The following is a 143,797-nucleotide window of genomic DNA, read 5'->3' on the forward strand; positions in this document are numbered from 1 at the left end:
ACTCAGGTTTTTAATCTCAAAACCCATCACCTCAGGTTTCTATTGCTGTGATAAACACCACGACCAAAAGCAACTAGGGAAGGAAAGGGTTAATCCAGAATACAGTTCCACATCACAGTTTATCATCAAAGGAAGTCAGGATAGGAACTCAAGCAGGACAGGAACTGGAGGCAGAAGCAGAAGTCATAAAAGGGTACTGCTTACTGGTTTCTTCCCCGTGACTTGCTCAGTCTGCTTTCTAATAGAATCAAGGACCACCATCCACAAAGGACTGGGCCCTCCCCATAAATCACTAATTAAGAAAATGCCCTGGATCTTTTGGAGGCATTTTCTTAACAGAGGCTTCCTCCTTTCAGATAATTCTAGCTTGTGTCAAGTTGACATAAAACTAGCTAGGACAGATAGGAAATAAAGCTACAAATTTTAAATTTGTAAGGTGGAGTTTTATACAAACCCACTAGATGCCAGGCCCTTCATCTGCTCAAACATCTCCTGGGTAGGGAGCTCTATAATAAAGGCAATGGTCAACACTGAAAACAGGATCCTACTGCTTCAACTTGGAGGGTCTAATTTCCTAATTCAGGCCCCAAGGGATGGATTTATTCATTTTTGGTTTACAGAGACAGAGTGTCATGTAGCTCAGGCTAACCTTGAGACCACAACAGTCAGGATGACCTTGGACTCCTGATCCTCCTACCTCCATCTCCTGGATCCTGGGATTACAGATGTGCACAACCACATCTGGATTATGTGGTGTTGAGGATGGACTCAGACACTCCACCACTTGAGCTACATCTTCAGCCCCTTAGTGGATTGGAGGACCACAAAAAATTTTTTCTTGAAAAGACAATTCATGGCTTTGGCTCAACACCTCCCTTCTCAGCCTCTTCCACATATGCTAGTTGGGCGTTTGTGGTTTTACACTCTTCCTTTTTTACACTCCACCCTAAATTAGTCCTGTACCCTCATTTATCATCAGGAAAAGGACCACACCTTCCTTTCTCTCTGGCACATTCTTTTCTATGGACTATGGGGTAGGGTGTGGGTAGTTCCAGCAGGAGAAAATGTTGCAGAAAAATCTATGAATCCAAGAATTTTTCCTTGCCTGGCAGTTGTCATGGGAACCTGTAACGATCTGTGCAGCTAAGAACTGGGGGGCATCTGCATGGCCACCCCTAAGCCATTGCACTCAGAGTGTCTTGTGTCCATTTCTCTTCACCCGTATTTCTGTACACTGTGGTGAGGAGTGACAGTCCTTGCCTCTACCCACTAACATGCCAGCAAAACTGCAGCTGTGGAAGAACCCAACAACGCCTCCAGACATTGCTAAATGCCTGTGTGGGAAGTTGGGGTTTCATTGTGTGAATCCGGGAACCGCAGCTTTGAGAGGCTTCTTATTTCTCAATCTGAGTCCTAGGTAACCTCGGAAAGCCCAGCTGTGTGCCCCACTTCTTCTCTCCTCCTTGGTAGAAAGTCACCCTCAGCACCCCTCCCCAGTGTCTTGTTGGACCCATGGCTTCCTTCTTCCTCCTGACCTCATGTCTACCCCATGCCTACTATCCAACACATGATTACATAAGTAGGTTCTCAGGTCAGATGTCTTAATATTCTCTTGCCTTGAAGAGACACCACAACCAAGGCAACTTGTATGAAAGAAAGCATTTAGCCGGGAGTGATGTGGGATGCCTCTCTGTATGCTGTGAATATATTTTTATTACCATTGGTTAATGAAGAAGCTGCTTTGGTCTATGGCAGGGCAGAATATAGCTAGGTGGGAAAGTTGTCAGGAGCCATGTCCTCCCCAAAATTATTATAGGGAGCATTGCCCTGAGGAGTTTTGCAGAGGGCTCCACTTCCCAATTGTATTGAGAATTGTTTTATTGACAAAGCCTATCCCACACCCAAATTGTCTGTTAATAGAGTGCTATCTGTTAGCGGAATCTGCCTCACACTCTAACTATCTAGAGAACTAGATGTGTCAACTTGTGAACTCCTGGCAGAGGAATCGTGACCTGACCGATCGTAACCTCCTGGCCAATGACCTCGTGACTGGCATGGACCACGTGGCAAGATCCCGTGCCCCAGCCCCCCAAGCTCCTCATCCAGGGGCTATATAAGCTGCCACCATGACTCCAATAAACGGAGGCTTTGACAAATTTACCTAGCCTCCTTCCTCTTATCAGCTCATGTCTTTCAGGTGGTACCTCTCCGTGACCCTGGAATAACTGACCAGCCAGGCGAGTTACAGACCCTAGACAGAGTAACTCGCCAAGGTGGTCGACAGAAAGTCAAATTGAATACAGGGAGGAAGAAGGAGGGAGATGCCAGTAGCCACCAGAAAAGCAAGATATAGGGTAAAATTGTCATTGTTAAAGCCATGAGCCTCATGGTAAAATATAGACTAATAGAAATGGGTTGATTTAAGTTGTAAGAGCTAGTTAATAATAAGCCTTAACTAATAGGCCAAACAGTTTGTAATTCATATTAAGCCTCAGAGTGGTTATTTGGGAACTGGTGGATGGGAAACATCCTGTTAAACAGGAGCTTGCTTACAGTTTCAGAGGGTCAGTTCATGACCATCATGGCAGGCATGGTAGCAGGCAAAGAGCTACATCCACAACATAAAGGGACACTGGAACTGGCTTGGGATTTTAAACCTCAAAGCCCACCCCCAGTAACACACTTCTTCCAACAAGACCACACCTCCTAATCCTTCTAATCTTTTTAAATGGTGTCATGCCCCCATGACTAAGCATTCAAATAGATGAGCCTATGGGGGCTGTTCTCATTCTAACCACCACACCAGACTTCCTGGGTTCAAAGTCCTCTTCCACCTTCTGTGCAACCTTGGCCAAACTACCTTCATATCCTGAAATAAAATGGGGAGGATAAGAGTTCCTTCCTTACAGGGACCTGGGAGTGATTTTGAGATGCTAGCATCTGTCAGCGCACAATCGGTGCTTAGTAACTAGTAGTTACCATCACCATGGGAACCATTATTTCCCTTTGTTCCCCTTCTCTGGCCAGCATCCAGAAGATGGATCTTCCATCCCTGGACCTCAAATGCTTGAGCCCTGTGGGTGCTGGATGTGACAGAATGGGCACATCATTCTCCATCAGGTGAGTGCTTGTCACTGCCTGCATCAGGAGATATCTGTAAACCAAGGGGGAAGACTGGAGAGTTCACAGCTTGGGGAGGTATGTGACACGTGCATGTACATGCACACACAAATATACAGTCATATGTAATGTATGAGCACACATGAGCATACCTCTGAGTGCACACACATAGGCAAACATACATATACACATTATCAACACAAAAACACAGCTCTCACCTGAAAAGAAGAGTGAGTTTATTCTGGAGATAGAGTGACTGTGGCTGGGAACACAGGTTTAGGTCTTCCCAAATTCCATGTCCCAACTAGGAAGCCGTTTCATAAAGTTTTTATAGGAACAGAAAAACTCAGCCACAGATGAAACTTTCCAAACTCACTGGTGGATGAACCTTGGCTGAAGGCCTCGGTTATGTTCTGATGACACTCAGCTTCCAGGTTGGTGGGAGCTGTGGGGGGGGGGGTCTGCTGAGTTAAAACATCTCAGGATTTACCTGTTAGTCATAGCATGTTAGGGCCAACACAGGCAGTTAAGGAACGGTTATCCAGGGAGCTGGAGGTAGCCCAAAGTGAACTGGTCAGGCTCTGGACCTGCAATATTCCCAGCTCCCCACAGAGCTGCCATTCTGGTGAGTCAACCGGCCTTTGACAACACAGCTTTGGTCTCGCGCACAACACACACAAACCCATGCCTTGGGTTCTAACATGACTACATACTGTCATATCCAAAGGCAAGATCAGGGTGACTGAGAAGCTGATTGCGGTCTGTGTGGTCAGGTTGCCTGGGAGAAGAAGCCTGAATAGAGTCCTACAGACAGTTAGCCATCAGTCACTTCCTGGGAGGAGTGGGAGGTGCCCCCAACCTACATTTGTTCGGTAGCATTGACCAGTTCCCATGTGACATCACTACTTGTGCGCAGCTGGCTCTTGGGGACCAGGATGAGGGCTACACTACACTGTTAGCTTTGGGAGTTCAGGTGTGGGGGGTGGTGAGAGCAAAAGAGATCTCAGTGTTTATGGGAGACAGATCCCAGGCAGCAAGGGCTGTCTGTCTCAGGCCTGTCCTGGTTGCCGACTGTGGCTTCTCTCAGGAGCTTTACTGGAACACCACTCCTTCAGGAGTCCCTGGGCACCTACTGTGTGCTGGGCGCCAAGTGGGGTGACGGCCATAGTCATCAGTGCCATGCCCTTGGGATGATGCATGAGTGTTCTTTCATATGTGGCATAGGCAAGCTTGGAGGACTTCCATATCGCCCCTGCCACCAGCTCTCATTACTGTGGTCCTTACAGCAGGAAGCTCTGAACCTTGGGCCCAATCTGTGGGAAAATCAGGTTCAGAAGATCTGAGATCAGCGGTCATGTCGTGTTCAGGAAGCCTGGGTGGTCATAATGACGGGAGAGTGCCCACCTCAGGCCTCACCAGAGACTTCTCCCTCCAGCCCTTCACTTGGGGACTCGTGAAGGTCACCAGCCAGACTCTGCTCTGCCACTCTGCCGATTCTTCATTCCCTGCAGTCTAGAAGCCCATGCCTCCTAATTCCCCAAGTCATTTGCATCAATGAGCCGCCTCCCTCAGAGTCTGCCCATTTCAATCAGACATAGTGCTGTCTGCCAGCGTATTGTGACCACTTCTGAGATGAAAGCCAAGGTGGGGGGTGGGGAAACACCTCACCATTCCCTCCTCCTCAGGCACCTCCCCTGAATGCTGGCAGATAACAGGCTCACATCTGAAGGAAGCACTAAACTGGCAAAGAGGAATAGATAGATACGCTGCTGTGTGCACCTCACCCTGCGTGCCGTGCTTTTTGGAAAGGGGTGGACATGTTTGTCTCCACTAATAGCTCTGTGCCTTTCATCCCCACTCCTCTTATATCCCTGACTCTTGAACATCAGCCTAGAAGGGGGACCCAGTCTGTCTTTCTAGAATGGAATACCTCTGGACAGATGTGTTCTTTGGAGACCGTCCTTTACAGCTATGCAGGCTGTAATGCATTCAGGCATGTAAAACAACTTGGGAGCAATGATTTAAGGCTCCCCAGCCCTCTGTCCCTCCTTTCCCCTCCCTGCTCTCTCTCTCTTTTTGTCTCTCTGCCCCCCTCTTCTCTTCAGGTACACCCTTTGCCTCTCCAGCTTCCAAACAGGACTCTGATGGTTTCTGGTTCCAACCCAAGCATTGTCACCAACTTCTGTGCTCCAAAGTGAGCTACTTCTTTGAGCATCTCGTGCCTTGGCCACACTCTGGGTGGTTCCTGCCTCCATGTTTCTCCTTGGGGGAGGATGGAATGGGAGATCTCTGCATCCTTCTTTATGCTCTCCTACCCCCATCCCTGCTAAGAGAAACAGGAAATCATAAGAAACTTTCCCACCCTCACCCTATGTTCCCTTCAGTCACAGGATCCCCCTGATGTGAGGGGCTGCTGAGCCTGGGAGCTCCAGACCCTGTCTGCCCTTTTTGTCTTTTCTACCTATCTGTCCTTCAGGCGCTTACCCCAACCCTCTCCACTTTGTCTCTCTTAGCCCTCACCCTTCCCAGAGCATCCGACAATGAGCTGGTGCTGGAGCACTGTCCCCTCCTGGAGGGACCACAGCAGAGATCACACTGAGGCACTCAGCCTGACATTTGTTCTCTCTTCCCTTCTCTCACTCATTTCCTCCCTTCTTCTTTCTTCCTTTATTCTATTACTGTAATAGCAGAGTTAAGGACAGGGCAGTGCAGCCCCAGCCTGCAGACTCTGTTGCTAAGGAAACCACTTCCTTGGTTACCAGCCCGAGTACATTTGTCTCATGATGCCTGAATCCCACAAAGTCACCCCCACTCTGCAGGATGAGGAGATGGGGTGGGAGGGAGGAAGGAAGGAGAGAGGAGTTGAGAGCTCCAAGGTCAAGGGTAGAGATGGAGAGACTCTTGCAACAACAATGCAGAGACCAAGTGGATGGTGACAGGGACAGAGAAAGGCAGAGAGACAGTCAGGGGGCAGGCAGAGAAGAAAGAGACACCCTAGGCAGCTGGCGGAAATCAGACTGCAAAGAGGGAAACCATGGCTGTAAGAAAAACAGTAAGAAGGAGGAGGGATGAGAAGAAAGAAAACAAAAGAGAGATGCAAGGGAAGAAGGGCTGAGCCTGAGCCAGGGCAGCTTTGGAGGACGAGCCCATCCCCTGGCTCTCCTCTTCCCTCCCACGCTGGATGTGGCCACCTTCATGGCGCCTACGAAAACCTGGAATTGATTCCAATAATCAGTCTTATTCTACTTGAGTCTGGGAGCCACTGTGGGAAGACAGCAAGATCCAGCTTGGATGCCCCCTGCCTTCCCTGTACTGGGGACCATTGGGACCCATAGCTGTTTTTCATGTTGCTTTCCATAGTGAGAGCCTTGGCTCTGAAATTAATCTCTGTGTTGGGGCTCAGCAGTGTCTGCAGCTCACAGGGGTCACCAGAGACCTTACCATCCTCTTCCCCAAATGCTTTCTGATACTTGAATTGGCTGCTGGGTACCTGGTAAGATGTGAACTCTATAGGGATGGAAGCTTTTAAATCCTCTTTCAGACTCTAAAATAGGGAGAATGTCACACTGACAGTACATACTTAGGAAGTATGTGCAGGGTGTATCACACAGTGCATGCTTAGGAAGTGTGTGCAGGGTGTGTCACACCGATAGTGCATGCTTAGGAAGTGTGTGCAGGGTGTGTCACACCGACAGTTCATGCTTAGGAAGTACGTGTGAGTGATGATCACAGAAGCTACTTTAGTTCCTCCTAAGTCTGAAATATAAAGATTTGAATGCAAATGGCCACAGGCTGGGCAGATGTTGGCAAGTGCTTCAGTCCAGCTTCATCCCTGGCCATGGCCGGACCATCAGGGAAGAGTGGAAGACGTATGCAGCAGGTTCCTTGTGATCCTAAGACAAGAATCCAGGCCAGCTAGATGCTACACAGCTTCCCTCACTGGGAGTGGATGGGCACAAGTGGCCTCAGGGACATAGAGAGACTTAGGTTCAAAGCAGTTTATTGGTTCTGGCCACTAGGACTAGTCAAGCCTTGATGTAAGATCACATCAGGGCACACATAACCAAGGCTAAGATTCCTCCCAAGCCAAGACTCTGACTTAGTCAGCACCCAGAGTCAGTCAGGACACAGATTAAGGACCAGTCAAGAGACATCAATTGCATCTGTTTGGGGCAGGTCAGGGATCAGCCTGGGAACATGGTCAGAATGGTCAAAGAACCAGGAGTAGGGTTCAGTATGCATAGGACCAGTCTTGGGACTCAGTCAATGTGGACTTAGGATAAGGAGTATGGTTAGTCTAAGATCATATAAACTGTATCTGGATTTAGTTGCAATCCAGGTACAGGGTCTAGGTTTGGGTGACCCAGGCTCAAGGGTCTAGGAACGGATACATCTGTGACAGGTAAGAGTTAGCTTACGATTGAGATCTGCGTCAGCCCAGGCCCACATGAACTTAGTCACCCAGCAGGGCTCTCAGGAGCAGCATTCCCTCCCCGTGACTCTACCACTCAAGTCCTTCTTCTTCTTGCTCCTGTGGGGGGCTGGGACTTTGAGTGGGGTGAAGCCGCCCCCACTGCCAACAAGGCAACATTAAAAGCCCTTTCTCCCTCTGGCTGGAAAAGTATCTGGTCACAGCCCTCCCCAGAGAAGCTGCAGTCTGGTGTGAGAAGCCAGGGTAGAGGTCTGGGGACTGAATGGGCCAACCACAGCATTCTTGGCATCAGAGAGGCTTCCCTGTGTCTCTTTGTTGTCACTGGCTCCCCTAGTGAAGAGACATGTACAGCAGCCACACGGGGCCTCTGTCACTCACACATACAGAAGAGACCTCTTAAGAACACGTCTTCCACATCTGTGCACAAGCCCAGAGAATTTCACACCTCATCTCTTTCCTGGACATTCTCCTCTCTCTCTCTCTCTCTCTCTCTCTCTCTCTCTCTCTCTCTCTCTCTCTCTCTCTCTCTCTCACATACACACCCAAGAAAGCATCTCATCTGTGAGCTCAGCGTCTACAACAGGGCCACATGGTAGAATTAGCAACAAAACTCTTTAATGATCGCATTGACCTGAGGAATCTTTGAACAGAAAGTTCGTGACCAGAGGTGGCCACTAGCAAGGAACTGGTCCAGGTTCTGGAGCCAGAGAGAATGACCTCCAAACTGGAGGGGAGAGGTGGTCATCTGCTCCCCAGTAAAAGAAAATTAGAAATGAGCCTAGAGGGAAGAAACACCATACAAAATACATTCAGAGCCCACTGGCTGAGCCCTGGGGTGGTCCAAAGCCTCCAGATGAGGGTGCTGGAGAAGGGAATCAGGTAGAGTCTCTGGCCCTTCCTTTTTGCGTGGCCAGTATCCAAGGGGCAGAATGTCTTGGTCACATTCCTCTTAAAAAAATATATCTCTTTTCATGAACCTTCTCCTGGGTTCCTTGGCTAGCTGGGAATGAGTGTTTGCCCCCCCAAAGCTGCAGGGGGGGCTGCTCCAGACAGAAGAGCGAGGGGGCTGTGACTATGGCTTTTGAGTCTGTGCAGTGGAAATGGTGAAGGTGTGGGCTGGAGGGGAAGCCGCAGGGATCCAAGGTGGGGGAGACAGGATCCTGGACGCATGCGCTTGAAAACATGACCAGTGACCTAAGTCAGAAATCCTTTGGTTTGGTGTCTCAGCATCGAGAGCGGTGGTGCTGTGGAAATGGAGGGCCATCCATTACCCCATTTCTAAGGAGTCCCCAGTGGGGACTGGCCCTGTTGGGCTATATGCAAGGGAAGGGAGGCTGATGTTTTGGCAGGTAGGGGGATGTTTTGAGTGTGGCTCCTTCTGAGTTGGAGCACTTTTGTGCTCCCCTGGGTAATAAAGGACTCCCCGGTTAAGGGACTCAGGGGGGCAGTGTAAGATAGACATGTTGGATCCCACCCTGAAAATATGGATCACTGTGGCTCTGTATTGGGCACATGGTCAACTGCTGGGTTGGTTTCTGGTACCTAAGGGACTTTGGAAGAAGGATCAAGAATCCCAAAGTCACTCCCAACCCCAAGACACAGTGTGGGCAGAAAGGACAGAGTTTCAGTCCTGGTGGAACGGTACCCAGCTTGGATCTCACATGTGGGGGCAGCTCCCACGGCGGTGTCAAAGCACCGGTCTTCCTACCTCAAAAGTCAGACTTCTAAGGCCACGGAGACACATCCCAGACAACTGTATGTCACAAAGAGGAGGCCTGAGAGAGATCAGAAAGCCAGTGCTTGCTCAGGGAAAAAGACAGGGGCCCTCACAGTCAGCTGCAGGGTCACTGCATATAACGGTCTATCAGCTGTCACATTCAGAACCTCCCAGCCACTGCTGTCTCCATGATAACCATCTTCCCGTTTCTCCCCAACATCAGGGATATGGACTCCCCAAACCAGGCAGTCAGGGGAAGGTGCCTGGTTGTCTCCTCCCCAGGCCTCGGAGGGGCCTCTCTGAAGGCAGGCAGAAGCCTGGGGTTGTCTTCATGCCAGAGGGAAGTCAGCTCTTGGAGCCACGGGGGTTGCTGGGTCCCTCCCTGGCTACCCATCATCTTGGGCCATAGGCATCGGGCACCCCTGTGAGGTTGCGACTGCGCAGTGCTGTGTCTACCATCCTGATGTAGGCAGCGATGGTCCTGCGCATCTCGGCCGTGTACGGGTCATACTCAAGCTTGCGGAGCCCGGAGCGTTTGAAGTTGCCATCCTTCTGGCTCTCCACGCACAGCAACCGGTCTTCCCTGACCACCACGCCCAGCAGGCTGACCATTCGGCCCAGCTGGGCAAAGAGGTCCTGCTTGAGATCCTCAAAGTGCACCACCAGTACTGTCTTGCCAAACTTGAGCCAGTCCAGCGTGTGTGTGGCCCACCATGGGGCATAGTTCCTCACGAACTCAGGCCACTCTGCAGAGACAGCAAGGGGTCAGCAGATGACACACCTCCCAGACATCTGAACCCACCTGGAGTGGCATTCCAATTGTATTTTAATAAATAAAACTTGCCTGAAGATCAGAAAAGTAAAATAGCCACTCTGGCTAGCCTTACAGACCAGGCAGTGGTGACACACCTTTAATCCTGGTAGCCACACTAGTTTGCCATAGAAACCAGGTGGTAGTGGTGCACACCCTTAATCCCACAACTAGAGAGATTATAAAACAGGAGGAGACAGCTCTCAGTCTCCGTCTCATTCTGAGGTTTCCTGGAGGCAGGATCGCCATTTTTGGACTGAAGTCAAGGTAAGAGCCAGTGGCTGGCTGCTTTGCTTTTCTGGTCTTCAAGTTAAACCCCAATATTGTCTCTGAGTTCTTATTGATCATGCTACACCTACCTGTGATCTCTGGGGGTCACACACACTTGACTGGAGCCTGGTTCACTGACCAGACACAGTCAGCCCTATATACAAAGAGACCACAACATGTAAGTAATGCCACCACTATGTGGAGGTACGGAGATAAGATATGCAGAATTATACAGGAAGGGCTGGGGAATAGGCCCTTGCTTGCCTAGAATGCCGCAGGCCCCAGGTTTGATCTCAGGAACCAGAGCTCTTAGAAAGAAGCTGCGGCTCCAGACCCTGATTGATTAGAACGGCAGCACCATGGAGAGGTGTAGGAGCAAATCGCCTTCCCTTGGACTAGTTCTAGCTCCTTGGAACCTCCATTCCTTGCCCACCCCTGTGTCAGAGCTAACTCCCCTGACCAGTAGACAGAAACCCTTTGGAATCTATTAACTTAGCAGATCACTAGTTTCCAGCAATTCAGAAACTAAGAACGCCATCAGGTAGCCTCTTGGTCTACAGCAAGGTTTCGCTGTACCCGCCTCTCTGACGGACCCACCAATGCATTTAAACTTGCCTTGTTTCAGGCTTTATCTGTCCTATAAAGCTACAAAAACTTCATGAAATTGCTTCCATGTTGGAACATGGAATTTGGGGTAACCTAAATCTGTGTTTCCGAGCCATGGTCACTCAAAATGACTCCAGAATAAACGATCTCATATTTCCTTTAAGATGAGAGCTGTGGCTTTTGTGTCAACAGATATGGTGACATGCGGGGTTCTAAAAATGGCTCATTTTTCACAGAGGAACTGCCTGAATGGAAGCCAGGTACCTACATGCATCCCGTGAGCCCTGGTCATCTGGTGTGATTTCCTCAGGTGGGTCGTTGGTGAGATCTTTCCTTGGTTTTGTGGACAGTCTATTTGTCAATCCTGAGCTGGTTAACAGACCATATTTCGATAGGAATCTCTTTAGTCTACTTTCAGAATATTTGCTTTGAGGTGATCTGTTTGTTTGTTGGAAAGCATTTTGTTCTAATATTTGGTTTGGTTTGCTTGCTTGCATTCAGAATTCTAAAGGCAATTTAGATTCTGCTATTTGGCTCCTTTTCAGTATTTCATCTGCTCCTGGGACTTTGAAGGTATTTTAGTTTCTGTTTTGTTGTGGTTATTCTTGTCCTTGAGATGTTTTCATTTATATCACTTGACCTTTGCTTCCTGACATTTGACCTTTGCTTCCTGATGCTCCTCAACTGCTTAATTCTGCTTTTCTGCTACTTCTCCTGTGACCTTGTCAAACCTTTAGCTTAGCAGTTTTATGATAAGGACACTGAAGAGGAGAGGCACTTGTTCGCTCCCACCCTAAACCACAGCACAAAGTTGAGGCATCAGAGGGAATGCCTCTCTGTGTGCAACGGCCTCACAGGGAACTCAGCAAACGTGCCTATTCTAGGTCAGAAGACATCTCACTGGCTCACCCGTCTGTCCGGGAAGACACCCGGTTTGTTCACCCAGTGTCTTGAGTGCCCTCACGCTTATGTAAACATGTAAGGAAGACCCAGTAGGAGAAGTTGGCTTCAGGGTAAAAGCTGAGAAAGCCTTTGCCAAAAGCAGCACAGAAAACTGACCAAAACCACATGGTCTCTAGCTAGTACAGATGGGTAACTTTTCAGAATAGAAAAAAGAAAGAGAAAAAATATATATAAATGCGGCAATGAGGTTTCCACAGAGGAGGAACTGTCTGGAGGGAAATGGCCATCTGCCTCTCCAGCAGCTCTAGGAGTGATAATTGCTGACTAACTTGAAAGTGTTTGGGAAAAACACACTAAAGATAACCCAAACAGTTACCTCCAAAGTAGGAGGCAATAAAAGCAAAGTCCTAGGCAAAAATCACAAATAGGCAGTTGGCTTTAACTGAGATGTAAAACGATCTCCCAAAACTGGTCAAATAGTCAATTCATAACAAAGAGCTCTTAAGCCAGAGGAGTTAAAGTAGATGCTAAAATAAAAAATTAATAAAAACTTTTGGGAGGTTTATGTCAAAGGTCAATTCTGAGATAGCTCTCCTCCTCCCTCATCCCCCACCCCTCACCTCTTTTCCCTCTTCCTCCCTTTTCCCCTCCTTTCTCTCTGGTCTGCTCATCATGGCCTCCTATCTTACCTTCTCTTTGAGCAGCTTCTTTCCCTTTAACTCTCATGCTTTTATCAAAGTGTCTTAACCAGCTCTAAAAGTCCTCTTGGCCTTAAAACCCCAAATCTCAGCTTGGACTGAGCTTAGGGGACCACCTCAGACTATTAAAGAAAACCAAATGCATCTCTCTGTGTCCCCTCTCCAGCATTTCTGGGGACTTATCCTGAGCCCCATCTTCAAGCATCTTGGGGAGTTTCCCTGTTTGCTATCTTGACCTGTCAATCCTCCTAAACACGGGGTTCTGCGTCCCTCTTATCTAACAAGAAACTCTCTAAATGTTTAAGTGCCACCGACACCAACAACGGTAGACATTTCCCAGACCCACCAGCTCTGCTACTGGGTCACATGTGTCTTTTTCAGGGGAACTTCATCATCAAAACTGATCCCCGGAGTTACCAGTCTGTTAGAAATCGCTCTCAAGAGACACATGTGTCTCAGTTGACTGTCATTATTGAAGCCATGAAACCTCAGGACACAGGAGTTCCCCCAGGAATCTCATGTTGGGAGAGGGAAGGGCACCAGCTGGAGGGGGACCTTGTCTCCCTGATTTCAAACAGTTCTAGCAACTTTTCAACTCCCTCAGAGAGACTGAAGCCTGATGACGGCACCACCTCCACCAGGGCTGATTAGTCTTGCATAGTCTGGGCCCTCTATACTCTGACCTCACTCCAGGTCCCGAGACAAACTTGCAGGTTTGATGGATCTTATTGTCTCCCTTCCCGGGGTTGATCACATGACTAACTCTCCTTTTTGTCTATTCCACTTTTCATTTGGCTCTTTTAATGGTCCCAAATCTTTTTTTCGGGGGGGGGGGGGGGCGACAACTAACGTGAGTTTTTAGATTAAAAAAAATTAAATCTGCTTTTAAGAACAAGATACAATTCTGACAAAGATGTGATCTCCTGATCCTTAACCCAGTCTGGTTCACAACATGGACCCTAACCCTTGAGGGTGTAAAGTAACTATATGATGCTCCTGCTCTAGGATATGTTTTTCTCAGTGAACAACTGCCACTCTTGACACACTAAACTCTAGCCCATAGACTAACAGGCTAACTCACACCTGTGCTTCCGGTAGGTCTCCTTTATATGTGTTTGTACATGCACCAACATTTCAAGGGTATTTTTGAGCAGCGCTGCCTCTTTAAAAAATAAACGAGGGGATGAGCAGGGTTTCAAGCAGGGTTGCATATCTTGGCAAGGCCAATGGAAGAGAAAACTCTACATCTGTATTTTTTGAATTGTCATTTTAAAATCTTACTTTGAGGTTTGCATAGACATCTTAGAGTTTATAGATCATCTTAATGAGTTACACCATAGTTCAGAATGTAACAGATTTATTCACCTCTGTTTCTAATTAAAAAGAAAAATAAAATCATGAATGCTGAGCTCTGTCCCAGTCCTTACGCCTTATACTTTTGGTGACTAAAGGAAAGGCTTTTTCCAGCAATGACAACAGAAACCTCACACACATAAAAGCAAAACACTTCAAAGTACCTGCTACAGCAACTTTACTCTTTAACAGATACTTAATTTAAATTTGCTGAAGTAAACAAAAGCTAATATACTTTACCTGTATTAATGACTATTGAATATTTAATATACCATATTTTGTTTTATATTACAGCCTCCTGAACTTACTTTCAAAATTACCTCATTAAATTTTTTCTAAGATAGGCGTGGTGGCTCACACCTTTAATCCCAGCACTCAGGAGGCAGAGAAAAGCAGATCTCTGAGTTCGAGGTCAGCCTGGTCTACAGAGTGAGTTCCAGGACAGCCAAGATCTGAGTTTCATAGAGAAACTCTATCTCAAAAAACCAAAGAAAAAATTCTTTTCTAAATTTTGTAATAACAATAATAATAAGATCAAAGTATGTTGCAAAAGGATTGTTTGAAATGGATATGGTTATAATGAGGCTAAAATAACACTGAAGTTATAAAACTTAGAGGTCAGTCAGTGCCCTGAGATAAAACTGATGCTTAATTCTCTACAATACTTTACAATACTTTAATTATTGATATGTTTTTAGTAATGTTTACCCCTCTCTCCAAAAAAAAAAAAAACACTTAAAACAACACAATCCTTTGTTTACCCTTCGACTTAAATGGACATTTAAACCTGTGATTAAATGTTTTCCCACTGAACCAAGCTTTTGTGTTTTGAATAGTCATTGCTTTAATCATTAAAAAGAAATCTGTTTATAGTCTTATACCTATCTAGAATATACTTACTAAATTCAGTAATGGTTGTAAAACTTTTAAAAGGACAAATATTTAAATCTGTTTATACAGTTTGGTGTACTAATGAGCAACACGGAGTGTTATAAGTTTTTTAAGTAGGGTAACTAAATTCAAAGTTAGTCACAGACTCTCCCTCAAAAGGTAAAGACAACCAGACAGTTTCATCAACTGAAAGGAAAAAGACAACATAGTAAAGACTCCATTCTGTGTCCAGGTCCCTCTGACTCACCCCTCGAGACTATACTCTGCAAATTATATAAGTTATATAAAATAGATTTTGTTTTGTTTTGTTGAGACAGGGTTTCTCTGTATGGAACTCACTCTGTAGACTAGGCTGGCCTCGAACTCAGAGATTCACCTGCCTCTGCCTCCTGAGTGTTAGGGTTAAAGGTGTGTGCCACCATACCTGGCTTTATAAAATAGATTTATATTACATAAGATATTATTACATAAGATTTATATTTATGTAAATATAGTCATACCATAGGGCTATAATTTCCACTAATATAGTAATTATAAAGGTACATTGCTGGATGGTAATTGTGTTTTCACTATGTTGACATAGGCAGGAGTTAGCTCTACTCAGTTCTCACAGGTCCATGTCATGGTGGTCATCATTTAACAGAAGAGGAAACTGAGGCAGAGAGTGGGTGAGCCAAGGTCACTCAGTGAGCCGAGGAGCAGGACTTGGGAGATGTGGCGGCAGAATGTGGGCCTTTTGCTACCATTAAGCAATGACAGCATGCTCTGTACAGGGAGTGGCGGGCTGTGTACAGGGAGCGGTGGGCTGTGCACAGGGTGTGGTGGGCTGTGTACAGGGAGTGGTGGGCTGTGTACAGGGAGTGGCAGGCTGTGTACAGAGTGTGGCCAGAGCCCAGGGCAGTGGGGGATGGCTCAGGAGGTGGGGGGTGGAGGTGGGGACAGACTGTCAGCACCCTGACCTAGCCCTGCAGCTGTTCAATAAGCATGTCTACTCTACTCTCATCCTTGCTGTGGCTCAAGAAGTCATCCTACTGGCTCCCAGGGCTCAGGCCTCCTTTGGGCTCTGCAGGCCCAATTCTTCCTCCTGACCACACAGTGAGTCATTACTGTGTGGTCACCCTGCTTACGCATCTGTCTCCACCGCCCACTGAGCCCGTGGGGATGGTTTAAACAGGATTGTTAATTTTGATTGTGTGGTCTCTCTACTCTTTATTTAAGCTGTCACGAACTGTCTCTTTGGGGGGCTCATCAGCCATCTTGCCATGGGATAGAAAGTCATGGGAGGGCACCCATCGGGTTGCCTGACTTGAGAGGCAGGTTACACGGAGCACTGCAGGCAGGTTACACGGAGCACTGCAGGCAGGTTACATGGAGCACTGCAGGCAGGTTACACAGAGCAGTTCAGGCAGGTTACACGGAGCACTGCAGGCAGGCTACACGGAGCACTGCAGGCAGGCTACACGGAGCAGTTCAGGCAGGTTACAAAGAGCAGTTCAGGCAGGTTACACGGAGCACTGCAGGCAGGCTACACAGAGCACTGCAGGCAGGCTACACGGAGCACTGCAGGCAGGTTACACGGAGCAGTTCAGGCAGGTTACACGGAGCACTGCAGGCAGGTTACACGGAGCACTGCAGGTAGGCTACACGGAGCACTGCAGGCAGGCTACACGGAGCACTGCAGGCAGGCTACACGGAGCACTGCAGGCAGGCTACACGGAGCACTGCATGCAGGCTACATGGAGCACTCCTTGGGTAGTTGTAGAACAAGCAAATGAGAAGAGCTGCTGAGGCTCAGGTGGGAGGGAAGTCGGGAGACTGCCCAAGATGGGCACTGGGATGCTGGGATCAGCATCAGCCCCAACTCAGCTGGAAAACCCCGAGGAGGCACTGAAGGCTCAATGGTTGATAGCGCAGCACCCCCTCCAGGGTGGGCAGCACATGACAGACCAGTGAATCTCTCAAGTTAGGTGGGGGACCTTAAAATCCTCCTAGATACTCTGAAAGGAGAAGACTATAGTGCATCTGTCACCAGGAAGGAGGCTAAGACTCAGATAAGTGAAGTGACTTGGTCAAGGTCACGCAGCAGGGAAATACCAGCCAATCCAGCCCGCCTCACTCTGGCCCAGATCCTCTCCAGACATCAGCAGCCTAGTCCTGGCTTCCTCCCACAGCCTGGTACCCAGCAGGAGCTGGGGGTAACCGCTGCTGAACTAAATTGAAATTCCAACTGCTAAATTACTCCGTGATAAAAGGCTGCTTTTCTTGACGGAAGCTGTCCTGAGATGCCTCTCTTCCGGTCCCCCCCTGGAACCCCACAGCTACTTGGGAAATATTTATGCTGGCGACAGGTTATTTTTTATTCCTAAAATAGATTATTCACAAGGCAGCTGACTAATTGGGCCCGTACTGTTATAATGGGCTAGGACCAGATGTATCTGGATGATTGGGAAACTTTAAGTACGCATGGGGGCTCCTTCCCTTAGTCAGCCTCTTTCCCACTCTGGAGTCACCTCCCAGCGTCCTTAGTGACTCAGGACAGCTACTACAGGAGAAACCCAGGTGAGGCTGGCCTTTGTCATCTAACGCCCACAGGTCTAGACTTCAGGTGTGGCCCGTGTGACCATCTTGAAGCCATTTGCCTGTGTGTCTTCCCATCCCACCACCTGCACTATCCCGAGGAAGCTGCCTCTCTGTCTACCAGCTGTGTCCATCTTCACCTCGGCTGCTGGCTAAGACACAGCTGTCCACAGACGACTTTCCAGTCAGGTGGCTGGGCTGGGAACCTTGCTCTTCTCCATCCACACTGGGTGACCTTGGAGGTGCTACTTGCTCTCTCCTTGAGTGGCATCCCTAACCTCTCAGGCTAATAAGCTTTGCAAAGGTCCCGACAAGGTACTAGGTGCAGAAGAGTAAATGCTACCTATGACCATCCTTGCTGATGTCAGCACTTAGCTTTTCCTGAGACACCCCACGTGCCCCATCCTGCTGGTCCGACTTTCCCTCCCAAGGCTTAGCAGCACCCTAAGCTGTTCTGAGCTCTTCCATATTGGATGTTTGCCCACACTCTCCAACCCCTCACCTCTCAAAGCCCCCAAATGACTCCTCTGCAAAGGAGAATAGAAATGGAAACAAAAGCCCTCCCTAGCTCAGGGCTCCTGGTAGCTGATTAGCACCCACAAATCCGGAAACAAAGGCACCCCGGGGAGCCAAGACCACACAGATGTGCCTGGCTGCACACAGCGCAGAGGTCTCCCGCTTCATCTTCCGTTGTCAGGAGAGAGCAAACCTGATGAATGGCTGCTCGGTGCCAGTTCCCCACGGAATCGTTAACCACAGGATTTGTTTCATTACACAGACCCAGGACAATTCACCTTGTGTAATCATATCACAGAAAATTTTGCCTTGGTCCTGCTCCAGCGGGGCTGTAAAATTAACGTTATAGAACCAAAGTTTGGGGGGAGGCTTATCTCCATCTAATTAGGGGGGGGGGCAGCGCTACAGTGATTGGATGCACACAGCGGCTGTGGGGCCTCCCCTCCCAGATAACCCTCCCATCTTAGATCAAGGGTGTCCTAAAGCAGTTCTTAAAGCTTGTGAGAACACTGGAGCCCCTGAGAAATCTGCTTGGACACAGACTCTGAAGTATCTAAGGTGCGCTGGTGCCATTGGTCCCAGCCACCCCTGAACAGGAAGGGTTTAAGGCAGTGGCACTTAAGTTGGCGTGTGTATCAGGAAGGTCCCCAGAGGCTGGTAAAAATGCAGCGTTTCTAGGTGGGCAGCTCTGGGGTGAAGCCTGGTAACTGGCCTTGCTAATGAGTCCCCCAGTTTCCTGGTGTATAGGGTGTCAAAGAAGAGGGCAGGGTAGGTGGAGCGTGGGGGCTCTTGACCTGAGGAGTTGATGGAGCTAGTCTGTCCCTAGTAGGAGGTGAGTCTGGTCCAATCCCCCACCTACCCTCTGTTGGCTCAGCCCTGACTCAGCACTGACCTAAAGTGCCCAGGTGTTCAAAATAGGAAACAGAGCAGATGAGGCGGCTTCTGGGGGAGTAAATGTCTCTGGACGTGGAGGCTGGCGTGTGTGCGTGTGCGTGTGTGTGTAAATCAATGCCTGGGTTGGAATCTCAGCTCAGGAGCACCCAGGGTGCTAAGCAATCTCCGTTTACCCTGCTACAGGAACCACTGGGGTGGCTCAGTGATGAGTTAGCGGCCACACTCCCCAACACCCCTCTTCTCTCAGATCCCTGGAGGCCCAGGAGAGCTGGACAGCTTGGCCACTGGGCATCTCAGTGACTTTAGTGGTCTCTACCTCTCTGGACCTCACTTAGTGGTCACCTCTCTGGGCCTCACTTTTCTCAGGGTCCTCAGGGCAGATGCCGTGTTCTAGCCTCGGCCTGCTTGCTGGCACAAGCCTCTCACACAGCTGAGGAAGAACTGTCAAACCTGCTTCACCTTCTCACACCCAGCCTCCAAGCCCTCTGAACCTTGTGGGTTGGAGCTGTTGGGTGGCTTCACACAGCTGTAGGGTCTAATCACCACGGAGAGAGGGGCTGGACACAGCCCATGTGGTACCCAGGGAAGGACCCACAAACTTGTGGCCATCAGTGCCATCTGGATCTCACCAGCAGTCTCTGCCACCATGAAGAGAATCATAGCTGGTGAGTAGAGGAAGGATACCTTCTAGATCCTTGCACCCCACTATTTTCTCGTCTCCCTAAGTCCAGAAAATTAGAGCTATTCAAGAAACTGTAAGGGCTGGGAGTCCCCTTACAAGGGAGTTCCTCTGCAAAGTCTGAATCCTTAGCTCCTGGGCTACATAGCTGGTGTTTTGGGTGTGGCCCCATGGAGGTTTAGCCACCAGTGCTGCTCTGCACAAGCTCCGTATTCCTCTGAAGAGTTTCCTGCTGGCCACCCTGCACCCCACACCACCCAGGACCCTCTCTCCTGTCACCCCATGGTGGCCACCCTGCACCCCACACCGCCCCAGGCCTGGCTTGTCATCCCATGCTGGCCACCTTGCACCCCACACCACCCCAGGCCTGGCTTGTAACCCCATGCTGGCCACCTTGTACCCCACACTGCCCCAGATCAGGATTGTCACTCCATGCTGGCCACCCTGCACCCCATACCGCCCCATGCCTGGCTTGTCACCTCATGCTGGCCACCCTGTACCCCACACCGCCCCAGGCTCTCCCTCCTGTACCTTTGCCTTTCCAGTGGGCATGGGCAGCAAATCCTATGTGGCCTCCATACTTGCGGTTGAACTCAGCCATGAGGGCCTTGTAGGGGTTTCGGATGAGCAGAATAGCTGCATCGAAGGCTTCGATCTCTTTCTGGCCACTCTCATGGGTCTTGATGCAGATGGTCCGCCCACTACGCCAGTGGTCTCGCTCACCTTTGAACCCTGTCCCCAACCCCAGGCAAGAAGTCAGAAGCTGGTGAGAGGAGAGGCAGGAAGCACATACCACCCCTTCCACACCCACTCAGTATTCCTCACTCTCTTGACTCATGGGTTCCTTCCTGTGTATTCTGAGCATCCACGGTACTGAACACCATGATAGAAGCTGGGCAGAGCCTTGCGGCTTCTGAGAGTGGCGTCTGTTAACCCAGGCTGCAGGAACTGAAAGTCACAGCCACTGTCAGTCAATGCAGCAGGAAGGAACAGGCCCGGGAGGGATCAAGCTGGGTGGTTCTGTTTTGGACCTGGGCTACACCTTCACCTTCTGAGGTACAGACACGGCCCCAGCCTTCTGGGAGGAACCAGCTAGCCCAAGACAAGAAAGGATAGGGACCACAGATATCAAAGACCTGGGGTGAGTGAGAGGGAACATCTAAGGTGGTGGTGGAGAAGAGGGAGCTAGAGAGGGCCATGGGAGTCCTGATGCACTCAGAGGCACCAAACCGAGGCTCCCAAGCCTGTGTGTCCTTACCCCTCAGGACTCCCATGCTCTGAGCTGAGGCATTGGGGACATCTTAAAGGTCAAGTGTGGCCTTCATGCTATTTCTAAGACAGCGAGTGACCCCGACACTATGTCACAGTCTCTGGGCCTCAGTTTCTCCATCTGCACCTTCTTTCACAGCCTTTGTGAGAAACTGGCGAGGCATACAGCACGAGGACTCTGTCCTGGGGACTGAGCTGTTCCCTATCCCCCTTCCCTGTAATTAGGGACTGAATGAGCCTGAACAGATCCTCCTTTGTACAGTTTTTGTTAGGACTTCTGCCACAGAAACTAACAGAAGCCACAGAAAGTTCTGGCCTAAGAGGTCCCGGGACCTAGCAGGTTGTGGGGTACGGTGTCTTCCTGCTCAGCCTATGTCTAAAAGCTTACATACAGCTTTTAAAGTAGATGGAGGTAAGGTCTGGCATGTCACCTGATCCTGTTCTAGGGGTCCAGTGAGTTGTGGCCGCCCTCCTAGGGCCTCTGGGCAGAAGAGAGAGGAATGGGCTGCCCTTTCCCGAGTCATGCTGTACCCTTGGGCTGCTTGGGCCGAGTCCTGGGATTAGACCAGCCTTGAAAATTTGGGCTGGCTCATACCTGTGACAAGATAAACAGTTTTGGGGGTTCTCTGTGGCACAGCATCCTGAGGGCACTGAGGATGAGGCTTGGGAGAGAGAATGGGAAGTTCACCACACACACGCAGGCTAAATGCCATGGCACACGTCCCGTTGGTGGGAGGCTGTACAGCCCACCTGTATTTCATTCTGTGGCTTCCCACCTGTGGCTTCATTCTGTCTTCGGTGAAATCCATTTTATTACAGGCCCAGCAATGGGAAGATGCAGGTGGCATACAAGAACCCACACGCTCTCGGAGGAGAAAATGTCCTCAGAAACATGGTATCAGTTCCTGGTGTAATGGCGATCCCCATGCCCAGGAGCTGAAGCTGATGGGCTGGCATTGCCACAAGATGCCACGAAGCCATCCTGGTTACAGTGTGGACCTCATCTCCAGAAACCAAACCCAACAAAATAGTAATGGAAACTTCCTAATTCCCTATACAAGGCATCATGATGTCATCAACAGGGACAGTATGGAAAGTCACCTCCCTGTCTTGGGAGACCTGAGATGCTATCTCTTTGATGCCATGATGGCATCAACTTAGCTTGATATTTGTGGAGATTAAAAATAAACACAAACAAACAAAACACAAGCAAGATGAGCCACGATCGTCTAGAAATACTTAGAGTCCCATGGGAAGCTGGCTTGTGGTCGGGGTGGGTTGGGTGGAACACGTTCCAGAAAGAAGCTTCAGGAAGACGATGGGCTAGGCTAGGCGGTCCTGTGGAATGTTGCTCAACTGACAGAGTCACAGGGAATTGCTGAATTCCACCACCAGAGGCCCCCCTTCTGTACCCCTCTTTTCTACAGGACCTGGCACCACAATGTGGCATATTTAAATATCACTTTCCAGAGTCAACACAGGGATCTACTTATTTGGGGAGCATGTGACCCTCAGGCTCTGAGGAGCCACCAGGAAATTGTTCCAAGACATGGGCTCAGAGCTGCAGGGAAAAAAAACCCTGTACACAGACACACAAGCACACACGCATACACACATACATACACAAACACACATACACACATATATACATATACACAATGTTTTCTCTTGTCTCTCTCTCACACTTTACACAACCAATATTACAGATTGTGTGTGCCTTGCATCACAGTGTCCCCAAGGTCCCCTCCTGGCACTATCTGGTCATGTAAGAACATGACCAGAAAATCTCTGATGCCAACTCCCCACGTTCCAAATGAAGAGCCCAAGGCTCAGGAGTGTGAGGCTCTGAACCCAGGCCCTGTTTAGAAAGTGTTGTGAACTTTCAGACTGACGGCCCCTTCGCTCTCTGACGCCAGGACGGAGTTGGTGGAGGAACAGTACCGGGTGTCTAGGCAGCTGCTTTCCTTTCCTCCTTCAAATCTCTGAGGGAAAACAGAACCTCAGAATCCATCTTAACATGCCTTAGCAAAGTGGGGTTCACTTAACTTGAAACAGGAGATGAAACCACGTTAGATCTCTGACCTCAATAATCCTACAGACACCCTTCTCTGAGGGTGGAGCCTACCTGAGACTGTCTGACCTGTCCCCAGCCACCAGTACATAAAGGCAACACAGCACAGGTTCTGCTGAGGGTCTGAGTTCAAGTCCTGGCAGTCACTCACACATAGTGCTAAGTAGCTGAGTACAGAAACCCAAACCAAACACAGAGAACTGGGGTCCAAAGGTACAGGCCCCATGTGCCCCACAGTGTTTGTCAACAACACAACTTCGAGACATTCATGGAGAGGGAACCCCAGCTCAGGAATTCCCTCCATCAGATTGGCCTGTGGGGCATTGTCTTGATTAATACTTTATGTGAGAAGGCCCAGCCCACTGTGGGTTCTATAAGAAAACAGGCTGAGCAAGTCATGAGGAACAAGCCAGTACCCTCCATGGCCTCTGCATCGGCTCCTGTCTCCAGGTTCCTGCCCTGCCTGAGCTCCTGTCCTGACTTCCCGCACTGGCAGACCATATGACCTGGGGTTGGGAGATGAAATAAACCCAGCCCTCTCTGCATTGGTTTTGGACAGTGTTTATCAGTCAACTGAGTCCTCCAGCACCCCCGCTGGCTCCAACCTTCCACCCACCCTCCTCACCTCTTCACACTCTGCTTCTCATTCTGGGAGATGCTGCTGCCTAGCTTTCCTTAGCTGTGCCTGACACCCAAGCCATAAGAGCAGAACTTATTTCCAGTGTGCCAGGCTTGTTACATGCATCAACGTGTTCACTTTTTATCTCACGATCACGAGGCACAAACTGTTAGCTGTAGTAGGTGCATGATCACAGGACCAGAGGGCTGCAGCAGTGTGCCAAGGCCACACAGCCAGGAAGAGTTTCCTCCACTAAAACAGACACAAGCTGCAACCGAGGGCTGCGCACACACAGACGTAAAACCCATATAGAGGAGGACATTTCATGTCCAGTGCCACCCATGGTTTCTAGTCCCCCAGTGAGAAGCCCGAGAGTGACAAGGACATGAGGATGAAATCAGGAAGCAGCTGGGCACATTTGAAAAAAACGGTGACTCTGGGGCCAGTTATTTCCCCCTTTGTCAGCCTCAGCTTTCACGTCTGGAGTCAGGTCACAGGATATCCGGGGGTGGCTGAACTCCATTGGTATTCCTGCCCACAGTTGGTGCTCCCTAAATGCATCTGGAAAACCACACAAAGGGAAACCCATTTCTAATATAATGGTGCCCAGGAAAGCACAGGGAATAACATCAAAGCAAAGCATGGCATCCAGCAAATACTGTGGGTGAGGAGCCTGGCAAACAGTTGGTACTCAATAAGTGCCCTGATGTAAACACAGTTATTATACTTCTACTGATAGCACAGAGCTGTTGGTTAGTCAGTATCTGTGGTAAGCTCCGCAGCAGGTGCTTAAGAAATGGTCGTGGCAACCTAAGAGGAGGAAAGTTAACCAGCACAGTAGCAATAATTAATAATTAACTAACAGTACTTAATAGGTGCCAACTAGTCAGCAGGCTCAGGACACACGGCATGTGCAGGAGCACACAGCGGGCCTTGATGGACAAGCCCCTGCATGCTGAGTTGGTAGGATGTCCCCCTCACCTTCCACCCCCTCACCTTTGTTGTACAGAGAGCCATCGAAGTAGTAACTGCCAGTGTAGAAGCCGGTGGCCAGCTCAATGAGATGGCGGGCCCACGTGTTGCCGGCGCCCGGGAAGCTGGCGAGTGCGATGAGCTTCTTAGACTTGGCTGGGAGGAACCTTCTGTCCATGCACCGATTGTCTGCAGGAGGACAGACAGACAGGTCAGTACACCCGGGAGACGTGGTCATACACGGAAGAGGACTCTATGTGTTGTGTCCGACAGGAACACGCCTCCTCTCAGTGGTCCTCCCAGCTAGAAAGTCTCTCACAGTGAATTGGCTGCAGAGGTGCAACTTGACCTTCAACTTGATGGGACTGAGAGCCCTGCCCACGGGACACACCCAGCCCACCCACTGGAGTCCTTACCTAGCCCGAAGGTTCTCTGGTCTCTTTTGTGCTTAGAGGGTCAAGGGTCATCAAGTGATCATGGACCATTGCACTTAAAAGGTGCCTCTCCTTCTATGGAAATGGAACTTAAAAGAAATCCCAATCAATTGTTGCATTGTAATTAAGGATTGCCATTGGGGACCACACTTCCTTCAGAGTGACAGTGGACAAGGGGTGGAGAGAAGTGTAACTCAGTAAAATAGTACTAGGGGGCAAACGGGAGCCTCTATCTGGGCCCTGGGCCGAATTTTACTTCTTTTCATAACAAAAGCTTGGCTTTGGGGGTGGAACAGAGAGTCCTCCCCTTAATCTCCCCCCCCCCCAACAGAATTCTCCACACAAACTTTCCTGGGAGGTCATGGGCTGGCTCTGCAGTTAGGGCTGTTTTTTCAGTGTTAAAATTGATTTTGTTTCTTTGGTTTTGAAGCCCCATAAACCAAGGCAGAAGCTGCAGGCTGCGTTTTCTTGACCCTGGAACTAGCAGACCCAACTCTCCAGCCTTTACACTGCGTTTCACCTCCTTGGAGCACACTCTCCTCACTTCTGACCGCTCAGAGAGGAGTGTCAGCATGCCACAGTTAGGAGTGAAGTCTGAGATCCTGATTACCGGGCTTTGAACCCCATCTCTTCCCTGCTCTAGCTGTGTGGCTCTGGCCACACTGCTCGACCTCTCTGCATTCAGTCACCCATTTGTAAGGTGGTCACCACAGCAAGCATGCCATGGGGGCACTGGAGGGTTCATGGGCTAAGGTGGTGAAGAGAGTTCACAGAGCTGAGCACACAGGTGCTGTTAGTTCCCACCAGGACGGCAGAGCTCATCGTGCAGGAGAACCATGGTGGACCAAGATCTGGGCAGTTTACGGAATCTCTGGTGCACACCTCTCCTCAGGGTGGAGGATCTGCTCGAGAGCCTTGGGCAGTCTGGGGTGGCTTGCTGGGATAAGAGCAGAGATGCTATCTGCTGTTGTAGAGCCATCAGCATCCAGCAGGGCCTCAGCTAAGCCACTCACAGTCACAGTGCAGATAGTCTGTGTAAGACTCTGTTCTCCAGGCCAGGGCCATGCAGCTCTGGTCAGGCCCCCATATATCCCAGAAACCAGCACACTCCTTCACCCTCACTGGACTGTAAGTGAGCAGTGGGATTGCCTGCTAGGGACCACCAGACACTTGTACAGGATTGTTATGCAAATCGCAAACAGGAATCTGCCACCTCCCTCTAGGGTGCTGGCACATGAGAGCACAGGCTGCCTTGCATGCACTTTTGCTGTTGACACACTCATACAGTGTTCAGGAGCCTGTCCGTCTATGCATTGTTGCTAGGAGGTAATCTGCCTGGAGATGCACCATTTGCTCTCCAGACTCCAGATGGCTTGGGGATGGTCTTTCCATTGTGAGTTGAGGATTCTAGCATGGTCTCTGGAGTCATCTCTGAAGGCACATTGCTCTCATATGTAGGATTATGGCCAATTCCCTAACCCTGTACTATCTGTGAAATGGGCACAGCTCTGCTCTTTGGCTAATTATGGCCTTTACATCACAGGGTGGGCTGAGGCTTGGCCTGAGGCTGGAGCACAGTGGATGGTCAGTGTATCCATGCAGGTATATATCCAGGGGTTTCCTTAGGTTTTGTTCTAGCATGAGTACCCAACCCCACACCCACTTCTCTTTGAGATGCCCCAGCCAGGAATAAAGGTTTAAAATCTGTCTGTAGCAAGTCCCTCAGCTAGTCTGATGCTCACTTTCCCAGGGAAGGAGGAATAACCATTGATCCTACCTCACAGGACAGCTGTGGGGAGGGAAGTATATGTGAAGGCCTTAGCACTGAGCCTGGAGTGGAATAAGGTCCAAGAAACTCATTATGCCATCTCATCACCAATTTAATCATCACCCTCATCACTATCGTCATCACCATAATCAAACCACACCGTGATCAGCACCACCGCCTTCATTACCAATATCACCACCATCATCACCACCACTGTCACTACCATCACCACCACCATCATCATCATTATCATCACCATCACCACCATCACCACCATCACCATCATCACCACCATCATCACCACCACTGTCACTACCATCACCACCACCACCATCATCATTATCCCAGCTTGCTTCTCTGTTGCTGTGACATGACACCGACCAACAGAAAGGGTCTGTTTGGCTCACATGTCCCAGTTACAGCCAATCACTGAGAGAAGTGAAGGCAGGCACTCAGCAGAAGAGGCAGAAGCCGTGGAGGAAAGCTGTTTACTGACTAAGCTTTCCATGGCTTGCTCTGTTTGCTTTCCTATACAATCCACAATCATCTGCCTAGAGTGTGGTACCACTCACAGTGGGCTAGAGCCTCTCACCTCAGTTATTAACAAAGAGAATGCCCCACAGACTTGCCTATAGGCAATCTGATGGGGACAATTTCTCAGTTGAGATTCCCCTTTCCCAGATGTATCTAGGTTTATGTCAAGTTGACAAAAACTAACAAGCCCAAGTGCATCATCATCACCATTATCATCAACACCACATCATGACCATCATCACCATCATCATGACCATCATCATCACTATCATCATCAACAAATCATGACCATCATCAAAACCATTACCACTATCCTCATCAACACCAAATCGTAACTGCAATCACCATTAACATTATATCATCATCAACACCGCATCATGACCGTCGTCATCACCGTCATCATCACTATCAACACCTCAAGAAGACTGTCATTACAATCATCATCACAATCTTCATCAACACTGCATCGTGGCCATCATCGCCATCACTGTCATCATCACTATCATCATCAATACCACAACAAGACTGTCATCACAATCTTCATCAACACCGCATCGTGACCATCATCACCACCATCACTTTCATCTTACCATTCTAGCCACTGTTATCGTCACTACACTCGGCACCCCACATAGGCAGTAGAGAGACAAACAGTCAGTGCGGGCTCTACTGGCAAAGAAGGGAAGAGATGGAAAGGATGATAGAGTCAGGGAGGTGAAGAAAGAGAGAGAAGGAAGAAGCTATTGACACAATGATAGAATCCCAGAACTGAAAAGGACCTTGGAGGCAAACCATCTACAGCTTCATTTTCCAAATGAAGAAACTGAGGCCCAGACAGTTGGTGTGAGCTGTTCAAGATCACCGCTGGGTCTGTACTGGAGGAGAGGAGACCCAGGGCTCTCTTTCCACTCACTCTCACTGCCTCTTCTATCAGCAAAGAGCCACTAAGAGCCCCCAGTGATGAGGGGCAGACATAAGGTCATCAGAACTTCCTCTCAGACACCCCGTTTGTCTTCTACCCAGGAGCCCTAAGCCTAGGCAACGTCACCAGTCCAGTCCTCTGTCCTCTCGTCAGTTCTCTTCTTCCCACACTGCAGGCTTTAGGAAACAGACCGGTCAGGACACCTCTGGGAAGGAGGGTCTGTCGAAGCAGGCTGGCTTACCTTGGACCTGTGTCTGGTACACAATGAAGTAGCTGGGGTTCCCACAGCTCTCAAACTCTTCAGCACTGCATTTCTGTGCACACAGCTGCTCATCCTCCCGGTCATGAAGAGGGAATCGTGTAGTAGGAAACCCACAGTGGCAAGCGGTGCCAGCGAGAGCTGCTAGGGGGTACTCCTGGGCATGAGAAGAGAGGGTGAGTCACCTGGTCCTTGTACAGCCCAACCATCCTCCTCCCCAGACATCAGCAGCTACCCTCCTGGCAGACTGCCTCCATTCCAGTACTTGTGTTGATTAACTGTTTATATGACTCCTTATTTGAAATAAGACTTCAGGATAAACTTGGTATCTGTAACCAGGAAGATCAGTGGAGAAGTGGGTTCCCACACATTCCTACGCAGCAAAGGGAGACCCATAGACTATACCAGCTCTCCCCATCTGTTGACTCCATGGTGAGGTTTAAAAAAACATTCCAGAAAAGTACTATCTCGTCATTGAACGCCTGGACCTTTCCTTTCCCTCTGCAGTCACCATAGCAACTCCTTACACAGCATTAGTACCAAATTAGGGCTTAGAAGTCACTAGAGCTGAGGATGTGCAGGGCCTCTGCAGAACCTTGACAGTTCAGTATGACGCAGGCAAGGCAAGGCGTGCTGGAACTCAACCCCAGGACACTAAATGGCTAGTGTTGGTAAATGCTGCCCGGGTTCTGCTGTAAGTGAGCCTGGGGTCAATGCCATCTTTTTTGGCAAAAGGGATTCACTGTGAGCTGTGGTAGAGAGTGTCAGCACTACACAGACACTTTCCCCGGGAGCCTGGGAGAGAGTCAAGGGCACATGCCTCTGTTGATCTTGCCCCTGTCTTTTGTGTGTCTGTCACACAGTTCACATCTTGGGAAATGTTGTAAATCATCCACTGATCATGTGTCCATGTGCATGCCATAGTGTGCATGTGGAGGGCAGAGGGCAGAAACCAGGTCTCTCCTTCTGCCATATGGGTCCTGGGAATCAAACCCAGGTCTTCAAACTTGGTGGCAAGTCTTTACCCACTGAGACATCATGTTTGATGTGGGATTCCCCTCTGTACGCTAGGAATATGTTTTATTATCATTGGTTAATAAAGAAGCTGCTTTCAGTCAGGTGGAAAATCCAAACAGACATAGATGTAGAGAAAGAGTAGATAGAGTGTCAGGGAGATGCCATGTAGCTGCCTAAGGAGAAAGATGCCCGCCAGAGCCCGCTGGAACCTTGCTGGTAAACCATGAGCCCCATGGTAAAATATAAAATAATAGAAATGGATTAATTTAAAATGTAAGAGCTAGCTAAAAATATGCTTAAACTATTAACAAGACAGTATTGCAATTAATATAATTTCTGTGTGATTATTCAGGTCTGGGCAGCTGGGAACGAACGAGCAGGTTTGCCTACACTTGTTAGCCAAAAGCTGTGTGCTTTTCAACCAAAAGGATATACGTGTGCACACCCAAAGAAGCCTTGGGTTGTCTCCTTTGACCCCAGGCTAACTCTGTCCAGTTGGCTCCCAAACCAGATGCAGACCAGATTTCCCCCTGGTCACAGATCCAAGAAGACTCAGGAGAGAAAAGCACACAGCACATCCAGTGAGCTCTGCTTCCATGGCGCTGCTTTCTCAGATAGATTATGGGAACTGTTTAGATGCAGAGAGAAAGGCGGCATGCAGCTGGGTGCCACTGGGCCACTACTGATGTCACTACCTACCTACGAGTGTTTATTGTGTCTCCTCAGGCATCCTCAATCTCACACTCCCTCACCACTAGACGCAAGTAGGCAACTCCTGCCACTCTGTGTGACTCGGCTGCCTTGAATCCATGAACTAATGCATTCCTGTCTCATCACAGCCACGACCTGTGACCTCATCTGTTGCTAGTGACTGTGACTTATCCAGCCCACATCCTGCTCCCTGGACTTCCTGACACCCCGTCCTTGCACCCCGAATGCCGCAAACAGCCCTAGCTTACCTTCTCTGTGCAGAGGTCCACACACCTGTCTACAGACATGTTTGGCATGGCGGCTGTCACAGGCAAGGCCAGGGAGAGGTTGTTCGGTCGGCGGAAGCAGCCCCTAAATACAGCACTTCCATCTGAAAAGGCAGACAGAGCTGTCAGACCTAGGGACAGCTACTTTGATCATCAACCTGACCGTGTCTGGAACCAATTAAGGCCCAGGTAGCTGAGCAAGCATGCGAGGAATTTTCTTGATTGGATCACTTGAGGTGAGAAGATCCACCCTGAATCTGGACCACACCTTTAGGGGCAGCCCCATAAAAGGACAAGGAAGAAAGCTGCTGCCTTTGGCCTACTTGCTCTCATTCTCACTGGCAAGTTCGTCTATCTTGTCCCTCGCTGATATTAGAATCCACTTCTTCAGGATCCCAGTGTAGACTGAAGACCAGCAGCTTTCTAGAATTTCCTGGGGCTGTTGACAATTAGACTCAAGGACTGAACAGCTACCAGACCCTTAGCCTTTCTGTCAAAAGACAGCAATTGTTGGACTATTCAAACCACAGCCTATAAGTCATTCCAATAAATCCCCTTCTGGAAAAAAAATCTAGACGGTTGCCCAGAGAAGGCAGAATTTGCCTGAGGTCACACAGCAAGTCAAAACAGAGAGGAAAAGCACCGGCTTGTTCCTGGTGAATGAGCTCAGAATTTCAGGGGACGCTCCTCTGCCCTGACATTTGTGTCAAGAGGTGGCCGAGATGGGTTCACCTGACCCCTTTTCTTTTTTGGCCCCCCTGTGCCTCATGGTGGTGCTGCCTCACTCAAGGAACAGATACATGGTATGTAGGGTTTTTCACATATTCATAAGGGCCAGCACTGCAGGACGCAGGGAGCAAAGCATCTGGCAGCATCCTGGGTACCACCCTTCCTCCCAGCTCCAGGGTCCCTCTTCCTCCCCTATGCTGGGCTTTAGGGGAAAGTCCCTGACCTCAGAAATCTATGCTGACCAAGAACGGACTCATATCGGCTGCAAGAGTTGCTATAGTGGCAGGAGATGGGAGGGGACTCTTTTTAAGATCCTTAACCTGGAAACACCCCAGTGGCATAGTAGAATACTGGGAGCCCACTGCTGTGTCCCCAAGAGGAGTCGCCCCTGAAGAAAACATCTGGAACCATGGTCTTTGGCTGGGTTTGGGCAAGCAGAGCCTGGGGTAAGAGTACAGAGGAAAGCTCTAGATGGGAAATGTGGAACTCTGATGGGTCCAGGAAGGAGGTGAGTGCATCTCTCTTTCTCTAATAAAAGCTCTTCTCTATTCCTTTCCACAATGAATATGAATTTTATGTAAGTAAAAAGAGCAGGACATGGTCCCTGTGATCTCTTGCAAGGTTCATGGAGCATATTTCAAAACCTATCGGACTTGGTTTGAGTCTCAGATCTTGCTTTCTTGCAGTGCTGGAACCAACCCAAGTTCCTAGTACAGTCTAGGCTTGCTCTCCCACTGAGTTACACCCCAGCTCTTTACTGCTCAGATCTTGACTTGAATGCTTTTTCCCAGAATCAATCACGACAAAGAACCGAACTCTTAAACACAGGATCAGGGACTGATGGCACTTACACAGTCCCTACTGTGTGTCAGCACCCAGCTGAGCACCGTTGAAGTACCAGCATGTTCCAGTCGCCTGAAAATTTTGCAAGGGGCCTAGGGGTGTGGCTTGGTTGGTAGAGTGCTTGCCTAGCATGTACAAAACCCTGGTTTCATCACCAGTACTGCATAAACCAGGCATGGGGACAAAAGACTGTAATCCTAGCACTTGGGAGCTGGAGGCAGGAAGGTCAGAAGTTCAAGGTCATCCTTGGCTATGTAGTGAATTTGAGGCCATCCTGGGCTATGGAACGAAACAAACTCCAAAAGTCTGCAAAAGGCAAACTCACTGAGAAAGTTCGATGAGAAACTAAGAAGCAACTGTTGTAGAGGTGCCCCGTTCTTCCCAGCTGCTCTCAGAGCAAAGGAAGCTGCGGAGGGCACAGGCCTCCAGCTCGGCGGATCTGAGAGTTGTAGGGCAGATCCACATTCTGGCGCGTACACACCTTAGATTTGTGGGCTGGCAAGAGATGGAAAATTTCTTCCATGTAGGAGATGTGGTGTTCAGGAATAGAATGTCTAAGATTTAGGTCTCAAAGACACCCTCATGGTCATTTCTACCATCCGACGCCTGTGGCCTGAGCTCACGGTGGCACTGGCCCACAGCACAGGCATTGCACAGACTTACAGCGTAATTCTTATGTCACGCCAGGGTGTGTGCTCTCCTGCGATGTCTCAGATTTCTATTTGGGACTGGAGGCAGCAGCACTGGGAAGAATGCAGCTCAGTTTCTGTGCAGTCTCTCCAGGCCTCAGTTTCCCTGCATGAACATGGGGAGCAGAGACTGGACTATCTTATCAAGTGAGTACTTGGGAAAGTATGGATTCACCTTTGATTAGCACGACATCTTGAGGCTTCACCAGCCCTGAGAGAGTCGAAACATGGAACCGCATGCCCTGTACAGCACATCTCTCTAGCACCCAAAAAACCACCAATGCCCCACAGAGAAACGCCAGAGTCGCCCATCCAGCTGCATGGGTGGGTACACAGGGGGAAGCCCCATAAGGCCACCTGGGGGCTGGTGAAAGAAGCTCACCTATTTGCCAAGCAGGGGAGGGGAGGGAAGGGAGCGTGGTCTCTGAGCACAAGGTTTAGAGAATGAGGCAGGAAGCCTACACAATAGCCCGTATGATCTCTGTTGGCCAGAGAACACTGTTAGCTGGATGCCAGCTCAGGTGATGGGGCGGTGAGGTGCTGGCTTGGTGGTTGTCTCCTTCCTGCTCCGACAGTTCTCACTGAGGCTGTGCTGGCCTGGGCTTGGGTATCTTGGAGCCTGTCTCTCTTCATAGTAGCCGTAGAACTGCAGCTGTAGCCCAGCTGTTCTGTGTCCCTTTCTATCACCCTGATGGTGCCTAAGACCCTCAGAAAGGACAGAGTTGAGTCAGAAGGGGTGAAGGGTGTTGAGGTATATGGGAAGGAATGTGTCTGTCTACATCCAAGGGGATGAGGGGATGGGAATGAGGGCACAGAGGGCCAGACCTCACCAAGTGTGTGTGTGGACAGTGGGAAGGTGTGGGTGGGATGTGTGTATATGAGATTGTCCATGATGCATCCACCTGTTTGGGCACACAGATTCCAAACGTGGAGATGCAGGTGGGACCCTGTGGGCTTCTTCAGGGGCAGTCCAGGGCTCTGGCGGTGGGTATGTGTCTATCTGCCCTGCTGGATAGCCAGTTAGCCATTGCAGGGTTCCCTTCACCTAGCTCAGGACAAGGCTGACCTAAGTTAACCTGCCACTCCGGGCTGACCCACAGAATACACAGGGGTCCAGTATTTCCCAAGGGTCCTTTGAGCAGCCAGGTTTGAATCTAAGAGGCAATGTACTTTGCAGAGGGGAAGCAGGAGAGGTGGGCCTTGGCTAGAGTCCAGCCCACACGGGGAAGTCTCTTCCCAGAAAGGTAAGTGCTTCCAGGGCTGGAGAGATGGCTCAGAGGTTAAGGACACTGACTGCTCTTCCAGAGGTCCTGAGTTCAATTCCCAGCAACCACATGGTGGCTCACAACCATCATAAAATGAGATCTGGTGCCCTCTTCTGGCATGCAGGCATACATGGAGGCAGAACACTGTATTAAAAACATTTTTTTAAAAAAAGGTAAGCACTTCCCTGACTTCCCACAGCACAGCCTGAATGTTCTCAGGGCCTAGATTAGGAATGATATGGAGGAGCCTTGTAAGCTGCAGCAGGTCTTCCTCTGTACCTGCTGCCTTGAGACTGAGGAAAGCGGGAGAGAGGCATAGAGTCAGCCTGGGCATCAGGAGCCCAGACTGCAAAGGGCAGGGAGAGAATGAGGACTTTGCAGCCAGTGCCGCTGAGAGGAGTCTACTTTGTCCTGTAAGCAGCTGCTCATGAGTGGAGCCAGGGAGAAGGGCTGAACAGGAAGCCCTGATTTCAGATAAGGTGAGGATTGCTGAGCCGCAAAGCGACAGAGACAGCTTGGGGAACAGGTCCAGAGGGCAGCAGGATGAGAGTCAGCTCCAGCAGCAGGTGTAGGATGCTCCTGTTGAGCTCCTGGGGAAGATTGCAGAGCCACAGGGCTCCTGAAGCCCAGGAGATGGGGGAGCATTCTAAGTCAGCAAGGAAAGGGTCCAGCCAATCCTCAGGAGCCCTGGGAGCGTAGTGGAGGCCATTTCTGTCTTTGAGTGACTGTCCACTACAGCCTGGTCAACTGGACACTGAACATGCTAATGGTAGCTGGACTCTGGTCTCCTCACTGCCTTCCTTCCCCCTCCTTTTTTTATGGGTCACAAGAATGTCTGCCTAATGTCTCTTAGATTTGAAAATAAAAGTGAGGTGGCCAGTGGCTTCCTTTGGCCTCTGTGGTATAAAGATATTTGGATTTCCACAGGACTAGATGATGTTTTCATGATGGAGAATCTCTGGAGTCCAGGGCAAAATCGACTTCTCTGGGTTAGTGGATTTAGACGATCACCTTCACGTTTCACTGAGCCTCAGTTTTCCTCATCTGTGAAAGGGGTTGTCCTCTCCTCCACTTGTACACACAGAGGCTTGGGACTAAGCAGCAGCTACTGTCAGTATTCCTTTAATATGCACACCCACCCCAGGACAGGATGAGGGTGGCCAGACACTATGATTTAGTGTCTAGAAGCAACTTCCCCTGGAGCCACCCTCAGCCAGACATGGGTAAGTCTTCTGTTCCTTGGGCAGCCACGTCTGAAGCCTTATGGGTATTCCCGAGAGCTCCAGCAGGCCTAGGGGACTCTTCATGAGTGACTGGCTCCTTAAGACTCTTCACGGGCTGCTTCTGGTCTTGCTACTCCATTCCCTAGCAGAGGCACCGTGGCACCAGCCTCCAGTCACCTTGGATCGGGGAAACAGTGTAAGGGCTCAAGAAAGAATCCCTTATAGAGGCCAGGGTCAGAGCCTTTCAGAGGCCACTGGTTGAGTGACACTTCCCAGTCACGTTCCACCATAGCCCTTACCATAGCAACCATAGCGACTGTAACAGCAACTTCTGTGTGCATCATGATGTCAGACATATTTCATGCAGGGTCTCATTTGTCTTCACAGCAACCTGTGAGGCCATCCGAACTATGACCCTGTTCTACAGGCCGAGAGCCCAAGACGTAGAAGGACCCCCTCCAGGTCCCTTAGCCATCCTAGAAAAACCTGTCTCCAGGTCCCTCAGCCATCGAGAACAGAACTGGCTTGTACCCCAGTCTTTCTGCAGTCAGTGGTGCTTTCTAACTTCTGTGTCTCCATGTGAGCTCTGCCCAACGCTAAGGAGGGGCTCCGGAGACCACACCAGTCATGCTTATTTCTAGGATTCTTCTCAGGCTCCATAGCAGGATCCCGAGGCGGTTGCAGAAGCCTGTGCCCCATACTTTGACAATGTCAACTCTTATTGGCAGTCTATCAGGGACACTCGTGACCCCATTGGCTTGAACTTTTTACTAGAAAGAGTTGAGCAGAGCGACGGCACACTGCATGCTTTGGGGGCAGGTGCATGAAATCCAGCTACTTCATTGTTCTGGCACATCACAAAAAATGAGGCAAATGTTACCGGGCACCAGTTCAGAGGCAGACGTGGAGGAGTCTTCCTTGGCTGGAAAGGGGCTACCCCCCCCCCCCAAGGGTTATTAGGCCAAGTTCCATGGTATTAAAGATGCTGGCTAGCGGATGATGCTAGCCAGAAGCTATTCTCAGCCAATGAGCTCCCTACAGTCAGAGAGACACTGAATACACAAAGAACCTCCCTGTCTAAGAAGGGTTCAAGGTGGCTATTTTTATACATCACCAGAAGATCCTGTGGGTGTTGGAAATCCAAGTAGCTTGAACTAGGCAGCTCTCAGAGCAAACCCGCAGACTCTGTTAGAAGCAGCGTCACCATGCTGATACTGTCTAGACTCTCACTTGCTTTGTGGCCCCAGTGATGGCTGGAGTTGTCCTTAACTTACAGACAACGCTCAGAGGTTCAGAATGGATCTGTAGACTGGCCAGAGTCAGTGTAGCAAAGAAATAAAAACTGGAGTGGAAAAATCCACACCACTCCCTGTGTCTGCCTGCCTGCCTTCATGAATTTTGCTTAGAGAAGCTCCAGCCGAGTCCACCTGCTACGATCAGTACTGTCTCCTGTGAGTGCAAGAATCACCAGTGCCATATGTTAGCTTCTGGCAGAAATGGAGCTGGCAAGGTCCATCCAAAGAGACACAAGTTTCCTGGACAAGCTGGAGGTAGGAGTATCAGGAAGGAAGTACCAGTGAGCGGAAACCAGAAAACAAAAACCTCACAGAATTCTACTTCAGACTCTCAAAGATGGGAGTCTCCAGAGCTAACAATCATGGACAGAATTCACTACCCAAGCTAGGAGGTATTTGCGGGATTCTTCAGGGTTATTGTGAATTTCATAATGACTCATTAAGAAGGGGAAGGGAAGGGAAGGGGAGAGCAGGAACCTTAGCGGGGTGGAGGGGTGGGGGAGGGAGCAAGGTGGACCAAAGGACTGAGCCCAGGGAAAGCTGGGTGACAGTCACGGGTTTCAATTGCACCAGAGGGCGGTCAGCGTGGACAGCCACACACAAGGCTGGGAACTCCCCTCGCTCAGCACAACTTTCAGCATCTTCTCCACCCGAACCCAGCATCTTTCAGGCAAATGCAGCCCCTTGGGACCTCCTAATTAATCACAACGTCTCCGACCACCAGCTGGTCCGTCCCTCTGGGAGAGAGCTGAACTCGAAGGCACGTTTAGCAAACTGGTGTGACGAATGCAACCTCACCAAGAAGATAGTCCATTTCTTGGTTCTTTGACATCGAGTGAATCTGCGTGCCCCAGAGCCTGTGTTAAGGCAGAATGGCAGGGCAACTACAGGGATCGACCTGGCCCACCTCTGAATATCCTCACTGCTTGCTGCAGGAACAAGCGACCCCCTCACAGACCCATCTGTGTGATGCTCAGGGAATAAATGCCCCATGGGATCTTGAATGGAAGTGTTCTGTGTGTTTTCTCAAGAGACTCTGCAAATGGAGTCTTGTTTCTGCCCTCTCCACTTCCTGGAAAGGTCACTTTCTTCTTCACCTATGTAACCTGTGCTATTGGTCATGAGGCAGTGACCTCTCTTAGTTGTTTACGGCTAAAGCAGATCCCAGGTATGAGAGTCAAGGGTGCTTTGGAGTTGGGGCAAAGGCAACAGAACCAGGAGACAGGAAATGGGTCAGGGGTGAGGGATCAAGGGAGAAAGAAGTTAGGCAAAACTGAGTCCTTATAGAAGTGATGTTCCAAATGGGACTCAGAAACCCATTCAAGGCATTTGCAGTCAGCGGACGGCACCATGGCATCGGAAAGACATGCCTGTCACACCTCCCGGTGTGCATCCAGGCCTATTCAGGTCTAGACCTCTTTGCCGAGATTTCCCCCATGTTCCTTGGTAATGTGTCTCAGATCTGGGTGCTCTTTCCTTCTTTACTAGAGAACGCTTTATCCACAATTTGAGGATCTCCACCAAATGTGCTGCCTTCTATGATGTCTGGGAGGGTGTCCCATGGAGTCATTTCTGTTCTCTGTACATCAGTTTCCACAGCATTCAATGGAGACAGATGAGGAAGATTATTCCAACGAGACATTAGCTGAATCTGGACTGTTGCTTCTGGCTGAATGCTGGTTTCTGGCTCACCTAGACTCTCCCGAGAAGAGGATTCCACTCAAGTGTCCCCTTGGCTCCTTCAGGCTGCCTCTGCTTACTCCCGACTGGCACCCAACTGCTACCCCAGGACTGTGGCTTCCCTGGAAGAGAGGCTACACCTCCCACACTGCAGCTACATGTAAGTGCACAGTGCCCTGCTTCAGCTTCTCCATATGCCATGCTGCTGACTGCTGAGTGGGAGCCCAGTAGGCATCCTGGCTGGACATCTGGTCAACCTCCTGTCTTCTTGCCCACACCACCTTCATTCTAGTCTCAAGGGAAGCAGCCTCGAGGCTTGGGCTTTCCTTTAGTTCTCTGGCAGATGACTTCATTCCTTGCGTAGCACCCTCTGATGAGCAGAGGGTGTAGTGCTCTTCTCTGGGTAGAAATGACCCCGTCTCCTTTTAGACACGATACAACAGGCAGTACGATGCCATACTCAGGGCACTTTTACTATCACAGAGATGGGCAGGCTGAGCAGGGAGGATGCTTCCCTGCTAGCCAGTCCTCCCTCCATGTGTAAAGACCCCTTCACATAAGAGATCCCCACCACCCATGCGTGTTATACATCTCATCCAAATGAGAAGCTTTTGGTTTAAGTGTTACACCAGAGAATTGGGGGTCGTGGTGTTCCAGATTATCTAATGAGCAAGACACACAACCTAAATCTTTTCCACCCATCCCAGGAGCATCCACAAGCAGCAGCAGCATCCTCTCGAGGTGACTGCAACACTTTGAGGCCGTCTATTCAGATGGTCAACATATGACCATTTTAACAACTTGATATCAGTACAAATGAAGTCAGTCATGAGGATGAGAAATCTGCCACTTAGAACCTGGCTGCGCCAATGGTCAGACCCAAGCCCACTGCACAGGTTTTCTCCAGCTGAGATTTCCTCCCTCTGCACTCTGCCAGCTGAACCAAATGGCGTAACCAGTGCATTTGCCAACTGGTGACAAGCACAACCCTGTTAGCTACAGGGTAAACTTGTATGAGGCCACCAAAGCTCAGGAACTCAAGCCCTGAACATATCACCCAGTGACAGGCTGTTACAGAGACAGCCTCAGAGAAGACACCCTGTCCCCACAGCCAACCAGGAACAAAGCTCCTGCCAAACTCAGCTGTGCATTCTTGCCTCAGTGTACCGAGGATGGGGGCTATGGACCAACAGCCTGGAATAGCCTGTGGGCATCTTAGAGGTGTAGAACCCAGCTGTGTCTGGTAGCTCAGACCTGTCATTACAGCTACTCTGGAGACTGAGACAGCGGCTTCACAGGCTCAAGGCTGCCTGGGCTACGGACTGTTTTAGGATGAAGATAGAGGGTGTAGAGAGCAGTTATCTAGCATGTCTGAGATCCTGGGTTCCATGCCCCGCCATTGCAAAAGCCAAAATCAAAACCAAACAACGTCATGGTAGTTTGAATGAAAAAATGTTCTTCATCATCTCAGGCATCTGAATCTTGGTTCCCCAGTTAGTGCTGTTTGGGGGAGGTTCTGGGGAGATATGGCCTTGCTTGAGGAAGTATGTCACTGGGGGTGAACCTTGAAAGGTTTTTTGTTGTTGTTGTTTCTGTTTCTTTGTTTATTTTTGAGATAGGGTCTCAGTCTGCAGCCCTGGTTATTCTGGAACTTACTCTGTAGACCAGGCTGGCTTCAAACTCAGAGGCTCTGCCTGCCTCTGCCTCCTGAGTGCTGAGATTAAAGGCATGCGCCACCACACCCAGTCCTGGACTTCAAGATTCAAAGCCTGGTGCTATTTCTGTTTGCCTCTGCTTCATGCTTGTGGCTGAGATGTGATTGCTCAGCCTTCTGCCCCTGGCTCCATGCTCTTCTCTTTCTAGAACCACAAGCACAAACAGACTCTTCCTTCTCCATGCTGCCTTGGCCATAGTGTTTTACCATAGCAGGAGAAAAGTGACACAGACCGGAGCTACTCCATTTCACGAAGTCTGAAGTGGAGCCTGGCTGACGAGCCCCAGGAGCCTGTGCCTGGCTAGTTTTATGTCAACTTGACACAGGCTCTAGTCAGTTTGGAAAAGAAATTAATTTAAGTTGAGAAAATGTCCCCACCACGTTGGTCTGCCTGTGTTGTACTTTCGTCGATGACTGACGTGGAAGGGGCCCAGCCCTGGGTTGATGGTTCCGGGTGGTATAAGAAGGCTGGGTGAGAAAGCCATGAGTACTAAGCCAATAAGCCGTGTTCCTTCATGGCCTCTGCTTCAGTTCCTGCCTTGAGAAGAGCCTGACAGTTTGGATGATGGACAGTGAGGTGGAAGTGAGATTAACCCTCTCCTCCCCAAGTCGGTTTTATCGTGGGGTCTAGCACAGCAATAGAAACCCTGACGAAGTTGAAGCCCTTGTGGTTTTTCTTCCTGCCTGTGTGGGCCTTGGCAAAAGTCCTTCAATGCATAAAGCCTCATCCCCTCGCTGTGGATAGCGACGGTTGCCAGTGGCAACTCCTGGGAAAGGCTATGGGAGGAGACGTGGAGTCAAGCCTGACCTGAGCTTAGCACCTGGTTACCAGCTGACTCTTGACAAGCAGCTAAGAACCGGAACTCAACACCCCCTGCTTAGGAAGGGGCTGTGGGACAGCGGCTACAGCAAAGACGTCTCCTGCCTCTCCCACCACCTGCTCTCCTTGGTTGCAAACTACCAAGCTGGGAACACTGGCAAGCTCAGGGGAACTCTGAAAAGTCAGCAGAGCTAAAGAAAAGTCCCCCTCTGCTTAGAGTTGTGGCATTGCAATGGGTTTCTGGTCTCAGATGGAAGCAAGTAAAAGCAAAGCCTCAGGCTTGCCCATCCTCCCTCATTTCCCTTCCTTCTTACATTTCTTTTTATTTTGTGGTCCTGGAGATTGAACCCAGGGCCTTGCGCATGACAGGCAAGTGCTCTACCACTGAGCTACATCACCAACACCCTCCCACTCCTTCAACTTGTTTTGAGACTGGTTCTCACTATGTAGCCCAGGCTGGCCTGGAACCCTCTCTGTAGCCCAGGCTGGTCTTGACTTGGAATCATCTCCCACCAGCCTCCCCAGCAGCAGGGATGTCAGGCCTGTGCCACGAGGTCTGGCTTTCCTTGTGCCTACTTCCAAGGCCACTGTGAAGATGGCATGAAGTGCTCGGGAAAGGACAAAGGCTTTGTGCTCTTACTACATTGTCCTAGGCCATGGAGACAATTTCATCTCAGAAGAGACAGGCCAAGATCAGGTTCAGCCTCAAGGCAGAGGAGAGCAGGGACACAGGAACATTGAGTGGCTGGAGTGGACACCAAGGTGGGAGGGGAAGCCTATGGTGGTTTCGGGGTGATGGGGCATCACAGACGGCGCAGGGCAGACATTGAAGATGAGAGCAGTGGGCAGTGGAGGGCTAGTGTGTCCCAGCAGAGGCGAGGGGAGGACTCACGTACACCTGCGGGCAGACTCCTGGGCCAGCTGTAAGCGGTAGACCGAGAGGCGGTTGACCCCGCCACACACGCTTCCTCGTTCTCCCTTGCAGTCCATATCACATTCGGCTTCGCTCACGTTGGCCGCCTGGATCTTGTGGCCACAGTAGCACTCGGCGCCGAACTCCAGCCCAGCATACAGGTAACCCCTGGGAGAGGCAGGTGTCAGGCAGGACCACACGGCCAGGGAGACCCCAGGGGATGGGAGACACCCTCAGGTAACAGGACCCGGGAGACTTTGGGGTACAGGGGATGGACAGAGTCTCCACGAGGCATGGAGACCAAGGAGTGAGAGCACAGGAGACCTCAGAAAAGGGACAAAAGGGTTGGAGAGGCGGGGAGCTTGGAGGAAGAATGGGGGGTCATAACTACTCCAAAGGGAAGGACAACCTGTTGGGAGTCACAGAGGGTGGGGAGTCAGTGGGCCTGAGGCACCTGGAGGGGGGAAGGAATTCAGAGACCCCTTGGGGACAGGGAGAACGTCTTGGAGATACCCACCAGCCCTCATCACTGCCTGCCGTGCTGTATCCCCATACCACTTCCCATGTCTATATTAACACACTCACACATAACACACAATTCACTCTATACACACACAGATTCACTTATACATACACATATTCATACATTCACAGATACTCATACACATTCACTCATATACACATATTAACTCATTCACATACAAGTACAAATTCACACAATCACTCATGTACACACACGTATTCACTCAAACATTCTCTCTCTCTCTCTCTCTCTCTCTCTCACACACACACACACACACACACACACACACACACACCACACCCCTCCTCCAGTCCTCTCTCAGCACTGCAGGCCCCAACCTCTGCCTTCCACGAAACATCACCCAAGGAGACACCTACATTGCCAAGTCCCCTGAGAAGCACTGGGGGAAGGGGAGGAGGCAGGGTGCTTGCACCCCTTTGGCAGGCTATAAAGCCAAGCTCACACTTCCAGCCAAGAAAAAATTTCTTTCCCGAAAACAAAGCAAAACAAAATTCCAGGAGTTCTGAGGAGATGCTATTTGTTTCCTTGCCGTGAAATTCTTCCCTAAAAAGGACACTCAGTGGACACCAGTCTAAACACAGTCTAAGGGAGGCTGTGGGTTCTGGCTGAGGACTCGGGGAAGGGGATAGGGAGGTCTTGTCAGCCCCCTGACCACCATGCTCCCAGAGACAATCTCCAGAGTCATGGGGGCTCCTCAGAGAGAGACCTGCAAAAACCTGTCCCCAAAGGAACTGTCAGTGGCTATGGCTGCCTCCTATTCAGTGCTGGCGGATGGGCAGAGCCACCAGATCTGTGCCTGCACAGATCCTGGTGACTAGGTGGCGTTGGCCTTTCCCCGTCTGCCTACTTTTTCTGGGAGGCAAGAACAGCAGATATGACTGAGCATCTTGGAACCTTACTTGCCTCCATGTCCCTGTCACTCTGAGTCTGCTTCTCAGACATCCCCGGGCCCCTCTCCTACAGCGGAACCCACAGACAGAAACAACATTTCCCAAGGAAAGTACGTTACTGATTCTGAAACAAGGGACAGCCTGTAACTCAGAGCCAGAAGGGATGAAGGTTGAGGAGGAGGGGCGTGGTTCTAGAGAGGACTCAATGGCTTCCAGCTGGTGAAGGGGCTTGTATTGCCAGTTGGCCCCCTGGCTTGGAAGAGCTGGGAGTTCACAGGGCGTCTGTACACTGCTCTCTTAGAGAGCTGCAGTTTAAAGCCAGGCATGATGGCACAGGCCTGCAATCCCACACAAGGACTATTTCTTAGAGATGGTTAGGTGTCATGACTATGCTCACCAAAGTAATCAGCTGACCGTGCACACCACACCTCACACATCTCCTCCCCAGCACAGTTCACACAGCTGATGGTGCACACCACACCTCACAAGCCTTTTCCCCAGCACATTTCACACAGCTGACCGTGCACACCACACCTTACATACCTCCTCCCCAGCACAGTTCACATAGCTGGCTGTACACACCACACCTCACATCCTCCTCCCCAGCACAGTTCACACAGCTGACCGTGCACACCACACCTCACACACCTCCTCCCCAGCACAGTTCACACAGCTGACCGTGCACACCACACCTCACAGCCTCCTCCCCGCACAGTTCACACAGCTGGCTGTACACACCACACCTCACATCCTCCTCCCCAGCACAGTTCACACAGCTGACCGTGCACACCACACCTCACACACCTCCTCCCCAGCACAGTTCACACAGCTGACCGTGCACACCACACCTCACAGCCTCCTCCCCGCACAGTTCACACAGCTGACCGTGCACACCACACCTCACATCCTCCTCCCCGCACAGTTCACACAGCTGACCGTGCACACCACACCTCACATCCTCCTCCCCAGCACAGTTCACACAGCTGACCGTGCACACCACACCTCACACATCTCCTCCCCAGCACAGTTCACACAGCTGACCGTGCACACCACACCTCACAGCCTCCTCCCCAGCACAGTTCACACAGCTGACCGTGCACACCACACCTCACATCCTCCTCCCCAGCACAGTTCACACAGTTGACCGTGCACACCACACCTCACAGCCTCCTCCCCAGCACAGTTCACACAGTTGACCGTGCACACCACACCTCACAGCCTCCTCCCCAGCACAGTTCACACAGCTGCAGTCATATTCCTACAGACCACATTCACATGAATCTTTGTGTACACACAAGTATGTGAACACATATGCACACACACCTGCACAAACATTTCTTATATATACATTTTAGATGTGTGTAGACACCCGCTTATGTGGACACACATGAACATACACAAACACACAGGCATGTACATTAATCATGATTGCAATCTTTGTTTCTACAGCCCTTGTCCACTCTCTGACAGTCTTTCCACAAGGCCAAGGACACCATGGAGGGAACCCTGGGTGGAAAGAGTTGGAATGGACATGTCTGGGAACATGACAGAGGCAGTGGGGTAGAGGTTACTACCGTTCAGCACAGTTGTCCTGGCAACGGAAGACTGTCATCTTTTTGTAGTCAAAAAATGATACTCCTCGCAGGGCCCGGCTCTGGGTGTTGTCCAGGTAGCAGCCGATGTACTTGGCTATGGGGAAAGAGGAAGAAAGGAGATGAAGCTGGGGGGCTGCAGGAGGCCCCTCCCTGTGTTGCTTTGCCAAGTGTATATGTAATGCCTGATTCTGTCCTCAGGGTACAAACAAGAGATGGGAAATGCCAGACCCTGGCCAATGAGGGCAATGGGCCCCAGTGGGTGAGGCTGCAGGCCCTGATGACCAGGGCACAGGAAGGACTCCCTTTCCTGGGTCACAGCCAAGTCCAGCAGTCTCCTGGTGACACTGGCCACCGGGGCCACATCTCTATCCTAGAAGGAGCTTGACTCACCTAGCATAAGGCCTGTTTTAGCAGCTGTGGAAGGTCTGGAAGGCACGCTCCTTTCTGTGGGCAGCCTCAAGGGTCTCTCTGCACTTGGACAGTTTGAGGTTCAGCCCACATTTCACTCTGTAATTCCCCATTTCTGATCTACGGAGCTTAGGTGGGGTGACCTTCCCAAAGCCTTGCTTTCCTTGATTTGAGGCTGAAACTACCAAACAGCTGGAGTGGAATGACTCACAAATGTTCCTACTGTCCTGTCCTGTATGTACTAGGCACAATGTTCTGCGGAGCAGGATGAGAAACTGGCCACTCACTGGGCAGGGCACACTTTACAGTTTATATCCATGGTGGAGCTGGGTAGATGCTTCCACCCGCGAATCACTTCAGATGACTGCTAAGAACCATACAGTTATTAACTGTGAACACATGGCTTTTCTTTATGTCAACCAGGAACTCACACACAAAGACGGCACTTTACAGTTTGTGCAAACTCTCTCCTCACTTTTCTTAACACCTGGATGCAAGCTACAGTACGTGCTTTTCATGCACAACCTACTGAGTCCTCACCAAGACTCTGTGAGAATATCATCTCTATTCTGCAGTCCAGAGAGGGCATCATCTGCTCAGGGTAAGACAGCATGTATAAACAAAGCCAGAGTTGGACACGCACAGCCTGGCTCCAGATCCTGCTTCTGGATGGTTGGGACGTGCCTGCACACTGAGAGACCTGGCATTTTGCCCTTACAGAGGCCTGGAGAGGAGAGACTCGATGGGGGACGAAGATTCACATGCAGGTCTCTGGGACCCACACCGGCTCTTCCTGCCCTTTCCCTTGGGACAAAAGGATCCAGCTCGGTCCCAGGGAGTGACCAGGAGAACCTCAATGTCATTTGACACTTCTCTTCCTAGGGGATTGCCCAGGTTAAACAAACAGCCATCCCTGTCCTTGTACTGAGGGGTAGGGCTTGCGGAAGACAGTCCTTCACCATACATGGCTGTTGTCAGTCTTTGTCCTGGCAACTTGGATTTCCTTCACAAGAACAGTCTGACTTCAAAGTGAGTGTTGCTGCCCCAGCGTGTCCCCTCCCTGCATCCTGTGAGCCCATCACTCGTGACAACTCTGGAGGGTCCCACTGGCCTTTGTTCTTTTTGGACACACTAAATGCCTCCCATCTCAGACAGAATCTCAGCCGACAGGGCGCTACAGACACAGGACAGGGTCGGCCACATGCTTCATTTGAGCCTTTGCTTGTTTATTTCCGTTTCAGGTAAAACCCAGGCCTGACACATCAGCACTCTACCATGGAAACATGATCTCAGCCTTCCTACCATTCGAAACTCTAAATTTACAGGCTCCTTAGGAACCCATTTTTTTAAAAGTGTGCGTGTGTGTGCACAGATGCCTGCAAAGTCAGAAGGGGGCTTGAATCCCCTGGCGTTACAGGAGGTTGTGAGTTGCCTGATGCAGGCGCTGGGAACACTACTCACGTCCTATACATAGGCAGTGTACGCTCTTAACTGCAGAGCTACCTCTTCAATTCCACTGGGATCCATTTTATAGACAGAGAGGTCAATCATTAGGACACTAACATCCTCTTCCTCTGCCTCCCAACTGGTTCCCTAACCCAGTTAGGGTTGGTAGCAGTGCCCATCTACCGGCCTGCTGGAGTCAAGTTAGGGCATGAGGCCCACGCCCTGAATTCTTATGGGTTAAAGCTGGCAGTGCCCTGCCTTCCCTGGCTCATGATGCTGACATTCTGTAAGACCAAAGATGACACACCTGGTATCAAGTTCAGTCTGTGCAGGGGAGCAATAAGTGGGGGTGTGTGTAGGACAATGGGAGGTGGGAGAGAGAATAAGGAGGGAGAGGGAGGAGAGAATTAAGAAGTGTTGCAGCCCAGGTATCAGAGCCTTTCTGCAGCCCAGCAGCATGGGAGGCAGGAGGACACTCCCCAGAACCTGATGCTGAAGCTCACTGACTTGCTGAAAGACCACAAGAAAGGTCTCAGACTAAACCCCAGTTCAGATTCACCTCCTCCAAAGCTGCCATTTCTGGCATGCTACCCTGAGGCAGGACCCTGGAGGTTTCTCCATCCTGCTCACACACCAGGGTGGGGGACTAGACAGTCAGGGTGGGATCATGCGTTCTTCTCCCCCAAATCGGGACTTTTAGTTTGAAATGGTATGTTCACTATGGTGGACTCCTTTCTCAGTTGGTGCGGTATGGTGTGGGGCTTTGGGAGCTCAGGGGTCTAGCTGGACTATTGGATGTTACATGACTCTACCCTGGCCTCCCCAGGCTAGCATTAAACTGAGATGTCCTCTACTTGTTGAAGGGACACCTGAAGGCCTGTTTCCTCATCTGTCAACAGAACGGAGACACAAGGTCCTCTGTGCTTTGAACACAGGCCTGCTACACACCACTGCCCAGTGAAGTCAGTGTCAGGATACCCAAGCTGAGTTACTTTTCCTACCTCCCCTGACCAGGTGTCCTCTCCCTGGTAGCCTATCTGGTCCCGATCCCTGGACCATCACAGCGCTGCCAAGGTTGAGCTCAGTCTTGTGAATGAAAACCCCAGAACCTCCCTCAGCCTTTCCCAGGATCTGTGCTCACATCTCACAGTGGTAGCAGAACCTCTCAGAGGCAGGGGAGTTCATGTACATAAAACAGGGACACAATGTCACAGGCCTCATGAAGGGCAATTAATGGCTGAGCTCACACCATCCACAGCATCTCCAGCACCCCAGAGACCGCCGAAATACTAAAGGGCCGGGCTGGCATCATGTCCAGCCTGGAATCTGGCGTGCGCCCTCTCACTGCGCTGAATCCCCTCTCCACACATTTTCTTCTGCTCTCATTAATTCATGGAATTTCCCCCTCTCTGACGGAGACCGTCTGCTAAGAGGGTGGTCGAGCACGAGCAGGTTTGCACGCTTTCTTCTGTACCGTTGGGAACAGACTTCTGAGATTCCCGCTGTGCAGAGTCAGCCAGATCTGGGAGTGTGGTGCCTAGCCACAGAACTGGGCTCTGGCAAGTGGGATCAGACATTCTACCTGGGGTGCCTTGAGGTGACACGTGTCTTACACACAGCCCCTGCCCAAGAGCGACACCAGAGTCTTAAGCCCAACACCTCAGAATATTGCCTTGTGACAGATGTCCACACTGCCCCAGATCAGGTGATGAGGTCAACTGGAGGAGGGAGGCTCCAAACCAACAGAGCTGATGATCACGTGACCAAATGAGATGAAAAGAGGACATTGGACGGAGCATGTGGCCCCTACGAATGGAATAGATGAAAGAGTGGAGATAAGTGTGCATATATTTACATGAACAGTATGTATTGTGTGATTGTATGTTCACAGGTATACGTGCGCGTGTATTTGTGTGTAGGGTGAGCATTCATGCATGTGTGTATTGTACATCTAGGTGCACACGTGTACGAATTGAACACTTCCATACACATGTACACATCGTGTGTGTATAGTTGTGTGTTGGGTGAACATTCATGCATATGTGTGTGCGTGCACATGTGTGGGGTGGATATTTCCATACGCATGTGCACACTGTAGCTGGAATCAGGTGCTGCTCCTCAGATGTCATCCACCTTGCTTTTGAGACAGGGTCCCTCACTGGCCAGGAACTCACCTAGTAGGCCAGTCAGTGAGCCCCAGGGACCTACCTGTCTCTCCTCCCCAGTGCTCAGATTGAGTACCACAAGCCCAGCTTTTCTTACATGAGCTCTGACCCTCTCGTTCTCTGTGAAATGGGACTCAGTAATTTCTACATGCAGTGATGTGCAATCCCAGGCACTTGGGCAGATTGTCCGCTGCAGTTACTGCTTCTGCATCTTCCACCAGAGGAGATGTGGAGTGGGCTCCCCTGCTATTCCTGAACAGGGTCACACAACCCTCCCCATGTCCCTCCTTCACACTTAGCCCAAGTCTCCTTCCTATCTCAGGGAAATTTGGAAATCTAGCTGGGTCTGGCTCCCTGGCTCTCCCTGAGCAGCTGTGTGATCCAGGCAGCTCACAGGACTTCTGTGCAGTCTCCTCCCGCAAGGGCAGAACCCGGGGTGTTGGGGATATTATTGTAAGGTGTGTGACATATGTTGATGCTGCATTTGTTTAACTCTGTGAAGCTGGATTCTTTGCCTGTCTACAACACCTGATGATCCTACTAAAGAGCTGAAAGGCCAGTAGCAAGGCAGGAGCAAGGACAGGTGGGGCTGGCAGGCAGAGAGACTATGAGAGAACAAGGGGAGGAGGACATCAGGGGTCAGCCACAGAGACAGCCTCAGAGTAAGAAGGAAAGTAAGAGATACAGAAGTAAGAAAAGAAAAAAGCCCAAATGCAAAAGGTAGCCGGGATAATTTAAGTTAAGAAAAGCTGGCAAGCAGGGCGGTGGTGGCGCATGCCTTTAATCCCAGCACTCGGGAGGCAGAGGCAGGCGGATCTCTGTGAGTTCGAGGCCAGCCTGGTCTACAGAGCTAGTTCCAGGACAGGAACCAAAAGCTACGGAGAAACCCTGTCTCGAAAAATCAAAAAAAAAAAAAAAAAAAAAAGAAAGAAAGAAAGAAAAGCTGGCAAGAAACAAGCCAAGCTAAGGCCGACCATTCATAACTAAGAATAAGCCTCTGTGTATGATTAATTTGAGAGCTGGGTGCTGGGTCCCTCAAAAAGCCAAAAGAATAAAAGAGAAAACATCGCACAACACTGGGGCAACTTACGGATCCACATCTGTGGGTTTCGGTTTACACACTTAGCCTGTTTTGCTCCTGTGCTCCTTCCTCCCTGGTTGGAGGGAGTCATGAAACTACTCCATGACTGTTGTGGGGTTGGAAGCCATATGTGATGCGTGCACACTGCCCTAGGCAGTGCCTGGCTCTCAGCACCCTCCATTTGACCCATCTGAGGTTGGATGCTTTGTCACCCGTGACCTGCGCAAGGCTGTGCAGCACAGCTTGTAGCATGGGGATCTGAACCCTGGTCTGGGAGCTCAATGCTCAGGCTTTCACAAGGCTGGCACGGGGCGGCAGACTCACGAACTGACCAGTGCCCGCTGCACCAGGGGGTCTGACATCATCTCCACCCAGACGCAGTTCTTCCCCTCCCCCTCTCAGCCCCATGGGCTCTGAAGCTCAGGTCCTGCATATCCACATCCAGCACGGATGCTCAGGACGGAGCCAGGCTTCAGTGTCAGATCACAGAAGACATTGATCTCAGTGGTGCTGGACCCCAAATCAGTCCATCAACAGACAGGCTGCATCTATATTGTTCTAAAGACACTGCCTGCCGAGAGTCCGGAGTCTACTTTTCTGTACCCTTTCCCTTCTTCCTTTGCATTTCATAAATACGTATAAGCTCAATGGCTGGGCTGTGCCCACGACTCAGAAGGCTGGCATGCTTTGGAAGTCAATCACCCTTGTTTCAAACTCCAGTTATCTTGCAAACAGCTGGTGTAACCGGTGGAAGCCATTGCTCTCTGAACTCAGTCTTACCATGTGCAAAACAGACTAAAAGGGCCTCTAAGTCATGGAGTGGTGCTAGTTAAATAAAGCAACGAATCAATCCAACATGGTCCAGTCCACAGGATAGCTACTAAGTGGCATATCATCACAAACCACAGGGCGTGGCAGGGACGTGCATTGACTGCCCCATTCTTGTGAGGGCCCACAGTTCCATCCTGACTAATGGTCAGAGTTCAGGCCCATTCTTGCTCCTCAAGGATGAACAACAAAATGTTTGACCAAAGGTGTGGCTACTGGACGCCTTACTCTTCAAAGGCCAGTCGGCAGGACGTTTTGAATTAGGGCGTGGTTACCAGGTGTTCTGAGATGTAAGGAGGTGATTATGCTTGCTTGCCCTTTGTATCATAGAGTCTTGTGTCCTTCCCCTTTTGTTTGCATTATGTAAAGGCTGTAAATAATAAACTCAGGGATTTTGGATTTTTTTGGCTTTTTGCTATTGGCCACAGTATCCACTGGATGCCCTCCCGACTCTATCTGTTGACTCTTATGTATTTCTTTCCTCAATCCACACTTGCGTCCCCTGGAACATACAGACCTGGACACATTCTAAGCCAGGAGCAGGAAACAGTGCTGAGCATGGCTCGGGAGCTCAAAATGGCATTGTTAGAGTTGACAGCCATAATGGCCATCTATTGGTCTCTCAGTACCCCACAGTGGTGGGGTCCAGCATCCCTTGTGACCCAACACATGTATGAAATGCGGTATTTGCACCAAACTCCCTCACGAGTTCTGCAGCTCTCTCTAAAAGACTTTAGGCCCCAACACAGTGCGAAACTGAAAATTAAAGGTGGGGTCCTGTGTATGTTCCTTACAGATGCATTTTTCTCAGGTGATTTTTGTTTGTGGTTGGCTGAAACCCAGGATATGAACCGTCAGCCACGGGGAGCTGACTGTGTTCATTCTCACAGTCCACAGGGACATCCACGCCCAGATCCACTGTCACAGGTGCTCTTGCATGGCACGGAGAAGAAAAAAGCATCTAATTAGACTCGGAAGGGACAGTGTTCTGGAGGTGGACAAAGCTGAAGCTAGGAGGTCCCCTGGCAGGGGGAGAACCACACATTCATTTTCCCATCCAGTCAGTCACTGGGCCCACCGGGAGCCACAAGCGTCCACCTGGCGCTGTCCCAGGTGCTGACGGGTTGAGCTGGCCAAGACTGGAACATTCGAATGCCCCAGAGTGCAAAGACCCAGTTGTACAAGCAAGGTGCCTTTGGATGGTGATGCACTGGGCAGCAGAGTAAAGCTAAGGAGTATGATTGTGACCAGACAAGGAGTGGAACTGGTTAGGACACTCTGGGAGTGGCTACAGGAGGCGGGGGCTGAGTGGTGACTACACGGAAAGGAACTAAGCAGTACGTAGGGAGAAAGGGCAGAGACCCTGGGGCAAAGAGAGCAAGGAGAATGGGGCAGAGTGCAGGAGGGAATCTGAGAGCTTAAGGAGCAGGCAGGCAAGGACTAGGAGCTTTCATAGGATCGGGAGGTGTTTGGAGTGGTCAGAGACGGAGCTTGAGTGGAGAATATGGAAAACGGAGTGATTTCTCTAAAAGACCAATCTCTCATGCCTTGCCATACTAAGACATGGCTGCCCCTCGAGTAGATCCCGGGGGTACTTTCTGAACAATGATTGCTAACTGCCAGTTCTGTCCCAGCTGGGTTGCCTGACCCACATCACACTGGTTCTCAGGACTTCTTAGAAGTGAGCCACTGTTAGGTCCATGTGTCAGGTGTGGAAACTGAGGCACAGAAGGTCAAGCCATTGCTTAGACCACACAGATGGCTAAGGTGGGGTTGAAATCCTAGGCCAAGGTCCCCAGGCCACTCTGTGAGCTCTGGGCTTTCTCACAGTGTCGGGAGGTAGAGTCTCCTGGAGAACTTCAGAGCCAGGTTCAGGCTGGGACTGGGGCAAGAGCACCTGTCCTTAAAATGGGTCCCTTGGTGAACCCTGTGCCTTCCGGGTGGACAGGGGCTTCCTACAGTGGCACACAAGGGCTTGTGGTCCCAATCCTCTCATCCCATCCTCACTGGGTTCCCTGTACAAACTCCCATATTAATCTCATGAGTTGTGGCTATGATAGGTTTCCCTAGCCTGCTGGTCACGTGACATCTGCCAGTGGAGTGTGGGACACCTGTGGTAGCTGCCAAAGGAGTGGCGGTACCTTCAGAGAAAGCCAAGAGTCTGGGCAGATGGTTTAAAACCCAGATTATACTGGAACTGGCTGTGCAGTCCTGAGCCAGCATCTTTACCTTTCAAACCTTGGTTTCCACATCCAGTTCTTGTTTGTTTTTAGTTAAGTGCTTGTGTGGTGGTGGCTTTGTGCCAGAGGCATGGGACCCCCCTGGAGCTGGAGGCACAGGTAGGTGTGAACCACCCAACATGGGTGCTGGGAATGAAACCCAGGTCCTCTGCAAGAGCAGCATGGGATTGTGCCTAGCTGCTGAGCCATCTCTGCAGTCCCATCTGTTGTGAAGCCGGGTCTCTAGCCTAGTCTGGCCACCGATTCCCTGAGTAGCTAAGAATGACCTTGATCTTCCAAGCCTCCTCCTTCTGCCTCCCTAGTTCTGGGATTATAGATGTGCCCTGGAGGTCACATGCTACAGAGTGTTCTATTAACTGAGCTATACTCCCAGACTTCCACATCTGTTCAACCGGCACAAGTTCATCTGTACCCCGTTCAAGCCTGTGAAATGTACCGGTAATCAAAATCCTTTTGGCTGTAAAAGACTGAGAAAGTGCAACAAGGCAATGGAATTTACCCGGGGCAGTGTTAGTGCCCAGAGCTCCACCGCCATGATGGAGTGCAGCAGATAGTTGGCATGGCCATTGCTTTGCTTTGTTAAGCAGCTGCCTTCAATCCTGGGCTCCTGGTGTCCTTTTTTTTTTCCCCTTTGAGAAAGAGTCTCAGTATTACAGCCCAGGCTGGCCTCCGCCTCCTCCCATCTCAGCCTCCCCAGCACAGGGATGAAGATATTCACCACCCTGCCCAGCTGTCTCACTGTCTTTAAGACAGGCAGAGTAGCTGGTTAGTACCCTCAAGATGCTTCTGCACTGTCAAGTGCTCACCACAGATCCCGGGACACTCAGTGCTCTGGAAACACAGATGCTGGAGTTTGTGTGTGTGTTTAACAAGCAGGGATAAAGGGAACAGGGGTTCCAAACTGAGGCAAGCAGGGGTTCGAATGGAACTTGCAGACGAGGAGCTCATTACCGACGACAGAGTGGATTTCCTGCCTACTGTACCTGGAGCACCTTAAGCAGTTGCCGGTTGCTATTTCTGCTATTGTGATCTGTATCCTGTACTTTTTCTCTTTCATCAGCCCCCCCCCCTCCAGGCGCTTACCTTTCTCCTCTTCTTTTTCCTTCTCCTTCTCCCGGATAGCCCTCCCCTTGAGGGCTCGGCTCCAGGCTCCTCCGTAGTCTCCCAGCTTGGCTTTCTCGCCGGTCTCCTTGCCTTTGAATGAGGGTCCGTACCTGCGTGCGAAGCTGGAGGCCTCCCCCGTGTCCCGGAAGCCTCGGCCCAGGTGCAAATCACCCAGGAAGGGTAGCTCGGCTCCTTCTGCCGGGCCCCCAGCTGCAGGGCTGGCCTGATCCTGGGGCACAGCAGGCTGGCCCACGAAGCCCGCGTGCAGGAAGACGAGGCTCCCAGCGGTCAGGTAGAGAGCCAGTAGGGTAAAGAAGCGCACGGGTTTCCTGCGGAAATACCGGAAACAACGCTGGAACTTGAACCAGAGCTTGGCCATAGCCGGATCATTCCGGACTGGCTCAAGGCTGGCTGGGCTGATAGTTGGGAAGGGGCGAGGAGGGCGTGGCTTCCCAGGACACCGTAGGTTGCAACTCCAAGGGCGTGGTACTCTGAGCTCTCTCCTCCTTTGGAGGCGCGCTGTAGCCAGAAAGCAGGCTGGGCTGAGGCCAGAGGAGAGGAGGGCAGAGGTTCTGAGTCCCAATATCAAGGTGAACTGCCTGGGGTCAAGAGAGGGGACCTACAAGACGTGGTCTCCTTTCCCCACATCTCGTTCCTCACCCCAGAGTATGGCTAAAGAACTCTGGTGAGGAGGAAGGGAGAGGAGTCCAGCACTGCAGGTCACTCTGGCCCCTTCTCAGCCCCTTCTGGGCTGTTGAGCCTGATTAGTTCACTATGGGCGTTGACACTGGCCTCTCCTCCAGCTTCGATGGGCGACCAAGCTGTGTGCCACCTTCTGGGCACTCGTGCTGGAAGGCCTCCATCTGGTCAAGCTTCAGGGCTCTGGGCTACCACCTGCAAAACAGCAGTGGACACGGGCATGAGGGTCCCCCACCAAAACCCAGAATGCAAAGAGGTTCTGAGCAACATCAAAAGAGTATGAAGAGCCCCAGAGAGGGCTGGAAGCCAACGACGACGGAAGGAAGCACTCTGTGAGGGGTTGCATGGGCTCTGGGGTTCCAGAGCCCTCCTTGCCTTCGCTTTCTGACACAGGGGAATTGGAATGCTTTAGTTTTAATGGCAATTGAAGCTTGGGGGAAATCTTGACCTCAGACAACCACAAGTTCTTATACATTATTTGTAGATCTGCCCCCCAGAATCCACAGGATTAGTCCCAGAGAGGCTCAAGTATCTTGGGTACAAAGGTAGGGTTTTATAGGCTCTGCCCACACCCTCCAGTATGTTTCAAACCATGTCACATGTCCTAGCACACCTAAGAACTTCAGTGCTCTAGAGATGTTATAGAGTTCTTAAAATAATGGCAAAGGACACTGTGTGTGTGCATGAGTGTATGTGTGTGAGTATGTGTGTGTGTTGATTGTGTAGCATTTGTGTGTGGAGAGGTTGATATTGGCCAGTTTCTCCAGCCACTCCCCCACCCCACTGTGTTTTGAGACAGGGTTTTGTCAATACTGAAAGCTGATTTGGCAACACCACTTGGCCAGCGACCATGCTGAGGATCTGAACTCAGGTCCCTACATTTATGTGGCCAATTCTTTACCAACCAAGCCATCTCTCCAGGCCTAGGCATATTTCCTATTTGTTTTCTACACATGGTTGGTTGAATCTGTTTGTAGAATCTGCCAACAGGGCAGCCCCAGCTGCTTGCTCCTCCCTTTCTAAACAAACTTCGAACAAACATGGATTTGTGGGTTCCTTTGAGTCTAAAGAAAACCTCAGAGACTTTCTGAGCCCAAATTCATTCATATCACTGCCTTTCCCCAGGAAGATTTGGAGAGACCAACTGTGTTCCAGCTGCAGCTGAGGTGTGGAGGTAAACACACCTCCTGAGGGTGTGCGCTCCGATGCAGGAATCAAATCCACAGGCTATCATCTGCCTGAGGCAGAAATGGGAAGAGAAGGGAGCAGGCTTAGGAAGCAACAAATCCCTGTGATCCGGTATTTGCTGAGGGCCTCCAGGTGGCCAGCTCAGTGCCGAGCCTCCTCTGTAGATAGGCTCATCTGTTCTCTTCTGTCTTACAGGTGACAGCTTCAGGGATGAGTGGGGTAGCACTGAAATTTGAAACCACACATTTTTTGCTTGTTTGTTTTAGACAGGGTTTCCTGTGGTTAGCCCTGAACTCCCCATTCTTCCTGCTTCTGCTTCTCAAGTGCTGGGATTACAGGTAGTGCCATTTTGCTTGGCCAAACCACAGCTCTTGCCTTTTGGATTAGATCTCTTCCCACGTACTCCAGACACTGCCTGGCAATGCAGAGGTAGCCACAAAGCAAGAGCCCACCTCTTTCCAGCTACTTCAGCAACTTCGAGGAGGAGGAGGAGGTTAGGAATTTGAATTCCCCTGGGAACCAATGAAAAGTTCTGACTTTCTAACTAGCATCTCTGTTGTCACAGGTGGCCCTGGACAGTGCTCCTGGGCACCTGATTTTGGACAGTACATCAGATGGAAAAACAGGATGTAGCTAACGATTTGGCAATGCTGTTTCATATTACCACCAGCAGGGGACGACAGGATGCTCTCAGCCAGCGCAAGGGGTATCCAATCATTGCTCACCAGCAGAAGCGTGACTCTGGGATAGGCCCTTGAGCCACATAGTAGCTTGGAAGCTCTGCCTCCCCACCCATTCAGAAACTCAGTGCTTACCGCACCGACCACCTCCTAGGCACGCAAAACGCAAAAATCCATGCACTTGTGGCATCAAACATCCATCCGTCTGTCCATCCATCACCCTCAAACATCTACCCACCTGAACTTATCCACCCATCCATCCATGTCTGCACTCATCCGTCAGTCTGTCATCTTCCCTCAGTCCACCCACCCTTCATCCCTGCACCCATCCTTCCATCCAACTCCCCACTCAGCCAGGCACTTCCTGTCCTTGCATTCACAGAAAACAGGGCCAGGGAGATGGCTCAGCCGGGAAAGGCAATTGCCGCCAAACCTGAAGTTCAGTCCCCAGGACCCCGCATCATGGAAAGAGAGAACTGATTTCTGGAAGTTGTCCACTGACCCCCACAAGCATGCTTCGGCAGGATCCTATGCACATGTGCGCACGCACGCAAATAAATGTAATTTAAAATATGTTCATCCTAACTGTCTGTGCTAGGAATACAAGAAAAAATAATTTACTCTCTGCTTTTAGGGAATTTTTAGTCAACCAAGAGAGAAAGCAAGCAATTCCAAAGTTGCTATGTTAACTAGACAATGATAGCCCAAGGCATGTATTCATGATACATAACAACAACGTGGTTTACAAAGCACTTATATGTTCCACTCCACAGTACACTTACACACATGCACACTCACACAGTACACTCACATACATGTATGCTCACACAGTACAATTACACACACACTCACACACAGTAGCACACACATATACACAGTACAATTACACACATGCACACTCACACACATGCACACTCACACAGTACAATTACACACACGCACACTCACACATAGTAGCACACACATATACACAGTACAATTACACACATGCACACTCACATACAGTACACTTACACACATGCATACACACACTCACACACATGCACTCACACACAATACAATTACACACATGCACGCTCACACACACTACGCTTACACATATGCACACGCACACACAATCATACACTCTGATTTAATTCTCCTAACAATTCCGTGAAGCTCTGTGTTGTCTTACAGAGCTGAGAACTGAGTATCAGAGAGGTTAATTAACTTGTCTGAGACCACACAGTTGGTAAACGGAAGGTGGGCTGTGAGGGCCCTAGGACTTCAGGACCTGGGCATCTACCTGCCTCTTGCTTTGGAATGATTAGACCAAGTAAGTGGACAGAGACAAGCCCTTGCATGGAGGTCCCAGATTTGGGTTTAAAATGTCAGGAGATTTGGGGACCCTGCTGACCCTGGAGTATGGGAACCTATAGCAGTGGAGGGTCTATTCTTATTTTTAATTTTTGTATTTCTCTGTAGCTTTGGAGCCTGTCCTGCTCTTATAGACCAGGCTGGCCTCAAACTCATAGAGATCCGCCTGCCTCTGCCTCCTGAGTGCTGGGATTAAAGGTGTCCACGACCGCCCATTGAGGTGGAGCGTCTAAAACTGCCTGGGGAGAGAGATCAAACAGGGCTTCTCAGGGAGTTGACAAAGTCAGTCTGGGAAAAGTAGATAACTCCATGGAAAAAGCACAACAGAGGAAGGAAGAGCCAGGCCAGGAGGCAGAAAAAGTGTGTGTGTGTGTGTGTGTGTGTGTGTGTGTGTGTGTAGGGGGGAGCCAGACCACAAGGGTCCCGAGTGCCACGGCCCTGCTAATGGCACAGAACTCACTGAGCTTTCAGGGTTACAATATTTTAGTCTCTTAATTTTTTGAAGTACTGTCTCCAGGTAGCCCAGGCTGCCTCAAAATCACCTTGGCCTCGAACTCCTGACCTTCCTGCCTTTGCCTCTCAAGTGCTGGGGCTGGAGGTATGCATCACACACCTGGCTTAACTCAGGGCTGCCTGCATGCTAGGCAGGCACTCTGCCGACCCTGCTGTGTCCTGAGCTCACTCCACACTTTAGGAAGTTCACCTTGAAGCCAGTGTGAAGACACTGCCTGTGGGAGCCTATGCACTTCACACTTCCGTGCCACGAGAGGAAGTTAGGAGTCACTCGGTACTTCCAGGAGTCCCCTCATTCAGCTGTGTAGATCACAGCCTTTTAGATGCACGTGTGGGCCCTGGACATGGCCCACCTGGATTCATGTTGACTGGACAGAGACAGCTGTTCCCACAGCCTTGGGTTACCCAACTCTCTGCTCCTTGCTTCCGTTGTTAGAGGATTAAAGAAACTGTTCGAACACTCAAGGCTGCGCCACTGCCTCCTCCAGGCTCCTGTGAGAGCCTGGGAAGCCATTCCCTCCCTGAGGATGTTTCTGCAGTCCTCGGTTGTTTCCCTCTGTGTTTTTTACACTACCACACATCTTTCCCTGAAGTGGTTGCCAAGTGGGCGTTTGGCAACACTGAACTCAGGAGACAGAAGGAGAAAGGCACGGTGGGGCAGGGGACAGAAGGAAGAGGGACGGAGAGCAAGGGCTATGACACCCACCTTCAGCAGGAACACGAAATGTGAACTTCCTGCTCACACCCTCCTGCCAGAATTAGGAGGGAGAGCACCCTGGAGTCAGCCCCACACACTATGCCTTAGCCTGGCACCTGGTGCCCGGTAGGCCCCCAGGAAACCGTGGTGGAGGGGTGAGGAAAGAAGGGACTGGCGTCATACCAAGGACTGATGTGCTCAGGTAATAGCTCTGTGTGTGTGCGTGTGCGCGCGTGCGTGTGTGTCATGTGTGTAAATTTGGGTCTCTGAGGGGCAGTATATTGTATTATTTGTCACCGGGTGAGTCTGGGTAGAGAAGCCTGAGTCACAATATCCTGTCCTCAGAGGAACCTAAACACTTCTGCCTCCTGGAGCTGCCAGCCCTCCCCCACTCAGCGGCTCTCTCTAAGACTTTGTCTCTCATTCCCTCTTCCTCCCTCACACAGACAGAAACCCCACTCCAAGGCAGACAGAAGAATCAGCGAGCCGTCATTTGCTGAACACGCACTATTCTAGGTGCAGGTTTAGAAGGACTTACAAGGGCTCCACACATTCTCTTCTCATAGCCTTTGAGGCTCCCAAGTCCACGGTGTGCATCCACCGCCCTGCACTGGCTTACACAAGCCCTCTCCTCTCTCAAATCTCACCGCGGGACTCTGTCGCCCTTGGCACTTACAGTGTCTAAACCTCCCCGGTGAGTCAATCACAGAGGAACGGTGCATGGGACTGGGCTTGGCACCCACTGAGGGCAGGCTCTCATGCTACCCCGACCCCCCTTTTCATTGCAGGTCTCAGCATCCTCATCTTCCAGGGACGGGAAGCCTTTGAGTGATTGAATGGAGATTATTTTTTAACAACAGGAGCAACACAGGGCTTGAGTGGCCAAGGAAGAGATGGGTGCTGGCTGGGGTAGGGTGCCCTGCAGAAAGGGAACCAAGGGGCTGCCTGCCCTGCAGCTCCTTCCTCTAGGAGCGGAGAGTTTCCACACTCCCGAGGGGCTCAGCAAGGATGCTCGTAGTCTGGAAAGGGCCTGGGTCTCCCTTCCCTACCCCAGAGCTTGACTGGGGGTCAGAGGAGTTGTGGGGTTGGTTAGACAACAGGGACCAACTAAACCTATGACCAAGTTTGTCCAAGAAACGGCTGTTGAGAAAGAAACCTGACTGGTGAAAGCCGACTGGCTCCTCTGGGCCATCTCTGTCTTTATCTCCAGCCTCCAGACAGCACAGACCACCTGGGAGATGAAGGCTTACAGAGGAGAGGAGCGGAGGAGCGTGCCTCCCAGGGAGCGTCTCCATCCAGTCTGGACTTTGCCTCACAGACCCATCCTGTGCACGCCCCCTGGCCTCATCTCATTTCGCTTTTAGAATTTAACCTGTTATTATACTGTGTGTGCACACGCACGTGCATACGATGTGCCCAGTGCCTGTGGAGGTCAGAGATCAGCGTTCTCAGTTCTCACCTTCCACTGTGGGTTCCAGGGCTGAGCCTGGGCTGGGCAGAAAGCGCTGAGCCATCTGCTTGCCCTGTTTTTTTTTTTTTTTTTTTTTTTTTTTTTTTTTTTTTTTTTTTTTTTTTGAGAAAAGGTCTCATGTAACCCAAGCTAGCCCGAACTCCCTATGCACCCGAGGATAGCTGTGGACTCCTGACCCTCCCACTTCTGTTTCCTGGGTACTGGGTTTCAGGTGTGTCCCATCATGCCCAGCTTTGTCCCATCTTTCCCATAACACTGTTTAGCACCGAGACAGAGGTATGGAGAAACTGGGAATCCTGGTTCTCTTCATTGCTTATCCAAAACTCCAAATAAATACACTTCCCTTCTCCAGTTTCTGTTTCACAGCTGCTTTAGAAACCAGGGAAACTGAGGCAGCAGCCTAAAGCTAACATTCTCTTCCATCTGATCCAGCCACCGTTACTGGGGAAACCTGGGAGGGCCATCCACTACCAGGGAAGCCAGGTCTCTTTCAGATTCTTAGTCTTATTAATAAAATAATTTTAAAACAGGCTCCAAAGGAAGCCTGAGGACAAGTGTGGTAGTGTCTGAGAGAAGAGCAGCGGGCAGGGGAGCTGTGGAGCTGCCTGGAGGAGGGAGATGGGAAAGAGAAAGGGAGAGAGAGCCCTGTCCTTCTGTCCTTGTAAGCTAGGGTCCAAGAAAGCCACAGGTCCAGTGCCCTCTGCCCACGCTGTCAATGCCAGGGGGTTCAGATCCCCTGTACCCCCTCCCCACGATGTCAATGCCAGTGGGGTTCAGATCCCCTGTACCCCTCCCCACACTGTCAGTGCCAATGGGGTTCAGGCCTGTGGGCAATTGCATATGCTTCCTTCATAGGATCAGAGGCCCTATGAGTACAGGCATGACATGGCAGAAGAGGGATGGGGACAGCTTCAGAGAAAGCGTGGGAAAGCCCACCATGTCTGGGAATGAAGGCCCAGGCTTTTGGCCAGTATCGATAGAAAGAGGAAACAGAAAGGTCAGCTCTTCTGAGTTAGGTGCCCCATCACAGAAGCCCTGCATCTGCAAGATCCCTACCACGAGTCCTGTGGGGACAGAAAAGTACATGACATCATTAGGGGATAATTACTCCTCCCCTCTACGGCTCAAAGTCCATGGGGGAGGGGTCTATTCCCAATGACCTCCTAGCCTGTTAACTACCTAATGCTCTGGTCTCCTCAGGACTCACCCACTGGAGATGAAATCCCATGGACCACCAGACGAACATGCTATCCAGCAATGACGAGGTGTAGATGCCTCACGCTACCCAGTGAAGAAGCCAATCTGAGAAGAAGGCACACTGTAAGAGTCCAACCATGAGATAGTCTGGGAGAGACAGCAATAGGAAGGGTGTTTGCCTGCAGCTTGGTGTGTGTGTGTGTGTGTGTGTGTGTGTGTGTATGAGCTGATGGAGTGCAGGACTTTCGAGGTGATGACTCAACCCCACTGATACCCAATGGTACCTGTATGTCATGTTATATCCAGAACCGTAGACCACGTGACACTGAGCATAGCCGTGAAGCCTGTGACACAGAGTAGCCTCTGACCCTATGAAGGAAGAATATGCAAATGGCCACAGTCCTGAACCCCATTGGCACTGACAGCATGGGTGGGGGTACAGGAGATCTGAACCCCATTGGCACTGACAGCATGGGGGAGGGGGTCTGAACCCTATTGGTGTTGACAGTGTGGGCAGGGAGTACAGGGGATCTGAGTCCCATTGGTGCTGACAGCATGGGCAGGAGATACTTTGCCTTCTGACTAACTACTACCTCGACAAATAAAACAAATCTGTACTCCAAGCTAAGCACACGTTTCCAGCAGCTAGGAGAGCAGACTGGAGTGTTCTAACACGAGGAAGTGACACAGGTCTCAGGCAATAGATTGGCCGGTCCCTCGGATCACCCCATCACACAGCTAACACATGCGTTGACAGATCACCTTGCGTCCTATAACACACAGCATTATTTCAGCTGCAATTAAAGTGTTTGTAATGGTTTATGTGTTTGTGTCCAGGAAAGGACAGTCACATACTTGCCAACTCTGTGCTGGGCAAAGTAAGAGAAGCTAAAGAAAGGGGGATGGAGAGAACAAGGTTGGAAGCTGTGTCCTGTGCAGTGGTTCTGATGACCTGGCTGAGGCACCCAGCTGTGGTCCTCGCTGCCATCAGCAGCCCAGATCGTTCCCTTCCCCAAGAGAGAGACTGTAAAGCGGCCCCGGGCCCCCATCATTAAGCCATCTGGAGTCATCGCTCTCCTGCAGGCGCTGCTGTGTCGCGGGTCAATTAGTACTCATTTGCATAGCCATCCTTAATAGGCTGCTAATTGTCAGGGGGATAATGGATGGTTCTGTTTCTGGGCAGAATGTTTATCCAGGGGCCAGACCCATGGGGGGTGGCAGAGCAGGGAGAAAGGGAAAGGAGGGGACCTGAGGTGCCCAGGAGGGAAGGATAGAGCCAGCTCTGCCTGTGCAGAGGTGGCCCCATCATCTGGAGTCTGGTGAAATGCAGGTGTGCTTCTCCAGTCTGCTCTACTAAGCACAAGCACCACGGGGAAGGACCCTCTGGGAAGCTCTGTAAGCTGAGACGTCCAGAGAAGGCCCCCTGCAGGCGGACACCATGCAGCATGTCTGAATAGATACTAGATTAGAAGTGGGTTCATCTTTCAGGGGCTGTACCTCAATCTATCCCAGAACCTGTGGACGACTCTGCCTGCTTCCTAGGGTAGACCACACAGGGTGGAGGTGGGAGGCCTAAGGTTCCTCCTGGGGCAGGACTGGTCAAGTCCTCACTGTCCTGCTAGGAGCCAGGGTGCACATTCCCTTCTTGGCAGGGCTGAGACCTGTGGCCACAAAGCCTGGACATTCAGTGTGGCCTTTTGAAGAACACCTCCACTGGCCATGTCAGCCAAGACAGCTGGCAGGGATGCTCTGAAGAGGGGTTTAAGGGCCATCAAGGGACATGACATCACTCTGCTTGGAGAGCTCACATGACCCTCTCATCAGCATTTTCCCTGGAGTACGGAACATGGACCACCCAGAAGGGGAAACTGAGGCTTAGGGAATCAAAACGAAAGGACCTCTGTCCCTGCGAGATGCCAGCTCTTGGCATTGTCGTCTCAGAGAGCAGGGCACTCTTAGGATCCAGCTAGGACAGGCAGATGATTGGAGGACTCAGAGAAAGTGACCCAAAGTCATACGCCAGGCCAGTCCCAAGCTAGCTCCAGAAACTGCCAAACTGTGTCCACGTAGCTCGTGGTCAGCTCCTTCTAGCCACAAGCACCAGCAAACTGCCACTTGCTGCCACACCCGGTTAGACTCTAATTTGGGAACAGTGGCTACTTCCATTAGAAACCCTTCCCCGGAGAGGAATTTTCCACCCAAGATCATCTCTAGCCCAGTCCTGTGTCCCTGCCAGGGAGTGTGTACTGGGGGAGGCGTCTCTGATCTCCCAGGAGCTCCTCAAGGCCAGGTCCTCTTTCCTCAGACTCAGAGGCAATCTTACAACCCATTTGCACTAGAGGGAGGGCTACCTGGTCCCCAGGTCAAATGGGGAAACTAAGGCCAAGGGGTGGGGCTCTGTGTCACTTAGTGCCTCTTCTAAGGCCCAGGCCTCTTGTTGGCCTTAAGTCTTACACCCCTAGAAAGGAAGCATAGCAAACTCTACCCCCCCCCCCCCCCCGCCTCCCAGCAGATCCACTGCAGTCTGGACCTTAATCTTCCCATCATGGACTCTTCCGGGGACTCTATGATAGAAGAGAAAGCCAACCCACGTGATGGAAGTAGAGCCAATGAACAGCAAGGTGACTCTTAGACCCAGGTTTGCGCTACTTCAGAACCTTCTGCCGACTGCTGACCTGGAGCCTCCAGTCTGAGGGAAGAACACAGTGAGCAGAATCCCTCAGACTCAGGAAGCCTTTCTCCTTTGTGTGTTCAGAGCTCATGCCGGGAATGAGGACTTCCAGGAAGGTGCAGAGGTCCCTGGCCCTTGGCATGTTCACCATGGCCTTCAGTGGCTGGAAGGAGGGTTCTGGGATACCTAGTGGAAAGGTGTCTTCTCCACTTCTCTCCCCCATGACAACCACAGGCTCCTCTATCAGTCACCTGGACGTCATCATAGGAGACAGTGTCTAAGTCCCTCACAACACTCCATGCCTGTCCTTACCCCACCCCAGCACAGACTCTATCCTGTATTGTCCCTCCTCATTTCCAGGCCAGACAGGGGTCCTGAACCCCACTTTGCAGATGAGGATCAGCAACAGCTGAAATTTGCCCCAGAAACCTGGTTAGTGCTGGGAGCTTCTAACTAGATTCCACGGCTCTTGGGAGTCGAAAGTGAACGCATGGCTGGAGCCTGGAGCCCCCAGGCCAGATTCGGGCTCCTCTGAGGCAACTGGTACTGATCTGAGCTGTTCCCAGCATCATGGCATGGTCACCCACACACCCCGGCCTGCACCCAACAGCGTTGTTCCACGGGGTGCATCTGCAGGCACAGTTTCTGACCGGCCCTGGGGAACAAGCCTGGAGCGCTTGCCACTCAATGCACACAGCTTTTAGATCGGATTTCACCTCAGGTTTTACCCAGCCTTCCATCACTGAGTCTATCTTGGGGTTCAATGCTAGGGTCCCCATTTGCAGGACCTTGTTCTGAGGTGGTCAGTGTCTACCGACTGGCACCAACTGGCAATGGACTCTCATATTCTGGTTCCTTCTGTGAGGAGGTAGAAGCTCCCTGGGAGACAGTCATACCTCAGTGCCTTCCAGGGACTGGGGAGAAAGACACACCCATGAATTATATATTTCCAGTCATCTCCAAATTGCTCAGCAATTACAGAACACCACAGGCAGCCATAGGGGGCAGAAGCCTCCCCGAGGGCTGAGATGCAGCTGGACAGAAAGGACCTCACCAGCTGGGCTGGGTTAAGAGGAAATTTATGGCTGTTTTTCTTTTCCACACCAAGCTGTGCTTTGAAAAATACAGGAGAGTTATGTGAAGGCTCTTAAAAATGATTTGATTTTATTTATTAAGGATGTATGTGTCACAGCACACACTTGGAGGTGGAGGTCACAGGACACCTTGAGAGGGTTGGTTCTCTCCTTCCATCAGGTGGGCTCTGGAGATCAAAATCAAGTCTTCGGGTTTGATATTAAGTGCCCTTGCCAGCCACTCCGTGAGATTTCTTGCCAGTTAGAACTGGGTTTGAATCTCGACTTGGGATAGCACAAAGAACACGGAGGCTGTTTAAGGTATCAGCACTGCAGCTGCTCATGCGTGTGACACGGGATGGGAATACAGGTCTCACCCCACCAGCCTGGCTCTTGAGAGGGTTAGCTGGCATAATGGGTGCAGATGCTTAGCAGGGGCCAGGTAGTTGAGCTGCTAGGTATTTGGATACCATGTCTGAACTGCAGGAGGTAGTCCAGACAGCTACGGCAGAAAGGCAAGACAATGGGGAGAGCCTCCATTTTCCAAGTTTGATAGCCCATGGCCACTCTATAGCCCGTTAGCCTGTGGGTATAGACACATAGGGCTGAGCCAGAGGTGAGAGCTGGAGGAGACTCCTACTTGTCTCTCAGTTTATTTGACTTAAAAAAAAAAAAGCCATCCATTTCCAGCCCCAGCATTAATAAGCTGCTGCTGAACACGTTTTAAATTTAAATTTAGACAAACATCCCTCCTCATAAACGCTCACCACCCACACACCCCCAAGAATAAATCCACCCGGTGAAGGGGAGATATCTGTGTGGTTACAGCCCAGGGGGTGAGGGAATAGGGAGAACCGGGTGTGCAGAGGCACCTGGGGACAGGAAGTGCCTCTCTGTCTTTGGTGGTGGCATTAAATGTTCCTGCCAGGAGCACTGGACAGGGAGTCTGCTCTGCAGGGCTGGGCCGATGGAGGGCAAGGTAGATGGGTGAAGGCCACTGTGGAAGCTGACTCCCTGCTGCCGGCCTCCCTGAGGTGTTTCCTGTCGGCTAAGGTAGTGTTCTCAGACCTACAACTGTAGTCTTGCCCACAACCTGCAGTCACCCTGGCTCATGGGCAGAAATGCCTCGCCTGGTTCAGTGCTTTCTTGTGGCTTCTTGTAATGTTTATTAAGAGAAGGGGTGGGTATTGTCCTCTCAGGCTGTCTCCTGTGAAACACCAGTGGCTACAAATGATGCTGAGGGCAGGTGTAGATTCACGCAGGACACGCAAAGCCTCAGGCTGCAGCCTTTACCTCTTTTCTTCCTGTCCCACCTTCAAGGCTGTGTGGCCTTGGCTAGGTAGCTTGCCCTCTCTACCCTTCTGGTTCTTTCTTAGCAAAATCAACCAACCAAGCAAATACAAAAACCGAAAAACAACCAAACAATCAAACAACAACAACAACAACAACAAAACCCTACCGTATATACGTCTAGCTCTTACCTACTGTCTCCCTCTAACAGCCAAACTATAGCTCGCTCTTCATTCAATCAACAGACCCTCAGGACCAACTCACAGCAGGTACTGGAGGGTTACCAGCAGGGAGGGTTCATCATACGTCATCCCATGGATCGAACACCTGCCTCACATCTGGGGAGAGTTCATTGTCTGCTCAGAGACCCCCTCATCCTCCCACCCCTCTCTGGGTCAGGAGCAGCATGCGCAGACTTGTCCTCTCAGCCCTGACTGAGTCTGTTCCACATCCCAGAGCTCAAGAGGGTGTGACCCCTGGTGCCAGGAAGCTGGTGGCTTTGTAGTTTCAGATTTGGGGTGTATGTTGGTTTAGTCTCACCTCACTTCAGCTTTCAGAGTCTCAAAGCAGACAACTTCCAACATTTGAGATGAATCTGTAAGGCAGGTAGTGTCCCCGTCACATGGGCGAGAAACTGAGGCTCCCAAAGGTCATGTAGCTCGTCAGTACAGAGTCAAGACTTCTGCCTGGGCCTGTGTGTGTGTGTGTGTGTGTGTGTGTGTGTGTGTGTGTGATATGTGTGTATGCATTGTGTGTGTGTGAGAGAGAGAGAGACAGAGAGAGAGGGGGAGACAGAGGGGGAGAGAGAGAGAGAGAGAGGGAAAGAGAGGAGAGAAAGGGAGAGAGAGAGAGAGCTCCTCCCTCTCCTAGCACCCAATCTCCTGTTTCCATAGGAATGGCACCTCAGAGGTAAGCCCTGCTCTAGCTCTGTCAGTGGTGGTGTGTGTGTGTAGCTTACTTTTTTTTTTTTTTGACAGGGTCTCTCTATATAACCCAGGCTGGCTTTGAACTCTAATCCTGCTGCCGCCTCAACCTTGTAAGTGTTGGGGTCACAGGTGTGCTAACTGGCTAATGTAGCCTTTTGAACCAACCTAATGATGTTCCCTTAGAATCTTCAGGAAGGGTGCAAAGTGGGGATTCTCAAGTCACAGCAAGCCTCTGGGATGCCACGGAGAGCATGCCCGCTGCAGATCCCACACTGTGTGTCCAGCAGCGCATCCCTACGGGAACCCTTCGACAGGAGACATGAAGCATGCGTTCACGGTCTGAGACCGTGGAGAACCAGGGCTGAGATGGAGCTGGGTGCTCCAGGGCACACGTCCTTGCCCACTGTTCTTGCGACACTAGGATGGCAGATGCAGCAGCCAGCATTTTAACTAAAGCCAAGACAGAAAACATTAGAGCGGCTGAAACAGACACAGCAAACTCAGTGGAGTGGGTGGGACTCCCAGTCATGATGGTGGAGACGAAGAAGGGAACAGATCCTCTTTGGAGGACAGGAAGGCTGGGCCTTACATGTTAGACAAGTCTACTTACTGTGATATCAACTATCTCCCTCCTTGGTTGTTAACCTGAGAGAAGAGATGCTTACAGCAAAACCCCATTTCAGAGGCTGAGATCAGTTCTTATCCGCCCCCCCCCCCAGACCCTCCCACCTTAGGCAAGTGGACCCAAGGTGGTGAGTACATGCCTCAGGGGAGCACTACTCAGCCCTTGAAGAAACTCTGGCTACACAGACCAGCTAAGCCTGGTGAATCATACAGGCTGACATGACCCAGAAGGAAAGAAACTGGAGTCTGAGGGCTGTAGGATCCCATTTCTGTGGCATTCTGGAAAAGGTGCTTGCCAGGGCCCAGAGTGGCACAGTCAGAGGGACACTGAATTCGTGTGTTTCTTGATTCTGGAGCAGGGTGCTGAGTTGCATGGATTTGTCAAAGCTCGCACAGAACTGCAGACTAAACCAGGGGTGGGGGTGGGGGTGGGGGAGATGTTACCGCAGGCAAATTATACTTGATGGAAAAAAAACCTTAATGCAATAACAAGCCAGCTGCCTCCCCAAGGAAACAGGGTTAACATCTGCTTTCTCACTTATCTGGGCCCCTGAGAGGTTCACCTGGAAGACTGGGGTGCTCCCAGGAGCACCCGGATTCCCACGTGACCCCAGCTCTTGCCTTTTCTTCTCCTGGAGCTGCAATGCTCAGGGTTGTTTTGCTGCAAGCCGGCCCAGTCGCTGAGTTGTTTCTCGGCAGGCAGCCGCCACCCCCTGCCGTGTTTACACGAAAACACATTTGCACAGAGTTTTGTTTCTACCGTTTGCTTCAGCAGCCAGGATCCTGTGAAGCCTGGGGCAGCCTGCTTTTCCAGCTGAAGCAGCCGGTGGGGGAGGCTGCTGAAGAGGGGCAGCCCAGGTAAGCCCTTGTTGGGAGTTCAGGGATCCTGGGCTTCTGCTCAGAGGGCTCAAGAACTAGAGGCGTTTATGTGGTGTGTGTGCACACACGGGTATTCGCAGCCCTCACAGGGCATCGAGAGGGAGGGTCTGGGATGTCCTATAGCTTGCATGCAGGAGGTTCAGCAAGCCCTTGGCCTCTGCCTTCAAGGAGCCTCTCCCACCCCTAGTCAGTAGATATAATCAAGTGTCTTCCCCAGAAGGCTCTCCCATTGTGAATCACGCCTGACCCTCACCCTTGAGGCTCCTGTGAGCTCAGCTCAGCTTCAGTTCCCCCTCCACCCCACGACAACCACCACTGTACGCCTGGCTCCGCATGCGAGAAGCTGTGGCTTATCTCGGTTGTTAACAGACAGGATCTGGTGCCCTCGGATGAAACCAACTGGGCACCACTCTAGGCTGCGTTCAATGAGGTGGGAAGACCTGTGCCACGGTGGAACCACCCTGTGAGGTCCTGGGTCACAGAAACAGAAGAAAGCCAACTGCACGCCAGCGTTCATCTCTCTCCGCTTCGTGAGGGATGGACGCTGTTCCGTGGAGTGGCAGTCCTGGGAGAATATCTATATTCTTCCATCTCCAAGTCCAGAGCGCCGTGGATATTAATCATTGGCTTCCACGTGTGTCTGCTGCTCAGACTAGCACAGCCCCTGGGTGACATCTCACTAACACCCCCTTTCACCCGGCTTTACCTGGCCTCCCTGTGGTGGTTCCAGCTGCCCTGCTGAGGGCTTTGCTGGGCTGACTAAATCCAGTTTGTTTTGGCGCCTTCTGGGTTTGTGTGAAGCTGGGTTTGTGTGAACCCAGCTTGGGTTCAGAGAGCCCTGTGGGTCAGAACAGTCCCATAGAGATGCTATGGTGGGGAGGCCCCAGCTCAGCCATGCCCAGCTAGGGGCTGGCCTCCTATGTGTGAGATCATGTAAGACTATCAGCAAGAATATCAAAGCAGGGTCTCTAAAGGTCAGTTTGTCTCCTGGATGCCTGCACAGTCAGACACTGACGAAACATGCAGCCCAGAGCTGCCGCTTTATCTCCATTTCACAGACGGGTACACTGAGGTTCTAGGAAGCAAAACTGCTTGTTGAATGTCTTGCCAGCAGCAACAATGGATTCAGTGAGCACAGACCTTGTTCACAAGTTCTTGTAGAGATGACGTGGTCAGCAGAAATCAAAACACTTAGAGCAGTTCGGGGTAGAAGACGTTTCTCCTTATCGCTGCGAAGACCATTGTTATTGCCACCACCGTCAAATCACCACCACCATCGTTGACATCATAGCTACCACACTGTTACCACTGACATCATCACCATCATCAGTCGTCACCACCACCACCGTCAGCATCGCCCACCGTCATCCTCACTGCCATTACCATCATTTCACCAGCGTCACTGTCATTATCATCACTGTCACATCATCGTTGACATCATCACCTCTGTCAACATAATCACCATTATCATCTATGTCATCATCTTCATTGTGAACTGTCACTGTCAACACCACTGTCAGCATCATTATCTACATCATCATCGTCATTGTCAACATCATCACTACCGCCATGGCTGTCACTGTCAAGAGTACTGTTACTGTCAACACCATCACCATCATTGTCTACCTACCACAGTCATTGTCAACCGCCACTGTTATTATCATGGTAACATCATCACGGTTGCTGTCACCACTGTCAACGTGGACACTGACATTGCATCACCCCTCAGCCTGTCTGTTGTCCTTGTCACCATCAGCACCACCATCCTCTGCCTCCTATGTGACCCAATCTTAACTGCTTGCCAGCACTAAGCAAAACATTGTGTCTGACCCAGTCACTAACACACACGGAGCAAAGGCCAGGTAGAAAGGTGGTTCTGTGTGGAAGTCACGCAGACGCCCACACACCCCCACCCAGCATGCTTTCTTTGGACGGAGAAAACAGTACACAGCACAGAGAATGCCCCGGGGACAAGGAAACACGCTGCCCCACCAGCTCTATGGAGTTTAGTTTTCCCTTCCTGGCACAGAAGCTGTATCCTTAACTTCTTAGTCTCCCTTTGGAGAAATTTCCAACTCAACCTCTCTTAGGTCTGAAATGTTCCCCCACAGAAGCATCTTGTTTGCCGTGCTCAGCAATTGCAGTTGTCTCCATGAGCTCCCTGGTGACTTCCTCAGTCCCTCACCTTGTCCTGGTCCTTCTCATTATAAAGCCCCTCAGGTCAGCCATGGGATGCTGGCAATGGGGGTTCACTGCAGATGTTTGTGTGTAAGGGATCTACCTGCACCCCAAGGCCTGGGGATGGGAGAACTGGAGAGAAGGGTTTGCACAGTGATCCGAGTGACACTGGACTCACACACAGCTCAGAGAGCTGCCTCCCCCCAGTTCACACCGTCTATTAAACTTCACCTTTCTGCTGGGGTCCGTGCTCAGTGGCTCTGAGGACACCAGCCAGTGTGGAGCTGCCCCCTTGTTCAGCTAGCTGTATTGAGCTGCAGGGGGCACAGGCTGGCACTGGGCTGATGGAGAGGCCAGTCGAACTCCAGCTCGGAGTCTTTGTTGTTGTTATTTCTTTTGATACGGGGGTTTTGTTCTGTAATCCAGCAATCCTCTTGCCTCATCCTGCCAGGATTACTGCCGTTCACCACCGCACCGGCAGCCCATCTTTCCCGCACAGCGATGCCTGGCTTTGCTATTTGTTACATTGCCTGGATTTCTTTCTTTTCTGAGCATAGCCCCTTGTCAATCAATTACATGGTTAGCTAACACAGACCACCCAAGATGGATTCTAGTCCTGTTATCCCATTGGGCAGACAAGGAAAGAGAGGCTCAGAGAGGAGGTGACTACCCAGAGTCACTCAAGGAGCACATGGAGAATCTAGATGGCTCCAGAGTCTGGGAATGCTGAACCTCACGGAGGGAGTTCCTCGCCAGCCTGGGGGTGGGAAGTCAGGCTGAGACCTGAGAGGCGCACAGATGTGGAGCAGGCCAAGATGAGTGGGAGCCCATGCAGAGGTGGTGACTATGAAGGGGACTTTCACGTCATTGGGTTCCAGCTCAGCAGCACGGAGAGAGGTCTCAGCCAGGGCTGCTGTCTCCAAGACCATGTCACCACATCTCTCTGCTCATCCATTTTCCTCAGGAGCCTGGTGCCGTAACCAGCTAAGCTAAACCAGGGCTCTGCCAGAACCCGAAATAGCTACAGCTTCCAGGTGAAATTAGTGCAGAACACTGCCTGCCCCATTCATCACCCTGACTTCTACTTGTTATTTTCAGGCAATATGGCACTGGGGATGAGGTGTGTGTGCGTGTGTGCGTGAGTGTGTGTGTGTGCGCATGTGGTATGTGTTTCTATCTGAGTGTGCATGCGTATATGCATGCATGTGTGTGAGAGTATGTACTTGTGTGTCTCTGTGTCTGGGTGTGTGTGTATGCATATGAGTGTGGTATGAGTATATATGTCTGTATGTGTATATGAGTATGGTGTATGTGAATGTGTGTGTGTTGCTGGGTTTTTGCCACAACGTCAGATTGAAGACCCCCCCCAACATCCCCTTCTTTTGCCCCTCTTTGCTTCCAGAGTTTTCAGCAAGCTGAGCTTAAGCAGATTGACCTGACACTCAGGTCAAGGAAACTGGCCCTGCTTGGCCTGAGCCAATCAGCATGGCCCATTTCCCCTGTCCACCACAGCCATTAGAGACTTGGGCTGGAGAGGGATTCCCAACTTCTTGTGGATTTGAGCCTAGGAAAGGCAAGCCTAGGCTCTGTGAGCCTAAGGGAAGTGGGGTGCAATGTGAGACACTGAGATTTGATGGGCTTCATTTGAGCTTGGGTCAAGTCACAGCTGAAGCAAGATCCCAGTAGATCTTGGTGTCCATGAGTCAAAATCAATGATTCTCTTTTCAGAAAGCCACCCCCAGGGCTCTTTCAGCACACAGAACCTGCCTGAGTGAGGGGAGCTACAGATGGCCTCTCAGGGTTCTGAGCTCGCTGGGTCTGGGCTGTGAGTAGCACCCAGGATACGGAAGAGAGTGGGATCTGAGGATTGATTCTGGACAAAGATTTAGGATGGTCATATACCCAAGAGGTGACATCAGATCCACAGGGCACTGGGTCAGCTCATGGCTTCTTCAAGAGAACTATCGCAGTAAACTATGCTTGGCCGTTTCCTACCTGACCATCAGGTTTGTGAGTCACCTCGGGCTTAATAGCCCTGTCTGCAAGCAAGTTACAAGGTGTGTGAGTGTCACCAACACCAGTGTGGCTTTAACCTTGGCAGGATCCCAAGGGTAGTAAACACTCCTGGGCATGGCTTTGGCTGAGGCTGTCCTGGGCGGGGCCTTGGCCGACAGAGCTGCTGCTACTCTGGTAGCCCAAGAGTTTAGCCCTTCTTCTGCATCCACCCCTTGACACTGGAGTCATGAAATGACACCTCACAAATATGTCAAGGAAGAGCCACCCCTTGTGTGTCTTCAAGGCAGGTGCCAAGACAACCCTGCTGTATAAACATGGGGGCCAAGGTTCAGAGAGGTAAATCTGCCTATCCAATGTGCTGGAGCTAGGCAAGCATTCAAATACAGCCCCTACACGCTCAAACATTTCAAGAGGACAATAGAAAGTTCAGACGTCACCTTGTCAGGGCTGATGCCAGTGTGAATGAACGTCTGTTCACAAAGCAAGGAAAGGATCCGCTTTGAATCTCCTCATTTAATCAGGAGGAGAGTCCTGACTACAGACCTTTAACACTGCCCCCCAACCCCGCCTCAGCCTCAGATCCACAGTCCTCAAAGTTTGCTGGAGCCAATGCACTCTGCTGCCTTTGAATATATACAGTGATGGGCCTCTTTAGGGAAAGGCATATTGGTTTCATATTAACTTCCAAATAAACAACTGTTTGGTTAAAAACAGTGTAAATCAATGGAAAGAGAAACAAGCAACTGTGGAAAAAAGCATGAAGGTGGTGTGCCCACGGCTTCCGGGGAGTTGTGCCACCCCATCCCATGCCCAGCAGAACCCAAAACTACTGTCTCATCGACCCAGCAAGGGACGGTCCAACACAGACCGTGGAGCTGGTGTGGCTTGGGGACCCACAGTTGTGGGCCTGTTCCACCTTGACTGGAGGTCAGAGTCTGAGCTTAGTTTTGCTCTCAAAGTTGTTGACCACAGATGTGATGACGAATGAGGAATTTGGACCTAGGGTGTGGTTAATGAGTATTGGGTATAGAGGTAGACCCACTCCACCTGGACCAAAGGTCGGAAAATTCAACTCTATGTCATGCTGATGAAGTCTGTTGCCTCCCCCTCCCCTTTTGGAGTGGAAAATAAACCGTGGACTCAGTGTTCACTGAAAGTCCCTCCCAGTGCTGTTCTGTGTTTCTCTCTCTTATTTCTCTTCTATCTCTGTTCCTTTTGATTAATAATTCTAATCCTCACGCTCCTGCCCCTGGAACAGAAGAGTTTTGTCGAAGCTGGTCTTCGACAGTGTGCAAGAAGACTGCCCACTTCTCCCTCACTCGGTCCCAGGCTCCACGTTAAGGCCCGAACTGTGCCTGTCTGCTACGGCTGACAGCAAAACACCACAAACCGAGAGAGAGGTTTACTGTCTATCACCACTGAGCCCTGATAGTGGGGCTGGTCCCTCTGAGGGCATGAGGAAGGGGCTGTGCCAGGCTTGCCCTGACTGTGCAAGTAAAACCAGACGCCTGGTAGCTGTACCTCTCCCCTCACGCCTGTCTTCATCTCTGCACACTGGCTTCCTGTGTCTGTTTGCCTATCATCTTAAATCAATTTTTAATTGACAGTTTCATACATGTTTATAACAAACTTAGTCATTCTCGTGCCCCGTTCCCTCTCCTCCCACTGCTTCTCCCATGGATTCTTTTCCTCCAAACAAGTCTATCCCACTTCCTGTGCCTTCTTTTTGGGTGAGTCCCACGGACTTAAAGCAGGGACACTTGCATCGGTGTGGGTAGAGGTTACTTACTGGACTAGGGGAACTTTCCAGTGGTCACACTTCTCCCCCAGCAACCATGAACTGTCGATAGTCCCTCAGGAAGGGGTGGGGCCTGGTGTACTGTGGTTTTGTGTGTCAGCTTGACAAACGCTAGAATCATCAGAGAGGAAGGAGCCTCAGTTAAACAAATGCCTCCATGAGATCCAGATGTAGGGCATTTTCTTAATTAGTTATTAGTGAGGGAGGCCCAGCCCATGGTGGGTGGAGCCGTCCTGGGCTGGTGGTCCTGAGTTCTATAAGAACGCAGATCGAGCAAGCCAGGGAAAGCAAGTCCGTGAGCTGATGAGCCTCTGCATCAGCTCCTGCCTCCGGATCCCTGCCCTGCTTGAGCTCCTGTTCTGACTCCCTCTGACCACGGACTATGATCTGGAATTATAAGGCAGATGCACCTGTTCCTCCATAAGCTGCTTTTGGTCATGGTGTTTGCTGGAGCAATGGAAACTCTCACTAAGACAGGACCCAAGAGCACTTCCCATCCATGATGAAATGTGTACACAGGGCAGGGATGCTGCAATAACCACACTGCAGGGAGTTTGAGTTAGGGTCTCTGTCACGCCCAAGACACACAAGTCACTGCACATCTTCCAAACTCTGGCCTTACAATGCCTTTTCCTGGTGTCCCCCCAGTCTTGGAGGGAGGGACGCAGCTGTCCCATTGAAGTTCTCCACAGCTGTTTATTCTTGGTACTTTAGCCAGCTTTGGGTTTTCACAATAACCTCCACTGGCTGCGGAAAGAAACTTCTGTGATGAAGGCTGGATATTGCATTAACCTCAGATGGTGACAGGAGCCCCTCTATATCTATCTATCTATCTATCTATCTATCTATCTATCTATCTATCTATCTATCTATCTATCTATCTACCTATCTATCTATCTATCTATCTATCTATCTATCTATCTATCCACCAATCCATTCCATCCATCATCTATCCATCCATCCATCATCTATAACAAGCATGTGATGGTCAGAAGACAACTGTGGGAGTCACTACTGCTCTTTCCTTCCACCATGTGGTTCGGGGGAGGGGATGATACAGGTGTTTTCACTCGCTGAGCCATTTTTCTGTCAGGCCTACTGTCCTATGTCCCAATGCCATAGTAATGATTTCTCTAACAGCCGCTTCCAAACAAGGGTCCTGGGTTTCGAGCTTGAGTACAATAACCACACCCAGGTCAGTCAGTTTACTGTTGCCTTGACAACTTAGAGGAAAGAGGTTTGCTTTGGCTCAGGATTTCAGAAGTTTTAGTCCATAGTTACTTGGTCCCATCATTTCTGGGCTGTGGTGAGCAGGATAGCATGGTGGAGATCCATGGCAGAGCAAGCTGATCACCTCATGGTGATAAGGAAAAAAGGAGGAAGGAGGCGAGAATAGGAAAAAGCAAGACCAAAGGAGAGGGAGAGGCAGGCAGAGGGGGAGGAGGTGGGACAGATATCCCCTTCAAGGGCAGACCCCCAGTGACTTCCTTCTCCCTGACAGCCCATTCCTCCAGTTCCCACCCCCCCACCACCACTGATTCAGCTATGAGCTCATCCACAGATGATCTGACAGCCAGGTCATAGCCCTCACGACCCAGTCAGTTGTGAGCACACACTGGGGACCAAATTTCAGCTTGTATGTTTTCAGGGACAGGAACACTCCAGATCCAAACTGTCACAAGCCCTAAATGCACTGTGACATCTGTTTTACAGTGGGCCCGGAAAGTAGGTTGGAATTTATGCTATGTAACAGGTGAATAAGCTTCAGAGAGGCGGGGACTCCATCCAAAGCCGCAGACACTGTGTGTCACGGTTGCACCAAGGTCTGTACCAGGCTTCGTAATTCCCAACTCTGCCTAACTGCCTGCACCCTGTACGTGCTGTCCCCCATCTTCCTGAGTTACCCTTTCCACTTTATGAATAGGAAAACTGAGGCTCAGAGAAGTGACAGGTTGCTGAGGCTGCACAGCAGTTCAGGCTAAGCTGAGGGGCCTCCAGGCATCTCCCAGGGATGGCCTCTCGTCTGTGCCAGGCACACCAGCAGCTACTGCACACCGTGATGGGACGAGTCACCAGAGAAACCAGCAGCTACTGCACACCGTGATGGGAAGGGTTACCAGGGAAACCAGCAGCTACTGCACATCATGATGGGAAGAGTCACCAGGCACACCAGCAGCTACTGCACACCGTGATGGGAAGGGTCACCAGGCACACCAGCAGCTACTGTACACTGTGATGGGAAGGGTCACCAGGGAAGCCAGCAGCTACTGCACACCGTGATGGGAAGGGTTACCAGGGAAACCAGCAGCTACTGCACACCGTGATGGGAAGGGTCACCAGGGACACCAGCATCTATGGCACACTATGACATGAAGAGTCACATACAAGCCCAGAAAGGTTGTAGTTTCATGGTGGTTTGACTTACAGCGTGCAGACTGAAGAAGGTACGACAGGACCTGCATGTGTTCCATGAGAGCTATGCATCATTAGTGGGGATCTTTCCCCCAGGCTGTGGCTCTCTGTAGTACACGTTTCTCGTCTGCCACTGGGCACCGGCAGCGAGATGTCACTCCAGCCTGCCCCATGATGTTGAGAGGGGACCCACAGGTTATGCGGAGGCACGCATCTGAGCTGATCCTGATTTGGGCATATGCCGAGATTAATTAGGGTGTGGCCCCATCTTAAGCTGAGGAGTGTTAGAACTGCCTTGCATTATAGACCAAATCATTTATCACATTCATATCGCATCACGCTATGCCATGAGACACTGATCTAAGCACATATCAGATTATGCTACATGTCAGTCATACCACACCACATATATGTCTTATGTCATGTCATACATAACCTCAGAGGGCAGGGGGCAGCTCTGTCCTTCTGGCCACTGGAATTTGCTCTCCTAGGGCCACCCCAGTCCAGCAACCTGTTTCCATCCCCACAGGACACCCCCATCATGACTTACTTTCATCTTGGGTCCCAGAATAGCTCCCACCCAAACAGAAGCCTCGGAAGGTCAGGCGTGTACCCCAGACGGGCCAAACTCCTATGTGAAGTTGTAAGGAGGGGGCCTCGGTTCTCACACCTCTGGGCCTGACTGGGCAAATGTCTTTATCTGAGCATAGGAGAAAGCCCAGACTCCCCGCCAGTAACACGCCCAGGGAAGCCCAGCCCTGGACTGTGTTTCTAGCCGTGGCAATTGTTTGCTGGGAAATGTCACCAGGGAGAAAAGCCAGCATCTTCAACAGCCCTCTTCCCACAGCTGCCTTCCCAGCAAGGGTGCTTCAGGGACCCCTGGGCCTGGAGATGGAGTCCTCCCTGTGCAGGACCAATCCCTTCTGCTCACATGATCGGAGCAGGGGGAGCCTTGTGGCACAGTGTTTGCTGAGTGCTTACTCCCCTGTAGGCTGGGGAGGCAGAGACCTATAACAGAAACCTGTCCATGGGGCTGTGCCAGGCAGAGGCAGCTGCAGGTCTGGGGAGCTGGAGCTTAGCCATTCCCATCTGTAGAATGGAGATAGGCAGGGAATCTTCCCCAGCAGAGGTGTGGATACTACCCAGGCTCAGGCTCAGTACAGAGCCAGGCACCCGGAGAGCCAGTATGACGCAGGGGCTTCAGGAGACTGGAGGAGTCCAGAGAAGAGAGCATGGTGGGAAAAACATTATGGATGGTGCAAGGGTGGGGACCACATCCAGTCCCAGACACAGCAGAGGGGGCCATGGCTAGAGCCTGGGGTGGTGTCTCGTCTCCCAGCAGAAAGCAGAGGAGGCTGAGTCAGGGCAGCTTGCGGCAACGGTCCCAGCATCTAGGCCACAACACACACACACACACACACACACACACACACACACACAAATGCAAGGCAGGAATGGTGGTTGGTGCCTTGTATCCCGGGGGCAGGGTGGGGCCCGTCTGCCCCTCGCTGTGGTTTCAGCACTTGGCTCACAGATGTGCGGTAACTATGTGGGTTACAGAACGAGGGGGAAAATACCTGCATTCAGAACTGAGCAGCGAGGAGAGCGGCTGCCGCCTTTGCGCTCTGGCCCTGAACCTCCCACTCACTACCCTGTAGCACTAGGCCCCCCAAGCCGCAATTTAATCTCTGGGTGTCCTGTTCTCTGCCTCACGCCAGGAAGGGGGTCAGTGGGGTGAGTTGCAGCGTTAGCATAAATTATTGACCCAGAGCCACTGGAGAGTTTGTGGGGCGTGCAGCCTTGGAGCCAGAACACTGCTGGTCAGAGAACACAGGGGGGCCTAGGACAGCGCCAGGGCTGGATGGTTGAACGGCCTCAGAGGAGTCGCCCTTGAACTCCAGGGGATTAATTCCTACCACGTAGCCTCCATATCTGTTACTCTTTGTAATTTCAGGCAGGTGGCCAGACTTTCTGACATTTAGGCAGAAACAAGAATGACCTTCAAATAGAGACTGCCAGGGTGGGGGGAGGGGCGTGGCCAGAACCTCAGTCTCAAATCCCTGGGGAGGGAGAGGGGCAACAGTAACTGAACAGGCAGAGAGAGGGTGAGAGCCACTACCCTGCCTGGGAGCAGCCCCACCCCAGGGTCGTCTGGGACATCAGACTGTGCACAGGGATCCTGTTCCTCTGAACTGGTTTATGCCATGGTTCAGTTTTTAAATATTTTTTTTTAAATCTTTTTTTTTTAATTTTTTTTTATTATTTTTTTTCAGTTTTTAAATCTTAGCAGCTAAATTTAATTAACTTTAAAATTTTTGATCTTTTTTGAGATAGCATATTGCTAGGTAGCCCAGGCTGGCCTCAAACTAGGGCTCCTTCTGTGTTTGTTTCTGGAGTGTAGACATAATATAGTCATATACCCAGCTAATTAATTGTCTAAAAATCCAGAAAAGACATACCATGTAGATGGCAGAAATCCCAGTGGCGGCCAGGGGTTCAGAAGGGAATGGATGAAGAGCAGAGATACAGAGACCCTGGGAGCAGTCAGCCCTGGAGGGTGTCCCAGTGATGGTCATTACAGTTGTCACCAGTGCAGACTCCACAAGGAGAGGAGGCCCTCGGCCAAGCCGTGCGCCTGAGTAACGAGAACGTGGACCCTGAAGCTGCTATGGCAGGCTGATGGCAGGACCTGCAGACCGGCAGGAACTCTACTTTCTGCTCACTTCTTTTTTTCTAGAGAGAAAACATCCCCCCAACTCAAGTCCAGCCCAGCACACTGTGAGCAGGAGGGAGCTACCCACCACCCACCGTGTGGCCTCGCTCAGCCAATTGCTGTGACAAACACCACGACCAAAAGCAAACTGGAGACGACAGGACTTGTTTGGCGTTCTAGATCACAGTCACTCTATCACCGAAGGAAGTCAGGACAGGAACTCAAGTAGGGCAGGAACTTGGAGGCAGGAGCCGATGCAGAGGCCATGAAGAGGTGCTACTTACTGGCTTGCTCAGCCTACCTTCTTATAGAACCCAGGGCCACCAGCCCAGGGATGGCCCTGCCCACCGTGGGCCCTCGCACATCAATCATTCATCATCAGTCGATGAGATGCCCCACAGACTTCCCTGCAGAGTCAATCTGCTGAGGCATTTTCTTTATTGAGGATCCTCTTCCCAGATGACCCTAGTTTTTCTCACACTGACACACACCAACCAGGACACCTCCCTCTTCTCCAGTTGTTAACCGTGCTCAGAGCTCAGTGATGGGCTTCTGGGGGTGATACTGCCAGGAGGAGGTTGGATGTGATGGGGTCAGGGGTGGGAGAGACAAGGAGAAAGCAAACAAACCCCTGCAATGCCTGAAGGGACATCCGATGCTTGGTGCCCCCCCAGCACCAGTTGTCTCAAGCCTGTCCCGTGTAGAGAGGACAGAGATGGGGGCTGTGCTGCAACGGCAAAGGGGGGGGTACCCCGGGGACAGGTATGTTTGCTAGGGACACTTCTCCATCCCTGTGGGCAGGGAAATGAAGTGTCTAGCATTCTGTGGGGATTCCATGTTACGTCTGACTTATGTTTAAGGAGTTCAGGAAATCTGGAGTCTCTGGGACAGCTGGTTTGGGGGTTGAGATGGATTCCACACACCTTACACACCCACGCCTGTCCACCTCTGTGCAATTCTGCAGCCTGCCTAACCCTATTCTTCTGAACATTGGCTCCTGCACATAGAGACCGGGCCGGATTCCAGCCCATTCTTCAAAAGGCTGTTCTCTAAATCCCGCCACCATGCGCCATTCCTGAAAGTACAGGGTTCAGCTCACAGGGAGTTAACAGACTGAAGATGGGACTGTGTCCCTGCTTTCCCAAGCCTCCTCAGAAGCACTGGCAGCTGCTCTTGGCTGGCCAGGCTGGGCCTTCACTGTCACCCACAGGACCCCGCAAGATGTGCTGTTTCCCAGTGAGCTGTGGTTGAGAAGAATGTGGGAAAGGAGGTGTCACCCCCCCAACTTCCCAGCCCAGCCCCCTCCTCTCTGGGACAAGTCAACATGTCTGGCTTCATTTTCTTCCCATCTGATTCTACCACACGACACAGAACCAAATTAAAAAAGGCTATTTTCTGCTCACATGAAATTTTTAGTTCTGGCAAGCGTTCGGGAAAACACTCCCAACACAGCATCTGAGCAGTTGAGCTGCTTCAGGAATTCTGCCGGGACAGAACGGAGCATATGTGTGGGGACCACTTCATACTGGTGTCCCTGACAGTTCCTCACACCTCCAGAAGGGCCTTCTCGACCAGTGGGGGTGGGGCACCGATATTAGCAATGAGAGCTCCTCTAACTGTGAAAGGTGGTATGGCTCCAGGCTTTGCATGTCATGTATTGTTTACTTAAACATAGTCCCACACTCCTAGTCAGTGTTATTATCCACATTATACACAGAAGACAACTAAGGCTCAGAGAGATGAGGTGACCTGCTCAGGGTCACACAGCGTGTAAATGGTAGGACTGAGATTCGAACCCAGTTCACAGAGTCAGCATGCTCACTAAAGTCCTCTGGGGTGCTCAGCACTAAGAGGCTGGATCTTTTGCGGAACACGGATCCCTTAGATTATCCTGGGAATCATGCTGCCCTTTCTTTGGTCAATCAGTCATTCAGCAAGCAGATCATAACTAAATGCTTGCTGTAAGATTGGCATGAGGTTACAAGGCTGAATAAAACCCAGCTTCCTCCTAAGAAGAGCTTTCCTGAGCATGCTGGTGGCTGTCTCCACAGGGACAGGAATTCTCAGAAACATCCCAAGTCAACACTGCAACCCTGTTTCCCACGATTCATCATCACTCAGGAGGAGACCGAGTGAAACAGGACTTGATTCACTTTTTACAAAGCATGAAATCTGGGGACACCCTGGAAGACAGATCAAGGCAAGCAAAGAGAGCGGCTCTCAGAGCAGAGCCGGGGCACCGTGGCTGCACACTGAAAGTTGTCTCCCTCCAAGAGCTTCCAAGGTCTCTTATACCTTCAGACACTCCCATGGTCCCCTCCCAGAACCCTGACATGTCACCTGACAAGACTGGATGTGATGGGGAGGTTGGTCTGGGTCACTCCAGTGCATGGTGGTGTCGCAAGGGGAAGAGAGGCCAGGACGCCAGAGTGTCAGAACTAGCTGAGACCTGGGTGCACAAGGAAAGGGCAGCAGGCCCAGGGATGTGGGCAGCTTCTAGAACCTGGCTGGAGAAGGGCGGGTTCTCTTAGCGTCGCCAGCACTTGGTGTGACCCAGATCTTGACTTTAGCCGTGCAAGGTCCATCTTGGCCTTGGGGCCCTCACGTCTGTGGGAATGTTTGAAGGCAGAAGGTGTGAATGCTACTGAGAGGGACATACCTGCCGACACTCTCTGGGGACACTCAGGGCTATGCCCTGGGACACTCCTGCCTTCAGCCTTCCTCTCAGGTTGCTGACCAGCCTGCCTTTCATGTCCAGGCTGCACAGGAATGAGGAAAAGTCTCCAGCAGGACACAGACCCATCAACTGTGGCCAGTCTTCCTGGGCTCTCGCTTGTCCTCTGCACCCCTGTCTGCTCCAGGGTGACCTGTGGCGACCACGCCAACACTCAGTAACTTGTGCAAGATCAAGAACAGGAGGGGGCAGAACCATTGCTGCCTCAGTTTCTCCTGGAGTGCTCTGCTAGAGGTGCCCAGGGACTGGTGGATTGTGGTCACACAGGGTGCAGCTCAGGGTCTCGACTTGCTGACCCACACTGAGACGGAGCTTCTCAGTGCAAACGCAGAACGCCTACTTCTCTTGAATGGGCAGCGGAGCCAGCTCTGCTCTGTTTGTTTCTGACCCTCAGGATAACTCCCAGGGTGAACACTAGTCCAGTGTGAGGAAACTGAGGCACGGGAATTAAGTCGCTGTCAGAGGCACTCACTAGTGGGGTCTCATTGCGAACTGTTGAATGTGGCGCAGGCTGTGACAAGGTTAAGGTCTGTGAGGAACCCCTTTACACAGACGATGGTGCTCCTCAGCACCACTAGATGCCCCCATCTTACACCTCCAGTCAGCTCTTCCCAGGGCCATGCATGGTCGCAGCCTTTTCCCGTCAAGGAAAGGAACCTCACATCCCCATGGTTGGGTTTCCATGGCGAGCCTGGCTAATCCTTTGGTGTCCTCTTTGCCTTGGGGCAGACTCTATCAGCCACTCTTACTCATTGGCCTCTTCTGCACATGCTCTGCCCAGGCGCATTCTGCAGCAGGGGTGTCTGCCAGGCCTCAGGCGCTGGCCACGTGGTGGCTTTCTGTTGACTCCCAGATCCTGACTGGAGCCTGCAGAGCTTGGCACTCGGGTGCCCATGTTCCCATGCCAGGAGCACACCAGGCCCTTGTTCTCCTGCTTCTCCTCCTTGCCCTGCTCAGGTTGGAGCCTTGCCTGGAGCCAAACAGGGCTCCAACTTTGTTGTTTCTTGGCCAAGTTCCTATCGGCTGCCCATGGGGAAACCGAGTCACAGGGGCCATTTGCTGAAGCGCTCTGAAACTGGAGCTGTCTGGGTCTAGTCTACCAGTCTGTCTCCCTTGAAAGGGAGCTTGTGGGGTCTGGTTTCTGTTTCTCCTCTCTCCAGTTCCTCAGTTTCCTCCGAGGTCCCAGGGGAGGAGAAGCTGTGCTAAAAGCCTCATTGTAAAGAACCAAAGCATCTCTGCGCCTTGAGACGGATCAGAGGGCAGTTACGTCAGCCAGGGGGCCAAGGCCCTCTTATCAAGCACAGTTTTCCTTTGGTATAAGCGAGGGCTGGAGGAAGGGAGGAGGGAGGGCAGGGACTTGCTGGAAAGAACTGGTTGGACCTCAGGGGAGGCAAACCCAGTCTCGAAAAGGAGGAGTGTTATCTCGTCAAAGAGAACAATTAATTGGCCATTCCCCTGTGGAGGAGCTTTTCTTGTCTAAAAGCTGAGAGAGAGAGAGACAGAGAGACAGAGAGAGAGAGACAGAGAGAGAGAGACATACACACAGAGACAGAGAGAGAGACAGAGAGAGACAGAGACACAGAGAGACACAGAGAGAGACAGAGACACAGAAAGAAAGACAGAGAGAGACACAGAGAGACAGAGACACAGAGAGACAGACACACGGAGACACAGAGAGACAGAGACACAGAGAGAGACAGAGACAGAGAGAGAGACAGAGACACAGAGAGAGACAGAGACACAGAGACACAGAGAGACAGAGACACAGAGAGACAGAGACACAGAAAGAAAGACACACAGAGAGACACAGAGAGACAGAGACACAGAGAGACACAGAGAGACAGAGACACAGAGAGACAGAGACACAGAAAGAAAGACAGAGAGAGACACAGAGAGACAGAGACATAGAGAGACAGAGACACAGAGAGACACAGAGAGAGACAGAGAGAGAGACAGAGAGACACAGAGAGAGACACAGAGATACAGAGACACAGAGAGAGACAGAGACACAGAGAGACACAGAGAGAGACAGAGACACAGAGACACAGACACAGAGAGACAGACAGAGAGAGAGGGAGGTGGCAAAGAGGAACTTCCAGGGAGCCAGTGCACTGAGTCTCCTGCTGGTGTGCTCAGCCAACATTTCAGGGCTCTGTGGTGTACAAGTATCAGGGTGGACTCCAGGGAGGGGGCAGCACGGGGAGCGGCCAGCTACATCGGCACCCGACTTTGATCCCAAGAGGCTTTGCACCTTGGATGAATCTCCTTCTCTCTTGGAATTAGTTTCCCCAAATGGAAAGTGATGGGGCAACAGTGGAGGGGGTGTGTGTCCAGATGTTCTCAGCATGCCCACCTCTGCTGCACATGCTACAGAACTGACCACTCTCCCTCTGCCCTTTCTTCCCAGAGGACTGAGGGCCCGACGCTGGCTGGCACTGCTTCCTGGGGGTGGAAGGCGATTGCCGTAAACCAGCAGCTCTAGAGAGGGTAAGGGCAGGGAAGAGCTAGGCAGGTTGGCAGCACTGGGGACCGGACAGACAGAATCTGGGTGCCCTGAGGGTGTGGAGGGTGGCGGCAGCAGCTGCCTGGGATGGTGAAGCAGGCAGTGGGAACTAAGAAGAAACTGGATCACGGGAAGGGATGTGTGGCACGGCCTGGTCACTCTGAGTCTTTCCAGTGGTGACTAACCCAGGTGGGCCTCTCATCCATGGCTTCCCATGGTCTTTCTCATCTGGGGACAATCAGCTCCAGAGACCATCCAGAGGAGGGTCCATGGATCCAGGCTGTGTCTACCCTTATTCCTCTTCAGTTCTACTCCAGCCATCGTGTCCTCTGGGACCCCTGCAGAGAGCGAAATGACGGAATCCCTGAAGAGGATGCTAAAGTGGATGTGTGCTTTGCCTCCACAGAAACACCCTCAATCCAAGCGACTCCATCACCTGGGTGCTTCCCAGCCCTTCTTCAAACACCAGCTGCCCACGTTAGTCCAGCTCAGACCCCACCTCCACGGGCCTCACTCACTTAGTCATTGCTACCAGGCTCCAGTGGCGTCACCATGGTGAAGTCGCAGACAGCAAAGCCCTTGTGACCCCGTTCCTATAGTGGTATCTCACTTGCATTTTAATAAATAAAACTTGTCTGAGGATTAGAAAAGTAAAACAACCACACTGGCCAGCCTTACAGACCAGGCAGTGGTGACACACCTTTAATCCCAGTAACCACACTAGTTATAGAAACCGGGCGGTACATGTCTTTCTTTAATCCCAGTGGTGCACACCTTTAATCCCAGAACTAGAGAGGATTATAAAATGGGAGAAGACAGCTTTCAGACACAGTCTCATTCGGAGACTCTTGGAGGGAGGGTCGCCATTTCAGACTGAGGTCGAGGGAAAAGCCAGTGGCTGGCTGCTTTGCTTTTCAGGTTTCAGGTTGAACCCCAATTTCTTTCTCTGAGTTTTTATTAATTGTGCTCATGTTCTACCACTGGACTTGCTTACTGGGGAGTAAGCACGTTGTGGGCTACCATTTTGACAAGGACCTCAGGAGATGTTGCTGTCTATGGGCAAAGGCGGGAGTATCACAGTAGAGTGGGGGTTTGGAGTTGGAGGGGCTGTGGACCAAAGGCCTTCTGTAGAGGAGGGTGGAGGAGGGAAACAGGGCCTTACTGGCACTGGTCCATGTATCCAGAAGGTTAAGGGATAAGTTTCAGGTTGGCCTAGAACTCACGGCATCTTCCTGCCTCAGCTTCCTGGATGCAGGGATCACAGCGGTGTGGCATTACACTGTCCCTCGGGGGGGGGAGGTGTGTCTTTAAATAACACTTTTCTGTCCTTTCTCAAACTGTACACAACCTTGTGCTAAGCACAGTGACTTAAAGCCCTGCCATGAGGCATCCAACTTACCCACAACCATGTTCGCTCCCCCTTTCCAAGGACTCAGTTCCAGACACCATTTTATCCCGGAAGCCCTGCTGGACCCCAGCTTCTACTTGGTACCGGCCATGCTTCCAGACTTTACTTCCTGTCGTTCTGCTGTGTGGGGCTGTGTGTTCCGTAGGACGGAGTGATGGTGCTGGTGTGTGAGGCTCTGCGTCCTGTAGGACTGAGTGACGGTGCTGGTGTGTGAGGCTCTGCGTCCTGTAGGACCGAGCGATGGTGCTGGTGTGTGCAGCTGTGCGTCCTGTAAGACCGAGTGACGGTGCTGGTGTGTGCAGCCATGCATCCTGTAGGACTGAACAATGGTGCCTCTCACCATTCTCAGGGCTGTCTGGGTCCAGGGTATTCAAATGGTTGGAGGTTCACTGCCTGGGCTGAGGAAATGCTGGGCAAACCCCAAGCTGGGTTCTTTCTGAGGTGTGCAAGGCTCTGTCACACCTAACGAAGGAGTCAGGATTCAAAGTCACCAGCCGAACTTCAGGCTCTGTTTGGAAAGAATCCAGCTACATCCGGCCCTGTTTGAACACCAAGGGTCTATGAAAACTTAAGGGGTGTTGCTTTCCAGCTGGGGCCCAGGTTCAAGGGCAGAGGGCATCTTCACCCTCCCACTGGGGATGGAGAAAGGTCTCCAGCCACACTCTGCCACCCAGGCAGAAGGAGGGGGTCCCCAGATGGGCAATGACTGCAGAGATCTGACTGCCTTGAACCTGGACTCCATCACTCTGGGCTGGCCTCTGCCACCTTACCCTGGAACACCGTGTCCCTACCCAGACTCTGCAGGGGTGGTCACTTGAACCACACGGTATTTTTATCTCCTTGCTCATGGTGGTGTCCCCCAAAGTTGGGATGTCACAGTGCCTTTTGTGCTTATTTTTTTCTTTCTTTTGTAATTTTTTTTTCTGGGGCAACCTCTCCCCCCCCCAGTCTTATCACACCTGGGGAAAGAGACTAGGCTAGGCGGGACTAGTGACTTTCCAGCCAAGGCAAGCTGTTAATGAGTTTTTGTTCATGCAGGTTAGACCCTTGGGAATGTTCTGCAGCAGACAATGACTTGGTTTGAAACAGGTCAGAGAGCACGGTGTGGCATCTGTGCCTACACACCTGCCATTCAAGCTCTGGGGAAGCTGAGGCAGTAGAATAGCTAAGCCAAGACCAATCTAGACTACATACTGAGACCTTGTCAGAAAACACAATCTCTCCCCAACCCCACCTCCAGCAGCACAGCAATCAGGAGTCAGGGGTCTGTGCCTGGGGCCTAAGCGTTTCCTGACCAGCTGGCCCCAGAGAGAATGATCTGGAAATATGGAGATCATCTCTGTGGGAAGTGAGACCCACGCATACACAACAGGGAACCAGTATGGACAACCTGACAAGCACTGTGAACACATACCCGTGCAGCCACCAGCCCAGCGTGAAGCGTCACCAGGTGACACCCCTCTACACCCAACCCAGTCCTTCCCCGGGGAGAGCCATCCTTCCTGACTCTGTGATGGACAGTCCCTCCACCTCAGTGCACAGGCATCCCCAGGACTGCAGTTTAGCTTCCATTTTGAGCTTTTTAGACTCAGAATTTTGCAGCATACACTTTTTGCTAATTGGGCTCTTCTGGCTGGTATTATTTTAGCACAAGGCATCCGACCGTGGCGCGGAGCTGGAGTCAGCCCGTTGTTGCTGCTGTATACTGTTCCTTGGTTAGTGCAGGTCCAGTGTTCCCTGTGCATTCTGGGACCACAGATGCCTAAGAGACTTCTGTTCCACTGTCAGTGTCGTTACGGGTGAGGATTTCATCTCGTGTCCTGGTACAGTGATGTAGCGAGAGATGACTGAGCTGTGTCAGTCAATACTGCCGTTTGCTCAGATAGCACAGAGATTCACACTCCCCAGCATGTGGGTGTCCCCAGGCCTCCTTTCAGCTTTATCTGTCAACTTCCAGTCTACTGAACTATGTGCACCAGTGTGAGCCTGGAAGAGGTTAGGCACAGTGGCAGCGAGTTCTTAGCCCCCGGGCAGACAATCTGGAAGAGGTGACCAGGTCACAAGTCAGTCACTGCTCTCATGAACCCTAAGAGACTGGAATGGGGGAACTGCAACTAACTGGGCAAAATAAAAGTTACTGGGCTGAAGTCAAAGCATGTGGGGTTCCGGGGTGGGGCAGTGTGAGTTTATAAAGCTCAGAAAACGCCTGGAGAGAGGAGGTGACAATGTCAGCACCCGCTGCACCTGCTCTTACTCACTCCATTTTGTCTAACAGTCTTCCAGGCCGCACGCCGCCCAGGAGACTCCGCTCTGAGGGACCAGGATGACTCCAGCTCCTGGATGGAGGCAGAAACCACACCATCTGTCAGGCTCTAGCCAGCCAGCAAGGCAGATAAATGACTTGTTTCTGGGGGTAGGAAAGGGGCTGACTCCCAATTTATTGGGGAAAACTAAGAGTGTGGGGACACATGGGTGTGTTAAGATCATATCAGGGGAATGGGGCCCAGAGCTTATGGAACACCAAGTAAAAGATGTAAATCCCTCACCTGTACCCCATAAGGTGAAGGACACCTTCCCCTGTGATGGCATGGCTCACTGAATCTGTCATCTGACACCTGCTGTGTGCACCAAGGACCCAGGACTAGCTAGCTTGGTCCCTCGGTACTAACACTGGCTACTGTCTGTTGGTCTATCCACCTGTCTGTCCATCAGGACCTGGACCTGTCTGTTGGTCTATCCACTTGTCTGGCCATCAGGACCTGGACTTTTGCCTCAGTTTCCTGTCACTGAACTTGACTCTTCGCTCTATGGCTGAGCAGCAGCTCCCTTAATGCATTATTGCAGCTGTACAGACTCCCTCAGCCTTCCAAAGCCTTGAAACCTGTGGCAGCCTCTGCAACTTGTATCCCATGCACATCCATTCTATAGCCCCCCTCTGTGCAATGCATGCATTCATTCACACACATACATATATGTGTACATATACATATATACACATACACACCATATGTGACCACAGATGCACATGCATACACACATACACACACATGCAGTCACACACGAACATACACATTTACTGTGTCCTGTGAGAGCTAATATTAGTAATTAAGATTGCAATAAAAAAGCCTGTATTTGCTCAGACCAGGCCACCAAGGCAGGCAGATTACATGACAAATTGTGATTACTGAGGGTTAGTAGCCTTGCAAATTTGTTAGTCAATAAATTCTGACACGGGAAACACAGCCGTGTTCGTCTGTTTCTGGCACTTTTAGCACAGAGAGTGGGTCCAGGTTGCCATGGGACTCCTCACCAGAGGTAGGATCTTCTGGTTCATGGGGGCTGAAGTTAAAAATCTCAGTTCCACAAGTGCTAATTGTACTTAGGGCCTGGCGGGAGGGGGCAGAGGAAGAGCAAGAGAGATGGAGAGGTGGAGGAGGAAGGAAAAGAGACTGGGGGGGGGTTAGGAAGGGTCCCCTTCTCTTCCCTCAGGCTGCTGGGGCTGTGGTGTGCAAGGACATGTTTTATTGAGTACCTAGCATGTGCTGGCACCCCCATGCTGTGGGTAGACAACTAAGGCCCCTTTGGGCACACAGCTCAAAAGAGGGCAGCCAGGAGGGAGCCCTCCCTTCCCTGAGGGCACAGCAGCCCGACTCCCTTCTCAGCCTCTACAGCTTCATCCCAGGAAATCAGGAGAGCATTAATAATCCCAGACAATAAACCAACTGCTTCAACTCAGCTGAGTCTCTACCACAAAGCTGGATACTTCCAAAGGTGCCTGAGGCCACCACGATCCTGCTCTCAGAACAATGGAGGGTTTCTGGGGCTCTTCACGGCACTGGGGTATCCCCACACTGACAAGACCCTCTTCGCAGGAGGCGGTAGAGCTGACTTTGCAGTGTGGAGGCTAGTGTTCAGCACCGGGTACACATATGTGTACACACACGCACACACACACGCACACACACACTCGCACATGCACGCACGCGCACACACACACGCACGCACACACGTGTCTAAGAACATAGACAGCAGAGGGCAGTGACCAGTCCAGGGTGCCATGGGGCAGTGCCATGGGGCAGTGACCAGTCCAGGGTGCCATGGGGCAGTGCCATGGGGCAGTGACCAGTCCAGGGTGCCATGGGGCAGTGCCATGGGGCAGTGACCAGTCCAGGGTGCCATGGGGCAGCTGTGATGTCCAGACTGAGCGCCCAGATTGAGGGCTCTCCTCACTGCTCTTGAGTCCTTGCTGAGAACGGGCCTGGTCCCTGTAACACCCTGCCAGTGACAGGCTATGCACTTGGAGCTGTGTGCCTGAGGCAGGGGACGCCCCTGTGTGCTGGGCCTCCTTTCATCTATAAAGTTTTCAGCTTGCCTGTCAGTCACTTCAATATGGTGCTGAGGAGGCCTTGACTCTCCCCTGGGGTTCACCCCTCCCTGACCATCTGTCAGTGTCTATGGCTTAGGAAACCGCAGAGGGCCACTCCCTCGCTGGCGATCCTCCCCACCCCAGTCCCCTGAGCGACTGACCGTGATTGAGAATGTGGCTGTAATTTGAGAACCACGGAAAGTGATTCAATGATGTGGTTCTGGGGGTGCTGAAGGGACCCAGTGCCAGAAGAAAAGAGCTGGGCTGAGAGGGAAGTCCACAGAAGAAAACAAACCAGAGGACCAGTAACTGAGAGAGATGAGGAAGGGGGCGAGGGGCTCTCTCAAGCTCCTGGATCCGGTCAAGCCTGAAGCTCTGGATTAAAACTCATGTAAGAGGATACGCCCCCTTTCTGCCCAAGAGTAAAAAGAATGTAATAATGTTTAAGTTGAGATTTTTATCTCTTAGCATTCCAAGAATGCAGCACTGATGAACACTACCGTTATTCCCACGCTGCATGGGAGGGGGTGAGGTGGGCTGCCATCCGGCCGGGAGCTGAGAACCAGGCCTGCCCTCCCCTACTCCCTCCGAGGCTAGAACCTGCAGCTTCTGGGGGCTGTCCCCTGCCTCCAGGAGCTGAGACATGGTGCCCTTAAGACCTGTATGTGTTCAGAGTTCACTAGGCCATGCACTGTGCCAGGGTGGGCGGAAAGGGGGCTGCTCAGAAATGGTATTCTTAATTATTATTTCAATCCGTTCCCATGCCATAAGGAGAAGAATCAAAGATCTTAGCTGCACTTCTGCACCGCTGTTATTAATTCTATCAAAACACAGCTGGGGGTTGCTTTTCGGAAGGGTGGGGCCCTCCTTTAATAAAAAGAAAATCTCCTTAATAGAAGTTAAGACAGCCCACAAGCCTCAGGCAGCAAGGGGAGGATGGTGGGCAGGCGTTTAAGGGACTAACAACAGCTTAGGAAACTCCTTGGACTCTTTTTCCTGTTTCCCCACTGCCGTACCCTGGCTCCCTGGGGAATTTCTGCAGAGTCCCCTCATACAGGGCAGCTTCTTTCCGGCTGCTCTGGCCAGGATCACGAACTCATCTCTTCCCCTTTAGTCAAACCCTTCAGAAGCTGTCCCTCTGCCAGATGACAGAGAGCAGAGGCACCCCTCCCCCCAGGGTCCCTGAGGACTGTGCAGCTCTGCTGGGGTATCAACTGCCCCCCTCACAAAGCTCTACAGCCTATGCCCATGGGCGAGTCGCCGGGACCTCAGGGCCTTTGCAGCTGCCGTTCCCACTATCTGGCGACAGCCTCAGTTCTCCACCTCCCTTTTCTCTGGAAAGCTGCCTGCCCATCACATACTCCTGGCTGAGCATGCTCTCAACTTTGGAGTGCCCACTCTGCTTCAGGGGCCTTGACCATTGAGGTATCTCTTGGCCTCTAGACCTCCAGTTTGTTTGTGATGAATACCCAGGAGGCTGTGGTGTGGCGGGGACTCAGAGCCCCTGCCCACATACTTGAGGCCTTGGACTCCTCTCAGAACAGCTACAGACAGGCCAACAGCAACAACCGACAAAATCGAGTAATGTGTCATCATCGTGGAGTCTAAGGGTTTGTTTCGGGATGTTAAACGCACACCCACAGTCTGTTGTTGCCTGGGTCGAAATTTCATCATGTGTGCATACATGAGCGTGTGCCTGCTTGTGTGCCTGCATGCGTGCATGTGTGATCTTGTCAACAATCCCACTTTGTTTAGGCTTTCTGTCATCACAAATACTGTAAGCGCAGTTGATCTGTGTGCTCACTCTGGCTGGACCACCCACAGAGGGGGTCTTGGCCAAAAAGGACAGGACAGTGGAGTTCTCAGAATCTGGAAAAAGTTCCTGAAAGAGAGGACCCAGGCTGGGAGCTGTCAGTTGTCATACAGTCGTTGCTTCTAGATCGGCCCTGAGCTCAGACTCTTCCCAAGGACACAGGAGTAGCAAACTTCCTGCTCCACCATCAGCCACAGACGGCTCTCAACATAACAGAAAATGCTCAGTTAGCATGTTGTGTGTAAGTTAGCAAGTGTGTGCCTGAGGAGGCCACCTGAAGGCCACCTTCCTTGGTTATCACAGAAGGCAGATGAGGAGTCCCCCAGGGGCATCACGTGGAATTGATGGGGACAATGTCCACAGCGTCAGGAGTTCTGGAATAGGGTTTGAGTGATGGAGGAGGGTCATTTGTCTATGTGTTAATTTCATTGGTTAATAAAGAAACTGCCTTGGCTTTTGCTGAGACAGCAGCTTAGATAGGTGGAGTAGACCAAACAGAATGCTGGGAGAAAGAAGCAGAGTCAGAGAGATGCTATGGAGCCAGCTGCCAGGTCAGACATGCTGAATCTTTCCCGGTAAGCCACCACCTCGAGGTGCTACACAGATTATTATAAATGGGTTAATCAAGATGTGAGAGTTAGCCAGTAAGAGGCTAGAGCTAATGGGCCAGGTAGTGTTTAAAAGAATACAATTTGTGTGTTGTTATTTCAGGTGTAAAGCTAGGTGTGCAGGAGCCGGGAGGGATGAAAAGCAGGCCTACCTGCTCCTTTCACTACAAATGAGGATCTTTTTGTTGTTGTTTTTCAAGACAGGGTTTCTCTGCAGCTTTGGAACCTGTCCTGAAATTCACTCTGTAGACCAGGTCAGCCTCAAATTCACAGAGATCCACCTGCCTCTGCCTCCCGAGTGCTGGAATTAAAGGTGTGCGCCAACATTGCCCAGCTGGGTTTGAGGCTCTTGATGGCAAGCTTATCTTAGGCCACACAGGCAGGCTCTGTTCTCACAGGGATCCTCACATGGAGGAGACATGAAATTCAGATGGAGATTGGAAATGGATGTGGGACCACGTAGGGCAGTGAGACTTGGGATGTGGGTGGTTCCCACAGGCTAGAAAATGGAGACAAATGGACTGTGCTTAGGAGCTCCTAGAGGGTGACAGCCTCCTGGCTTGTTTATAACTTTAGCCTGTAGAATATGAGACTAAATCAGTGTTGTATAAGCTGATACACCCGCGGTCACCTGTTACAAAGCTGCAGGAAAACATATGCTTGCAAAAGTCAGAGAAAACCTTGAATATCAGGCCATGGAAGGCCCAGGTTCTAGTACCAGACCATAGGCATTAACTCTGCAAGCCCATAGACAATTCCAAGCCCCAGTGTCCCCATGCTTTGGGATTCTGGGGCTGAGTGGCCCCTCCTGTGAGCCCTGGAAGACCTTCGGTCCCTTTCCCTCTGCTCTGCTCAAGTTCAAACCCAAAGGTACGGTGGCCTCGAAGAGCAGAGCCTTCAGGTAGATACTGAGGGCTGCCTGGGTAGTTGTTTACTCTCGGGGCACTCAGAAGGAAGCCACAGCTTAGCCTTGAGCCTGGTCCCTAAAGCAGGGGACAGGCAGAGCTGACATGAAAGTCAGGGACAAACAAGGACAAATGCCAGCCCCTCTCAGCCTCAGGAGGATGACTAGGAGCAGTCCCCAAAGCCACAGTCCCTTCCTTTCCTGTTCTCTGTACCCTCTGCTGCCCTGTGCAGGAATGGGCTGAAATGCTAGGCCCTAGTGACAGGGGTAGGGACACAGCCCGAGCTCTGCTCTCAATATTTAACTCTCACCCAGCCATCTGGGCAAATCTGATCATTGTTATCTCTGTTTTACAAAACAGGAAACGGAGACACAGAGTAGACACTCATAGGCAGCAGAGAGCCAGGCATGGGTCCTGGGAGACTCCCCTCCCCCACCCTTGCTCTCTCAGCTGACATCCTCTAACCAAGAGGGGATATTGCTTAGCAACACAAGCTCATCCTCCCCATTTTACAGCTGGGGAAAACTGAGGTATGGGATGGGGACCATGGTGTATATAGTGACCGGCCTTGTCGTCAAAGTTTCTCTTCCACTTGATGGATGTGGATGCTGAGCCTCAGAGGGATTGATTCAATGGCCCAAGGCCACACAGCCGAGAGATGAGCCCAGGGTATGTGACCCTTCCTTGTGTCTCTTCCGTGACACAAGGGGGAGGTAGTGAGCACATGGAGACCTGCATCTCATTTTCTCCCTCTTCATAACACGGCAACAGGCCGAACCTGGTCCGAGGCCACAGCCAGTTGGGAAGATCCGTTCTTTCGCCCGGAGCTTGGTGTCTTTTTTCCTGGCTGCTTAGGTTTCTACTCACCATGATCTATACAAATCTCTGCTATTTTAAGCCAGCTATGTCCTGTCTGGGCATCTGGCTAGGAGCTCTATGTGGGTTTTTGATCCGAGCCAAGCATTGTGCTGGAGGTTTGTGAGAACTGACTTACTAAGTGTCCCTACGGTCCCAGGAGAAGGCGCATGCCATTGTCCCACTTACAATGGACAAGACTGAGGTACGGGTTCAGACATTGGCCAGCTAGCGAGAGGCAGCAAGGCTCTGGGACCCTGGGTACAGTTAGGCAGATGTCACTGACGTAGGTGGGAAGCAAAACATCACATACAGACAAGTCTCCCTGGGTGTCAGATCCCATAGCAGCTTAATTCCAGCCCTGCAGACTCCTTGCCCTTCGCTCTCTGTGCCTGGGTCTGACACCCTGGCCACCAAGCCTGTCCTGTAATAACAAGTTAAGAACAAGCTGAGGAGGGTCCTTTGCTCCCCGCCAGAGGCCTTTCTGGCGCTGTGCCTCTTTTTCCTGCATCTTATTTCTTCAAAGTCCTCAGCCACCCATGTCCCAGGGCTGCCGGCTGTCATGCCCAGCTGGACCTCCTTCACCATCCCACACGCTCCTCATTCTTCCTTCTAGACATGGTCATCTTGAGAACCAGGTCACCAAGCTTATTAGAGACAGTGGGTAAAGAAAGAAAGCAGGCACTGAGCAGCAGCACATGGAGGCTCTGTCCCCACACGGTGCTGGCAGTGGCATGGGACAGTGTCCCTGTTGTAGGTGTGGTTGAATGTCCAGGACAAATGGGGACACACGAAAGAGTGAAGATGAGGAGTCTGCTCTGAGACACATAGTTGTGTGTATGTGTGTGTATACAAATGGTGTGTGCATGTGTGTAGGGTGCATGTGTATGCATGTGTGCATGTGTTTACTACTACTATTGTTGTTGTTATTATTATTATTACTTGTACCTCTAGGCAGACATCAAAAATACAGAGCCAGGTCACTGTTTTGCAAAAAGCCACAATGAATGGGGCATTGAGGTCACATTAGCAAAGTGGAGGCCACGGAGAGGCAGCTGGAGAATTCCATCAGTTTTGAATGCCTCTCTGCGCCAGCTCCTGGAGCTAAGGCCTCCTCCCATGAACCTGCAAGGCTGGAGCCTGCTGTGCTCAGCCCAGCCCTAGCCCTGCCTTTGTTGCTGCTCTTTTCTGTCCTCGGGGCCTCTGTGTGCTTTGCTGCCACCCGTGACTCCTCAAGTCACCAGCTATGCTGACAGCTGGAGGGACACAGGTCAGGCCAAGTCATTTCTCTATCACTAACCCACCTACACACACAACAGGAGGGGAACATGCTTCTTATGGGATCTTTAAATGCTTGTCATCTCCAACTGTTAAAAACAGGGTCTTCACAGCGGAGGACACGAGACATAGACTCTGAGGTCAGGCGTATCTAGGCCTAAGCCTCAGCTCTGCCACGTACTGGCTGTGTGACCATAAGCAAGGGGATGAAGCTCTCTGAGCCTTACTGTCCCGTTGGAAAAGCGGAGAAAGGGGATTTTGGCACCAAGCACTGTCAACCCCCTTCCTCAGAGGCAATGATGACCAGGGCGTCTCCATCCTGATGTACAAGCATCAGGGTGTTCTTGTCTTCCCAGGCTTCCAGGAGAGGGAATTTCAGAGCTATACTGAGAAGAAAGGGAGTTGGGACCCTGTGAAGGCAGATTGTAGGATCATTCCTGGGTATCTGTACCACTCTTTTCTTCCATTTTCCAGATGGGAAGACTGAGGTCCACACAGAGGAAGGGGTCTGCGCAGAGAGGCTGCATCTGCTCAGACAAAGCTGAATGGAGCTTCCCCATCTTCACTTCCCACTCAGGAACTCTCCTATTAAGCCCCACTCACAGAACCACGCCCCAATCACAGGGCCACGCCCCAATTACAGGACCACGCCCCACTCACGGGACCACACCAAGCTTGGGGAGGAATCAGAGCACTATACAGTATCCAACAAGTGAGCTAGCAACGTGGACATTTAAACCTGGAAGCTTCGGGCTGGGGTGCCCCATTGCCCTAGGTTTCCAGGTGCACTTGTTAGGAGTCAGGGCTGGAGGGGACACAGATGTGCTCCCAGAAGTCTGCATCACAGTCACTGCCCCCCACTGTCCACATGGTCTTGAGAAGCCCCACCCCACTTCTAACTAATAAACCCACAGTTCATAGTCTTGGAAGTGGCCAGTCTTTCCTGCCCTCTGAGTAACTCACCAGTACAGGGCAGGAACCTCAGAGGCCACCTGATCCATGGTGATCCAGCCAAGTTCATTAATGCCAGACTCATCTCCTCTCCCTGGCCACAGTTTGGGGCGCTGGAGGAGTTTGGGCGGGGCCGGGGGTCAGTGATTTTTTTTTCTAGCAGGGTCCAAACAGTAAACACTATGGACTGTGAAACTCACATGCTTTCTGCCCTGCCTAGCACTGCTCAGAACTCCCATAGAGTTCACATGAGTGAACCTAGCTGTGTGCTAATAAAGCTTTATTTACAAAAAAGAACATGAGCCCGATTTACCAGTTTCCTGTTCTTCTGGGTCTTGCAGAGCAGAGTCTGGCTCCTCCTCTGGGGCTGGGCTGAGAAGAGTGTCCTGAGGTAAGGGAGCTTTTCCAGACTTAGCATGGGAAGTTCTGATCCAGGAAGACTGGGTTCTGAGCAGAGCAAAGGGTTACCCTCCCAGGACAGTTCTGCTCTGTGCCATCTGGCTGTCTGCTGTATAAAGGGAAGGGAGGACTGTCATTTATTGTGGTGTGAACTGTGCTGGGTTCTCGCAGAGGGCTTAGTGAACATGTCCTCTATCACAAAACACAAACGTCAGTGTTGGGAGACCAGGGCTCCTTCCAGAAGGGGTGGAGACTGGACATCCCTGCCTAAGGTGTCTCAGGTTCCTCCAGAGCCCAGACCTTTCTACCTCTCCAGACCATGAGCTCCTTGAGGACATCACTGTGACGTCTGTGACCAACACAGAACACGTCACCCAAGGGAGCCCAGCAAACACTGGGATCAGCAAATACTGACATCAAATAGGTGGATAAATATGTGTGTGTGATTGCTTGCTGGGTAGATAGTGAGTGCATGTCAGTGGATGGACGGATAGGTAAACAGACGGACAGATGGATGGATGGATAGATGGATGGATGGATGGATGGATGGATGGATGGATGATAGGAGGGTAGAGGGATAGGGAGGTGGGCTGACTGATGAATGATCGGGAAATTTCCCTCACATTTATACAAACATTGGCTCGTTCTGTGCTTTGACCTGTTCCCATCAATGCATCTTCAGGCGAGCTAATCAAAAAAGGTCTCATGAGTTCTGACTTGTATTATGCCAGACTTGCCTTCTGGCACTGGGGAGGCAATATGATATCATATTTAAAATGTACCGTCTGACATCAGGTGGCCTCTGTGAATTCCCAGGAAGGCCTTTTTCTGGGCTGTGTGACCCAGATAAATCCACACACCTCTCTGAGCTTCACAAAAGATTGTAATAGAAACTGTTTCATAGGGCCCCCACGAGTGACAGGTGACATTTGTGTCAAGTATGTGGTGTGTGCTGAGGAAATGATAGTGTCATTGTGTTGGACGAGCGGAGGGCAGCTGGGGCTGGGATGGCCACCACGAGCAGCACACTGGGTGGTTCTACACAGAACACCAGGGTCAGACAGGGGCAGGAAGGCAAACATACTTAGTGGCCACCGTGGTCACTCAGCTAGGACCACAATGATGGCGCATATCAAACAAGTCCCTGTGGCTTCTCCAGCTAACCTGTTTGTGACCAGACTGAACTCTGCTCCTCCCCGAGGCTAGCACCAGGTTTGGGAGGCAGCAGTTGCACAAGACAAGCCCTGTCAGCCAGTCTCTCTCTCTCTCTCTCTCTCTCTCTCTCTCTCTCTCTCTCTCTCTCTCTCTCTCTCTCTCTCACACACACACACACACACACACACAACCACAGGCCACACATATTGTTATTCCCACCTCTTCTAATGTGTAGTGACAGACATGGGGTTGAACCCAACCATGGGGTCAAGAGTGCAAACATAGCATGCCCCTTGAGTGAGACAAGCAGCAAATGAGGTCTCAGGGCCAAGGCTGTCGTTGCAGAGGGGGCTGGAGACACACATTCACATTTATGTCTGTGTACACACGTGTATCCCACAGCCCTGCAGCAGCCAGGCTGGGGAAGGGTCTGTGCCCTCCTAGTTGGCATCTCACTCCATGTCAAGAGGATCCTGAGCAGATGCTCTTTCAGTCTCTGGGACCAAAGATCCAGCCCATGTTTCACCCCAGTTCCCACCTTCCAAACATCTGGACCTGCTCCGGGGAGCCATTAATCTCCAGCAATTTCTTTCCTCACTTGATTTGTTTATTTAAGGGAAACAAGTTGCTCCTAATTAGAAGCGCTTTGGAGATGCTCAGCACATCGGGGCTGCCTGCTTTCAGATGTTCTGCCTGAATGCATACCTGTGCTCTCAGCATCTGGGGATGTGTGTGTGCAGCAACTGTCCTAGGTGGGGACTTCTGGCGAGAGACTCAGGCGTGTGGGAGATGAGGGAGGCTGGGAAGGCCGTGCTCTGGGGCGCCTGGGACACACACACTGTCTCAGCAAGCTTAGAGGCGGCACAGCGAGATTGGTATTCGCTCCATCACATGCCCACATCTCCACAGCCACCCAGTCACACACAAGGCACATACAGAAGCCACACAGTCGCACACAGGCAAAGACTACAATGACATACAAGATGTTGCAACCTGATACCCTAGGTACATTCAGCGCAGTAGATGTATGTAAAAGTTAGGCACTCCAGAGAACACAGGCACATTCAAGTGGACACTGTAGATGCACACATGCACACACATGATACAACTAAGAATGCAATGTTCCACACATTCACATGTATGTCTGTGTACACACATGTGCATGGTTACACGAAGGCACACACTGATACAAACACACATATGTGCAGGGACATGATACTCACACGCTTCAAATTTCATATGCAGAGGCTCGCAGAGATGTAAATGCAGAGATGCACACAACCCAGAGAGGATTGAGCCAGTGTGTCAGGCTGTGCTTCTAAACATGTATAGACAGGCCTGAGAGCCACATGTGTGTCCCCAAGTGCACGGTACACTCACCTCCCGTTCCTCATGCACACCCACAGGTAGTTGTTCTCTCAGAGGCACGCACACACAGCATGCACATCCAGAAACCCATGGGCACACATGTTCATTAGGTGTCAAGTTCACCCTGGCTCTTCAGACACGTGCACGCACACGTGGTTGGTGCACTCATGACTAAATAGGCACACAACTGCAGCGACTACACGTGTGTTCCTTCACACACATGCCCCCCCTCCAGTCCACCAGGAGGGCAAACTATTCATTTCCCAGCGTCCTGAAATTCTACCGCACCAACTCTACCAGCGCTCGGTGGATCTATCCCCAAACTGCACCCACCACGTCCATCCATGCAGGGCACGTTCTGCTCTTCCACCCACGGCGTCAGCAAGAACCCAGAGCCGACCCTGGGAGGCTTCGCAACCAGTCAGACTGCCCCTCTCCCGGCAGTCTCTGGCTTTGCCCCACCCCCACCGCAGATCCAGCAAGCACGCTCCCCGCGTTGGTTGTTCCTGCCGGGAACAGCAGCTTGCCGTGCCCAGCCCCGAGGCAGACTGGATGCCTGACCCGGAACAGACAGAACGTCCCTGCCCTGGGTCCCTAGACAGCTGCAAAGTTGAAGCCATGGAGACAGCTTACCTCCATCTCCCGTTGTCATGACGACGCAGCAGCTGGGTGCATCCAGCCCTCCCAGACTGCCCTGGGCTCCCCACTGGGAGCAGCTGGTCCAGCAGCGGTTTTAAAAGGAAGCAAGAAGGGGCGAAGGGGCGGGGACTGCAGGTATCCTGCGATTGGAGACGAGTTCTGGGAAAGCCTTCGTGGGGGAACGGTTCGGTTCCCAGGATCCGTGCACAAGACCTCCAAACGGGCATCCCCATTGCTTCCTTACTCAATCAGATTGAGACTAGTGCTCCCGGCATCATCCCAGTCAGTGCTCCTGGCACCTTCTGAAGTAGGAACTATAAACTCTTGCTTTTCAGTGGAGCAGTGGCCAGGGGCCAGCCAGATCTACTTTGAGACCTGCGTTCCTAAGCACTAGCATGCACACCCCCACCCCACACATACGTGTACGCGCTCGCGCACATACATATGCCCCGAGATTTTGAAAATCCCACCTGTCACATTGCTCAGGGTCACAAAGTGGCCTGAATGGGTATCTCTGAGGATACATGGTCTTCATTCTTAAGAGAAACAGCAGCTGAGCTCAGAGAGGCCTAGTGGTTTGCCCTAAGTCACACAGCAAGTCAAAGACAGGTTTGAAGCTACCTCCGAAATCCGAGCAGGGTTTTCCTCAAGATCTCTGGCACAGACTCCCGTTGGAGTGCCTGCCCTTGGGCAGCCTGGGAAGTCGGCTTCAGAATCCAAAGCTAAGGCAGGACGTCCTTAAAACCTCAGGTAACGGTTCAAGAAATCCCAGCAATGGGGCTCTCCAAAGGCCGACACCCAGCCTCAGCAGGAGGTTCATCCACCACCAAGGGATCATTTCCAAACACAGCTCAAGGCCAGAAGAGTGCCCAGATCAACCAGCATGCCAGTGACCCCAGCCCCAGGCAGGAATGGAGGACAGTGGTGTCCTCCGCCAGAGTGTGGACTCAGGGCTGGCCTCTTGGAAGTGTGCGTTCTCTAGGGAGAAAGGTGTGTGGCCACACTCAGAGCGGTGTTCTTGTTTGGGACAGCTTCAGGGACCTGAAGTGGCCAGCTGCCAGCTGGGCAGGAGGTTACCAGCAACCCGGCCACCGGTCCCCTCTCACTAAGGAGTGTTGGCAGCTCCCTCTATTAGATTTCTTTTATTCTTTCTTTCTCTCCCTAAAGGAGCAGCCCCTCAAGAGCTCCAAGGAGTGGGGTGTGCCCCTTGGGAGCCTCAGAAGGAGTCAAGGGGCTCCTGGGAGGGCTTTTGGGCCTGGTGGGTTTTGGATAGGGTAAGTGGCTGTCTCCCCTACACACCCCTCAGGACCCACAGAAGCCAGTCTGCAAAGTGGGCTTCGCGTAGCCCTCGCTGCGGGGGCCCTGGCTTCCGCTTGTTTCCCCAGTGCGGGCGCCACCCCAAGGCCGGCTCATAGGTACCGCTAGCCCCTTCTCCCCAGGCTGGGAACTGGCCCGGCAGTGGGGCGCGCGAGTCTAATCCAAGGCCCCCCGCTGCTCCAGTAGCCTCACGACCCCAGGGATGTCCCCAAGCGCGTCCGCGGCCGGAGGAAAGTTTGTCATCTCCCCGGAGCCGCCTGTCACCTCTCCGCAGCGCGGGGTTCGCTGGTTACCCGTGACCGCTGCTTACCTGGGGATGCGCCGAGGTCTCCGCGCCCAGAGGGGCGCAGCGCGGGGTACGGAGCTCAGATCGCGAAAGAGCGAGGCTGGGGCTGTGTGAGGCTGAGCCCGGGCAGGAGGCTGGGGCTGTGTGGGCGCCCGCACTCCCGGCCCTGCTGGAGCAGTCTGCAGCCTGAGCTCCCGCGCCCGCCGCCTCCCCGCAGCCCGGCCCGGCCGCCCGCGCTTAACTCCTTGCGTCCCGGCCACCCGCCGCGCCCGCCGCAGGCCTGGGCTCCAAGCTGAGCATTGCGCTGAGCCCTGCTCCTGGGATGCGGACAAATGCACCGAGGCGGCAAAGGGCCCGGCCTGGCGGGAGCGTGGTACGCGCTGGCCGCCGCTGTTCAGTGCCTTGGCCCCGTGCCCGCCCGGCAGGCAGCTCAAAGAAATCCAACAATGGGCAGTTTTGTTGATGGGTGTTCAGTGCGTTGTTTTAACGGGCCCTGAGCTTCAGCTGTGTGGCCTCTGGGCTATCGTATTCCCTCTCTGAGCTTGTGTGACCCTGGACCAATGGCTCAGCTCCTGGATGGCTCCTGCTGAGGCCCCCGAGGGACCTCATCAGACAAGAGTGGAACATAGGGGCTTCTGGGATGCCATCAGCTCAGTTTGCAGATCTAGTGTGGCTCCAGGTTAGGTCCAAAAATGGCTAGAAAAATCTAGGTGTAAATATTTTTATTTTATTCATTAATTTATTTTGGATTTCGAGACATTGTTTCCCTATGAAGCCTTGGCTGTCCTGTAACTCTTGATGTAGAGCAGGCCAGCCTTGAACTCAGAGATCCACCTGCCTGCAGGGATTAAAGCACTACACCTGGCTTAGGTGTAATATATTATTGTGTGTATTGCCTGTGTGTGCACATGCACGTGAACTTGTGTGATGGTGTCCGTATGAGGTCAGAGAACCACCCAGGGTGTTGGTCCTCAGCTTCTACTCACCCTCCTGGGATTCTCCCGTCTTCTACTTCATATCTTAGCTGGGCCACTGGGTTACAGATGTAAGCTATTCTTTATGTTCTGGGCCACTGGGTTACAGATGTAAGCTATTGCTTCTGGGGATTTGAACTCAGACCCTCACACTTACACAGCAATTGCATTACCCGCCAAGCCATCTCCCCAGCCCAAGACCTGGTCTTGTGTTTTTGAATGCCAGTTGTGGAGCTAAACTGGGTTCAAGTGCTCCTGCTTAGCTGTTTTCTGGCTCCACAGTATCTAGAGCCTCCTCAGAGGAAAGGGATGCCAGACATGACTGGGAGAGCGAGTTTGAGCCTTGTGAAGAGCTTCAAGTGAAAAGTGAGATGCCAACTTACCAAGACAAGTGTGAAATCTCATAGCCTCCCCCCTCGTCATTGCCTGGAATACAAGTGTCTTGGGCATTTTGCATTTGTCATTTGCTAATACTTACTGTCTAGTTGCTGGGACAAAACACCCAGTGAAGGAATCCAAAGGGCAAGCGTCTGCTTGAGTGTGAGCCGAGGAAGCAGGGTGACAGAGTCCGCATCAGGAAGCAGAGGTCGATGAAGGTACTCGGCAGGCTTTCTTTTTACTTCTGTCTGGACTCTAGCCTGTGGAATGGGACCAATTACATTCAGGGTAGGTTTGTCCGGTGAGCTGGCTAGTTTTAAGTCAGCTTGACACAAGCTAGAGTCTTCAGAGAGGAGGCAGCCTTAATTGAGAAAAATGTCTCTAAAAGATCAGGCCGTAGGCAAGCCTATAGGGCATTTTCTTAATTCGTGGGCCCAGCCTATCCCTGGGTTGGTAGTTCTTGGATCTTTAAGAAAGCGGACTGAGCAAGCCGTGGGGAACAAGCTAGTAAACAATACTCCTCTGTGGCCTCTGCGTCAGCTCCTGCCTCCAGGTTCCTTCCCTGTATCGGTTCCTGTTCTGACTTCTTTCAGTGATGGACAGTGATGTGGAAGTGGAAGCCCCTTTCTCCCCAAGTTGCTCTTGGTAATGGTGTCTCATCACAGCAGTAGTAACCCTGACTAGGATGCTCAGTTAAAACGCTCTGAAAGAACACTCACGGGCACAGCCAAAGGCTGCGTGAGGGTGATGGGTCTTCCAGCACCATTCTTGCTCTTTCTGGGCTTGTGTCTCAATGCAGCCAGGACTCCCACAAGAGCGGCTTAGTCCCACTGCTCGTCTTCACATGTAAGAAGTGATTGGCTATGCAGAATGAGCAGCGGCTGTGGCTGTGGAGTTTGAAGACCACAGACCCAGGAAGGAGTGGAGTCCGGTTTTCTGGACTCCATTGCTGAGGGCGTGCTGTGCTCTTGGCTCGTCCCAAGCGTGATCTGGCCGTGTGGCTCCTTCCATAGGCTTTTTTGAGAGTACAGGGTTTGCTGCTTCGAGCCAGAGTCTGCTCTAGGAATAAAGACCCAAGCAAGACGGCAGCCTCTGAAATAGATCAGAAAGATCAAATGGTGATGTCAGAGAGTTTCTCATGCAAGATCAGACAACACCTCCGAGCTACGCTCACAGAACGAGTCGCGGCCCATGCGTCACTGTCATTCGAAGCACGGCCTCTAAAAATAGAATTTGCTCTAATTTTGGGTGTAGCCAAGGCAAATGGAAAGAATGTGCGAGAATGGAGAAGGCCATGTCCAGCAGTGAGTAACTCCCTTTGATGGCATTGTAGTGGAAGGAGGGGACTGTCCTGGTGGCAGAGGACTGTGGCGTCAGCTACACCCAGGGCGGAGCTCAGGTCCTGCCACTCGCCAGCTAGGCAGCCTTGGGGAAGTTAATGAACCTCTCTGGGCTTCTGCGTTCTACAAATAGTGATGATAATTCCCAGCTCGCAAGGATTGCGTGCAGATCGAGTGGCATCTCTGTGCAGTTTGCCGCTGACTGTGCACGCACGAGGCACACTGCGACCTGCAATCAGAGTGATGTCAGTGGCGGCTGACGGCCATGACAAGCGAGAGCACTGCCCTGGAATGAGAGCACATTCAGAGTTCCCATGAGATGTTTCTGTTTTGATGTATTTGCAGGTGCAGAGCAAATGGTGTCCACGCCACTGTTGTGTATGAGAAAGAGAACGCAGTGCCAGTGTGGTGGGCACCCGTGATCCCAGCGCTATCCTCCCAGAGGCTGAGGCAGGAGGATCTAGAGTTTGAGGCTAGTCAGGGAAACATAGCAAACTCAAACCGGGGGGTATATCCCAGAACACTAGTTAGGGATGCTTTGTTTTTTGTTGATTTAATTTAATGTAAAAATCTTTGCAGCCGGGCGGTGGTGGCGCACGCCTTTAATCCCAGCACTTGGGAGGCAGAGGCAGGCGGATCTCTGTGAGTTCGAGACCAGCCTGGTCTACAAGAGCTAGTTCCAGGACAGGCTCCAAAACCACAGAGAAACCCTGTGTGGTGGGCCATGAGCCATGTGTGTCCTCACAGGTTCACAAGGCAGAGGGCAGCCTCAATCAGTTCTAGTCTACCACCTTGTTTGAGACGTGGTCTCTCAGAGCTGGCCAATGACTGTCTGGGAAATTCTGGCTCCTCCTCCCAACTCTCCATAGGAGTGCTGGGATTATAGCAGGGTTGGCAGAGCTGGGGTTTATGCAGGTTCTGGGGATTAGGATGTAGGCTCAGGGGCTCAGTAAGCGTGTTATTCACCAAACAATCTCTTCAACTCTATCTATCTATCTATCTATCTATCTATCTATCTATCTATCTATCATCTATCTTTGGTTACCAGATCTTATTATTTAATCCTGGCTAACCCTAAACTTGTGGTCCTCCTGCCTCAACCTTCCCAGTGCTAGGATCCACCACACCTGACCTTGACTTTAGGAGAGTCATTGGATCTAAAACACATTTAAACTATCATGAAAGAGACTATGAAACATCCCTCATTTATTTTGGTTGTAGCTATCCCAGGCTGGCCTAAATATGTAGTTGAGGGGTGACCTTGAGGTATCGCCCCCACCTGCCTTCACCTCTTGAGCTCTGGAATGACAAGAATGCACCAGGGTGCAAGGGACCAAATCCTGAGCCTTGTCTGCCAAGTGTAGTGCTCAGTAAGCACTGTCTTGATGGAGCCACACCCCACCTGCAGAGCCATTCCCAGATCTGACAGCAATATGGATTGGGTGTGGCTTGTCTCCCGTTTGCTCAGGTGTTTGAACACGTGATTCCTAGCTGGCCTAGACCTGCAGGTGAAGCACGGTGAAGGAGATGAGGATCCTGAGGCCTTACTTCCTGTTTGGTCTCCTTGCTTGCTGGCTCTGGATACAATGTAACCTGCAGCTCCTCCTGCTGACAGGCCTTTCCTACAATGAGGGGGGGGGCATCCCATCCCTCTAACCTGTGAGCCAAAACAAATCCCCAAGGCGTCTTCTCAGGTGTCTAGACAGCAGTGTGAAAAGCAATTAATTAATTAATTAATTATTATGTTTAACACACATGCTTATGTCTTAAAACATGAATGTAGTAGGATCCGCTATAGCCACACATCCCTGGAACACTATACAGCAGTGATCACAAACTGTGGCTGTCAGGAGTACACAATGTCACAAATATAATATCCAACAAAAGGAGGTAGACCCACTTTGGTTCCTGGCTTTACCGCCGTTTCTGTATGGAGTTCAGAAGCCCTAGAACTGGGGCAGGGATCATACTTGAGTAGGACGCTGTTAGATACTGAGGTGAAACAGGGACTTGGTGGCTGTGACCCGGGTGCTGGCTGGTTTTGTAGGTGTGTTCTTTGAGAAAGGCCTGAACCTGTACTCTTGCTACTGGCTCCATTAAAAACGGTTTATAAGTGTAAAAAATTTGCAAGTTCCAGTATTTTAAACTTTATTGGTTACAGAGGCTTAATCGCCACCCTGTATGGGACACCTAATGGGGAGTTTGCACGGAGGGCTAAATAAGCCCCCTCTCCCAGCACTGGCCATGAACTCACATGCTACAGGCTCCTTTCCAGCTACCTGAGAGGGGGATTGTGTTTGGGGCACCAGGGCAGGTGGGGACGAGAGCCAGGACTGGGACATGTGATCTAGAGAGACAGGCTGGCTGCCTAAATTATCTGATTTGGCAGATTCCCCGGATCAAATGACCCAGATAATGGCACTGGCCACTGTGACACCACACACCATAGCCAGAATATCTGTAAGGGAGACCTTTTGGCTGGGGCCACGCTGTGGGCAAGAACAAGGCCAGGGCCCCTGGATCTGATTTCAGCAGGAGGATCATGGGAGTCTAAGAACAGAGGGTTCCCTTGGCCCAGAGCTCCACAGCTCCACTCTGCCCCGCATTGCACTGATGCCCTGTGTCCTGGCAAGGTGCACAGCCAGTTCCCCGCTCAGAACCATGAACTTGCCGCTTCTCGTTCACTCCCATCACTCCACAGCCCTGGGATAGCAAGGAGGGAAACCGAGTTCTACAATGCTCAAATGAGTTGTCTTCGGGAAGTCTTATCATTTGGTTTTGAACTGGTTCACACAGCTGCATCCTCAGCCTCCAGAAGGGGCTTTTCTGCTTCCCACCCTCGTCAGGCTCCACTGTGAACCTGACCCCAGCAGCCCTGTGTCTGCCTGCAGGAGGTGTCTGGGGGAGCTAAAAGGAGAAGCAGCCCAGCAAGGAGGAGTTCAGGCTGTCAGTCTGGTCAGGCATTGAGGAGCAGAGAGGAAGGATGTGAGGTGGGGGTGGGGAGGAAGGAACAAAGGAAGGAAAGAGGAAGGGAGTAAGGCAGGAAAAAGGAAAGAGGGAGGGCAGAGGGCTCTGGAAGGACCCCAGTACCAAAGGAGCTGCAGGGCAGACTACCCAGTGGGTAGAGACTTGGCGGGGGGTTGGCTCACATCTCTCTGCATCTCCAGAGCAGGAGTTTCCAGAGGGAAAGCAGAGTATCTGTTTGTTGGTTGAGAGTGAGCAATTCTTAGGTATCTGTTATGCTTATCCTGTGTGGCTGTTTTCTCCGCTGGTCTCTAGACTGCACCAGGGAGGGGAGTCTTGTCCCTAAAGCAGTCTGGCTTAAGTAGGTGCTCAGATAGCCAATGCTGCTGACCAACCTGCGTCTGTTGACCGACACACCTTTCCTGAAGGTATCTGTCCTTCCTAGGCAGTGTAATGAAGGTTCAGATGTCAGATCCAGGTTCAAGTTTTAGACTCATGTCTACTTTACTGTGTGATTTTAGGAACGTTGCCTCACACTCTGGACTCCGTTTCCCCACGAAGAAAGCGGATACTTGTGCCTGCTGTAAATGAGACGGGTTATAACCACTGTGAAGCACCTGCATACCCTTACGGAGAGCAGAGAGGGTCAGCCTCAGAGACTGTTCCTTGCAGCCTGCCCTGGAAAGTTGGTCCACGCCTGTTCTTCCTAGCTGATGTTCTCCAGAGGATTTCCACATTGTTAAGGACCCAAACTGTAGCCACAGTCATATGACCATGAGGCTCTCAGATCTGTTAATTTAATTGCACCTTGCAAATAGAGATACTGGCGGCCCCGTGGGTGAACTGACTTCCCCAAAGCCACGGAACACGAGGATAACAGGCTTGGGATGTCCTGATTCTTCATGGAAATTTCCCATAGGGTCTTGTTGCTGATGAGCCAGGCTAATGGGTGAACCCCAGAGGCACCTTAACAAGGTCCGCATTCTCTCAAGAGAGACACTGGGCTGACCTCTTTCTGGCATTTTCCAATTTGGATGCACCAATCTCTTAGGAGGAAAGAGAACCGTGGGGGCCTGGGCTACAGGGCTTTTACCTCGGACTTGGCTGAGTCAGTGTGGTCAGTCACAGCGCTGCTGCCGTCTCTCCTGCCCTCACCGGTCAGCCCTCCTCCTTGTAAATGCTCTTGAGAACCACCGCTGGTTAACAGAGGCAGTATTTGCTGGGCTCTGGCTCCATGGCCGTCTTATGTCTACCCATCAGGAGTCATCATGTCTGCTTTGCCTCACAGTATTACTGCTGTTGGGCAAGGAACAAATTCCCACCCTTTTTCCAGATGGGAAAACTGAAGCCCAGGGAAAGTCGGGGTGCCTGCCTGCCTGCATGATAGATGTCAGTCACAGGGCTGGAACTTGAAGCCAGCCAGGGCCGAGCTGTAGGCAGGAGCCAGAGAGGGGGTGCACTGGTACTCTAAAAGGGCTTGAGACGTCCCCCACCTTTGAAGAAAACATTTGGGGCTACATCTTGTCCCTGTTGAGGCTCCCCCAGATACCTTTGGCACCCACAGCTGAGCCCAGATGCTTTCCCGGTACACGGGGCCTTCTGTGTCTGGCCTCACGTCTCCTTCCCGCTCTTCTGCTGCAGTTACCTCCTGCCCTTTGCATAGGCCTGGAGCCCTTTGCCTTCCTTCCACCTCCCTACCCAGCATGTGCCTGCCCAGCCTGCCCTTTCAGATTGTGCCCTGAATTGGGGTGCTTCTATTTTTGTAATCCCACCTTCCCGATAACATGAGCGATCAGAAGAAACCTGTGTGTCCAATGGAATCTCCTTCTTTGCCAGGCAACTTAGCAGTCATTGCATAATCTCAGTACAAAGTTACCGCTGGGCTGGAGTGAACCCCAGATTCTCAGCCCTGAGTGTGCAGTCATGCCCTCGAGCCCTGTTGGGTCAGCCTTAGAACTCCCTTAGCCCTGGCCAGACTGTTCATCCTGGAATTGTTCAATCAGTTGGGGAACAGCTCTTGATGGGAAGCAGCTATATTTCTGGTGATCCTGGACAGTTCTGTAGTGGCTGAAGTCCTCCTCCAGTTCTGTCACATGGCAACGTCATCTACAAATGTTTACTAAGGCCCCAGTGTGGACAGCTCTCTGCTGAGCCACAAGGACACTGTTAAGAACTATGCTTATGACCCTTTGCCAACATGGAGCTGGGCTGTCTGGTACAGTAGCCACTAGGCACCCGCAGCTATTTAAAATAAAATTAAGTGGCATTTAAAAACCTGAAGCAAGAAAACAAATAATTCAATTAGAAATAGACAAGGAGTTTTGAAAAAGATGTTCATTCAACCAATTTGTATGAGAAGGCGTGGGGGCCATTAATCAGCAGGGGTAAATACCACATTGTAGTCTCTCTCTCTCTCTCTCTCTCTCTCTCTCACGCACACATCGGGATGGGTGCCATCAAAGCAAACAGCGGGTGTCGGAAGGGGCAGAGAACCTCACAGCAAATGCAGAGCGGCACAGTCATTATGAACACAGAGCTGTACCCAGCAGCCATGCTTCTGTGGACTATTCCAGGAACTTCAGTCTGTTTCAGGGATAGTGCACTTCCATGGCCATCACAGCATTGGTTAGAAGAACCAAGGTGTGGACTCAACCTGAGCTTCCATCGACGGGGAGCAGATAAAGAAAACAGAAACACGTGCACTTGTTAGAAAGAACAGCCCTGTGTTCTGCTCTGACACTGATGAACCCGAATGGCGTCGTGTGAGCCAGACACAGGATGTCATGAAGGAACGGAATCATGGTAGGGATGATGCAGAGGCAGAGAGCGAGCTGACAGGCCAGGCCAGGCTGGGCAGTGAGACAGGGGAGTGGCCAAGGGAAGGCTGGCTCCTCATCGTGGGGACGGGGTAAGTCCACCTGTGTATGATGCTGTGGTTAATTACAACGTACCGTTGTCGCAGAGTTTCAACTTTTCTTTCTTTCTATTCGTATGTGTTAGCAAGTGTCCCTCCTGGGCTGAATCCTCAGCTTTCTCTCCCCTCCTGGCTGCCCTCCTCTGTGTGTGTGTGACTTGAAGCCAGAGATTGACATCAGGCTTCTTCCTTAGCCACTCTCTGCCTTATTTTTTGGGGGGTGGGGGGCAGGGGCCCTCACTGAACCTGGGGCTCCCGGATCCTGTCAGGCTGACTGGCTAGAGGATGCCAAGGGTTCTCCTGTCCCTGCCCTTCCCATAGCTGGGATTCTCGGTGTGTGCCACCATGGCTGCTGGGGACCTGAATTCTGTCCTTGTTGCGTTTATGTGACGAGTCATCTCTCCAGCCCCATGTGAGGCCACCCTGGCTGCCCTTGAGCCCCCTGCCCCCTGCTCTGGCTGGCCTAGGTGTTGATGGTCTCGTGTCAACTCTCTTAGCTAGAGATGGAATCTGGGGCCTTGTGCGCACTGAGCCTCCCCGACCCCACACCACAGAAGTGGAGGAGGTTGATATGCCATGCCTGGGGCTGGGTTGAGATATCTATGGGCCGCTGATGTAGGTGCTGGGACCCAAACTCCAGGGCTCTGAGCACCGCTCGCTGCTGAACCGTCACTCTAGCCCCAGTGTGCACACTTTGATTACACATTTTTTTTTAACATTTTTTTTATTTTTACTTAAAAATTTCCAGCTCCTCCCATTTCCCTCCCCCTCCCCCCACCCCCTCCCTCTCCAGTTCAAAGAGCAGTCAGGGTTCCCTGCCCTGTGGGAAGTCCAAGGTCTTCCCCCCTCCATCCAGGTCTAGGAAGGTGAGCATCCAAACAGACTAGGCTCCCACAAAGCCAGTACATGCAGTAGGAACAAAACCCAGTGCCATTATCCTTGGCTTCTCAGTCAGCCCTCCTTGTCCGCCACGTTCAGAGAGTCCGGTTTGATCACATGCTCCATCAGTCCCAGTCCAGCTGGCCTTGGTGAGCTCCCAAGAGATCAACCCCACCATCTCAGTGGGTGGGCGCACCCCTCGCAGTCCTGACTTCCTTGCTCATGTCCTCCCTCCTTCTGCTTCTCATTTGGACCTTGGGAGCTCAGTCCAGTGCTCCAGTGTGGGTCTCTGTCTCTAGCTTCATCCATCGCCAGATGAAGGTTCCGTCTGGATGGAACTCCTCTGATTTACACACTTTTAATAGCCAATAATGCCTCACAACGCTGGCAGAGACAGAGCACGCTACTTCAAAACCTCAGAGCATCTTTACTGCTTCTTATTTTCTCCAGCCCCTCGTGGAAATCACGCCAAAGCCTGTTGAAGCCCACGTAGAACCCAGACCCTATATATGTATGCACTATATTCACGCATATATAAAATATAAATATGCATAGCACTTTGTGTGTATGACTTTCTGTTCCTTGTTTATGTCAAAGGCTCAGCAGGCCTCCTGATCCTTAGCCTAAGCCTCCACGAAACGAAGCATGGTGGCTGAGATCTGACACTCTTGAGCTTCTCTGTAAGAGTCGGAAGCCGGTGTGGTGGTGCACACTGTTAGCCCCAGCACGTGGGAGGCTGAGGTGATGGCGTGCGAGAACCTCCAGCACCTGCGTGAAGAAGCTGGTTGTGGTGCTGCGAGTTGTAATTGCGTCCCTGGGGAGAAGGATCCCTAGAGTTCACAGCGGCCAGTCTGGAAATTTGTAAACCCGGGTACCAGTGAGACCCCTTCTCAGAAACAAAACGGTGATAGAATGTGAGAGGCAGCAGTGAGCTTGATGATCTACACACACACACAAACACACACACACACACACAGGAGCACAGGCACACACACACACATATAGACCACAAACACAGACACACAGAGACACAGACAGACACACACAGAGACACAGACACACACACACAGAGACACAGTCACACACAGAGACACAGACACACACAGATACATACAGACACACATAGACACAAACACATACAGACACACAGAGACACAGACACACACAGAGACACAGACAGACACACAGACATAGACACAGACACACACACACATAGACACAGACAAACACATAGACACAGACACACACACACATAGACAGACACATGCACAGGCGGAGACACACACACACGTAGACATACAGACATACACACACGTAGACACACAGACACACACACACGTAGACACAGACACATGCACAGGCGGAGACACACACACGTAGACACACAGACACACACGCACACGTAGACATACAGACACACACACGCACACGTAGACACACAGACACACACACGCACACGTAGACATACACATAGACCTCGTCTCACACCGTGTGTCTACTAATTGGAGCCTACACCATAACCAGGGAAAGGCGCCCCATCTCCACATTTAAATTGCAGATTTTGACCTTTCTGCTTGAAATCCTCTCCGACATCCTGTTCAGTCGTTCTGGGTTTTGGCACTCAATAATCCTTCAAATTATTTTCCTTATTTTTTCTCTCCCATGACAGTTAAGTGTCTCGTTCCACAATCCCCAACCTCACGTGAAATGTGTAAACAGAGGTGTGTGTGCCCTGCTCAGAGCAGGTGCAGAAGCTGGGAGTTAGGTCCTCTCAGCACTGTGTGTGTGTGTGTGTGTGTGTGTGTGTGTGTGAGACATCACATGCACAGTACACAGAGACCAAAGGACTTTGCTCAAGGATGGAGAGCTCCTTGGACCCACAAGTCTTCCCTGTGTATGGACCGGTCACACCCCAAAACCTTAGTGAGCACAAGTGACCCGGACAGGCACTGAGAGGGTCGAGGGAGGTGAAAGGCTCCTACATGCAGAGCTTGGGGTCATTGACTGCTCCTTGTGACTCAGGCTCCCTGGTAGGAGGCCTGGGCTGATGTGTTGGGCGGCCCCCACTGTGATACAGTAGACAAGTTTCCCCAGAGAAACTCTCAAAAGTGAAGGTACCCAGCCTGCCTAGGAGGTGTTGCAGGTTAATATTGCAGAATCGCCATTGTGTGGAGCCTGGGGGCTGCCTGGTGCCCTGCTGCTTTGGTCGCCTTCCTTTGGAAGATTTTTTTTTAACATGATGTGTTTGCCTGCATGAATGTCTGTGCACTGTGTGTGTGCCTGGTGCCACAGAGGTCCTCTGGATGGATTCACGGGGGTTGTGAGCCACCGTGTGGGTGCAGGGAACCAAATCTGTGCTCTCCAGGAGAGCAACAAGCGCTCTTAACCGCTGAGCCATCTCTCCAGCCCCATTTTAAGGATTTTTTTTTTTTGAGACAAGTTCTCACTCTGTAGCTCGTTAGCTTAAACTCACTGCACAGCCCAGACTGGCCTTAGAGCCACAGCAATCAGCCCTCATTCAAGGCACAGTTGTGTGCAGCAACGTCCGTGTGGCTCCCGTTCCACAGACGAGAGGCCAGAGTTCTTGACCACGTGGGTAGTAAGGAGCAGATTGAGGTTCCCCCGCAGGATCCTCCTGACTTGACTGTAATGTCCTAAACCTCCTGGACTACGGAAAGATGTCGCCTGGTTCTCTCAGCTCGAGAGTCATACTGCACAAGGCTCACGGTTGCAGTTTATCAGACACTACTGATTTGTCCTAAGAAATGGACTTATGTGGTCAGCCCCACAGAGATCTCATTGTAAAGGGCTTATGTTCAGCTGAGCAAACTGAGGTGACCTACGCAGCTCGTTAGAGACGCCCAAGCAGGGCTCCAGCCCGTCTAAGCTGTCATCCTTCTGCCTGCCTCCCTGACAAAGCTGGGATGTGAAGGTTAAGGTTGAGTATTAATTGTGTCTTGCTCTTCTACAATCTTCTAATTCTTCAGCGAGGCTGGGTCTGGAGGACCTTTGTAGCAACTCTCACCCACCCTGGGGCCAGAGCCCAAGGGAGGCGAGCATTCCTGTGGGAAGAGAGAAATGTGAGCAGGCCACAGGGTGCCAGTCTGAGGGACCCGGGGGTCCTGAGGGTCCTGCTGCAGGCCTGGTGGGTTGAGCAGCCCCCAGGACTCCCGACCACCACCCTGGCAAGAGTGCCCAGGAATTCCAGTGAAGGGGCCCCTAGGACGCACCCCACATTCTCCACATTCCCCACCACCTCAGGCGGAAAGAATTTCCAGCCAGACTTGGCAGCAGGGGACCCTGTGGTCTGGACCCTGTCTGTAGGAGCTGTCAGGAGCCCTGGCTGTCCAAAGGACCCTTTTCTTCCCCTAACACGCTGCTAAGAATAACCAAGCTGCCTCCACACCCACTGAGGCTGCAGTCGCTTGGAACTGGTCCTGCTAACCCGCTTTGGGAGGCGAGACAGGGAGCCTTGTGCTCTGGGCTCTGAGCTGCTTCCTCCACGAGACCCCCCTCACTGCCCACCAGCAAATGCTACTGCCCCCCACCTCCGCGTCTTTCTGCTTTCAAAATGCCTGCTGCCCAGTTCACCATCCTACATACTTAGATGCTTTGTTTGCTGGCTACCCCACCCAGCAGATATCAGCCCCAGAGGCCAAGGCTTCTGTCCGAACTTTATTCTCAACTCATGAAACAGTGCTTGGAATGTGGTAACTGCTCAAATAACGTCTCGGGCTGGCAAGATGGCTCAGTAGGTAAAGGTGCTTGCCACCAAGGCTGACCAGTTGGGTTCCCTGGATTGTGTGTAAAACTGAAAGAAGAGAACCAACTCCATGAAGTTGTCTTCTGATCTCTACATGTAAACTGTGGTGCAGGTGTGCACACACCACGCTCACAATAAATAAAATGACCTTAAATGATGACCTTATGAAATGGGCACTAACATAGAGTGATGTGGGAGGGTGATTGTGAACCAAGCGCCTGGCGTGCATGTGTGAAAGTGTCACAAGGCAGCCATTGCTTTGCACATTGAAAATGGACAAGGAAAGAAATCACCTGATTCTGCAGCACCTAGACGCCCATTGCTGTCAGTGCCACCGACACTGGACACTTAGTGGGAAAGAGACCCCCGTTTCCACCTTCACTGTGTGCCAGGTTCTGCTGATGTAATGAGGGACCAATAATTCACCTGAGCAGAGAGAGTGCTTGGTAGGACCTCCTTTTAGATTACTGCAGAGATGGACATTCAGGAAAACACTGCCCAGTCAAGATGGGTGTATGTCTCAGTCAGCAATGACTACAGTAGAGCTGCGTAACAAACACCCCTCGCCTCTAGTCTCATGGAGCTCTACTGAGTCATTTCCTCATGTGGGGCTCTAGATGAAGAAGGAGATTAGAGTCAACTAAGGTAGAAAAATGGCCTAGGACAAAAGTCCACTGGTGTTTAGAGAAGGTTTTTTGTGGGGAACCCAGGGTCATGCTGGGAGGGTGGCCTCACTCTGAGAATGGATCTCTGTAGGTCAGATCAGGTAGGCTTGAGTTCTGATCCTGAACTCATGGGGCACAATTGACATAAATTTGGCCAAGCCTCTATGTCCTCTGTAGGTCTTGGTGAGGACCGGTGTGGTGATGTAAAGTCCTTAGTCTCTGGAACAAGGTAGTTGTTTGAGCTCTTTATTGCATACAGTGTATCAGTCAGCTACTGCTGTATGACAACCACCCCTGAATTTGCAGCCTCAGTCCTTTCAGTCACTGTGGGTTGACTGGTGACTTTTGCAGACCAGGGGGAACCCCTTCAGTGTCTGGACATTGCTGGAGGTCACCCAGGTGGTTTGTTCCTCCTGGTGGGATGGAAGTGTGCATCAGCTGATCTAAGACAGCCTGGCTGTACTCTTTTAGCAGGCTAACCTGGCCAATGTCACTAAAGACAGAACTCTAGTGTCCCCATTCCCTTGCCACCAGAGCTCGGGATTGTTAGAGTTGCTTCCACCATCTTCAGTCGGCCAAAAATTGTGATAAGGCTAGACCAGAGTTAAGGATTCTAGAGAGATGGACTTCATTCATTAGGGGAGGAGATGCAGAGCCATGGTGGGAGATGTGTGCAGAGGGGGCAGAAGGATGGAGCCATTTTTACATCTGTCACACATGGCTCTGGGGTCACGAGACTCTGGGGTGTGAGGGAATGTTCCCAAGCCAGGCAGCCCGGAAATCCTCTCTCAGTGTCTTTCGGCAGCTGCCTGCTCTGACAAGCCCCCTGCCTCAACAGCCTCAGCAGAGAAAGCTCTTCCTGTCACGTCTAGGACAGCAATGCAGATTTCAAAACTCTGGTCTGGACCCCCATCTGCAAGTCCTGAATGCAGGAACCTGGCTCGCCCTGACTGTCCTCAGTTGACACCCCGTAAGGCTACAGCTGTGCCCTCCAAACTGTCCAGAGAGCCCCACTCTGTGGGCGCTACTGCTTGTGTGAGATTGGATTCTGAGGCCGACTTCCTGGGTGTGATCTCACAGCTCTTCCCCGCTGCTAGACCGCTGGGCCGCTGATTTAGTTAATTTCCCTTGGTGGCTGTGACAGAGTGCCATACACAAAGAACTTAAAAGGCAAAGGACTGTCTCAGCTCACGCCTTCCAGTTTCACAGGCTTCAGTCCTGGTCGCTTGGTCCCAGGCACGTGGGTATAACAAGGCATCAGGTACTGGGAGAACCTGGTAGAGCCTGCACCCCACTTCCTGGTGGATAGCAGGGGGCTGTGTAAGAAGAGGCCAGAGATAAAATGCTCCCAAGAGCACGCCTCCAGTCTCATTTCCTGCAATGCCAGCCTGTGGTCCATCAGCTGGGTCAGGCTGTCAATCTAACCTCTTTTGAAACAGCTCACAGACTTACCCAGAAGTGGGGTTACTAAACCCCTGGACATTTCTAACCCAGTCAAGTTGATGAGCAATGCTGATCCCCGAATCCACGTTACAGATAAGCTGACCAAAGCTCCGAGAGATTCAGTCCATGATCAGTGGCATGGAGCTGGGGAGTTTCTATAAGGGCAGATGCCAGAGAAGCTGATGGCAATGCATAGCTGTCCTTGTCTCTGGACAAGACTGTCCTGTGCAGGTGAGAAGACTCCACAGAGTCTCCTGACTGTGTCCAGAGGCCCAGGGACCTTTCAGTCAACCACTCCTTTCCTTGGGCACCTCCGTTTCTCCATTTTCACATTACACCCGCACCAGGCAAGGGTGCTACACCCCAGCACAGACAGTGTGGGTCCATGTGGGACCCTGAGCCCTCAGACCTTTAGGAAGAATTCACGGACAGGAGTCTCCTATTCTCTGCTGAACGCTGATGCTCCAGCCACTGTCCACCTTGGTACAGAAGAGCCCACAGAGAACTGGAGCTCACAGTGAGCTGAGTGAGCCTGGGAAAGTTTACCTGGTGCTTGACTGGACACAGCAGGACCTGGCAGACCACACTGGCCATAGAGTCCCTCTGGGAGGGGTTGCAGAGCTGTGTCACCACCATCTGGATGGCAGCAGCTTTGGTCACTAAGCAGGTCATCGGAAGAAGCTGGTGGGGTCTCCTAGAGAGACACAGAGAGGTCACTAGCGGCGAGGGCTGCACTGCGGAGATTTCTGGCCCCGGTAAGGAGCCAAGAGAAAGCAGGATGGCTGTGGTGTGGCCTGGGGATGGGGGGACTTCAAGGCGCAAGTCTCATGTGAAAACCCAGCCTCAAGAGGTGGGGCCATCTAGGCCTGCTTCTGTAGCCCACTTGCTGCACTGCTATGTCCCAGAACCTTTTCTGTCTATGGCTCTTGTCCTTGGCTTTGGGTCTGTACACCCATGCCCCCTGTGCCCCTTTCCCCCCATACCCCCTGTGCTCCCTCCATGCCCCTCCCCTGTGTATTAGGTACTTTCCCAGTTGTTATAAACACCCAACAGAAGCCTCTTCAGGAAGGAAGGGTTGATTTGGGCTCACAGTCCGAGGGTGCGGTCTGCCACGGCGGGGAGCCCGTGGTGGTGGGAGCTTGAGTCGGTGGTCCCAGCACATCTGCAGTCAGGAAACAGGAAGTGATGACTGCCAGTGTTCAGCTCTTATTTAGCCTGAGACCCAAGGGCTGAGAATGGTACCTCCCACATTTAGGGCGGGTCTTTCCTCCTCCCTGGGAACATCCTCACAGAAATACTCAGTGCCTTCTAGGTGACTGCAAATCCAGTCACAAAAGGTGAGTTGCCCTATTTTGCCACATGTGGCTCATGCTGGCCTCTGAGATTTTAGCAAGAAGAGACTCAAATGGTGCCCGTGCCTTTGCCCACAGCGTGAGACCATGCCCAGCCTGTCCAAGGATGACAGAAAGGTGGAGAACCCACAGCTGACTGGCTGAGCCCAGAGGTTTAAGAAAACTCATTGAAGACTGGAAAAGTAGAGTGGCCGACCCCACAGTCACACTGTCACTCACTGCTTGTATTCAATGTTCCTCAAGATGTTTGTTATACAGCGGCTTCATAGCCATGAGCAGCAGACACAACTTGGTACAGGCTTATGCTGGTGTATTTCAGCATCCAGAGACCCTGATACTAGCTCACATTTGGTGAGTCTGGTTCTGCCGGAAAGGGTATTCCTGGCAGGACTGTCCAGCAGAGCTGAGTCACAGGCACCACCTCGCTTACTTCTCTTGTTCACTGAGAATCCCCACTGACCTCAGCCTCCGAAGTGTGAGTGCACCTCCCCATTGCAGAGCCGCAGAGTCCTGTGATGTCCAGAGTTGCTCAGTCACACAGGTGGGCTGCCCAGCACCCAAGACGCAAGACAGCCAGGCCGTGAGTGCCTCTTTACTGGGAAGTCTTACAGAATGATTGTAACTAACTCCAACGATGCACACACATACAGATAACCACAGGATCACATCCCTGGGCTCAAAGGTTGTCAATAACAGAAAGAACTACCCGACGACACACCAGAAATTCCGCATCAAGCTGTTTAATCCTCTCAGGACAGTGCAGTCCGTGCCCTTATCATGAGATTAAAAAAAGAGCAAAACCTGGTAAAAGAGTAAAAAAAAAATTCCTCACTATAATAGAGCATGGCAACTCATACCTGAAATCCTAACACTCTCAGAGGCTGAGGCAGGGGGATTTCTGTAAGTCAAGGCCAGCGTGGACTACATAATGAGATGCTGTCTCAGTTACTGCATCAGGATAACACCCACACTGTTAGAGATCTCGCACATGCACAAGGAATGGCAAGTGGGAGAAAAGAAAGAAAAGAAAAAGAAAATAAGGAAGATTGGAATTTATGAATGAAATCCATGTGGCCAAGAAACAAACAGGGGCAAGGGTTCGAATTTTCCAGCGTTGGAAAAGTGCCAGTTAAATCACCAATGAAATATTGTCCCTCCCAAACCTCCAGAATGAAAGGGGTTACAGCGCCCCCTGCTGGTCAGGGTCAGATGAAGGAGCTGCTCCTGTCTGGTGGCAGAGACTGTGGTCCGGGAAGTTGTCATCCTGTCTCAGAGACCAGGGATGCCTGTCCCAAGATTATGCTGTTAGCCTGGGAATAACAGAAAGCCTTCTCTGGGGGCTTCTGAGCTGATGCTGTCTACCTCACCCCCTCCTCTTTGAACTTTCCCCTTCTTCTTTTCCTTCTTCTTCCTACTCCCTTTCCTCTCTTCCTTCCCCTTCTCTTTCTCCCTCCTGGCCCCCTCCCTTCTCCTATTTCCATATTTTTTTTCTCTCCCTTTCACCTTCTCTTCTTTTACCTCCTGTTCCCCTCTTCTCCACATCCCTCCTCCTCTTTTTCTGGCCCCTCCTCTTCCTCCTCGTCCTTTTCTTCCTCTCCCTTCTCCTCCCTGTCTTCTGTTTTGGTAACAGGAACCTCTTCAAAGAAGTTATTAGGGAAACCGCAGCCCCATGGAATGACAAAGCACTGTTGAGGTTGAAGTTGGGGACAGGACGTTCCAGTCCTCTTTCCTCTTTCCTTCCTGACATCTTCATCACGGAGTCAGTGACTCTCCCCTGACTCCACAGAAGGGACAGCTGGATAGCCCACAGAGGGCAGGCACTGGCTGAGGCACACAGCTCATGGTGACTGGTGTTGGCATTCCTGCCATGTGACTCCATACTGTCCACTTCTCATCAGTGATAGGGACACCCAGAGTCCTCTATGGACCACCTTCTGAGGACAGGCGAAGTGTGTGCTTGCCAATGATGCACGGTGCCTAGCACAAGCTGACTGAGGGATTGAGATGTGACAAGATATGCCCCACCTCACAGCAGGAAGTGGCAGACACAGGACGAGAGAACCTGTCCCTATGTACAACGGGTATGCTTTCTACAGTACCATTGCCCCAAGCATTGTCAGCTTTGACCTCCCTGTGCGATGCCTGCCACTGTCATGCTTGTTTGTGGCCACCTCCTCCTTTCTTTCTTCAGGCATCGGGTCTCTACTCCTTCACCGTGGCTACCCAATGGCCATGACTGTCAGGATATCCATTCTGACACATTCAGCTATGTGTCAGTTTTGGGGGAGGGAACTGGAGGCAGAAAATCCTGGGGTCATGAGAGAAAGCAAACCAATCCCACTGTGTGATCACCTGGGCAGGGTGCCCACTGCTCTGGTCTATAGTAATGGAGCTGACCTAAGTGATGCTGTGGGCTCAAGTAGAAGAAGCTGGGCACCCCAAGGCGGGAAACCTCTGGGTGGAGTCAGGGCAGCACAAATGAGGCTCCATCCCCGCCTGGCCGCACCTTGCCTATCCCATCCACTGGCATTTTCTGGCCACATGACTCCCCACAATGGGGTCCCATCCACTTGAAACTCCAAGCAGGGAGGGACCTGTTCCTCTTTCTTAAGAGGTTTTAAATTAGGTGTGGGGGTGGGGATGGGTGGGTGGGTGCTGGAGTCATAGGCAGCTGTGGGCCTTCCATGTGGGTGCTAGGATGTGAACCTGGTCCACTGTAAGAGCATAATGTTCTATTAACCAATGGGCCTTCTCTCAACCCCAGTGGTGTGGGCGGACCCAGACCAGAAGGAGCTAGTCTCTGATGTCCCTACTGAATTGGGTCACATGCTTACTGTCAGCCAATCATCGACAAGGGAAATAGCATTGCTGAGCCAGTCATCCGCAGGGCAGTGGCTGATGGGAAGTCATGCGGACATGGAGAAAAGGAATTGAAGGAGGTGCGTGGAATGTCCTGCCCAGAGGGACCTCTGCTGTTTTCCACTTTGAATCTAGGACACTGGGGGCCTCAGGCCACTCACTGAAGATATTCAGCAGCTGGTGAGGGGGATGGTTCTCCCTCCATTTCTTCTTTAGGGCTCAATTCCACCAATCTTAGTGATCAAACGCAGCCATAAACCATGGTGGAGTCAGGAGAAATTAACTCATGATTTTCAAACTCTTTGGAAAGTTTTGGGCCAGGCTCAGGTGACCCTTGGGCTAGAGTGATCCTGGCTCAGGTAATGGCTTCCATGGGCTAAAGTGATCCAGGCTCAGGTAACAGCTCTCTTGGGCTGGAGTAATCCAGACTCAGGTAACAGCTCTCTTGGGCTGGAGTGAACCTGGCTCAGGTAACGGCTCTCTTGGGCTAGAGTGAAGCAGTCTCAGGTAACGGCTCTTTTGGGCTGGAGTGATCCAGGCTCAGATGACCAGCTCCTTTGGGTTAGAGGGACTTTTGTGTTGTTACTGCCTGGAACCGGTGTGATAAAGCAATGGTTCTTGGTTGGAGACGAACCCCAGACCGCTTATTTAGTAATAATAATTGCAGATGCTCAGAACAAACCTGTCAAGTCTGTTAAGGCAGAGGGACAGACAGAAACGTCGGCCCAAACCTACAGAAAGGGACAGTGCTGGTCACAGTTCACTTCCAGCATGGAGGATGTATGGTTAATTTCTTTCTTCTTGGAGCTGTGGTGAGGAAGGGACTATGTGGCTGCCTCAGCCTGCATGGGCCTCACGCTAGGAACTGTCAGTCCAGACTCCACTGCCCTAAGCAACGACATTACCATGGCAACTTCCCCGCCACTGGGACCCTCTGTGCCTGGAGATATGCCATGGCAAAGAGGCCTCAGTTTCTCCATCTGTAAGGCAGGAGCTCAGAGGCATGAAGGCATCCTAGGGTGGGTCCTCGATAACCAACCAGCTGCAGAGCTGGGATATAAATGGTCGTCAGAGCTTGCTCCACCCTCCCTGCCCCCATACCCTGTTCCACCTAGTGAAAACCATCAAGGAATCGGAGCTCTTTTCTCCAGACTGCTGCTCCGCCATCAGGGCCAGGCTGGACCGTCGGTGCCTCTTCCTCTTGGCAGAGTCTCACTGGAACCACTTGGCTCTAGAAATTCCTCAGCAGTGCGGAGCCCCCTCTGAGCATCTATTCCTCAACCTTTCTTTTCCTCTCTCTCTCTCTCTCTCTCTCTCTCTCTCTCTCTCTCTCTCTCTCTCTCTCTCTCTCAATGAAGTCTTGCTGTGAAGCCCTGGTTAGGTTCAAACTCAAGGTAATCCCCCTGCCTGAGCTTTCCAATCTAGAATTACTAGTGTGTGTTGAGTTCTTTGTTTTCTATAACAGCCTGTCTCACTTTCTGACTTTCCCTGTCCTGGGGATGATGCTTTGTTCATTTTCTATCACTTCCAGCCCAGCAGGCAGATGGGTGCGGGGCAGACCAGCTGTGTGGAAACTGTGCTCTTTACAGAGTGACGAGCGCAGCCAGAAGAACGAAGGAGGGGCCCCCTGAGGTGTTTAAACTCCCCCGTCAGTGTACTTGTCATTCTAGGCTGGCCCCCGGCATTGCGGGCCATGGGATACACTGTCTTGCTTTGGGTACTCTGAGTGCTATGAAGTGAGGGTCTTTGCAGGCCCTGTCCTTGCAGGCAGGACACGGGGCACATAAACAATGAGTGTGGTTAGCCATGTTCCAATAAAGCTTTATTTACAGCCTGGTGGAGCTGGATCGTGGCTTGCTGACCTCTGTCTGGAGGAAATCAGAGACTGATGGATGGTCCAGCTTTCTTACCCAGGATTCCACTACTTTAACGTAGTTATGCAAGTTCTGGGAGGCTTTACTGGGAGGTGTCTGGAGCAGGTGCAAGAGGCGCGTTCTTGGCTACACACGTGCACATCAAAGCCCAGAGAAAGAACACAGAGCCCATCTTCTCCATTGAGGTGTGACTTTGGTCAGAGTCCCATTGTCCAAACTTTAACCTCTGGTGCCGTGGCTGCAACAGCACCTGCCTTTTACAGGTTCATAGGGGAAGAGAAAATGACATCAAGCGTTAAAGCAGCCTTGGCATGGTTGCGGCGTTGCAGAGTGCCTAGGTTGTGGGAAGGAAAACTCAAGATTAAGATCCTTGGCTGTCTATTGATCTGTAGAGCCTGGGATTCTCTGCAAGACACTGTAAGGTGTTTAACCCTCAGGCCGGACAAGCCCAAGGATCGAACACTGGAGGTTCTTTCTAGGGGATAAATGCACCTGAGTTATGACTCCAACATCTCCCATGTCACCCTGTACATGTGCAGGAGGGGGACAGCACCCAGAGCTCCAGGATTCCCGTGGCCCTGTGCTCCCTCCATTGCAGCGGACCCTCTGGGGAAGCCGCATGAGTGAGCATTGTTATGATAACCCCGGGAAGGGCAGAAGATTCAGTGGGGTGGGGTGCTGAGTCTGGGTTCATCCTGGACAGCAAGTGGATTGACAGAGATCTGAGACAGTAAAGGCCAATGGCCTTTGATCTGCCGGAAGTTCTCAGAGCCAGGGCTTTCCCAGACTCCATGATCTCCTTAAAAAGGTTCATGAGGCTTTTGGTTCCTCTGCACATTTATCTGGGACCAGGATAGTTTCGGCCAGAGCTACACAGATAATTACCCCCCACCCCAGGACCTGGCCACGAGAAGGCCAGGTCCTGGGGTGGGGGGTAATTATCTGTGTAGTTCAGGCTAATAGTGCGGTGTCAATGTGTCCAGTCACCGACCACCTGAAGCCATCCCAGGCTCTGCTAACGTGGGTGGCCAGGTTAAGAGGCAAACCCTCAGCCTTAGCCCCCTCCATTCCACATTCTGAATGTCACTAGGTCTCTGCTGTGCCAGGCATTGAGGACCCGGAGGCAAATGAGCTGCGAGAAGGTCATAATCAGGTGACAGAATTGGGAGTTCCAAGTCAGCAGGATGGGACTCGAAGAAAGGCGATGAAACCCTAGGTAGGGTTCCTAGAGCTACAGTGGAACACCATGATCAAAAAACAAGTTGGGGGAAAAAGGGTTATTTGGCTTACACTTTGATATTCCTGTTCATTATTGGAGGAAGTCAGGACAGGAACTCAAGCAGGGCAGGTTCCGAGAGGCAGGAGCTGATGCAGAGGCCATGGAGGGATGTTGTTTATTGGCTTGTTCCCATGGCTTGCTCAGCCTGCTTTCTTATATATAGAACCCAGGACCACCAGGAATGGACCACCCACAATGGGCGGGTCCATCCCTCCCACAATGGGCGGGCCTCCCCCATCAATCACCAGCTAAGAAAATGCCTTACAGGCTTGCCTCCAGCCTGATCCAATGGAGGCATTTTCTTAGCTGAGGAACTCTCTCCATGACTCTATCTTGGGTCCAGTTGACATTAAACTCTCCAGTACAGTAGGGTAGGCTTGCTCAGGCTACCATTGTGAGGCAAGTTCTGATTGTCAACAGCTATACCATGAGGACAGGAGAGAGGATGACACTTTGGAGAAATCCTAACACCACCTCTCCTGGGGGCTGTGAATCCAGACCCTGAATTTCCTGTAAACATCTTGTTGTGCTTGCAGATGCTCTGAGTAAAACAACTTGTTTCCTGTGTTTGTGGCTGCTCTGAGTGTGAGACCATCAGGAGTTCCTAATGGCAGGGGACTGGTTTCTGGTGGGTTTGGCTGGGGCGTGGCTATCAGTTAAGGATCCATATATAAGCGGCTCTGATATCCAATAAAGGGGATTCTTGTTTCAAGGATGACCCATGCCGCTGTCTGCGTGTCTTTGTCTGTTTAAGTCTCCAGGCCCTTGCCCGGCTCGCGAATGGTCCTATAGTGCAGGCTCCACACTTCAGGTGCACTACCGTAGTACACGTAATAGTATGGATGGTGCACACCCCACTCCTCTGCTGCACGCTCCCAAATGAGCAGGCTAGAAAGGATGGACTCAAAGGCTAATTGAAACCTTTACATATAAAGCCAAGATTCTAACAACTGCTTAAGGTCCTGGAATAGGGGCCAGTTATGCAAGTGAGCGGCTTGGTGCCACATTCTGCAGCCTCTAGAGGAACAAGGATGGAGGCTGTGCAGCAGCCAGCTGTGGAAAGTGGGAAGGTTCGCTTCGCCAAACACAAGGAAGTCACTGAAGGCCAATGCTGGCCCTGGTGAGCTGAGTCTGGAGGCTCAGGGCAGCCAGGTAGTGCGAGGTCTGGCTATGCCTGGCTTTCAGCTCCCAGCTATGCTGCCTGGCGGAAGGAATCTGAGACACTCATGGGAAGAGCCAACAATCCAGGCAAACACAGCATCTATACGTGGTGACCGAGAGAACAGTACTGCTCCAGGAGGGAAGCAGATGGGAATAGGGGGGGGGGGGGAGGAAAGGAGGGACAAGGTCAGCACTGCCTTGGCTTAGACCCCAGGCAAATGCCCACACTGGCCTCTAGTTAGAACCCTAGACCTTCTTATTCCTGGAAAAAACTGTCTTCATTGCTAGAGCCCCTGGAAGCCACATGCTCAAGAACACCCGGCATAGCCTTGAGCTCAGGCTAGCAGCCTAGGGATGAGAGAGGACTGAAGCTGTTGGACGGTGGCCTTGTCACCAGTCTGTAGGTAGGGTTTTTGCATTCTAGAATAAACCTGGATCCTCTTCTGTAGGTTTCCACACAGGATAAAAGGAAAGTCAGAATACAGGGGGTTTTCTCAGTCATTGAAAAAAGCTGCATGCGTGTATATACATGTGTGTGTACATATGATGAATATAAATACATATACATAGACACATACACATATATGTACACATGCATATACACATACATATATGTACATACATACATACACACATGTAGCAACAGGTGGAATCTGTAACTTGGATGCCCATCACCTTCTATTCAGCCAGGTGATTCTAATAATAATGTTAATATATCTAATAATAATGATGATAATGTTTTGTCTCTTTCAATATAGCAAAGGGAGTTGGCCCCTCCCCGCCTTTGCAGTGCTGGTGATGGAACCCCTGGCCTGGTTGGTGCATGCCAGGCAAGCATTCTATCCTCTAAGGGACACCCTCAGTCTCAAAGAGAGGGCTTTATGTTCTTACCACAAGGCAAAAATGTGTGGTTTTACTGAGGGCTTGGTGGCCAGGCTTCCTGGGGGTTCCTTCTGGTGTCGCCATGGTTTCTAGAGTTCCTTGGTTTCTGTGTCTGCTTCCTGTCTGTCCGCCTTCTCCAGTCCTGGGCCATTCCTGTCCAGTAATCATCCACCTCTTCTCTATAAATTCCCTGGATACAGAAGCTTAGAATGAGTTAAAATCTCTCACTGCCCTTGTAGGAATGATTTGTGCTGTGTTTTAAGTCTGTAATCCTTGCTGTTACTGCCTTTGTAAACACGCCTCGGACCTAGGTCACAGGCTGGAACTCAAACCCCTAAACAACAAAAAACCAAAACCAGATTCTTAAAAATGGTGCTGTACAGCTCACAAACTCCATAAATAACTGGAGATCAGAGCCCCGTCTCTTCAGAGCACTAGATTCCTGGGTCTACAAGCTGGACCCGGCAGGGTCAGATGGGTTCTCCAACTCTCTCAATGCATCCTTGGTTTCTTAACGGTCCAACTCCTGCATCCCCCTCAGCCTGCATGCCCAGCCTCAGCCACCAGCCAGCCAGTGGGGAGCTACGCTAGCTGCCTGCCCAGTTCCCTTCCCAGGGGTCTGTGTATTCCTTCCTTCTTTCATCTTTGGAATGTGGCTAGTGACTGACCAGCTCCAGCTTTAGACTTCATCTTTGCATGCTGGGTAAGCTCAGACAAACAGCATCTCTCTGGACTTGCTTCACTACCCACAAGACAGGGGTGATGAGATCACATGACCAGAGACTGCTAAGTGTTCCAGGAGGCACACAAGATGTTGGCCTGTAGACAGACCTTCTCCTGTCCCAATGAGGCGGGCAAGCATAGGGCAGTTTATCAGTCAGAGATCCCCACTTTCCTCCAGTAGTACACAACCTACTTCAAACAATGCAGAAAGCCACTCCTCCCTTAGTAACCCCTGGTAACGCCCCCTTTTGTGGTCAAACACCTCCTGGATCTTGTCTGGGAACTGCAGGCAATGGGTTGGTCCAGCCTGGACTGGTTTTGGGTGAATAAGATAGGCTGCGTCCTTTGAGTGAACGTGCAGGGAGATTATCTCATTCGCTACTTTATGACTGTGCATCGAGCAAGCCTATGATTAGAATCATACACATCGTAGAAAAGGATGTTCCCTACCTCATGCCTGTCAATCAAGAGAGAACCACCTTCTAAATATACCACTTACCACTAACTCCTCCTCCCGGACTCATTAACAGAAGCCCCAAGCCGTAGCTGCTACTCTTGGCCACACTAGCTCAAGGAGTCCACTGTTCCTTGTGTGGTCTGCACTCTTTAAATATTTTATCATTTAATTATTTGTGTTGGGGGTGGGAATAGACTCTGTGTTGTAACTGGAGGTTTCTCTCCTGACCGTCAGTTCCTGAATAACCAGTCTGAGGTTAAATATTAATTACAAACCATTTGATTTAGGCTTATTATTAACTAACTCTTACATCTTAAACTAACCCATTTTTTAAAATCTATGTATGGCCATGTGGCTGTGGCATGACCTACATCACGTCTTGCTTTTCCAGCAGCTGCTGGTGTCTCTCTGACTCCTTTTCTCCCTGTATCTCTGTTTGGATTTCCTGCTTGGCTCTATTCTTCCTGGCTATTGGCCAAATGGTAATAAGAACATATTCACAGCATACAGAAAGACATTCCACATTGCTCTCTCTCTCTCTCTCTCTCTCTCTCTCTCTCTCTCTCTCTCTCTCTCTCTCTCTCTCTGTGTGTGTGTGTGTGTATGCAACACACAGTATTTTTGGAGTCCAGAAGAGGTCATCAGATCCCCTGGGGCTGGAGTTACAGGTGGTTGAGAGCTGCCTAATGTGGGTGCTGGGAACCAAACCTGGGTTCTGTGCAAGAGCAGTCTGTGCTCTGAACGGGTGAGCCTTTTCTCCAGCCCTCTCAATTGTGTCCTTAAATCAAACCAGGGGGACTCTTTGCCACTTTGTTTCCAATTCTTTGATTAAAGCACCAAGAACCTGGACACACTCAGTCCAGACAACACCATCAGCAACAGCACAATGTCATGTTTGGGTCCCTGAGCTTTTACAGTGTTCCCTGGTGCATGGTGGGGTGTTGGGAGACAAGACATGGCCTTGTCTTGTCTCCCAACAAGGAGATTCCTCAACCTGGATGTAGGAATTTTACCGCAGCAGCCAACGGAGGAGCAGAGCATCTGGACGCTTCTTTCCCGGCTCCCAGAACTGGTGACCACTCCAGGGGTGACAATTGCCTCCAGCCAAAGATCTGAATTGAAGAGTATCCACTTCAGTAGGGAAACAGGCTGTGGAGTCTGGAGGAAAGCCATCCTCTAGAGAAACCAGCGGGCTCCTATTATCCCCCTACTCAAGTAGATCAGACAGATCAAGTCCTCAGAAAACCAGAAGCCCACAGAGGGCTGCCAGTCACAGGCAGGATTCACTTTACTACCAGGCAACAGGAGAGAGTTCAGAGCACAGAACACAGGTTTCCAGGGAGGTTTGGAGCCCCGAGGAATTCTGGGAATCTGAGCCAGAAGAAACCCCCTGAAGGCAAAAGGGTGGGACCAGAATAAACCAAGAAGCTTCCCATCAGGCTGGTGCTCCACTTTTCAGATCAGACCTCCCCCGCCCCCAGCATCTTCCTGACTACAAAGGCATTTTCTGCTCATTTGAATAGCCGCACAATTCTCTGCGGGCTGTTGTGTAGTTTGCGTCATCGTCTCCTTGGTTACACATTTGGGTTATTTTCGAGTTTTCACCTTTATAAGTGACCTTGGGCTGAGTATTGTGTGTGTAATATTTGATTAACTTAACTCAGAATAAATTCCTAGAAGGGAAATTGGCCAGAACATGTACACTACAAAGGTTTAATGTGAGCACGAAGCCTCCCTCCTGGACCAGTGCGCATGCGCAGAAAGCATGAGCACTGTAGATAAACGTCCGGCTGTGTCCTGAGAGGTCCGCTCTTCTGTGGATTGCTGCTGTGGGATGGTTGTGCTGTCTCTCCACAGAAACAGAAAGGGGGCTAAGACAGAGACCCTGTGGGAAAGCTGTGGTCTTTTAAGGACTGGGCTTATGTCTGCAAGGTCTCATGAGCCTCGCTGCATTCAAAAGGAGACAAATGGGCATTCCCCCCCCACCCCCACCCCCGCATCTCCCAGGAGAGAGCCTGGCCTTCGGGTGCACTTTTAGAAGCTGTTGTTTTAACCCAGGGAGAAGCTCATGGGGCAAGTTCCCCGAGGAGGCAAACCACAGGCCGGGACCTCGAGAGAGATTGCTCAGTGGCCCCAATCCCATCATTGCCCGCTCCTCAGAGTCACAGCATTTTGGCTGTGGTTAAAGTGCAAACTGTACCTGGAAGGGATGACACAGAAAGCCATTAGCACCCTGGATTAAAGCCAGGCCGCATCTGTGTCCAAATCCAATCCTCAGTACCCTTGGGTCGCCTTTAAATAATTTAAAAATATTGCCAGAAACTCATGTTTATTCTAGAAATTTAGAAAATGTGAAAAGGCAAAATAAAAATAAAAAATAATGGCAAGGAACAATGACAGCTCTTTGAAATGTCGAGAGGGGGCCCTCCCAGTTCCCCGCAGTAAGAGAAGGGGGGCTTGGCAGTTTTGCCCAGGGGGTCTGGGGATCTGTTAGTCTCTACCCAACTCACCAGGGAGGGTTTTTTCCATTCCCTTGGCTGAGATTGGTGGTGGGCCGTGCAGTGTGGACTTTGCCAATCAGCGTCATCGCCATGATTGGTTCACAGAGCAGTGCACAACCGACTCCAGACAATAAAAGCCTGACCCATTCCTAGTGCAGGGTCAGACGGTTAGGAGCGTGACTGTTTAGATTAGAAGGAGGATGAGATGGTTGTGGCTTCCTGCAATGGAAAATGGCCTCCGAAGGCTGCTGTGTTGAGAGGTTTGGTACCCAGATGATGTTGTTACTCTGAGATGTGGCCTCATCAGGAGGCAGGGTCTGGTATCAAGGAGATACAGGGACTCTGATCTCTTTTTATGAACCCTGATACGTTAATCTCTCCTAAGTGTGGGACACCAAAGAGCAGAAGTAAGAACAAAAGCAACCAGTCCAACATCAGCCAGTCAATCAACCAACCCTGCCACCACCAGCATCGTGGACTCTGTGACGTAAGGACATCAGCAGTTGTTAGGATTGGGCTGTTGCTGTGGTAACCACCATCGATATTCACAGTCACATTAGTGAGAAAACTGGCTTGTATTGGCAGGGAGGTGCTGATGGATCCAGTCATGGTCTCCTTGATTTCCTGTGACATGCACGGCCTTTGTCCTAGGACTCATCGTGGAGACGAGAAAGCAGCAGTTAATTTTCCATTACAGAGAACTGCAGAGCAGCTCTGGGATTCGAACCCTAGCACTTAGATGATTTCTGATTTTTTGTTTTGTTTTGTTTTTGGTTGATCTAAGCCCCCTGTATCCACAAAGTATCATAAGGACAACGAAACTCTGAGTGAGCATAGTACTTCTGTGGTGGGGGCATCAGCCCACCTAACTGTTGAGTCTCTAGCTTTCCAGAAAGGACCATGGGCAGAGGGCTTGGGGTGTGCACACTGACACAGGGGTCACTTAGTGTAACATGAAGGGCCACGCCTGCTTGTTTGGGTTTTTGTCCTGTCAGGTACCCCACAACTGTTTAGCCGCAAAGAAAATCACACATAGGTCTCCATAAATTATAAGCTGATTGGCCCATTAGCTCTAGCCTCTCACTGGCTAACTCTCACATCTTGATTAACCCATTTTTCTGATCTATGTTAGCCATGTGGCTCAATACCTTTCTTCAGTGGGGCAGATCACATCCTGCTGCTTCGGTGGTCTGGGCAGGAGTGGAAGGAATCAACTTCCTCCTTCCCAGAATTCTCCTGTTCTCATTACATCATTTCTACTTCCTGTCTAGTTTTTCTGCCTCTATTTCCTGCCTGGCCAATCAGCGTTTATTTATAACATGACGGACAGAATACAGACAATTTTCCCGCACCAGCTCAGTCTTGGTGAATCAGAAGATGTGATTTTTGCATGACTTCAGGGTATGGACGGGAAGGCAGACTGGGATAGCCTGGGACAGGCACAGTGGAAGGCCACGGTGATGTGTCCTGTGCTCATCCACTCCAGGAGGTCTCCCTGTCTACCACACATGTATGAGGATGTACTCTGCAATGCTGTCTGTACTGCAGCACACTGAGGCCCTCTGGGTGTCTGTCCCCATACAGAAAGATGCTTGAAATTCAGGGGAGACAAGGTAGGGAGACCACATGGCAATGAACAGGCAGCTTTTAGATCAAGTCACAGTGTATGACAGATGGGCCAGATGAAGCCCCCAGCCCACACACAAGATGAAAACCACACCCACCACACAAGATGTTTCTCAAGAGCGAATGGAATACAGCTCTGTAGAGCCCAGTTGCCTGGGAGCCGGGAGGGAGTTGGAGTATCAACAGGGATTTCTGAATGAGGGGACGAAGGAACTGCATGTAGGGGTGCTTGCAGATTGCAATATGTAGTCACAGGCAAGAAGCAAGTGTACCCCAAGATACAGCACCCAAGATCCAAAATCTCAGCACACTCCAGGCCAGGTTTGGTTAGGCTTGAGAATGGAGGGCCCTGGAGGAAGAAGGATCAGGGCGTGTAGCAGGCATTTCTGCAGCCAGCACCACCCAGAGTGCAGCATCCTTCTCTCTCCTTCCCTCAAGGACCACACCGCTGTTAGACAGGCCAAGGACAGTGTTTGTCATAAAGAGATGAGAGGGCTTGCCTGGGACTGGCCCCTGGAGGAGCTGAGTCCTGACTGGCTATACCAAGCCTAAACTCTCTGCTTCCCCACACACCAGAGACTGTGGTTCTGCTCCTGGGAAGGGATGGGTAATGTGATTTTGCACACAGAAAACAGAATGAGAGGATCCAGACAGGTGTGAGTGGGGAGCTCACTGGATGCTGTTGAAGCTGGGATGTCAGCCCACCGTGTCTGCAGCATCCTCAGCTTGACTAGCTCAAGGGATGGCTCTTTGCACACTCAGAATGAGCTTCAGGTGGCGAGGTGGAGACTTGTTTTCCGAGTCTCCAAGTGCCACCTGCTCGTCTAGAACAACAAGGAATTCTTTTAGACTCAAAGGGAACAGTGGGCTTTTCTGTTCGGGAGGAGAATGTTGGTTGAAGAAGAAGTCAGGGCTTCTGGGTCAGAGGCAGAGGAGCTCGCCTCCCGGGGCAATGATGACGCAGCCATTAGCACCCGTTCTAGTGCAGGGCTCCAGAAGGAAAGGAGAAGACGTACATGGATGTGAGGAGGGGGTCCCCAGAGCCTGAGGAGCCTGTAGCCCTGAGCAAGATATGACCTGCGCAAAGACTGTTTGTACACCAGGATCCGATGAGAGCTGCCTGAAGGCAGAGCCAGTCCGTGGTGAGATTGCTGTCATCACCTGCACAGTGACACCTCGGGGCACAGAAAGCAATTCTCTTCTTCTGAAGGAACCAGAGCTGGCCAGCGGGCTCTGTGTCCTCCAGCTGCCCCCTAATTCCTGTATAAAGGGAGGCAGAAAGGCCATCTGGCCAGTTCATCGGTGTGCACTCAGTGCCGGTGACAAGGCAGAACTCGAAGCATCCAGGCTGTGGCTCCAAACCAGGGAACACAGATGAAGGGAACGGGGAATCAGTCCCCACAGACTATAAAAGGAGGATTTGGAGCCAGCTTCTTAGGAAACAGACGCAAAGCCTCTGGGGGACACCTCAGCTCTTTCAGAATTTCCTCCTGTCCTGCCATCTTGGAGACCAGGCGGAAGCAGGCAGGCAGCCCCAGCTCAGCAACTCCTTCGCTCTTGCTCTAACATAATGTCGACGCCTACAGGGAGAGATGCGCTGGGCAGACGGCTCCAGTCGTTCCTGGAATAAACCCCACCCTCCCAATAGCAGGTAGCAGTGAGCACAAGGAACAAGGACAATGTGTCAGGAGCTTTGGAGACCAGGAGTCGCCATCAGGAGCGGGGTCTTTCTCTTCATAGTTACATAGAGCAGCCGGAGTTCCAGCACTACAGCTCCGTTCCAGGCAGCAGGAGTGAGGAAGGGACGCAGAGAGTCGCCCTTACCTTTTAGGGTCTGTCGGGTTTTCACTGCTGTAACGAAATACCCAGAGCTGCTTAGCTGATATTAAAAAGAAGTTTAGTTAGCTCACAGTTCTGTAAGTTCAAAGGCTGAGGTCAGGCAAAGGTGAGCACATGGGTTTGGCCTCAAGAGTGGCATGGAGTGGGTGGTGCCTGTGGGAGCCTGGGAGAGAAGACAGGCTCGTCCAAACAGCACCCCTTTCGAGCCGCGACCTAAGGACCTCCCCCGAAGCCCCGCCTCTTCCGCCTGGATGGCTACTTTGCCTGTGTGGTGGCAGGCCGAGGTAAGCGTCTTTCCAGGCATTGCTGGGGACACGCCTGACCCTCCTCTGGCCAGATGCCATCACACACCCATCTTCAACGTTGGGGGAGGGCTGGGAAGTGTCTTTACTGAACGGTCATATGGTCCAATTCAAGGTCAGGGTGGGAAATAGGAGTCTAGGAATCAAGAGGGGGACAAGTGTGGACTTACTCATCCTGCCACAAATACGGCTATCACCCTGCTTTTAAGATGGGAAAACTGAGGCTGGGGGGGTGTCCGACATAGCAAAGGTCACTGAGCTGGAGCAGGTAGTGGAACCAGGGTCTTCTGTGAAGGGAGGGGGAGAGGAAGTTCTCCCAGCCTGCAAATCGCATGTAGCTCACAGGCTCCAGGACTGAGAACTCACACACAAGGCTCCAAAGATGAGCCTTGCCACACACAGCCGCAGACCAGTCCCCAGGAATCGGTGGCTTCCATCTGGGCTGTGGTCCGAATCTTAATTACAGCATCCTGAAGATCTCAGCATCAGCAGGAGCAGAAGCAGAATCCAGTCAGAACATTTGTCCCTGCCAAGTCTGCCTGGGCAGGGAGGGAGATAAGCCAGCCTGGAACCGCAAACTGCAGACAGGGGAGCTTTCTGGGGACCTGGGTCTTCAGCCCTCTTTGGTCTTAGGGTGAGAAGAGTCATGGTTACTTGAAGGGCCTCTCAGAGCAGGGAGGAGTAGGCAGGCCCTGGAGTCTGTGAGGAGAGTCAGCTCTGAGTGGATGGTCCCTGGCTCCTGACACTGTGACAACATCATGTAGGTGCCCTTGGGACCGAACCCTCTGCCTCATCAGCTGCATCCATCTCTGCCCCAAATCTCCTGGGAGAGGAAGTGAGATGGGCTTCCTTCTCCACAGGTTCCGAGTCCTCAGATTCAACCCTCCACAAGTTCTAGTCTGTAGGGAAGAGAACAACGAAGACGATGCAAACCGAAGTCCGTGTGCTCTTTATGGAGCTACCACTGCAGGTTAGGTGTGACAGACAGCCCAGAAGCTCCCCACAGAAGACAGGGTGCGCACAACTGTGTGTGAAATCGTGCTGTTTTACAAGAGGCTTGGAATTGCCTTCCCTCAGACACCTGGAGCCGATCAGGGGCTGAGCAAGGAGGACAACAGCCAGGGCGAGTCACTTCTCACAGTAATATTCCCTCCTCGTGCTGCTCAGGGACTTCTGCGAATTATCTTAATTTAGCAGGAAAAGTAGACTTGGAAACCCAAGCACAATGGCACAGACGTTTGAGGAATCTGTTTGCCTGCTTCTAAAAAAGCACAGATATTCTTACTATCTGTCCATCAAGTCTAGGAAGTATTTGCCCAAGAGAAATGAAAACATACGCAGACAAAAGACTTATAGGGGAAGTAATCCAAATGTCTATAAGCAAGAAAATGGGTAAAGGTAGCCACACTATGGAATATGGAATATCATTCAGCAGCGAGAAAGAGCAAGCCTCTGCTAAGTGCGGAACTTCTCTGCAGTTCACAGATAAGCAGTGAGCTTCAGTGTGCAGACAGACCAGGCCTGTGATCCCCTCTGGAGAGAGAGCACTGATCTGTGGTCCCACCAAGGGTGTGGCATTGGGCAGATTTAACCTGGAGGAGGAAGGATTAACAACGTCTTTATAAAAGTAACAAAGTGACTACTGGTTATCCACAGTTGACTGTGTAACACACACACCCAGGGGCACCACACACACGTGCACATATGCACACACAAACACACACAGATGCACACAGGCATGCTTGCACATATGCAGGTGTACACACCCCAATACACCCACACTCCCCTCCACATCACTATCTGTATAAACTTCACTAAATTTTACAAGGATCCTGTGCAATACCTTGTCTTTATCTTACAGATAATGAAACTAAAGCTCAGAGAGGGGAAGACATTTATCTGAATTCACACAGCAGGTAATTGGATGATACAAGAGTTGAACTGGGTCAGCTGGTTCTAGAATGAATATATTTGCATGGTAGTGTGTATCCCAAGCAGCTGATGTTAAGTTTTGTCCTGTGGATGGACAGTGGGACTCATTACCTGTGTGGACAGAAGGCCCTGTTTACATCATGTTGCCCCGTAGGAAAGCTCAGATTTTACAGACCAATCCAATTCTGATTAATCACCTGACGGCTGACACCTTCTTCATGCAAGCCATGGGCTTTTCAGAATCCAGGGTCACATCCACTTACCTCTGCAGCATTCTGGAAGTGAGGCCCATAATCATCACACCCTAGGAGGAAGCCAGTGAGGATGGGCTGGCACTCCCTTAGATGGTGCCATTAACCAACTCGGTTCCAGATCCCAGGTAAACACAACCCCCTGATCCAACCATTTCGCTGTTACTGCTCATCAACATACACACACATACACACACACAAAACCTCCTGGCCCAGCTGTCTGCTGTCACTGGTTCTCTCTCTCTCTCTCTCTCTCTCTCTCTCTCTCTCTCTCTCTCTCTCTCTTTCTCTCGTGCCCTCTCCCCTCACATACACGCACATACACCATACACACATATATACCACACACATATACACACACACCATACACACATATATACACACACATACATACCACACACACATACACACACACACACCATACACACATACATACCACACACATATACACACACATCATACACACATATATACACACACACATACACACACACCATACACACATATATACACACACATACATACCACACACATATACACACACACACCATACACACATATATACACACACATACATACCACACACATATACACACACCACACACACACACACGACCTCCCTGGCCCAGCTGTCTGTTGTCATTAGTGATCACACACACACACAAACACACACACACACACACACAACCCCACCGACCCAGTTGTCACTGGTCACCTGGGTTTGGAGCTGTGAGCAGGAAATACAAACCTGATTTTGAAGGCATTTTCTGGGAGCTTCCATAAGCATTTCCCAAACTGATTATGAGCCAGCATGGTATCTGGCTGCCATGGGCCAAAGGCAGCTGGAGAGGTAAAACAACCCACGCTAAATATTAAACGGTCTTTAATAAGATGAATACAGCTGCCTTTGTTCTTTGTGTGTGGTATATTTACATGCTGTGTGTGCTCATATGGGAGTGTGAATGTCAGGTCTAGAGATTGACCTTATGTCTTGGTTTTGAGACAGGATCTCTCACTGGACCTGGCCAAGATCAGCTGGCCAGTGAGCTGGGGTTGCAAGCGTGTGCTTGGCTTTTACGTGTGTGTGTGTGTGTGTGTGTGTGTGTGTGTGTGTGTGTGTGTTTAGAGCTTGGCTTCTCATTCTTGGGCAGAAAGTAGTTTGCTAGCTGAGCCTCCTCCCTGGCCCTGGCCCTCACCTCCACAATGAAGCAAGTCCTGGGCTCCTGGCATGGGGTGAAGTGGGGCACGTGTCCCGGCCTCTCCTTTAGATCATTGCGTTTGAACTTCAGTATGCTTGTCTGTGAGTTCAAGGGGTGCTGGAGCCACAGTTTGTGAGCCTGCATTTGTCTGTCCTCTTCAAACGAGGCTCCCGCTGGGCTCCTGCCAGTTTTAACATTCAGATAGACTGAGCGTGTGGAGAGGTGGAGGGGCCAGGCAGACAGGACTTGGTCCTCTCCTGCTGGTCCATTCATCTGATGGCCAGGGAGCCCTGAGGTTCTGGGACCTGGCCCCTGAGCTCACTACCCTCTCTCTGTTAGTAAAAACGAAATTATCCTAACTAAAGCCAGGACAGCCCTGGGGACAAAGGAGATACCGGCTGTGAATCGGTCTGCAGTGTGGGGAGCAGACCGCCAGACTCGCTCTGTCACTACGCATTTTAGAGGGTGAAAAAGGACCCCCACGTGAATTTAATGAGTGCAGGCCAGCCTGCGTGGGGCTCAGAGTGAAGGACTGGAAAGAATCAGCTCCCATCTGAAGCTGGGCTTGGGTAGGGCTTCCAAATGTTAATGCCCACATCCAGGAAGAGGCAGGCTCCTAGGTGGCCCAACTCCCAGGTCCTCTCTGGGCCAGAGTGAGGCTGTGAAACCTGGGATTAGGCATCCCAGAAGTCAGTGCTCAGGCAAACGGGAATTCTTCTTTCTGACCTTGCTCCTCTGGGTCATCCCCGTGGTGACAAGGGTGTTCTCTGCAGGTCCTGGGAGGGCACACTGATCTAAGCTTCTGGAGAAACTGTTCCTGGAAGCGTTGGGAAGGGCCACAGTGCTGACCTGTACACACGCTGCTGAAGAGTCATTGCAATTGGGTGACCACAGCAGCCCGCGCCAGCCCACGCCTGCCTCGCTGGGGCCAGCAGAAGATACTGTGTCCTGAAGGCTTCAACCAGAGAGCTGACCTATCCTGGGTCAGCAAAAGAGAATTCCAGCGGCTTCCCCCGTGGGTGGGGTGGTGCTGATGACAGTGGAGAAGGGGAAGAGAAGGGAGAGGCAAGGAGGAAGAGGTCCAGAGGAACAGAGGAGGAGAGAGAGGCAAGAGGAGCGGCAGGTGGGGGAACGTCAAAGCACCCCTCATCATGCCACAGAACCAGCTCCATTTGTGAAAGTCACAGGGAGCTGTGTGCACTAAACCTACTATTGCTGTGTGTGTGGTGTGATGTGTGGTGTGCATGTTTGTGTGTATGTATGCAGTGTGTGTGGTGTGTGTATGTGTGTGTGTGGTGTGTGTGTATGCGTTTATGGTGTGTGTGTGTGTGTGTGTGTGTGTGTGTGTGTGTGGTGTATGAATCTGGAGCTAGGCTGGTGACAAGCAAGCTCCTGCAACCCTCGTGCCTCTGCTCCTCACCCCCAGTGCTGCCCCGGCCACACCTGGGGATCACAGGTCGGTTTCCTGTGCTTTCTCAGCTCTCCAGCCCATGGACCCAGCTTCCCAGCTCACGTCTACTTTTTAAAAATGGGACTGAAATGGAGAAGGGCCCTGTATGGTAAATCCTAATAAGAATGGAGGAGCTCTGAGCCCCTGGGCCCCTGCTGAGCTGTGTGGAGATTCTCCCCAACCCCACCCCTGCCCTGAGCATCGGAGATGCTGAGTTGAGCCCCCTCTGGGCTGACTGCCAGCTCTGCTTTGGATTCTTTTAAGAAACTAAAAAAAAAAAAAAAGAAGAAAGAAACCCACAGAGCCCTTCTAATGGAAAAGTCAGGGGAGGTGACTTGGGCAGGGGAGGGGGGAGACTGGGAGGGAGGAGGCTGAGAGGGAGGGGAGGGAGAGGGGAAAAGAGAGAGAGAAGGAATGGAAGAACAGAAAGAGGGAGAGGGACATGCCGGGAGGGGCATGAAGGAGGGGAGGGAGAGTATGCTGGTTTATGTGCAGGTAAAAGCACACCAGGACAGAGATGCCATTACAGCCACACCCGGAGTGCCCAACCCTCACCTCCTTTCCACACAGACTCCAAGATGGCCCCACGCCCATCACTCCAGGGACTTCGCAGGCATTTCCCAACAAGAAAACACAATTCCAAGCCTGTGTGTTGGAACTTTCAGAGACTCACGTGCCACGTGCCAATATCACACAGCCATACAGAAGTCAGCAGGAGTGAGCAGGAGGTAGGGGCTGTATGCTCCAGTTACGGGCATAGGCCACATGTTAGCTTCTCAGTAGCCGTGTCACCTGCAGGCCATTGTCCGGCCCAGGAAGACACTGTCCTCTGGCTCATGAACCTCTCTGGTTATGGTAACAATCTTCATTATCAAGACTGGATTCAGAGAGCCAGTTAGAGGGCTCAGCAGGGAAAGGCACTTGCTACCAAGCTCGATAACCTGAGTTCATTCCCCTAGATCCACATGGTAGAAGGAGAGAGCTGACTCCCCCGAGTGGCTTCACACCTGTTCAGATACACGAATGAATGAATGAATGAATGCAATATTTTTAAAGATTGGTTTTGGAATCACTGAGGAGATGGGTATGTCTATGGGGATGTTTCCTGAGAGCTTTAAGTAAGGAGGGAGGACCTGGAGGTGGTGGCAACCATCACCTGGGGTCTAGACAAAATGAATGGAGAAAGAGAGCTGGGCACCAGCATTCGTGTCTCTTTGCTTCCTGCCTGTGCTGCAATGTTCCAGAACCCTCACAATCCCGTGCTCTCAGTCCTGTTGGGCTGGTTCCCTTCTGAAACCATGAGCCAAACCAAGCCCTTCCCCCTAGGTTGTCTATTTGGCCATAGCCTTGAGCAACATAAGGCTGCCTGAATCCTGGTTTTCACTCCAGCGTGCAAAGGCCCAGAGTCCTGACACATCTGAGGCCAGTGCAGAAGGGGTACAGAGGAGTAAGATGTGCGTGGGCTTTGCAACAAGACTCACAGTGGGCTGAGGGCTTAGCGTTTGCGTTCTGGGTGTCCTGAGTTGAGAATGGAATTATTGCTTTCTTTGTGGGAAGGAGGGGGTTTGTTTGAGTGACGTCTATCATCAAGCGAGGCCAAGCAGGACTCTGGAAGCAGGACCTGAAGCAGAGACCACAGGCTTGCTCCCAGACTCAGCCTGCACTTTTATATACACCAGAACCCCCAGCCTAGGAATGGAACTGCCCACAGTGGGCTGGGTCCTCCATCATCAGTTATCAATGGAGAAAATGCCCCGTAGACACGGCCGCTGACCCATCGGATGGAGGCAATCTCTCAATTGAGGTTTCCTCTTCCCTGGTGTGTCACAGTGACGGCAGACGTTAACCTGACAGCTACTATATGCTTCCCAGTCCTAAGGAGACACGGACACATGCATATACAGAAAGGTGCCATCGAGGTCTCCACCGAGCTCGTTACAGTTATTCTGTCTGACCCTGTCATGGAAGAAGCTGTGGAGGCAAGATTGAGTGTGCAACATCGCACAGCAGAGTTCCTCACACCCACAAAACAAAACACACGAGAAAGGCAGAGTGCTCATCTAGTGTGTGCAAGGCCCTGGCTGTGGTCTCTAGCACTCAACACAAAAATGAACAACACCAACACCACGTGGGGGCTTGGGGAACGACTTGGCGGGTAATGTGCGTGAGGACCTGAGTTCTGTCCTTTATTTTAGCTAGGTGTGGTGGCCAGAGAGACCATTGCAAGAAGCCGTGAAGACGGAGCCTAAATTGCCTTGGAGACCACAAGCTGTTGGAGCTGCCCGAACCACGGGACACCTGCCAAGGAAAGTGGCAGCCCAAGCTCGGAACCAACCAAGAGGGAGAAATGTGTTGTAATGAGAACGCTTGAGGGGTAGGAGAGCTGAAGGACACTCTGACATCAGTATGGAGGTGCAGCGTTTGGAGTTTGTCCTGCTGTGCTCTGGTCTTGCTTCAGTCCTGTGTCTCCTCGCTGTGCCGTCTTCCCTCCCTTTGGAATGGTAATGTACATTCCGTGCCATTGTGTGTTGCAAGTATATAATTTTCATTTTGAGTTTACAGGGAATTACAATTAAGACATTGCCTCGAGTCTCAGAAGAGACATTGGACTTTGGAATTTTAAACAGTGTTGAGTCTGTGAGAGACTATGGGGACTTATACATATGAAGCTGGACTGAATGCACTTTTGCATTATGATATGGCCACAAATAGCCTCCATAGACTCATGTGTTTGACTGCTAGGTCTTCAGTTAGTGGAACTATCTGGGAAGGATTAGGAGGTGTGTCCTTGGAGGAGGGTTTGTCACTGGGGGTAGCATTTGTGGCTTCAAGAGACTATGACATTCTCAGTTGCCTCTGTCTGCCTTCTACTTGTGGATTGGACGTGGCCCTCAGCTACTGCTCCAGCCCATGCCTGACACACGTCCCTTGCCATGATGCCCATGGACTCACTCTCTGAAGCAGTAAGCTCCAGTAAACTCTTCTGCGTGTTGTATTGGTCATGGTGTCTTAGTACAGCAATTTAAAAGTAACTAAGACACAGGTGGATCCTGGGTACAACCGGCAGCCATCCTGGTTCAATCAGTGACCTCTTGATTCAGTGAGAGACCTTGTCTCAAAAATTAAGGTCGTCGGGAATAGCAGAAGACAACCGACATTGACCTCTGACCTATACACTCATACACACATAGATGCACACACATGTGACCACGTACATACGGATCCAAAAACTACCTGAAAGGACAGGAGGGGACCAGCAGTATTCAGTAGAAATATAAAGAAAATCACAATGTATTACTTTAGATTTTATTATAGCTATATTTTTAAAACTAAAAGAAACAACTGTAGTTGGCTCAATAATGCATATTTAACCCCATAGATTTCAGGTATTATTTAATAATAAAATCAAGATTAAAAAAAATACCTTCCTCTGGTCATGCATGTCTAGGAGATCCGGTGTGAAGTTTTACACTTAGGACACATTGCAATCTAATCTGCTGTGTCCTGAGAGCCCAGTAGCCACACAGTTCTGTTATGGGCAGGGCAGAGGGACATAAACTCATTGTGATTAAACTCAGACACTAGTAACCCCATTCCACAAAGCTGACGTGGTCCCCATAGAGTGAGTGACTCAGAGGGAACCACTCAGCTAGGAAGACCCCGGCTGGTTGAGGTTGTCTGACCCTGTTTGCTGTAGCATCACTGGGATCAGGCCTTTCGGTGCTGTCTCGTGGCGCTCTCCCCCTCCCCAAACCCTCGATTACTGCCCTGATTTATGGCGGGCTGTTGGGTGGCTCTGCAAACATAGTGAATTTGTTTCTGCTCGTGGAGACCAGTGGACACCCCCTCCCCCCCCCCGCCCTGCTTCTGACTTAGACAACCGATCGATTGCTCGATTCCTCTGCTGGTCCAGGGTTTCCAGGAGAGACCTACAACAGTGGTTAGCTTCTCTTGCTCAGAGCCGCTTGGAACCGCCCACCCAATGATTTCATTGGCTCTCAGACACTCACTTTTCAGCACTGGTTCCCTGGAGTCTTGTTCTG

The 143,797-nt window shown here is 51.3% G+C and overlaps 1 protein-coding gene across 3 annotated transcripts; it reads right to left on the reverse strand.

Annotated features, from left to right (window-relative positions):
• Positions 1–8,151: 8,151 nt before the first annotated feature.
• Wscd2 (WSC domain containing 2) lies at positions 8,152–103,167 on the reverse strand. 3 transcript variants are annotated; one of them, XM_057763993.1, is made up of 10 exons: positions 101,139–101,417; positions 97,897–98,091; positions 53,761–54,675; positions 44,489–44,603; positions 41,464–41,648; positions 30,292–30,413; positions 28,298–28,472; positions 24,423–24,587; positions 19,999–20,199; positions 8,152–10,015 (listed from the first exon to the last, which is right to left on the reverse strand). In XM_057763993.1, exons 3-10 carry the CDS (start codon positions 54,158–54,160, stop codon positions 9,663–9,665), a joined length of 1,716 nt encoding a protein of 571 aa, XP_057619976.1. In that variant the 5' UTR covers positions 54,161–54,675; positions 97,897–98,091; positions 101,139–101,417; the 3' UTR covers positions 8,152–9,662. The 3 variants fall into 3 exon arrangements, with proteins under 3 accessions (XP_057619976.1, XP_057619974.1, XP_057619975.1); XM_057763991.1 differs by lacking the exons at positions 97,897–98,091; positions 101,139–101,417 and adding an exon at positions 102,772–103,167; XM_057763992.1 differs by lacking the exon at positions 97,897–98,091.
• Between the last annotated feature and the right edge of the window lie 40,630 nt (positions 103,168–143,797).

This window comes from Chionomys nivalis, chromosome 3 (assembly GCF_950005125.1).
Source record: "Chionomys nivalis chromosome 3, mChiNiv1.1, whole genome shotgun sequence".
Classification (NCBI taxonomy): domain Eukaryota; kingdom Metazoa; phylum Chordata; class Mammalia; order Rodentia; family Cricetidae; genus Chionomys; species Chionomys nivalis.

Excerpts from the sequence above, each read along its gene's own strand:
- Wscd2 (XM_057763991.1), bottom strand. The coding sequence starts at position 54,160 with ATGGCCAAGCTCTGGTTCAAGTTCCAGCGTTGTTTCCGGTATTTCCGC. Across the intron at positions 44,604-53,760 it reads GGAAAAAGAAGAGGAGAAAG|CCAAGTACATCGGCTGCTAC; the intron begins GTAAGCGCCTGG and ends CTTTCCCCATAG. Across the intron at positions 10,016-19,998 it reads TGCCCACTGGAAAGGCAAAG|AGTGGCCTGAGTTCGTGAGG; the intron begins GTACAGGAGGGA and ends CTGTCTCTGCAG.